This window comes from Lissotriton vulgaris, chromosome 7 (assembly GCF_964263255.1).
Source record: "Lissotriton vulgaris chromosome 7, aLisVul1.2, whole genome shotgun sequence".
In the NCBI taxonomy this organism is placed as follows: Eukaryota; Metazoa; Chordata; class Amphibia; order Caudata; family Salamandridae; genus Lissotriton; species Lissotriton vulgaris.
In genome coordinates, this window is record NC_141695.1 from 1182134901 (window position 1) to 1182279079 (window position 144179).

Consider the following 144179-nt stretch of genomic DNA (forward strand, 5'->3'; position numbering starts at 1 on the left):
AACCTGAAGTTTACTACTTATCATTTACTGATGTAGCTATAACTTGTGCATCCGCCATGCACCATCTTGTATCAAATAAGCCATTTCAATTGTCCTCAGTGATGTTATCAATGATATCATAGAACATGTCAAGAGTAAAGTAATGTCTTACCAGTGCATGGCAGTTGTCCAAGTTGTAGTAAATTATACCTAGTAAATGTCAGTGATTTCGGAGTTTAAAATTTTATGCAAGTTTAAAATGTTATGCTTTAACTGACATTTTCACCTAACTATAACATTACTTTCACCTTTTTTTCACAGAATTTGTGAGTTTTTTTAAATTTAAAAAAAGATATTATTACCACCCCCAACTATGGTGTCCCTTTGACCATTTTCTAAGTGAAAGTTTTTTTAACATAGTAATGATTATTACAATTTCTAAATGCTTGTGATTGGCTAACAACCTGCCTCACATGTCCTTTGGTCATGGGTGGCATGAGATTGGCCACAGGGCCTTGCGTGAAGCCCATCCCCAATGTGATTGACTAATCCCCCTGCTTCCGAGCCATCCTCCTCACATTTTGTTTAATCACCTGAATCCACAGGACTCTTCCACGAGCGTAGAGGGTCGGGGCTGCCTCCTGAGGGACTCCCACAGGAGTAAAGGTCCTGTTCAGGCTCTTATGAGAGTTCAGTAGGATAGTGAACTACCAACTCAAATTGTTTTTACGTTTCTTTTCTTTACTTGGAGAGGTGCCAATCTTTCTGGGACCCTACCCTCTGATACCTTCAACTTTTTATATTGTTTTTTTATTATATGCTCTTCCTATGGACAGTCTGTCCTAGGTATAACTGCCCATATACACATCATAAAAAAGAGAAGGAAAGAAATAAGATCAGAAACAAAGACAATGGCAGAAGCACTCTGCTTGTATCCATGATATCATTTTGCATGGGGCAATGGGTGAGCCATTTCAAACATTGGCTCTATTGCTGTATGAGTGTCCACATTTTTCTGATAACATGGAAATCCACCTGAAAATGAGAGCACTTTAGTGCAAGAGCTGGTGGTCTAGACCTTCATTTTTCCTTTCATTTCTCATATTTTAATTTTCTTTACTTTAAGAGCTGAATACAGATCCTCAGACGGTACAAACAAGCTGCTTGCTTGCTCTTCATTTCTTTGACGGTGTGCCTCATCACGTGTTGTCACAGCCTCTAGACCAGGCCACCCTCATGGAATCGTATCGTCCATAGCTTCAATGTTTTACTCATTTGTTCTAAACATGACTGCAGCTTTGCTGGAATTTTAAAACAATGAAACACTGTTAGATTTGGGGGTCTCTAGTTGGCAGAGGTAGGTAACTTTGACCAAATAGGGACCATTGATTCCAGTCAGGGTAAGGGGGTACACTCCTAAAATAACCCCTGCTCAGCCCCTTGGTAGCTTGGCACGAGCATGCAGGCTTATCTCAGAGGCAGTGTGTAAAGCATTTGTGAACACATACAGTAACCTAGTGATAACACTACTGATGGACACCACACAAGTTGTAGTATAAAAATAAGTATTTTTATATAGACTTCACACAAGACCACAAACGACAAAAATCCACAATACTGCACTTTAAAAATGTTAGAAATAGCTTAGTTCTCTTTAGATGTAAAATGCGACACTTTGAGTTCAATGTACCTTTGGATGTGTAACGTTATACAACGAAAGTGTTGCAGGAAAGGTGATGCGTTGGTTCCTTACACGCAAGAACGGTGATGCGTCGGGTCCCTACTGCTACGTAGGGGATGCGTCGGTTCTTCTCTGTGAGAGGGGGTGATGCGTCGGTTTCTTACTGCGCTTCTGTAGCGATGCGACCAGCAGCGCCTTGATGCGATGAAGATCTGGTGCAATGAAACAAAATGGCGTCTTCTTGATGTGACAATGATGCGTGCACGCCCGACGGCCATGCAGCGACTCAATGATTCTTCTGAGCTGTGCCAGGCCCTGCGACACACTTCTCAGATGATGCAATGGCGTCTGCTGCTACTGCAACACTCTTCTCCAGTGATGGGAGGTGCTTCGAGTGATGCGATGGCAACAGTGGCAGCGGGGGCACGCTTCTTTGGTGATGCAACAGAGTCTGTTGCGGTGGCGACACTCTTCTCCCTTGATGCGACAACAATGGCTGCGGCAGCGACACGCTTCTTCGTCTTGAGTTGCGCTTCCAGCTCATTGCGACCCACAGTCTCTCAGAAGGCCCAGCTCAACAGCAGGCACTTCAATTCACAGCAAGGGAAGGCAGGGGAGTTGGTTGGTGAAGTCTGTTGTCCCTGAGACTTCAGCAGGAGGCAAGCTCTATCTCAAGCCCTTGGAGATCCTTTACAAGTTGATTTCACAGTAGAACAAAGTCCTTTCTCCATTCTTTGGCAGTCAGACAACCACTGCAGGCCAATCCCCCAAACAGCACTCAGCTTAGGTATAGTCTCCTCCTCAGTTTCTCTGGTTCCTCTCCTCAGCAAAGGTTCTTCTTGTTTCCCCAAAAGTAATCTAAAGTTCTTGGGTCTGGGTTCCAATATATATACTAGCAAATTCTTTGACCAGTCCAAACCAGTTCTGTGCAGTCCGGGAACATTTTGTTGACAAGACTCCTTCTTTCCTTTGAGAGTGTGGGCCAGGGACATCAGACGCACCACAGGAGGTGGAGCCAACATTGTGGAAGGCAGGCCCATCCCTATTCATGTCCCCGGTGCAACTCCTCCCACCCATCTACATGCATATAACTCTAATCAGCCCTGTACTGACTCACCATGTCTCATGGAATCCTCCAGCCCCTGTCACACAACCTAGCAGAGGCAGGCTTGGACAGGTAGGCAAGAAAATACCTACTTTAGAAAAGTGGTATTTTCAAACACAGAATGTTAAAGCCAACTTCACTAAAAGATGTATTTTATTATTCCGAGTTCAGGCATACCAAACTCGAATTGGTACCTAGTTCCCAGAGTCAGTTAGGATTATAAGATGTTATGATCAAACTGCACATTCTGACCTATGTGGAAAGGTAGCCTTGCAATAGTAAAAACCGAAAATGGCTGTAATTCACTATTAGGACATGCCACACACATCAGGGCATGTTCTACCTTTTACCTATAATGCACCCTGCCCTTGGGTCTACCATAGGGGTGATTAATATGCAGAAAAGGGAAGGTTTAGGGACGGGAAAGTGGGTGCACTTGCCCAGTCAACATGGCAGTACCAGACTGCACACAGGCTCTGCAATGGCAGATCTGAGACACACTTTACAGGCTACTTCTGTGGGTGGCACAACCAGAGCTGCAAGTCCACCAGCAGCATTTGATTTACAAGCCCTGGGCACACACAGTGCACTGTACTACGGTCTGATAAATAAACCAAACCAGGAAATCATGGAGTCACTAAGCCAAACATCAATTTACCATAGGGAGAGCATATGCACTTTAGCACTGATCATCAGTGGTGAAATGCCCAGAGTCATAGAACAGCCAACAACAGGTCAGAAAAAATACGTGAGGAATGCAAAAAGTTCAGGTATGACCCTGCAAAAAGGGCCAAGTTCAACTAACATGCTCAACAATACCATTGGAAGAGGGGCACCTGCTGCTGTGTTTAATTTGATTTGTTATTAAAAGCATATGCCTGCCATGTTTAGGTATCAGAATGTGTTTGATTTCTACTTATACTTTCTTTATTTATCTTGCATATGTTGTTGAAGTTGTGTGAGCTTATTGTGCTTGTGTAAGTCGATGGGTGCAAGATTGAGCCTGGGGTGGGCATATGGATGCATGAGTTACAGTGCATTTTTATTATGACTTACTGAATGCCTAAACCAGTGGTTCCCAAACTTTTTTGACCTGCATCTCCCTTGACCTATTGGCCATTGGCCGCGGCTCCCCATTATGTCACTTTTTTCGGGTGGGGGTATGTAAGTTGTTGAGTGTTCAACGAGCAGGTTGGGCATCATAGATGGTGGCTGTTTTGGTACAAAGAGCTGGTCATCGCTGGTCCTTTGCATAGGAGGTCATTGCAGGTAGCCACTGTTGTCATGAAGTGCAAGTTTCTGTGGAGCTTCCCATTGGCAGTCACTCTAGATGGTCATTGTTCAGAGTAAAGAATCTATATTGCGGGTGCGACGAGCCCAAACATGTATATTTTTCACTTGGAGTTAATCAGGAAAACACTCTGATGCCAGGCAAGGGACCAGGACCTGAGGGGCTAGTGGAGATTAGGACTCACTCCAGCAGAGGTCCAGTTAATGCTGGTCATCTAGACAGTTGCAAGGAAGCCTCTGGAATCTTGTAGTGTCCGTTTAGCTCAAACAGGAGGACAGCTAATAGACCGTTGGAGTCATATCTGAGGAACCTGGGGTCAAGGCAAGTAGGTCCATTTTGTTCTTCTTCAGACAGCAGGGCCATCCTTTTCCTGAATCGTCCACTGGTCCAGGTGGGCTCTGATGAGAGGTTCTGTCAGTGCCACTCTTAACCCTAGTGCCAAGGTGTGGGTGGGTACTGCCCCATTTGTCTAACCTTACCCCTTTCCTGGGTTTTGCTTCAAACTTTCTAGGCTAATAAAGGGAAGGCAGACCTAGATGTGAGTTGCATTTGTCAGTGGCAGGGGAGGGAGCTCTTTGAAGTCAGGAAGGTAGTGCAATACCTGAGTCTACCCTTTGAGGCTCGGGAAAGACAGAGTACAACTCCCAGGACATCCTGTTCAGGGAAGAAACACCCTTCACCCCACCCAAAGACCTTTTGTCCCCATATCTCAAAGGAATATGCGAAACACCACAGGATAGCCATTCACAGTCATATAACCCTGAACACTGGCAGAAAGGCACCGTTCCTTTAGGCAGAACAAAGCCAACTTTCTAAAAGTGGCATTTTCAGAACAGTACAACTTAAGTACACATGTTCTAATTTTTAAATACTGTGCACTCTGCCCTATAACCCTGTAGGGCCAAAGGAAGCTTTAGGCCTGGCAAAGGGTTTATTGTGCCCAGTCGAAATGGCAGTTTACATTTACACTACAGGCTTTAGTGACAGGCCTGTGACATGCTTTACAAGACGTGGCACAATGAGTGCTCCATCACACTGGTAGCATTTAATTTACAGGCCCTAAGTACAGATAGTACCATTTACTAGGACATTATAAGCAAATTAAATGTGCCAATTAGGTGGGTCAATTTTACCATGATTTAGGAAGAGAGTACTGTACCATTGATTGGCAGGGAAAATGTGCACAAAGTTCTAAAAGCCAAAATAATCTGATTTAGCAAAGAAGGCAAAAATCTGGGGTGACACTGCAGAGATGGTCAGGTCCAACAGTCATCAATGATAAATGTCAAGTATGCTAACATGATATACATATGTCTATGAAGATGTCTTGGCCACCAACTGATGTACCTTATGCACAATTTCTGGTCTATGCCTCGAACAGTGTATTCTATGCATATATCTCCATTTATGGAATGCACTCTAAACATATAACAGGCACTTAAAAACTTTTGTGCAAAACTCATTCACCGTGAAATAGTAGTGTGTTTGTACTGCTGAGTACACACAATAAAATCTGGGCTCTTAAGGAGGGAAAACAAGTTGGTTCATGAAAAGTGACCTGCAACAGACACCACCCAGCTGCTTTGTTGTGCTTTTATTAATTTAGAATTGAAGCACTCATGATGAAGAGAACACATGTACCACTGGGACACCCTCTCAGTGGTAAAACGATTTATCAGCCCGTCTTCAAATACATTGTTCCTTGTGTAAACAAAAGATCCTTAGTCCTTCAAGTCCTTCAACCTTGGGACTAAATCGTAAAATGAAGTCAATATAAACATTGTCATACTACCACATTCGGTAAATGTCTATGTTTTTGTTTGGTTATTGCTCAAATACATTGTAATTGTTTTGCTACTGTGACTCTATTTGCTGAGAGAATTAAGCTACCATTTCATTGGCTTGATCAGTGCTGTTAATGCGCAGACTCACTGTAGCGAATTGTCAGTAACTCGGCGTTCCAGGCATCTGGGACCCTGAGGAAGCCATTTCAAACAGCAGCTGCTGAGGGGTGCAGGGGAGAGGCTGGTGCCGGTGGGATGTTGTCGGGTGATGTAAGGGACCAGACTCTTTACTGAGACGTTTAAATATCTGGATCTCATTTCCAAGGGCCACACTGCAGATCCATGCCCCTGAGACCCGGAGGAAATGTTGTTTCTAAAGAAACCCTCCAAAATAGTTTACTTCTCTGGGGCAGAAAGTATTGAGGCATTCATGAGCACTGTGGCTCACACGGGGAATCTGCGAGGCAGGTCCTGAGGGGCAATAATCGGAGCTCCTCATGGTAAAGCACTTCAATAGCGAATGCGGGCCCATCCGTGCTCGAGCTCGTGTCCATGGGCAGCTATGTTATATTATCAGAGGGCTGGGGAGGGTGGGTGGTGCAGTGTAAGCCTCCTGGGAGGCAGCCTCTGTAGAGCTGCAGTGTCTGTGTGTGAATGGGACACAGTGCTGTGCTTTTCATGCTCATTCATGGCTCATTAGTGCCTGCTGGGAGGCGGGCGCACCAGAGTTGTGTGAGTAAGATGCTGAGGGGGGGGGGGGGGGGGCTTTCTTAACTCCCCTACGACAGTCCCAAATTAGTTATTCGGCGCCACAAAGACAATCTACAAACTTTAACCTGCTACCTTTTCCAATTTCCCAAGCTGTGCGTGGCGCCCCTGGCTACTTCTATTGGCACACCAGGGTGCCGCGGCGCACAGTTTGGGAACCACTGGCCTAAACCAATCCTTGTCTGAGGAGGCACTTTCATCTAAAAGCAGACCTATTGGCATTGTCAATGCATGTTTTTCTGCACAGCACTTCAGGTGTGAGTCCAGCAGCACCTTTAACGAGAAAAACAAAAATACAAGGAAGAATAGAGGTGTATGCTTCTCATCCCTGGCATAAACCAACCTGAAAGCCCTGTTTTCCACGCTTCTATTAAACGTTTTAAGTCAATAAATATCTGTTCATAGGAGCTTTGGTTTAGATATTGACCTACTTTGATGGTTGTACATTTTATTTATGGTCTTTGCTTATTTGTTTCTACCAGGTCAACCTTTCTCTTTGGGACCCTCAGCACTCCTGCCTTTCATTACATCCAGCACAGTAATTTATTACCTCAATCGTTAGAATTAATTATATAGCATTATTATTGCAATATTTCTTGTATTTTTGCAATGCTGGGGCCATGACTGTACAACTATAAGAATCAAACACAAATTGAAAAGGCAATTAGATGACTAATAGCAATATACAACATACAATAGTTGTTAAAAATGTTGAATATGATTTTGAAGACAAAACGTTTGGGGAAACATGTTTTTTTAGAATCTTTCTCTGCGAACCTGTTTCCAAAATCATTTAACTGCATAAGTCCTGTAGATTGTCCTTTGTGTTAAAAGATTTAGATGCAGCCTTTTAATCCTCTGTAAGGGAGGAACGCTCTTATTTGGATTCCTGTCTACTCAATCTTTGTCCTACTTCTCTCTCTTCCTCTCTTCTCCCTATACCCAGAACCGTTCCTGCCAATCTTCTTGAACTACATCTGTGATTTTCTTTACTCCTGCCTGTATCATAGCATCTCTATAGTTACTTATAGTATATTGCTGCCATTCCTAAGTCTATCCTACTATCTCTACCCCTGCCTACATCCTGATAACACTATCTCGATCCTAGTACTGCTACTTCAGTAGATATGCTACAGCTACCATTTTGCTAATGCCATCCTTATTTTTAGTCAAGTACACATATCGATAATGTCACCCTAGTACAGCTGCCTATACACTGTTCTCTTTACATATGCCTAGACCCAAATCCATGTACTCCTGAATACATTTGTACATTTATCTTTAAGTATTACTTAGTATTTCTACTCCTATATATGCCCAAATCCTTCCCCATACTCTGCCATCTCTACTTAAGCCTATGTCTTGGTAATTAAATACCGACCTATACCTTGGTACTCCTACTTACACCCTTGCACAAATAACAGCACTCAGGGGCATATTACCAAGGCAGGTAAAATGAAATTATCGCCGCTTTTGTGGCAGTTTTTGGCCGCAAAGCGGCGATAATTTCATCGCCCTATTAGCAAGCTGTCGCTAACATCAGTTAGCTACAGCTTTTAGGTGATAGCGAGCGATTTGGGGCCCGCTGTGAATGTCAGTGATATTTATTGCTAATGACATGCAAAGTGGGCGTACCCAACCTGTTAGCGACTGAAAGCAGTTGCTAACATCGCTATTGCCTATTATCAACGCAGGCGTATCGATTAAATTATTCGCGCTAAGCGCGAATATCGCCAAATACCAACGCCTGCTCAGACCACTTCTAAGCATGTATATCCAATGGGAGGTGGATATTCAGGTTAATTCCTATTAGCGATAATGCCTGAATATTCCTGAATTTCAAGCGATATTCACGCATTCCGCCGCTATCGCCGTATATTTTATCGCTTTGGAGATAAACGTTGCTAATAGCACGTTATCTCTGCGATAAAATCCGGCGATGTGCGGCTATAAATTTTTTTTTGCTAAGCCTATTTAGCGATAAATTTCGCTAGTTGTTGATAATAAGCCCCCTAATTCCTCTGTCCCTACCTTTACCCTAGTAGCAGATCAACCACTACCTAATCACTACTATCTCCTTTCCTCCAAGAGCCTTGTACCTCTACCTACACCCAAAAAATGGTATCCCTGATTATTCCCTAGCACCCATACAGATAACCACAGCCTAGTATACCATAATAAATTTACATATACCCTGTCAATCCTACATCTGCATATACTCTAATACCTCGGTTCCTGTTTATACTCTAGCCCCTCCCTCCACCCCACCTACACCAAGTAACTCTACCTACATCTTAGTAGTTCTACCTTTACCCGACATAGGTTCATATCTACAATCTCCAATTGCCTCCGGAATGTCACTTTTTTTGATGCTCTGGTGGCAAAGCACCATTTCCCATATTAATAAGTTGGTGCTAAGTCACTTAACATGGTTTAAAGCCACCTTGTAAATATGCTGCTTTCTGCTGCAGTCTTCTGCGGCATAAGGGAGTGCAATGGTTGTTGCTGTGGACCTTCCACCACAACATCCATTGCTTTTTGAAGCTGCCCCTGATAAACAAGGCTGAGACAGTGCCAAAAACAGCGTCATTCCATCGCAATGGATTACCAGGCGTTAGAATGGCAATATGATGAGAAATCATTAATTACTCCTTGTTTTTGTTCTTTCCATGTGTGCTGCATTCTGCAGCTCACATAGAAAGAACAAATCACCATGTATGATTGTTTATGTGCTGGAAGGTGTCCCTTCCTACACATAAACAATTGCCCATGCGTTTAAAAAATGTTGGAGCGTGGTGCAGCTGATTTTGGAGCATCCCCGCGCTCTGACTTTTTTTTTGTAGTACCTTTACCCTACCTTAATGTTACCAATTCTACACTCTATCTGCACCCCGCCTATATGCTGGCACCATTGCCTGAATTCTTATACAATCTACCCATCCACAAACTCTTGCACCTTTATTTATACCTATCTCCAAGTAACTCCTCCAGTGCCCTACTTTCTCTGCCTCTGCTGAGGCTCAATTACCTCTTACACCAGCCTGTTCTCCATTATTGCTACCCTTTTGTACACTTGTATCTAACCCTGGGCGAAGGACTACGCTACGCCCACGGAGTGGGCGCAGTGTTGCCTACTTCACCCTTTGTAAAGTAGGCATAGCAGGCAACACTACACCCACTCCGTGGGCGTAGCGAAGTTGCCCGCCACCCGCCTCCCTTCCGCCCTCCCCTACATACCTAATTTGTGTTAGATAGTCTTAGAAAAGTAAATAAAAAGCACTTACCTTGTCCGCTGCGTCCCGGGGCTCCCTCTTCTAATCGCGCCGCTGTCTTGGATATCAATGCGCATGCGCGGCCGCCCGCGCATGTGCATTTTATCATGAGAAATGCGTATGCGCAGGCGGCCGCGCATGCACATTGGTATCCTTGACGGCGGCGCGATTAGAAGAGGGAGCCCAGGGACGCGGCGTACAAGGTACGTGCTTTTTATTTACTTTTCTAAGACTATCTAACACAAATTAGGTATGTAGGGGAGGGGGGCAGGCGGCGCGTAGTGGGGCTACGCGAAGTGCTTAGGTGGCCGTAGTTTCTCGACCACTTTGCGTAGCTTCGCGTAGCCCCACTACGCGTACTACGCCCAGGGTTACTTGTATCCCTATCTCTCCCTACACTGTTGTTGCTTTCTCATTACCTTTACCATAGTACCTCTGCTCCCCCACCTCTCATTACCATTATTTCTCCCTATCTGTTTCCTTGTGTCTTGTCCTCATCTTGACTCTGCGTTTTCTGGTGTTTTGAAAAATGTAATTGTAAGCTTTTGAAGTGCGAGGGATTTCCTCATTTTATAAATTCTCCATAGAGCAGCTTCACCAAACTGAGATCATCAGGTTAGTATTATCCATTTTGTTCCTCTAAAAGGACATGCTTCTGGGCGAGTCCGTTACTCCAGTGTCTTGGTCTATTTTGTAGCAGTGCACATATTTCTCTATGGCATGGAGTATCAGAGTGCCTCTGATACATAGAGAGTATTTAGAATGTTTAATTGGACTACTATATGCATTGCACGGATGGTTCTTATCCAAAAAGACATGATGAAAGTGAAAAATAAAAATTTGCATTGCCCTGCTATTTCTGGTACAAATTCTCTATTTTTGGAAGCAGCTTTCTAAAATAATGAAAATCTTATTTTGACAGTCAACTACCCATTCAATGGTATGGGTCATCAGCGACATCATTTGTTACACATGTCTTGACTGGTCAAGACGAAGGTGTTGCAAAGGACCCTCAAAGTTCCATTTTCCAGTTTCAAATCAATCGGCCCTTGAGGCACAGGGTTAAGACTGAATTGCATATGACCAGGTCTAAACTGGGGTTGCATCGTGAGCTAAAAAAATATGGATTTAACTCAGATCTCTTTCCTTGGGATGAATGTTTTGATTTGTTCTGCATTCCATCCATCAATTGTGTGTCTTTTGCTTCTTCGCCCTAAGTGCGACACGTATGCCCAGATGTGGGTCCTGGGCTCACTGTGCCACTGGATTCAAGTTAACCTGGCTGATGAGGGGTGAAACCCTGAAACCGGTCTTAGGATGCTTGTTTCCGGTCCAGGGAGGACCTGGCTTGGAAGTTCGGGCTGGACTGCTCCCATGAGGCACAGGGTCAAGACTGATTTGCATATGGCCAGGTCTAAACTGGGGTGGCATGGTGATCAAAAGAATGATGGATTTAACCCAGATCTCTTGACTGTGGTGACTGTTTTGATTTGTTCTACCTACCATCCATCAATTGAGTGTCTTTTGCTTCCTAGCACTAGGGAGAGGGCAGGATAGTGCCATATCTTGGTACTCATGGCGCGTTCCTGCTCTCCTCATGTCACTCAACGCAGTGCAGCAACTTTTGTTGTTGCTCTGCGTAGTATGACAGGTTTGTAAGGATAGTTCCTGTGACCTGGATGTACTTAGTCTGTATAGCCCTGAAAGCAACTCCTAGGTTTTAGTACACAGTTGTGTAATAGAAGACAACAGTCCTCTGCTGAGAATCGAAGTCATTGGGTACAATGCAAGATAATTAAGTATGACGTTTGTGGTACAAGTTTTGATTAATATCTACCTAAAAAATCCGACCTTTTTGCGAACATATTTCTAAGATTGGTCTGTGAAACATATAATTTAGAAATATTGAAAAATTGCCTATGGGTGAAAACTGCACCTTCTCCACTATTACATAGTACTTGGAGATTTGAATTTCTACCTGGAAGACCACGCTGATGACCAACTCAAGAGCACTCATTAAAGAACTTGGAAGTTTAGGCCTCACCCAACGAGTATAGAGACCTAACCATGTTGTCAGACATCTCCTGTACCCTATTTTCACCAACTTCGACAATATCAGAGTCAAAAAGCCCACACCAGCACCCTGGTCATACCCTGCCCTTGTCAAATTTAGCAAATACGCCCTGGTCCAAATCACATGCACCACGGCTAAACTAGCCTATCAAAACTAGAACACTATCACTGACAAGGGCTGCAAAAGTGCTCTCAACACCCACTGACCCAAACACAGCATCAGCCTTCCCAAAGCCATCTAGAATTTCAACAATTGAATCAACTCCTATGCTGACTGTCTTGCCCCCTCAAACACAGCAATACAACAAGATCCAGACCCAAGGCCAGATGGTCCACAGAGAAACTCAGACAGAGGAAACACCACTGAAAATAATATGAGCACAAATGAAGAAAATGCAGTCTGGAACATGTTCAAATTCACCCTAAAATGGAATCACCAGATGATCCAGACTGCGAAAAGTTCCACTCGGGCAGACCACATGGATGCCAGCACCAACAGAAGCTTAGAAATTGTCACCAATGTGAAAGATTTCACCTCACCATCGGCCATCTTCAACTCGATCATCCCCTCGTAGGACCTCTGCAGCAATATCTCTCAATTCATCAGCAACAAAATCACTGTAAGTTATAGCAATTCAGTGCGCAAGTGTACTCAACAGACCTTGCTAAACACCTCCAGATCCAAAGAACCAATGCTAACTTCATGGCCCAACATCACCCCAAAAGAAATCGTCACCACCATGAAGTTCCATCCACTCAGGAACCCCACCCAACCCCTGACCCCACCACGCCTACTCTATAGGACTGTGACTCATCAGCACCATTATCAAACCTATTCTGAACACCTCCACCTCTTCTGTGACCTTCCCAGATGCTTAGAAACATGTAACTGTGCTACCATTCCCAGCCATGATATTTGAGAATTTGTTAACAGACAACTCACCGAATACCTCAGTGACCAGTACCTCCTCAACACCACTCAGTCTGCATTGGATCTGCTCCTTCCTGACTGAAAGGACCCAGTCAGTCAGCCTGGCACCATAAACCTAGGATGCCAGAAACCTCATCTTCAGAGTTCTGTTTGGATCCTCCCTGAGCCCGACGCTCTTCTACGAATGCATGATACCTCTAGCCAGCATCATTCACTCTCACAACATCAACATCCTCTGTTATGCCAATAACATGCAACTAATTCCCTGCCTGACCAACAAGACAACCAGTACCCGGATCAAGTTCCCTACCTGCATAACTGAAATCACCCACTGGATGAAGACCAACAGTCTAAAGCTAAACAACGACAAGACTGGAGTCATGAGCTTTAGGAATAGCACATCTTCATTGGACTCCACCAACAAAGCTGTGACTGACACCACTCCCACCATCCATGCCAAGGACTTCAGGATTATAAATGACAGCAAACCCAACATGACCTTTGAAGTCAATGTAGTCACCGCCTCATGCTTCTACACCCTGAAGATGCCAAGAAAAGATGTTCAAGTGGCTCCCAATCAGCACCTGGAAAACTGTCACCCACACCCTGGTTACAAGCAAGCTGAACTATGGGAACACCTTCTATGCTGGGATCAATACAAAATTCACCAGAATGCTACAGACCATTCAGAATACGGTGATCAGAATCCCTCTCAACTTGTCATGCTACATCACACCACACTTGAAGGCTCCTCATTCATAAATGATCACAAGTAGAACTTCTCACTCACACTTTCAAGGTACTACATAACACTGGCCCACCATACCTCAACAATCACATTTGCTTTCACAAAACTTGCAAAAACTTCCAGTGGTCCATACTCCTACTTGCACAAATCTCATGGATAAGGAAAACCAGATCTAGCATTCAAGTCTTCTACTTCATACCCCTTGGGGGTGGAATTACCGCCTCCTCCTCACTTCCTGAATTCTGCAAAAAGCTGAAGATCTGGGTTTTTGAGTAGTCCCACTCGGTTATAGGTGCGGCGAGACTCACACCAGCTCAGTGCAAACATACCCTCCCAGGTGGTAGTGCACTGTACAAATCTTCATAACATGTAACATATTGTGCTCCTAAACAATTGTTGAAAAGCTGAGAATCAATTGGTAGAATATGTGGATAGTAAAACCATATTTTTCTAGGATGCTTTTAGCTTCCAGTCACTCTCCATTCATATGGCATGTGCATCCAGTGCTGGTGCGGTAATAACTGGCACTTAAGAGTTATGTTATTGTAGCATACATTTTTCCATTTCATTTTTTTCTGCTAGGCTTGCCCTTTTTAAATAGATATTGTTTCTCCTGTGAAATAAATGCATTTGCATGCTTGCGACTCAGTGCATTAATGGCTCTGTATTGGGAAACAGTGCGATGGAAAAAGTGTTTCTGAGCACTGACAGAATTTTATGAATGGCAATTTTAACTAGTTCCAGAACAGTAACTAAATCCTAGTGGTTATTATCCCATATATTGCAATATAATGTACAGTATATTGCATAGTTTTTCTCAATCTTTCCAAATGCATGTTGCTTTGGAGAACCCCATCCAAACTCCCCCACCTCCTCACCATCCCCATAGATGGCCAGATTCATCTGCTTAATTTGCATCAGAAGGAAATTCTTAGTCTGAAGCGGAGTGAATATTTATGTTTGTCAAAAAAAGCATTATAAGAACAAAACGTTCTAAGTCAAAATCAAGACAACCATTTAGAGTGAAGCCTTATCCAAAAGAAATATAATCTACTTTAAAACTTCCCCTGCAGCTAACGTTTTCAAATGCAAATAAATAGACAGTATATTTGACCGTTCATCCTATGTATGACTATATTAAGGATTTGCCAATTTTGAATTAAGACTGATGGTTTCATAATACAACCAAGTGTTGATATCCCTTAGTATAGTATTAGCTCGAATTATTGTACCTTGTACCACAGCTGCGACCCCTGGCTTGCCCCTTGCGAACTTTGGAACTTTGTGTTCATTGCCTCAGAGGTGGCAAAATCAGTGCCAAGAACACAGGTGTGTTCCTTATTCTGTGTTCAAAATGTGCGTTGCACGTGTCCCGTGTAACGTCCCTTTGGCGCACTCGTAAAAAATTGTTATTGCTCTTTTTTCGTCAACAATTGGTATTTATTTTCATAAATTTCTCTTCATTTATTTTTCTTCAATACATAATTTACTATTTCATAATATATCGACTTTTTTTGCCCAATGCATTTCGGGCTGAAGCCCTTCGTCAGGGGTCTTAAACCTGCGAATTAATCCAGAAGTATACAAGCATAAGTATAACATGATTATACAGTTCATAGTGTTAACGCATACATCATTACTAAGTGTTACGATGGTCTTAGAGGAGCGTTAGGTGTGAGTGATCAAAGACGGTGTGAGTAACCATGCACAATAAGAGATACGGTCTGACATTGCGGTGCACGTTTGACGTGGAATTATGTATGACTCGTGCTTTTAATAAAAGTGCAGTCTACGGAAGGGTTTAGGTGGTTCAAGAGTATAACATGCATGTGGATTAATATCCACTAACCTGAAGCGTGGAAAACAAGGTAGCTTCGTAGATCGCTTTCAATTTGATTCTGTGAATAGTATAACAGTAAGGTTAGCGATCTTCTAAACAGAAATTACAGGCTGCCAATAGAGTAATCAGAGTAAAACATGAACAACTTTTATTACCAACGCGTGCCAAAGAGGAACGCCGTATGGTGTTTGTATCAAAGTTCCCAACCAGAAGTCAAATGATTAAAAAAATCATCGTAAAACACTGGCCCCTATTGGCCCTAGAGGAGGATTTTACCTGCATATTTTCACAGAACTCCATATTCGCCTATGAGCGAACCAAAAACATTAAGGAGTTGTTGAACCACAAATCTGAAATACAACGAACAAATTTCAAAGGTACACTTCCATGTCAAAATTGTGGAAATTGTAACTCGATCATCAGAGGCAATGAAATTACCCATCCACTGTATGGAATCCAAATCAAGTTGAGAGTCACTGGTACATGTGGCAGTACAAATCTGATTTATATGTTGAAATGTCCTTGTGGCCTCATTTACGTGGGGAAGACCACGAGGAAAATCAAAACACAATTAACTGAGCATAGAAGTAATATAAGGATGAAATCAACCAAATCAACAGTCGCAGTACATTTCCAAGAACGCAGCCACAACTTGAGTCAGTTGAAATATTGTATCCTAGAAATGGTTCCCATACTCCCGGGCAGAAACAATGACCAATTTCTTTTAAGAAGAGAACTATAGGGCCGTGGCCGAGACGGTGAACATGGCGGACCCACTCTAGAGAGCTCCGTCCCGCCGGCGCAATATCCTCACCTACATCCTGCATCGCCCTAGCCCACAACAACCCTGGTGGGGAGCCTGACTGCTAGAGGCACAGCCGGTGGTGACTTGGGCAATTTAGCGGAGTGTGCTCCGAGGTTCGGCATCCCACGACCGGGAGGCCTGTGCCGCCCGAGAGAAGCCGGGACCTCAAGTTTGCCCGCGCCCGGCCGGAAGTGAGCCGGCGCGTCGTGCTGCAGAGCGGAGTGTGCCGGACTCCATACCTGGTGGCAGAAAGACCTGGGGCCTCTTGGTGACCGGCGGACGGCCGATGCAGGGGTTCCCGGCGCTGTCCTGGGACCTGCTTGTCGTCGGAGGCCGGGTAAGCCGCCATCCAAGGCGGGCGACGCTGCGGGGGGAGGGGTTGCACCCTCGGCGGGGACTGCTCCCACTCGGCGGCCTGGTCGGACCGCGGGAGTGGGGTGGCCCGGGTGTAGTGGGGTGCATTATCTTTGGGCCCCCCCCCCCCTGTCATCATCGACTGTCCCCCCCCTCCTTCTCCCCTGTCGGAGACTTGGGGACCGAGGAGAGGCCTGCAGGACATGAGCGTGGACCTGAGCCCCTGACCACGATTGTGCAGAGACGGATGGCTGACAGACGGAGTGTGCAGTTGGTCAGGAATTGGAGCTTCTGCCCCCTTGTAGTGCATCAGTGGCGCTGGAAGCAATACTCTATGACCTAGTGCATATACCTAGGGATGGTGGTCGCCGCGGTAGCGCTGTGACTGTGCCCCCCTGAGTGGCTTGAACGTACCTCTGTGACACCTGAAGGGACGGGGGGGGCTACTGCCGAGGGCCCACTCCCAGTGTGAAGGAAACGCTACTCCGGCGCCCCTGCTGCCTGTTTGCACTGTATACTTGTACCAGCGGCTCACCATGACGAGAGGCGGTAATAGTGGCAACACTGCGAAGCAAGGCCCGATTGATAAGTTCACGGGGCCGAGTGGCGTGGCCGGGGCCGCGGGAGGCTCGTAGGGACCAGGTCCGGACAATGCGGCCCTCATGGCTGCTATAACGCAGTCCAGTGATATGCTTGATGCAAAAATTGGGCCCGTGGGGGCTGATGTCACCTTACTCAGGCAAGACCTGCGCAATGCGGTGGCCCGCATCACTGAAACTGACACCAGAGTCACGGCGGTTGAAGACGATGTGGTGATCCTTAAAAAGAAAGTGGCGGCCATGGAGGGGATTTAGAAGGGCCTTGCGCCGAAGGGCGGGCCCGGAGAAATAACCTAAGATTTGTGGGATTTCCGGAGGACAGCGAGAAAGGCGACATGGCGGCGTTCCTGACCCGTTGGTTGGAGGGGTGGCTCCCCCCGGAGTCCCTGTCGCGTTGCTTTGTGGTTGAGAGGGCGCACCGAGCACTTCTCCCGAAGCCGCCTGTAGGTGCTCGCCCTAGGCCAGTGATCGCCAAGCTGCTCAATTACCATGACCGGGACACTATTCTGCGACAGGCTCGCGCAAAAGAACCCATAATGTATGACAATCACAAGATCCTCATATTCCCTGACTATATTAAGCTAGTGCAGCAACAAAGACAATCCTTCACTGCGGCAAAGGCGCGTCTACGATAACTAAAACTTCAATATGCCCTGCTTTACCCGGCCCGCCTCCGGGTGGTCTTCCAGTCCCGGGCACAGTTCTTCAATTCCCCGGAGGAGGTTTTTGCTTGGACGGATGAAACAGTCCGCATCAGGGTGTATAACCCCCGGGTCGTGACTCTGACTCATCTTCTATGGACAGGCCTCCGAAGACTCCCCGGAGGTCACGTAGCAGGAGTAACTGGCGATCGCGCTCCCAGAAGAGCCAACCTTCCCGTACTGAAGCGACGGAGGCAGCTGATGAAGCGGACAATCCAACGTCGGCGTCTTGAGGCCCCGGGACACTCCACATATCCTTGACATGGGGCTCGGGAGTATCCTGATGGAGCATTGTTGCTTCGGAGGCGAAGTTTCTAATTACGACTATTTGCTTAACTACTTGCTTCATGATGTATGTGTAAAGGGGAGATGTGGGTTGGGGGATGCCTAAACGAGGGCGGACGTACCCACGGAGTTCTTAAGTTAGTTGGGTAGGGGGTAAGTAGAACTTGAGGGGGTTGTTAGTGGGGATCCATTGGCATAGTAGGTACCTGGCCTCCTGTTGGGGGCTTGCGATACCCTATTCCGCGACAGGTACTTCAATGTTTGTGAGGTATGTGGATGGGGGGTGGTCGGGTAGTTGCGGGTCTAAACTGGGGCGTTGGAGGGGTGGAGATGCTGTTGGGGTGGTGTGGGGGAGGGGTGGGGGGCTGAATGGGGGAATGGGGATGTTTGCACAGTGTTTGTTTGGGTCCTATTGACGCGAGATGGGTGTGTGTGGCCTCTAACGCACGGGATGTCTGATCTTCTATCCATGAATGGTGGTTGAGGCTTCCGAATCAGGCCTACAGAGGGCAGCTATGCGTGTTATGAGCTGGAATGTGCGGGGGATGCTGGACAAGATTAAAAGAGGGGCAGTCCTGCGACAGGGGAAAAAGGCTAGAGCTGATGTGTTGCTGCTACAGGAGACCCACCTCATGGGTTCCAAGAACCTTAGCCTACAGAGATATGGCTACCAACAGGTGTTTCATGCAGGGTTTCTGAGAGGATCCCGGGGGGTGGCTATCCTGGTGCATCGCAGGCTGTCCTACACTCATGAAACTCAGTGGATTGATACACAGGGCAGATATGTGTTCATTCAGGGCAAGATAGGCACTGAGCAGATAGTCTTTGGGAGTGTTTACGCTCCGCCCCCGCTGCAGGGTGCGGTTATAGAAAAGTTATTTGGTGTATGGGCTGAGATCCCTAATGTTATGGCAGTAATAGGCAGAGACTGGAACAATGTGATGAATGCACGGATGGACAGACATAGGCTGGGGGGTGAGGCGCCACCAGGCACACCTACTAAACTGAATGGCATGGTGAGAGGTATGGGATGGGTAGACGCATGGCGACACCAACACACCCAACACCGTGAATACACATACCTCTCAGTAGTACACAAGTCCTTCTCTAGGATTGATTACTTATTTGTCCCCCACGCCTGGGTTGGAAGGGTAGATGCCACAGCGATACTGCCACGGGGCTTATCGGACCATTCTCCGGTAGTGCTTGACCTCCTTCTTGATAGGAGAAGGCAGCCTTTCTGATGGCGCCTCTCCACATGGCACTTACAGCAAGAACCCTATCAGTCCCATATGAGGGAGGCTATTGCTCACTACTGGAGCGATAACGAACACCCCGACGTGGGTGCCATGACCCTCTGGGAGGCGCTGAAACCCGCGCTTCGCGGGGTAGATGTTGCTTGGTGCGCTGCCGCCCGCAGGACGCGTAGGGAAGAGCACTTTTCAGGCGCAGTCCCTACCATGTCTTCGAGATGAGTACGGGAAACCTATGACGGCCCGACAGACCTAGCGGCCAGCTTTGCACGATATTATGAGGCTCAATACGCCCCCCGGGAGCTCCTTTCGCCAAGCGATATTGATAAGTTCCTAGCTGATCTTCCGCCACGATCGATTTCGGATGACGGGCGGGCTAGACTTGAACTTCCCTTGTCAGCGGAGGAACTAGGTACGGCCCTCTAGCAATTGAATACAGGCAAAGCCCCCGGGCCCAACTGATTCCCTTGCGAATTCTTTAAGAAGTTTCACCTCCAATTGGGTCCATACTATAGCAGAGCATTAGAGGCGGCCAGAGAGTGTGGCGGACTCCCGAGGGACTGGCGGCACGCTGAAATTGTGGTCTTCTGCAAACCAGGAAGGCCCCCAGACCAACCCGAGTCCTACAGACCAATCTCATTATTGAATACAGAAGCAAAAATGTTGGCGAAGGCTTTAGCCAATCGCCTTCTCCCGTACATCACGGATCTCGTCCACCCAGACCAGGCCGGGTTTATGCCCCGTAGGGCAACACGACACAATATTAGGCGCGCAGGTGGCGGTAAAGGTGGTCCGAGCGGCGGGGATTCCTGTGGCCCTTCTGCTGGCCGATATAGATAGGGCCTTTGACTCGTTAAGCTGGGTCTACCTTCGTGCGCTTTTGTCCCGTCTGAACTTAGGGCCCCACTTCTTATGCTACCTACAACTATTGTACACGGATCTCACGGCATCGGTGAGGGTGGCTGGGGCAGTGTCTGATTCCTTTCCTATAGGTAGAGGCACCAGACAGGGATGCCCTCTATCACCATATCTATTCGCTTTGGCCATGGAACCACTGGCGGCATGGGTCCGAATAGACGCACAGCTGCGGGGCATCGAGTGGAGTGCGGGACCCTCCGACAGAATTGCACTCTATGCGGACGATGTCCTATTTTTCCTTACGGACTTTGAATAGATCTGGGCCGCGGGTCCTTGACATTATGCGGATCTTCGGGGAGGTATCGGGCCTCCACCTGAACCTGCGCAAATCAGTGCTGTGGGTGCTGGGGGAGCGTCGGGCCTTGGGGTCCTGGACGGGGGCGTTACAGGAAGCGGCGGGAGGCATTAAGTACTTGGGGATACTTTTGACGGACCTGCGCGGGGTCTCCTGGAGGCGCAATGTCGTGCCCGTATGGGAGCGTATCCGCTCAGATATGTCTACGTGGTCCCGTATGCCTCTGAACGTGTATGGCCGCTCGGTTATCTTTTAAATGGTGGCCCTCCCGCGTCTCATATATCAATTGCAAAACCACCCGTACCCTATATCACCGCAGTGGTTCAGGCAAGTAAATTCGGCGCTTAGTATTTTCCTCTGGGCTGGGGGAGTGGCAAGAGTGGCGCTCCGCACGTGCTTTCTATCCACATATTGTGGCGGCCTGGCAACGCCAGACATCCTGTCCTATTATCATGCTTCCCATCTGTTGATACTGAATGAATGGTGGTATGGGGATCGAAGTGATCCTGCCTACGCCCTGGAGCGATTCATGATGGACCCTGACACGCTACACACTTTACTGTATTCGGCTGTTAAGAAGAGGAGGCTTCCAGTAGTCACTCAAATCGTATTTCAGATATGGCGCGGTGCACTCCGTCAAATGGGATGGTGGAATAGGCTGACGAGGGAGACCCCATTGTGGCAGAACGGGCAGCTGCCGGAGTTGCTGTCCCTGCAGGGCTTCCGTGGCTGGGACGCGATTGGCAACTCTGCCGTTGGCCACGTGGTCAAGGGCACGACCCTTAAAACGTTCCAAGAGCTGCGCGAGGAGTATGACATGCCCCAGACCCAGTTTTTTAGATACCTGCAGCTCCATCACGCCTTGGCTCCTACCCTGAGGAGCCTCGACTCGTTGCCCGAGTTTAGCCCCCTGGAGGCTAAGGTATTCATGGGGGAATTGGAAAGCCAAAAGATATCAGCTATCTACCAAACACTAGTCACACATTGCTCGTCTTCCCTAGATACACTGCGGGCTAAGTGGGAAAAAGATCTGGGTGCATTTGAGGAGGAGGACTGGAGAGAAGCGCTTGAGGCTCCTAGGGGGGCAGCCATTGCGGTACGACTGCGATTTATTCCGTTCAAATTTCTACACAGGGCCTACTATACCAGGGAACGACTGTGGAAGGCAGACTTGATTGCGTCCCCTAATTGTCTGAGGTGTGGCAGAGAGATGGGCACATTCCTGCATACAGTTTGGGTGTGTGATGGCCTACGGAGATTCTGGGCGGGAGTGTGGGACTGCTTGTCGGAAGTGCTGGGACCTACCCCGCACACCGCAACTAGGCCTCCTTCATATCCTAGGACAGGTGGGAGGGAATCTTTACAAACGCCACTTGTTGTTGTTGGGTCTCATGATGGCCAAGAGAGACGTGGCCCGTGCCTGGATAGTGAAGTAGTGTGGCTCACTGGTTAGAGGCGGCAGACCCGAGAGCAGAGGACGGCCCGGGACCAGGGTTCGATTCCCGACGCGGCAGGTTTCTGGACCAGGGTCAGCGGACTCGATAATTCTCTCGCCTCGGTGCCCACTCTGATCAGCGATCACACTCGGCAACTCTGGGCACTAGCTTGCCTCATCTTCACTAACGGCCCCACCAGACCGCCGGGGATGCCTGGTCTCACCCTGGAGATACCCATTAAGGGACCATCTCTCAGGGAAGCCAGGAAGGGTTTCGCAGCGGTCGAAGCGCGGAGGTACCCCTTCGGGAGTGATTCCAGCGCTATATAAGCACATAATTAATTAATTAATTAAAAGACCCAAGAGCCCCCCTATTGATTGTGTGGAAAAGGGGACTTGACTTTTATATGGGACTGGAACGCCCGATCTTCGAGGCCAGGAGCTGCCCCCGGAAACACTATAAAATTTGGAAGAGGTGGGCAGAGTACAGAGGGCTATGGCTGGAGCCGCCAGCCCATGGTGAACCCGATGAAAGACATTTGGACATTGAGCCCGTGTGATGAGGAATACACACTCATTGTATTTTGCTATGCTTTTACTTATGGACTGTTTAGATGCTGTGCAGGGGGTGGGATGGGGAGGTTCTGGGTGAGGGAAGTGGGGGGGTGAGGGGAGGGGGGACTTAGGGTCAGTTCTTACATTTAAATGGCTGTTTGAATAGTTTGTAATGCGATTATTGCTTTCATGCTAGCAGCCCTCCCGGGTTTTCGGGACGCTGTCTGTCTTATGTCACTTTTCAACAGCGCAATAAAATTTTGTTTTGAAAAAAAGAAGAGAACTATATTGGATTCATCGCTTATCATTAGTGCAGCCCAAGGGGCTCAATGAAAGACTGGAATTTAGCTGTTACTTATAACGACCATCTGGGGGCCCCCAGAATATCACACTGTGTAATGCTTTTGATTTATTTCATTGTAATTGTTGAGCCATCCATGTACACACCAGATAATTTTCCATTTGAGAAAAAGTTACCAGACACCATCGAAGAGAATTACATGCACGTCATTACCTATATAAGTTAAGAAACACAGACTGTTACCCGCAACACTTTCTGATTCTCTTGCTCGCGATCACCTGTTTTTCAGGCACTTCACGCTCATCCCATCTACCCTCCACATCCCCCGTCATTTTCCTTCAATGAACGCACACACATTAACAAATAAAGTTTTGCATTTGAACACTCTGATGCCCCGGTGTATCCATGACAACCCTGCACCTATCACAAGATGGCTTACGACGTACGCCACCACGTGACCGAGATCACCTTTTCAGAAAGAAACATAGTTTCTTCAAGAATCACAGAAGACCCATATGGAAACGACGTGTTTCCAGACACCTAACTACGTACTTCCGGACGCCACATTGAGACACCGATAACCGACAATCACCCAGTAAGGCATTCCCCCACCCGAAAACTCTCTTTCTTAGCATTCATTTGTTTCTGTTTAGAAGATCGCTAACCTTACTGTTATACTATTCACAGAATCAAATTGAAAGCGATCTACGAAGCTACCTTGTTTTCCACGCTTCAGGTTAGTGGATATTAATCCACATGCATGTTATACTCTTGAACCACCTAAACCCTTCCGTAGACTGCACTTTTATTAAAAGCACGAGTCATACATAATTCCACGTCAAACGTGCACCGCAATGTCAGACCGTATCTCTTATTGTGCATGGTTACTCACACCGTCTTTGATCACTCACACCTAACGCTCCTCTAAGACCATCGTAACACTTAGTAATGATGTATGCGTTAACACTATGAACTGTATAATCATGTTATACTTATGCTTGTATACTTCTGGATTAATTTGTAGGTTTAAATCCCCTGACGAAGGGCTTCAGCCCGAAATGCATTGGGCAAAAAAAGTCGATATATTATGAAAAAGTAAATAATGTACTGAAGAAAAATAAATGAAGAGAAATTTATGAAAATAAATACCAATTGTTGACGAAAAAAGAGCAATAACAATTTTTTACGAGTGCGCCAAAGAGATGTTACACGGGACACGTGCAACGCACATTTTGAATTCATACATACCCTGGGCCCAGAGGGTTTACTTTGGCAGCACCAACCACTATATACAAAACTTAAATCAGAATCACAAACGTGAGTCCGATTACCACCAACCATTAGCTGGACTTTCCTTATTTTGTGACCTTTTCCTACTATGATATCTTATTATTCTCTATTAGTGTAATAATGAATGGAGCACAATTATCTGGTATGGATTTTTTCGGGCAGCTAAGGTAAGTAAAGATACCTTTAAATACATGGTGTAAGGATGCATGCGGGTGAGAGTGTATTTATGTGAAGGACAGCATGTGTGTGAGTCAATGTGAGTGTGAGTGCGACTGAGAATCGGTTGTTATGAGGGTAAATCTGTCATTGGGCCTGGCATACTAAAGGTGATTCTTGTTCTATAGACCTACCCGTGGTAAAACATTGGCGCTAGCATACTTGAGGCAGTTCTTAGTGTGATGGACTTTTGACAAAATCTTGGTGTTGGCTACACTTGAGATAATTTTTGCCATTATGGGCACCCATGGTAACATACTGGAAATAACATTCTAGAGGTAAATCTTGATGTAAGAAATTGAGTTACAGGTTAAGGATAGTGAAACCGTTCTCAAGCAGCAGCCACAATGCTTTTCAGGGTAAAGTCACAAGCAAATGCAAAATTAACCTGCTCAACCCTCTGGAATGTTGGTAAAGAGCAGTCAGGTTTAACTTAAAGGCAATGTATAGAGTATGTATGCAGCACTTCCAAATATAGAGTACATTTTAATAAATAATTCAAGACCAAAACAACAAAATCCCAATTAGTAGAATCGGAGATATGCAGTTTTAAAGATTTTAGTGGAAATAGGACCAGAAAGCACAGCCGACCAACAGTGGTTCTCTGGTCAAGCTGGACCAGGACAAAGTCACATGGTCAGGTCAACAGCGATTGAGCGTGGTCCAGCTACAGTGTTATAGTGTTTATATTTTAGTCTCCATTTTAGTTTTTGTTTTTAACTTATCATCTTTTTGAGATGGAGGTTTGCACATGTTTTTCACTAGCACGAGAATGTGCCATGCACACATTTTTTTAGGGGACATTGTAGTTCTATAGTCTGTACCTTTAGTTCCAGGAACACACATATCAAAATGTGATGTCCTTGATTTTTATCATGTGTTCTTAGGAGATGACTTATTTCTTTAGACTATGTGATGAAACCAGTGTTTTATTATTTAAACTGTGCCTGTGTTGAAGTCAGTGAGAGGCACTTCACACTGGAGTCATCATGAATGCTGCAGAGAGCTCTGATTGAGATTCAGTCACGCAGCACCCGATATTCATCCTATGATGGAAGATAACTGTGCAAGCACAGATGTATGCAGGCTTCCACATTCAGACGGCGTGCATTTGATAATGCATTGATGCCGTCTTCCTGACACATTACACCAAGGTATAGGGATAAAGCATTCCAACTAGGTCTGGCAGAAGGATACTTCCAATATGCTCTCATAGAGTAGAGGTATTATTGATAGATAGGAGTAACATTAGGAACATTTACCATTGTTAATTTCTTTTCGTTTTTTACCATTCTAATAATGCCTATAACATTGATGTGTTTCATCTGTTTGATCATAGCAGTTCACATTGTATTAACAAGGATTAGACCTTTTCAGTAAACATTTGAAAATGCATTATTGCTTATTTTCCTTGTAATACTTGGACATGCAGAGGTGACAAACACAAGGGTTAGATCTGTTTCCATGAATTCCTTGGAAATCAGAGTAGTCATGTTCAAGATTTCCGACAACATCTGTATTTCTGGAAAGTTAGGAGGGTAGATGTGGTACTGTGAGCTAGTCGACCCAACATTTACTGATGATAGGAGTAGACAAAGTATCTATATCGGGAAGTTTTGTTGACCTAATATACAGTCCTACTAAATTTGTTGCAACTTTATAACAATAGGGACCCACTTTGGTCCACTGAACATAGTACCTTAAAGCTAGTTGCGACGATATGTGGAGTCCTACGTCAAGGATGTGTTGCAGATCAGAGGCGACGTGAAGGCCAGGTGAGAAGAGGAGCCTTGCAGCAGGGGGGCTGGGGACTGCAAAGTACAATGCAATGTCCTTGCATTGAGATACTGCATGTGTTACCGTAGTGCACTCTGTTCCACCAATTTTACTATTTTAATAGTTTATTGCTGTGCTACCCAATCATTGGTGCTGTGTCTGTTAGAGCTGGAGAACTTACAGCGACAAGAATGCCAGGTTTGGAAAACCAATCCCTAGCTGATGGGTGCACTTAACATTGAAACGTTTCAGTTTCTTCTACAATTACATATGTATCTTCCTTTTTCATAGAAAACACTTCATTCCAATTCCATATGATTAGGTGATGATTTTAATACATCATTATTTTATGATTCATACTCAAGGTTGTGATTTTAGTTGCAATCACTCATCTAACCCAATGCATTTCTGGTCGAGGATGACCCTTCATCAGGGGTCTCTGCAAACGAAATTAAACAAGAGCCAGTTCAGTCCGAACTATTTAAATGAGTAAATATCATGGCTAATCATCGTAAACCCCTGAGCTAAAAACGTGGATCAAACTAGGAAAATGTTGATGTGCTCGGCATCAAGGAACATAAAAGATCAACATTCTGTGTATTCTAACATGCTTTACTGTAACAAACTATTAAGATTGTGCCATCTCATGTTACATGCTTGTCGTCAGGGTTCATACGAACATGAAAATGATATGTTCTTCACATGCATTACTGAAACAAACTATTAAGATTGTGCCATCGCGTATTACACGCTTGTGCTCAGTGTTCATGCAAACTGAAAATTATGCGTTTTTAAATTGCTCCATTACTTCGGAATAGTATCCAGACCAATCTGCGTGTCTCAGTTGTAAACCATAATAGACAATTGGTTCTTTTGGGTGCAATACATTTCTTCACTTATATCTCATTATACACAACATATTCATTCATTGTAGAAGTGCGTTAATTTAAACAGACAATGAGTTGATCATAACAAAATTACAGAATATGTAATAGAGAAAGGAATCCAAACCATCTGAAGAGTTTGCAAGATACTTTATAAATTGTATTCATTTATAAGTACTATCATTTTAGAGGTAAAAGGCTGTAAGTTTTATACAGTAGTGCACGAGGTGAAAATTTGTGACAATGGTGCTCATTGTAATTTTGTGCCATACAAGATATACAGTGTAAATATCATGTGGCAGGAGGGGTTTAGGGAAGGGAGAGGCGTGACCAATACTTACAATTATTCAGAGTATTCTGTATACCACATTAGTCAGTTTTAAATACAGAGTCCTTAGAAACTATGGTCCACTGATATGTAATGTCGACGTTTCAACCCTAATGTCGCGCTCTTGAAGTGTCTGCGTGGGTCTTCATCAGGACTGGTGCAGGGGGGTAGAGGGGTGGCAGCCTATTGATTAAAACGTGTTTGTCAGGTTTGGATTCATGGTATTATTTAATAATTAAGACCAAATATCATCCAATAAACTGACCTCCAAGTAGACCCAGCCGGGCTCTCCTTTGGAGTGTGCAGAAGGCAGATTCTTTATGTGTCAAGTTCTGTGGGGAAAGTGCTGACTGATTAGATATGCCTGAATGAATCAATTATTAACAGCACAGAGAAGCAATGAAAATTGAACTCGCAAATACTCAATTGAGGTAAGCGCATTTAAATGAGGGCCTGCTTGCACCGCTACCTGTGGGCGTCGCACTCTCCACCGCCTCGCTACACAACGACTCTGTGGCCATCCTGACGCCGCTACTTCCTGCCGAAATTGATGCCGCTGCCTGCACCGTGGTTCAGGGGCACCGCTCGTGAGTTACACGACGCACCGCTCCAACCCACTCCGCACCTTGCCCTACCGACGCCTGCACCATCGACTCCAGCTCGTCAGCCGACGACAGTGCTTCAGCAATGACAACACCGCTGCTTGCACCGTGATGAGCACCGCCTCCATCTCGCACCACGACCCTGGACTCACCGATGACCCCATATGACGCTGCCACCAAGCCGCTGCTCGTACCGTGACCTGGGGGCACTGCATGCCGCACCACTGCACTTCACACCGCAGCACCAGATGTCTGTTGGCGCCAGAGCTCTGAATCTCATCACAAAGGAGCTCGACCTGCAATGCGAGTGACTTCAAGGGCCCTATCGCCCTGCATCTCTGAAAGGTACTGTTTGCGTAGTTGGCCTGCGACCCTGCGGTCAGCCAGAAATGTTTTTGAAGTTGTTGTTCACAACACCGTGATAGCCCCGGACGGAGCTATCGACATTAAGGAATTATTTTGAAATGCATTTTTTGATAAGTGAAGATTTTTGGGTATAGTATTGTGGATTTTGTTATCATATTTGGTTTTGTCTTAAGTATATAAGTATGTAATTGGATATTTTTTCTAAACTGGTGTGGTATCCTTTTGTAGTGCGTATACTGTATTACTGTTGGTTATGTGCAAATGCTTACACACTGCCTCTAAGATAAGCCTGACTGCTCGTGCCAGGCTACCAAGGGGGTAAGCAGGGGTTATTTTAGAAGTGTAACTCCCTTATCCTGACTAGAGTGGTGGTTTCTGCCTCACTTTGGCGCAAGTCTCAGCTAGCCAGAAATCAGAGACGCATCATGCAGCGACTGTTCCGTTGGGCTGCAATGGCTCATACAAAGTACTTGCATTAGGGAAGCCTACTCAGCACAGTCGATGAGTCAGTTCTGAGGGCGATGTGTTCAGCAGCAGAGACTTTGCACCGGTTCTGCTGCAGAGCACCCTCAGGCCCACTTCCAAGGGCTCAGGACTGGCGTTGCACCACCTGGAAGGACAGGACTCATAGATGGCAGAGTCTAGATGCTGGGTTCAAGGTTGTTGGAAGCCTGTTCTGTCCCTGAGGCTTCAGGTCAGGAGGCCAGCAAACTAACCCTTAGAGTCACTCTAAGGTCCTAGGTTTAGAGATGCAGGTCCAGTCCTTTTTACCGGGGCATGCGGGCTGCGGCAGGAGTTCAGCAGTCCTTTAGAGAAGCAGTCCAGCAGAGTGGCAGTCCTTTCAGCAGCACAACAGCCCTTCCTAGCAAAGCCCAAAGGTCCAGAAGTGTACTGAAGAGTTGGCTCTTAGGGTCCAATATTTATACCTGCTGCCTACAAGAAGTTTCCACCCCCTGACGTGTCAAGCATCCCCTTCCTTCGTGCCCTGCCCACAGCTTGCTGGGCATTGCAAAAGACTAGTGACAAACCCTTTGTGAGATTGCTCAGGCAGAGACTTTGTGATGTGCAAGTGTGTTACGTGACAGCTCCTTCCCCTTGTTGATTCAGAATGGCCCTCTCTGCCAACACCTAGCTTCCTTTTGTCTCACTGTCTGGGAGCAATACACAAAGACCTACTATCAGCTGCACCTGGTCATGTGAACTAGGATCATGCTGCAGGCAACAAATGGTTGGGACAAGAAAATGCCAACTTTCTGAAAGTGTCATTTTCAGAATTGTGACTAAAAATCTGACTTGAAAGGCTTTGCAATAGTGAAAAATAAATTTAGCAGTTTTCACTACTAGGACATGTAAAACTTAAAAGTACATGCCATGCTTTTTAACAACATTGTACCTGGCCCTCGGGGCTGTTCAGGGCCTACCCTAGGGGGGCGAATTATATGTATTAAAAAGGAAGGTTTTGGCCTGGCAAAAGGTTTTGTTTGCCAGGTCGACATGCCAGTTTAAATACTGCATACACAGGCTGCAATGGCAGCTTGAGACATGTTGAAAGGTCTACTTATGTGGGTGGCACAATCAGTGCTGCAGGCCCACAAACAGCATTTAATTTACAGGCCCATGGAACATATAGTACATTTTATTAGGGACTTACAAGTACATAAATGTGCCAAATGGATGTAATCCATTTTCATCATGATTTAAGGAGAGATAACAAGCGATGTTGCAATAGTTAGCAGTGGTAAAATGTACAGAGTCCTAAAAGCCAACAAAAAAGGGTTTAAAAAACAGGAGGGTGAAGGCAAAAGGTTTGGGGGTGATCCTGCAAAAAGGGCCAAGTCCAACTCTTGCCATATGTGGGACCTATGAAACAATGCTGGTACTAGCACAGTTTAGGCTTTTCCGGTTACAAAAGAGGACAATCTGACATATGCAACCATGATAAAATACTGTCCCTGACATACTGGGGTGATTTTTTAAATAAGTATCCCCTATGTAATGTGGATGGGATAAATGGAAATATTGGGCCTCTCATGGAATTTGGTAAACCCATGACAAAATCCTAGTCCTAGCAGAATGGAGCTTTATTTTGAAATATGGCAGCATTCATATCACATTTTTAAAAAATAGCGTTCAATCCTAGGGAGCATCAGGTTTCATTGACTTGGCACACCATGAAATTTAATGACTGCTATTTTAAAGTCTATACCTTTTTTGGCAAATGTATGTGAAAATCATGCTTCAGAAAGCACTATATGTCACATGTGCCTTGGAATGCATGAGACTCTAAAACTGCCAGCTGAGAGCCCTATTTATGTTTTTTATGTACGGCACAGGTTTGAACCACGATAACCTCAGGTAGCGAGGGAAAACCTATTGGCCTGTAACTCTTGCATCATGCATGCACAACACTACAGTACCCAGAGAGGAAAGGAAGGGGTTGTGCTTGATCAGCCAATTCTACCTTGCGCAGAATGAAAACACAAACAAATGCTTCTGAAGCCATCACACTTACTCAGGAGAGTTTGCAAAATCTGTAACAGATCTGAAATCTGCAGAGCCTCCACACACAAGGTGGAAACCTCTACAGCGTAAAGATTTCCACCTCCTTGTTCTCACAGTGTGATATTGGCGCTTCACCAAGTGACTGTATGGAGACCCTGTGGACGGTGACACTGTAAATTGGCAGGTCTAGTAAGGTTTCTTTTGATGGAAAGAGCTGGTATGTATGTACACTGAACCTATTGTTCATGTTTTTTAAATAATTTAGGTTGAAAATCAGCAGATTCTTTAGCAAATATTGGATCTATTAGGTGTCAGCAATGTGCTTGTGCCCTATTATTTATTAGGTGTTGTGTAAAAAGCTCACTATTTCTCAAGAGAACAGAGGAGATCTTGAATGAGCAGGCAACTGTCAGTGCGAAAGACTCTCCTATCTTTTCAACACATTTTGAATTGTTCAGTTCTTGAGCATAAAAAAGCATGCAACCTTCTAAACCGTACTCCTTGAGAATATCCCAACAACAACAGATGCCTGGGATTTATTTACAGCAGTCTGCTCTTCAGTGGCTGCTCATTGAGATTCAGCGGCCTCTTAGTAACAGCCTTTGCAGGCAGATACTAGCCAATTCTGTGGCTTCCCAATGCACTGAGAGTGATTTAATAGCCCTGGCAGGGAGACCATCCTGAATGTGAATCTTCGGCAATGGAGGAGGTTAAAGTGGTTCTCATTTCCCAACAAGAGATAGATCTGCCCATTACTGTCTCAGGAGCCCTTTGAGGATTGAAAACCTGCAAGGTTGAAAAAAAGGAGAATGAAACGCCAACAGGAAAAAAACCGAGGGTGTTTGAAAGATTTAGCAGTGGTGAGGATCTCATCTCATGTGGGATAATCAAACACCTGGGCCATTAGGGCATGACGAAGCACAGGCGGGCACGTTCAAGCCCTGGAGAGCCTCTCTTTACTCCTTTGAAAGCAACAAATGCAAGAAGGCTGCTTTTTTGTTTGAGATGTAGGAAGCTGTTCACAATCACACTTCATCATGGAACTGAACAATATCTTATTCTACTGTGGGAAGGTGGTGGCGTGCCAGGTAAAACTTCAGAGAGCGTAAAAGAGAGGCACTGAGAAGCTGGAGAGATTTCCATAGACTCATCCTTCCGCATTCGACTAAGTGAAGTAGAAAGTAGAAGTACTTTAGTACTACTTCCAATGAAGTAACACTCCGGAAGTACTACTTCATGTGTGGTAGCATTCCTGAAGTACTACAACAGGTGAGGAAGCACTCCTGAATTACTAATTTATGTGAGGTAACACTCCCGAAGTACTTGTGTGTGCGCATTAGCATTCCTGAAGTACTACTTAAAAAGCTGTAGCACTCTTGAAGCACTACTACATGTGAGGTAGAACTCCTGATCCTGAATTACTACTTCATGTGCAGTAGCATTCGAGAAGTACTACTTCATGTGAGGTACCATTCCTAAAGTACTAGCTTTATCAGTCAGCCAGACAGTCAAAGTAACATTTATTTAGTAACATAACATTTTATATACCCTCTAATATCATAACTAATTTCCTCAACAGTTATCAATAAAACCAATAAAAGAGAAATGGAGAGAAGGCAGAAGAGTTTTCCGTACACTTCATACATGATACATAGATAATATTCACGCCACTTCACTACACCCATTGAATAAAATAGATAATTAATTTACAAAATGTGTAAACTTCTTCTATCAACTAAAGTAAACATCCCAGCTCCGTCATGGCTTTCATCCTTCAACTCATCCCTCCATATAAAAACTTGTTACTGCATCTATAAATCTCCCAGTAACTATTGCAATATCAAGGTTAGGCATGTCAACAAGAAGTTCTACGACTTTGGCGTGGAATACATCAATAATATATTTTAAAAAGATGGGACATGAACAGTTTCCGCAAAGTTAATATTTTTGAGCAATCCACTAATATATACAAAATATCAAATTCTTTACCTAACATACATGTACATTTACCACCGGGTTGCATCATTTCTGTTTTTATTTTCTCATTTATTTTCCAGGGGTTAATCCTAATTCTTAATCTTAATACTTTACATTGGAGTTTACGATTTGGCAATATATCCAGGTAACCAGGCTTCCTTCTGCCAACTATTTAACATAAATCGCACTGATTTTTTTCTTTCTCTGAAACTGGCAATCTTCCTTCCGAGAGAGTTCCTTCACTAGTGTTTTAAATTCACGTTTAGTAGCTTCTACTTGTAACGTCTGTTGGCACATTCTCACCTTCAAGTTCCCACATACAGAATCCAATTTCTTTCTAACTCCTTTGGCCCATTTTAAATCGCCATGCTGGATCTCATTCTTGCACCATTGTGAAACTTTCTGGTCCTCTCCTGGACCCATTCTTTTCCAAAATCCTAATAGTGCCACTTGGGCCTGTAGGTTCCATAATGTCATTCCCAGCTCTATTCTCATTGCCTGGATCATGGATGAACCTGGTAGGGGCTTTAGGGACTTTATGCACTTCCCTTCCTCAACATCTCAGACACTGTCTCCACTTAGGCAGAGTAATTCTGCCCCATATTATATTGCAATTGTGGGGGTATCATGGCGTTATAATCCTTAATCATTGGTCTATGGGCCATTTCTCCATTAACATGGTTACATTTTTTCAGTCCACACACTGATATATAGACCTTGGCTTTTAGGGCCTCCAAATGCGTGTGCCATTTCAGAGACCTGCCAAACCAGACCACAAGATATGTATATTAATTTACTATTTCTAGTTTCATTGGGTCCAAATACCAATTAAACTTAAGGTCTCTATATTTACAAGTAGGTGTTTTGTCACACAATATTCTTTTAATGCATCTAACTTTCTTTGTAAACCCAGCTCTGTCTGGCCTAGGGTTACTTAAATTGTCTGCATACAGCAGACACAATATTTGTTTTCCATTCATTCTGGGGATTGTACTTCTATCCACCTCTAACACAGATGGCAAATCTGCTAGAAATAAGCCAAAGAATTGGGGGGTCGGCACAAGCCCCTGTTTTAGACCATTATTCATTGCTATTTCCGGGGTCAATGTCCCCTCCATATCCTTAATGATCTGTGCCAAATTCAGCCTATGTAACTCCTGTATTATGGTTGTTAGACCTTTTGGGATATCATATTTGTTCGGGTTCTCCCAGAGGCACTTCCCATCTACCAGGTCAAACGCTGCACGGAAGTCTACAAAATAACAGTACAACTTCCCTCTTTGCTCAACAGACTTTAGTGCAACCACCCATAGGGTGAAGCAGTGGTCAATTGTGCAGTGGCCCTTCTTAAATCCACTGTTCCACAGGCACAATGGCCTATGCTCTACCCAATTCTACAGTCTTGCCAGGATTATCTTTGTAAATACTTTCTCTCCTACATTCAGGAGATTGATCAATCTGTAATTTTCCGGGGTTTTCATACCTACTTTCTTATGTGCTGGTCTAATTATGGCTCCCCTCCAACTATTGGGGATTTGGCTCAAATCTAATATAATTATAGTGTGTTCTACATTATCTATTGGAAAGTATACTTTCATATCTTAGGCCACCCCGCCCAAGATGTTATTTCTATTTCCACGGCTCTAGTCTCTTGCCATACAGCACCCCCAGGTACTCTTCCCATGCGGCTTATTATACCACACAACTCATAGCCCCTTGAGTCTGACCTGAGGCTTCCTGTATTAACTGCAAACATTTCTGGACATTATTTGCTTCAATTGCCTCCAGCAAATTCTCCCAACACTTCTCTTTGTAGTTCCTTTTCTGATTTCTGACTAACGTTCTGTAGACCTTCCTCATCTTATTGAGTTTAGAATAGCTAGTTTAGAATAGCTACCCGGATATCTAGCGCTAAGACTTCTCTCTTCTTTTCTTATCAACTTATTATTTTCATACATTCCTCAGTGAACCACTTCATTCCATAGGTCGTTTGATGGTGCTTGGGCCTTGATTTCTCGTTTTTTAATTTTACCCCGAGGCATTGCACAACATGTTCAATTATTTCTTCATACCACTCTAAACTCTGACCCCAGATATTTTCCAAATTCAAATTCTGTTAGAAGTTAGCCAATTTTGCCAAACATTTATCAGTTAATCTAGTTGTTAAATGCTTAGGATAATCTACATGTTGGGGAATTACTACATCTCATGAGCTCTTTGCATTTCTCGTTAATTCAAGTAACAGGGGATTGTGGTAGCTTCCTTCTCTTTCTGTTTCACAAAACCCCTTTATTTTTACATAGTTCCAAGCATTAAGGAAAATGTAATCAATTGGGCAATGCTGTGTGTCTACCTCAAATGTTTGCTTAGCAGGGCAATCAGTCTCTGCTCTGCCATTCAGACTAAACATACCGTTTGTCCCCAAATAATTCCCTAATGCTATATCTCATCGGGAAGGAGTGCTGTCAGGAAAGTTGGCTAACATTATCTTGTATAAGCGCAATGCTTCTATAAACCAGTGATCTATCCTTTTTAGATTCAATTTGTGATTAAAATCACCCATTAATTATAAGCATATCATTACCATAGTTTTCACACAAAGGGGTCGATTCCGTTTTTGGGAAAAAACGCTCCGAATAGCCGTTCAGAGTGTTTTTCCCGTACAAATCGTACCCTGCAACGTCCCCTGTATGTACGACGAAGTACGATTCATACCAGGAGCTGGACTCAGTACGAATCGTAAAGAGACCGTATGAATCAAATCCCCGTACGAATCTCCCTCGGAACCCGCTGTATGCGGCATCTGTACGGTTCGCGGCTGCTTTTTCCGACCCGGCAGGTACGAATCGTGTCGGGTACGCACTGTACGACCCTTTTTCTACGGGAGCTGAAAACAGCCGTAAAAGCAGAGTTCGTCCCGAAACAGGTACGGAATGGCCCCCCGGGTACGGTGCGTGCACCCCATGATCGCAGGGGTACGCACCGTGCCCCTGCGATCACGGCGTGTACGCACATTACCCTGTGATCTTGGGGTGTACGCACTGTATCTCATGTTCGCTGGGTGTACGGTGCGTACACCCTGCGATTGTGGGGTACAGTGTGTACACCACAAGATCGCAGGGGTACGCACCGTACCCCTGCTATCATGGGGTGTACGCACCGTACGGTGTCTACATGATTGTGTGCTTTTCCGTACAAATTGCCCTTACCTGACGTGGACCGTACGAATCCCGTCCTCATACCCCGGTCCAGATCGTACTCGTCGGGTCGTACAGCATGTGTACGAGTCGTACGGTTCACTGTTTCAGCCTTGCAATACGTACGGATTGCAATGATTCTGACGGATTGACGGAATACGGATCATACTACGTGACTCAGACGGACGGGTACGAATCGTACGGCGATGGCTTTGGTGAGAAGGTTCAATAAAATATACCTAGGAGCAGGAAGGACAAAATGTGAAAGAAAAAACTGAAGGTCAAAAAGTGTAGTAAGAAACGGGAGGTAAAGGAGAGGCATGGAGGGGAGGGAAGGTGATAAGAATGAAGGGGAAGGGAAGGAGAAGGGGCAGGAGAGGGTTCACTAGCCGTAGGCGGAGCAGCTTGGTGGGGGGATGCTGAAGAAGGCGAGGCCACTCGGGAGGTGATTAGAAGCCTTCGTATTTATTAAGGAGAAGAAGTTTGAGTTCTTTTTTTAAGCTGGGGTAGGACGGGTTACAAAGGAGGACTGGTGGGAGGGCATTCCAAATAAGAGGGGCATTGCCTGAAAAGGAGTGTGACTGAGTGCAATTCTTTTTCTGAAGGGGGGATGAGTAGGAGGGTGTTAGAGCTTCTCAGGGATCGCGTGCAGCCTGCTTTGGTCAATTTGACAGAAAGGTATGTCGGAGTGTTTTGTTGGAGGATTTTGTGCGTAATGCAGGCGGTTTTATAAGTGGATCTGCCTTCAATGGGGAGCCATTTGAGGGTTTTGAGGGCGGGAGAGATGTGGTCAAATCGTTTGCCGTCTGTGATAAGCCTGGCCGCGAGGTTGAGCACTGATTTTAGAGGTGCCATGTGTGTTTTGCGAATTGCGGTGAGGATGGCATTGCCGTAATCAATGCGCGATAGAACAAGAGATTGAATTGCTAGTTTAAAATCATCAATTAGGATGAAGGGCTTAATTCTCTTAAGGTTACGGAGGGTAAAGAGGGCTGCTTTGGCAGAATTTTTGATGTGTACTTTGAGAGATAGGCGGTTGTCAAGGGAGATGCCCAAGGATTTGACTGAGGTGGCTAGGGACAAGGGGCAGTTGAGGGCATTAAGGTCAGTGATCCAATTTTGAATGGGGAGCTGGTTGTATTTTGGGGAGAAAATAATAATTTCAGTTTGTTTAGGGTTTAGTTTGAGGTGGTTCGAGTGGAACCAGGCTTGAATTTTGATGAGGGTGTTGTTGAGGTGGAGGATGCCAGCATGGGTTTTTATCTTATGGTAGAGTTGTGTATCGTCAGCATAAAGATGGTAGTTGATCCCGGCTTGTTTGAGAATGAGGGTGAGGGGTTCCATGAAGAGGTTAAAGAGAGAGGGAGAGAGTATGGATCCTTGCGGAACTCCTAGAGAAATGGGGGGAGTTCGATAAGCAGTTTTGGATTTTAATTTGTTGAGCACGGTGTTGCAGGTATGAGACAAACCAATTATGAATCATACCATTAAGGCTGAATCGTTCTCTAAGGACTTTGAGTAGAACAGAATGGTTAACGGTATCGAACGCTGTGGAGAGATCGAGGAGGATCAATAGGCTAGATTCGCCATTGTCTAGGGAGTCCTGAATGTCATCTACAATGTTAAGCATGGCGGTTTCAGTGCTGCAACCTTTCCTGGAGCCTGATTGGAGGGGGTCAAGTAAGTTAAAAAGTTCAATGTGTCTGTCAAGCTGAAGAAGGACACATTTTTCCTCGGCTTTCGAGAGAAGGGGCAGATTGGAAATAGGTCGGAGGTTGTTGAGGTCATTAGGGCCGGCAGTAGGGTTTTTGAGGAAGGGTGTGATTTGGCCCAGTTGTAGGGAGGTAGGGACACAGCCGGTGGCTAGGGAAGTGTTAATGATCGAGGTCCAGGAAGGGGTAATGATGTGTTTGAGATTTTGGACAAGTTTAGAGGGGAGGGGGTCTTTGGTGTGGGAGTAGGGTTTAAGTTTTGCAATGATGCCAAAGACATCTCTTTCAGTAACTGGCTGGAAATTATGCCAGGCGGCATTATTTAATTTTTTTTTTTTTTTGTAATTTTTGAAAACCTTTATTCAGAGCAGAGCACACAGCTATTCAGCCTGTCATCCCGGAGGCAAGGCAGCATGGGTAATAGGAGAGCAATAATGCAAAAAGATCCAAACATAATCGTCAAAGGTTATTTTTATATTAAGGTAAAGAATGCAACAAAAGAGCGCCCGGGGGCGCGAAAAATGGCAATAGAGTCAATATGAATCAGGGCGTCAGGGACGGGTAGGGGAGGGAAATCAGGGAAGCGGTCATCCAGGAGGGGATGTCAGCAGTGGCGTAACAAAACATGAGGGGGCCCCCCTGCAAACTACATGGAGGGGGGCCCCCTCCCATTCTCCGTGCCAGTCTAGAGCTCTCAGGCCAGCGACCCGCCATACTGCAGGGGATGCGGGGCGATTGTTATGCCACTGTCACCAATACAGCCGTTATAAGTAACACTTACCTTGCATCCTTCTCCTCTCTGCCATGCACCCTTCTCCCCCTCCACCTTGCACCCTTCTCCCCCGCCGCCTTGCACCCTTCTCTACCCTGCATCCTTCTCCCCTCTGCCTTGCACCCTTTTCCCCTCTGCCTTGCACCCATCTCCCCTTTGCCTTTTACCCTTCTCCCCTTTGCCTTGCACCCTTCTCCTCTCTGCCTTACACCCTTCTCACCTCTGCCTTGCATCCTTCTCCCCCTCCGCCTTGCACCCTTCTCTACCTTGCACCCTTCTCATCTCTTCCTTGCACCCTTCTCCCCTCTGCCTTTCACCCTTCTCCCATCTGCCATGCACCCTTCTCCCCCTCCGCCTTGCACCCTTCTCTAGCTTGCACCCTTCTCCTCTCTGCCTTGCACCCTTCTCCCCTCTGCCTTGCACCCTTATTCCCTCTGCCTTGCACCCTTCTCTACCTTGCACCCTTCTCCTCTCTCCCTTGCACCCTTCTCCCCTCTGCCTTGCACCCTTCTCCCCTCTGCCTTGCACCCTTCTCCCCTCTGCCTTGCACCCTTCTCCCCTCCGCCTTGCACCCTTCTCCACTCTGCCTTGCACCCTTCTCCCCTCTACCTTGCACCCTTCTCCCCCTCCGCCTTGCACCCTTCTCTACCTTGCACCCTTCTCATCTCTTCCTTGCACCCTTCTCCCCTCTGCCTTTCACCCTTCTCCCATCTGCCATGCACCCTTCTCCCCCTCCGCCTTGCACCCTTCTCTACCGTGCACCCTTCTCCTCTATGCCTTGCACCCTTCTCCCCTCTGCCTTGCACCCTTCTCCCCTCTGCCTTGCACCCTTCTCCCCTCTGCCTTGCACCCTTCTTCCCTCTGCCTTGCACCCTTCTCTACCTTGCACCCTTCTCCTCTCTCCCTTGCACCCTTCTCCCCTCTGCCTTGCACCCTTCTCCCCTCTGCCTTGCACCCTTCTCCCCTCTGCCTTGCACCCTTCTCCCCTCCGCCTTGCACCCTTCTCCACTCTGCCTTGCACCCTTCTCCCCTCTACCTTGCACCCTTCTCCCCCTCCGCCTTGCACCCTTCTCTACCTTCCACCCTTCTCCTCTCTTCCTTGCACCCTTCTCCTCTTTGCCTTGCACCCTTCTCCTCTTTGCCTTGCACCCTTCTCTTCTCTGCCTTGCACACTTCTCCCCTCTGCCTTGCACCCTTCTCCCCTCTGCCTTTCACCCTTCTCCCCTCTGCCTTTCACCCTTATCCCATCTGCCATGCACCCTTTTCCCCCTCTGCCTTGCACCCTTCTCTACCTTGCACCCTTCTCCTCTCTCCCTTGCACCCTTCTCCCCTCTGCCTTGCACCCTTCTTCCCTCTGCCTTGCACCCTTCTCCCCTTCACCTTGCACCCTTCTCCCCTCCGCCTTGCACCCTTCTCCCCTCCGCCTTGCACCCTTCTCCTATCTGCCTTGCACCCTTCTCCCCTCCGCCTTGCACCCTTCTCCCCTCCGCCTTGCACCCTTCTCCTCTCTACCTAGCACCCTTCTCCCCCTCCGCCTTGCTCCCTTCTCTACCATGCACCCTTCTCCTCTCTTCCTTGCACCCTTCTCTTCTTTGCCTTGCACCCTTCTCCTCTTTGCCTTGCACCCTTCTCTTCTCTGCCTTGCACCCTTCTCCTCTTTGCCTTGCACCCTTCTCCTCTCTGCCTTGCACCCTTCTCCTCTCTGCCTTGCACCCTTCTCCCCTCTGCCTTGCACCCTTCTCCTCTCTGCCTTGAACCCTTCTCCTCTCTGCCTTGCACCCTTCTCCCCTCTGCCTTGCACCCTTCTCCCCTCTGCCTTGCACCCTTCTCCCCTCTGCCTTGCACCCTTCTCTACCATGCATCCTTCTCCCCCTCTGCCTTGCACCCTTCTCCCCCTCTCCCTTGCACCCTTCTCCCCTCTGCCTTGCACCCTTCTCCCCTCTGCCTTGCACCGTTCTCCCCTCCGCCTTGCACCCTTTTCCACTCTGCCTTGCACCCTTCTCCCCTCTACCTTGCACCCTTCTCCCCCTCCGCCTTGCACCCTTCTCTACCTTCCACCCTTCTCCTCTCTTCCTTGCACCCTTCTCCTCTTTGCCTTGCACCCTTCTCTTCTCTGCCTTGCACACTTCTCCCCTCTGCCTTGCACCCTTCTCCCCTCTACCTTTCACCCTTCTCCCCTCTGCCTTTCACCCTTATCCCATCTGCCATGCACCCTTTTCCCCCTCTGCCTTGCACCCTTCTCTACCTTGCACCCTTCTCCTCTCTCCCTTGCACCCTTCTCCTCTCTCCCTTGCACCCTTCTCCCCTCTGCCTTGCACCCTTCTCCCCTCTGCCTTGCACCCTTCTCCTCTCTGCCTTGCACCCTTCTCCCCTTCACCTTGCACCTTTCTCCCCTCTGCCTTGCACCCTTCTCCCCTCCGCCTTGCACCCTTCTCCTATCTGCCTTGCACCCTTCTCCCCTCCGCCTTGCACCCTTCTCCTCTCTACCTTGCACCCTTCTCCCCCTCCGCCTTGCACCCTTCTCTACCTTGCACCCTTCTCCTCTCTTCCTTGCACCCTTCTCCTCTTTGCCTTGCACCCTTTTCCTCTTTGCCTTGCACCCTTCTCTTCTCTGCCTTGCACCCTTCTCCTCTTTGCCTTGCACCCTTCTCCTCTTTCCCTTGCACCCTTCTCTGCCTTGCATCCTTCTCCTCTTTGCCTTGCACCCTTCTCCTATCTGCCCTGCACCCTTCTCCCCTCCGCCTTGCACCCTTCTCCTATCTGCCTTGCACCCTTCTCCCCTCCGCCTTGCACCCTTCTCCCCTCCGCCTTGCACCCTTCTCCTCTCTACCTAGCACCCTTCTCCCCCTCCGCCTTGCACCCTTCTCTACCTTGCACCCTTCTCCTCTCTTCCTTGCACCCTTCTCTTCTTTGCCTTGCACCCTTCTCCTCTTTGCCTTGCACCCTTCTCTGCCTTGCACCCTTCTCGTCTTTGCCTTGCACCCTTCTCCTCTCTGCCTTGCACCCTTCTCCTCTCTGCCTTGCACCCTTCTCCCCTCTGCCTTGCACCCTTCTCCTCTCTGCCTTGCACCCTTCTCCCCTCTGCCTTGCACCCTTCTCCCCTCTGCCTTGCACCCCTCTCCCCTCTGCTTTGCACCCTTCTCTACCATGCATCCTTCTCCCCCTCTGCCTTGCACCCTTCTCCCCCTCTGCCTTGCACCCTTCTCGGCCCCCCATGGTGTGTTCTAACAAGCGTGCTTACCTGAGGGCACCATTTGCTGCCTCATCCCTTCTCATGTGAGCTTTGCCCTGGAGAATACTCTGTCTGGGGGCCCCCACTCCCACCCTTGTCAGGGTCCCGAGCACTGCTCTGTGCTGTCTCATGCTCTTGCTCTCTGAGGTCCCCACCCCATCCTTGTCCCTGTCTCTTCTCTTCTCTTGTGGTGTGGGCCCCCCACCCTCTCTTCTCTTCTATTGTGGGGTGGGCCCCCCACCCTCTCTTCTCTTCTATTGTGGGGTGGGCCCCCCACCCCATCCTTGTCCCTGTCTCTTCTGTTCTCTTGTGGGTGGGCCCCCCACCCCATCCTTGTCCCTGTCTCTTCTCGGATGGGGGCCTGTCCCTGTCTCTTCTCTTCTCTTGTGGGGTGGGGCCCCCACCCCATCCTTGTCCCTGTCTCTTCTCTTGTGGGGTGGGCCCCCCACCCCATCCTTGTCTGTCTCTTCTCGCATGGGGGCCTGTCCCTGTCTCTTCTCTTCTCTTCTCTTGTGGGGTGGGCCCCCCACCCCATCCTTGTCCCTGTCTCTTCTCGGATGGGGGCCTGTCCCTGTCTCTTCTCTACTCTTGTGGGGTGGGCCCCCAACCCCTTCCTTGTCCCTGTCTCTTCTCTTCTCTTGAGGCGTGGGGCCCCTTTGTCCCTGTCTCTTCTCTTCTCCTGTGGGGTGGGCCCCCCACCACATCCTTGTCCCTGTCTCTTCTCTTTTCTTGTGGGGTGGGCTATGTTTATGGAGAGAGTGGGGGCCGGGCTCTGTGCTGCCTCAGAGGAGCAGTGGAGACTGCTGTCTCTGGTGCCCCCATCCTCTTTCCGGGACTGCCCTGGCTCTGACTGAAGAGAAACAATGTATATTGATACTTTGTTTCTCTTCAGTCAGAGGGAGGGGGCGAAGGGCTCCGAGCAGGCTGCACCTGCTTCAGATGCAGAGGGAGAGAGGCTTGCTTCAGCGCAGACCTCTCTCACAGCTCTCAGAAGAGCTGAGGGGGCCGAGGCCCCCTTGGGGCCCCTTCATTAACTATAGAGAGTGAGGCCCCCCCGCAGTGCGGGGTCTGCGAGGGCGTTTGTTACGCCCCTGGATGTCAGAATGGGAAGGAGGGGGGGGAGGACAACAGGAGAATGCAATACATCAGAACTCAGTTGGTGTTACAGGTCAGGGCGGCACATGATCGTCCAGAGAGACTGGTTCAGGTGGCAAGCACACATCTCCCCTATATTCATTCCAGGCCCCCCACACTTTATTCCAGGTTTGAGGCCTCCCTCTTGCCACATAGACTGTCTTCTCCCGAAACATGCACCAGTCCATGTTAGCTTTCCATTGTACCACCAGGGGGGCCGTGGACGCACCCCACTTCTGAGCAATGTCCCTTTTGGCCACCATGTTCCCAAAGGTCAACCACCTAGTCTGCGCTACGCTGTGGTCAGAAGGTTCCCATACGTTCAGAAGGCATCTACGAGCTTCCGCGTGAGCAATCACGCCAGTAACTTCTTCCATGATTCGGTGCACCCTCCTCCAGTAGGAGGCTATTATGGGGCATTCCCAAAGGATATGTAGGAAAGTGGCGAGGGCCCCGCAACCTCTGCGGCAGAGCCCGTCAGGCGAATATCCCATGCGCATCAATCGGGACCCCGTCACATACACCCGGTGCAAGATCTTGAACTGCACGAGGCGGAGACGGGAGGAAATTGCAACCTCTTCAGGGGAGGAAATTGCGCTTTGCCAATCTTCATCATCGAGTTCCAGGCCATCCGCCACCCACTGGTCCCGCAAGCCAAGGAGGAGATCTGTGCGCACGTTTATCAATTTTTTATATGACAGGGAAATCGCGCTATCCGGCATGTGCCCATCCAGTATCCTGTCCTCCAGAGGGGAACTTTCCGGAATGTCGCCGTCTGGCGGTGTAGCCGAGAGCAGCGCATGCCTCAGCTGGGCGTAACGGAAAAACTCCGTCGCACCCAGTTGGTATTCAGTTTGCAGCTGGGGAAAGGTCTTAATCGTGCCCTTGGAAAGCATGTCCTCAACTCTGCTGATTCCGATGAGGTCCCATTTATCAAACCCCTTGGTGTGCCACAGTCTACCCAGGATGTCCGAATCAAAAAGGGGAGTGAACCTAGTTAGTCTGCCTTGCCAACCCTGCGCCTTGGTGACCGCCCGCCATATGTGGACCGCCGTCCGTGTAGGGCCCGTCAACCGCCGGTCGAAGGACTTCGAGTATAGGGCCCGATAATAGTTGCAGTCACCCAATAGCCACCTATCCATGGCATAGCCGGGACTACCCACAGGGCCGTAGAATCCATGGTTGAGGGCGGCAAGTTGAGAGGACCAGTAGTAGCGGCGCACGTCCGGGAGGGCAATGCCGCCGTCATACCACGGAAGCGTGAGTTTATGGATGGCAACACGAGGTCGACCATCCCAGAGAAGGGTTCGCAGGAGGCCTTCGAGGTCTCGGAAGTAGCGTGCCGGGACCGGATCTTGGGCGTTCTGCAGGGCGTACAAGAACCTGGGCAGCGACATCATCTTGAACAACGCGGCACGGCCAAGGAGAGAGAGTGGGAACCTACGCCAGCTGTCTACATTGCGTTGCAGACGCTGGAGAGGAGGAAGCAAGTTGAGGTCATACCATAACTTGGGATTACCGGAGACGTGGATGCCCAAATACTTGAAGCTACGTACGGCAATCTGAATGTTGGAGCCCCTGGGAAGTCGTGGAGTATCTCCTTTAAGGACGTACAGGGACGACTTGGCCCAATTTATAATCAGTCCCGAATAACGTCCGAAGAGCCTAAGTATGTCACAGGCCACGATGAGGGATTTGCAGGGGGAAGTCAAATAAAGTAAGATGTCATCGGCATACAAGGACACCCTGTCTTCAAAACCAGGGGCCCAAGGAATACCGTGTAAATCAGGATGCACACGCAGTGAGGCTGCGAGCGGTTCAAGGGCCAAGGCGAACAGAAGGGGTGACAGGGGACAACCCTGTCTGGTGCCCCGATGTAAAGGGAATGGCGTCGACAGGCGGCCGTTGACCGTGACATTGGCCATCGGTTCAGCGTAAAGTAGCTTCACCCAGCTCACAAAGATCGGCCCAAAGCCAAATTTGGACAGAACTGCCCAGAGGTATGGCCACTCGAGAGAATCGAAAGCCATCGTGGCGTCAAGGGACGCGAGGACAGCTGGCTCGTCGAGGGTGTGGGCTCTAGCCATGACACCATGAAGGCGCCGCAGATTGAGGGCGGTGTTGCGGTGGGGGATGAAGCCCGACTGGTCAGGGTGGACGAGATCGCCAATGACACCAATCAGCCGGTTGGCGAGCAACTTGGCAAGGACCTTAGGTTCCACATTCAGGAGGGAGATAGGACGGTACGATCGGCAGACATCTCGTGGTTTACCCTCTTTGTGGATGACCACAATAGTAGCCAACCTCTGATCCAGGGGGAGACGGCCCCTCTCAAAGGACTCTAGGAACATTTTCCGCAGGTGCGGAGACACCGCGTCCGGGCGGATTTTATACAGTTCAACCGGGATGCCGTTAGGCCCGGAGGCCTTACCGGAGCGTAAGGAACGGATCGCCAGAGCAATCTCGTCAGCGGTGATCTCCCTATCCAAGTCCCCGCGTTCGTCCTCGGAAAGGCAGGGAAGTTCAATACCCGAGAGGAAAGCCGACGAGTCCGCCTCCGAAAAGTCCGAAGCGGACTCATAGACCCCCCGAAGGTAACTAGCGAAGGAGCCGACAATGGCATCTGGGTCCGTAAGGACCACTCCGTCGTCCCCCAAGAGTTCAGGCACCACTCGGCTGGCCATCTCCCTCCTGTCCAACCAAGCCAGCAGCTTCCCAGCCTTGTCGCCCACATCATAGACACGGCCCTGCTGCTCTCTAGCCAGAGTGAGTGCGGCATTTGTGGCAAGATCGTGGTATTCCGCTTGCTTCAGCGAGAGGGTATGCAAAATCGAGGGGTCTGGCTCGGGCCCCAGCTGGGACTCGAGACTCAAGACCTCTTGCTCAACATTCAGCAAGTCGGAGTCCCTATTCCGATGGGCCTCCGCAATGAGCGCCTGGGCTTCACCCCGGAGCACCGTCTTAAAGGCTTCCCACAACGTAACGGCCGATCTAACCGAGCCCATGTTTTCGACGATATAAAGGTCAATGGCTTTGGCTAGGAGGGAGCGGGTCCTGATGTTGCGGAAATACCACGGATTGACCATAGCCGGTCGCTCCGACAAGACCACGCCAAAGTCAAATGAGACCCACAACGGGGAGTGATCAGAAATGCCCCGCACCAAGAAGCGGGCTTCGGAAACGGCCGATGCGTGCGATGCCAGTGTAAGGATGTAATCAATCTGGGAAAGGCTCCCATGCGCACCCGAGAGAAAGGAAAATTGACGGAGTGTCGGGTGTAGGAGACGCCAGCCGTCCACCAGGCCCATAGACTCAAGGAAGGAGGGCAACCACATCTGCGAGCTACGCAGGTCCCGAGACGGTTGGCGATCAAGCAGACCAGAGCAAACCGAGTTTAAGTCCCCTCCCACTATTAACAGGCCAGCCGGCATAGACAAAAGGGCACCACCAAGGTCCTGAAAGGTACTGGATTGCAACCCCGGGGGGACGTATACAGAAAACAGCGTAAGGGAACGCCCTTCCCATCTTCCCGCCACGGCAGCGTAACGCCCCCTGTCATCAATCATGGTGACATCTATTTCTAAGGGAAGGGACGCGCGCATAAGGACACCCGCCCCCCGGGATCCGGAAGAGAACCCCGAATGAGCCACCATTTTGTAGCCTTTGCGATTCAATGCTTTACACGTATTCCCCACCAAATGTGTCTCTTGAAGGAGGACAATATCAGGCATGTGACGTTTGATCAGTTGTATCACCACCCCTCTTTTGACTCGGTCGCCCAACCCGTTAACATTCCAACTGAGAATCCTTAACTTCCTACCCCCCATCACCCCGCAGCCCGCCCCATCCAGTCCCGCAAGACACCCATATCAAATACAGTTCAGGAGCATAAAAGATCCATTGCCAAACATAGTAAAGAAAGGAAAAACCAGCAAACAAGATAACTCTCCCCAACACACCCACCACCCTGCACCCCTGCATCAGACTAAAAAGCCCTCCCAACCAGCAGTGTGCCTGTCGTCCCATTAACTAATCTACGAAAGACCCAGAGGAGTAAGGAATCTCCATGAATACGCCCCGCCACCCACCATGTAAGCGAAGGAGAGTCAGTTCTGTTACGAGTACCAGCTGCGGCAGTCATTCGAGGCGGGGGTCCCACCAGCCCCGCACTTAGTCCCGCTGTTCCGCTCCACCAGAGGCGCCTCCACCATTATCTTCATGTTCATCCCGACGAGGCGAGACAGTGTCCAACCATTCACTGACGTTTTCAGGGAAGTCAAAGAAAAGGGCACGTCCCTTATGCTCAACACGAAGTTTAGCGGGGAACACCATTGAGTATTTGAGATCCATATCCCTGAGACGCCTTTTCACTCCCGCGTAGCTCTGGCGTTGGCGCTGTACCGACCTGGTGAAGTCCGGATAGAAATGCACCTCCGCATTCTGGTATTGGAGTGGCCCATGCGATCTAGAAGCTTGCAGGATCACATCCCGATCTCTAAAGTTGAGGAGGCGCGCCACAATCGGCCGTGGCGCCACCCCTGTCTTTGGCGGGCCACCCGGTACTCGGTGGGCACGTTCCACCGAGAAAAAGTTGCTCAGTCCAGAGGGTGCCAAATGGGTTTTAACCAAGTCCTCCACAAACAGGTCCGCTGCTGCATCTTCGGATCCCCCCGGTACGCCGACTATGCGGACGTTCTGCCGCCTGGCTCGCCCCTCAAAGTCCTCCAGCCGCCTCGAGAATAGATCAGTGGTCATCCGCAGGTTGCGGACCTCAGTCTGCAGCTCGGAAACATCGGAGGTCAGGCTGGAGGTCTTAATATCTAGCGCCTTCACACGCTCGTTGGTCTTGCCCAAGTCGGCCCTTATAAGAGTAATGTCAACGGCCATTGAGTCCACCTTGTGATTCAGAGTGTCGTGCCGCTGTTGCATGTCGGCCCGGAGACTCGTGATGGCACCCATGATGTCAACGAGGGTAGGGTCCGATCCATCCGGCGAGCTCGTCGATGGGGGCCCTTTAGACACGGCCCCCGATGCAGGCTTTAGGTTCACATAGCGCTCGATGCGATTCTGCTGCGTTTGCGACTTGCCCCGGCCACCTTTGTTCAATGCCCTGTCCGGATCGCCTCTGCCCGCCATGATGGGTTCGAGAGAACAAAGACAAGGCGCCCCCAAGTCCGGGTCCGCAGCCAAAAGGCAGGCAGGGCCGAGGCGACAAGACCAGGGTGTAGAAGGCGCAAGCTGGAACACTATCACTCCGCCAGTTAGGGCGTCAGGCGGTCACTACGCAGTCCAAACGTGCGAAGTGGCGAAGTCTGGAGGGACAATGGCACCGTCACGGAGCGGAGTTCAGCTCGACGTAACTCTGCACAGGAATCACCGGTTTGGAAGCCGATTGCAGTCCCCGCCTCAGCAGACCACCAGCAAGAAAGTTCCACCAACGTGGATCAGGATTTCAAACAGGATATTTGCGGTGGGTCGGACGGTCCACGGAGCTCCGAGCTTACGCGGCCATCTTGGTTGCTCGCGAAGCTCCTCCGGCGGCATTATTTTTAAGGAGAGTGTTAGGGGATTGGAATCGTGGAGGGTGGAAGGAATGTAGGAGAACGGAGATCAATGTTATGTAGGATCATGGAGGGAGCAGGGGGGGTGGGAGGGATGCAGGTGAGTTAGGGGAGATGTCCAAAATGGAGGTAGGGGTCGGAGTCTGGAGGAAGGATTGTTCTATTCTAGCAATTTTTTCAGAGAAAAAGAGGGCTATTTCTTCGCATCTAGTGGTCAAGGCCAGAAGTATAGGAGGAGTGGATGAGGTTTGATTGCGAACAATGTTAAAGAGTTGTCTGGATCTATTTTTGGCTCGGTCCAGTTGTGCTCGGAATAAGGATGCTTTTTGTTTAAAGATGTGTTTTTGTAAGATGAACTTGCAAGTCTGAGGCGAGCTAGGTGCAAAGGAGTAGGGTGTTGTCTCCACGTTCTTTCCGTCCGTCTAAGTGAGCGCCTTTCATTATTAAGCTCAGAATTAAACCGTGAGTTGGAAGGAATGGTTCTTTGGTTTTTAAGCTTCAGCGGGTCCAGAAGGTCCAGGGTATCCATGACTGCTTTGTTGTAGTGTTCTGTAAGCTCATTCGCGTTCAGTGAGAGAGGGATGGCGAGAAGTTGGGTATGGAGTTTGGATTCCAGTAAATCAGGGGGGATATTATTAAGATTTCTGGACAGTTTCAGGGGTTTAATGATTTTCGTGGGAGGGGGGATGGCAGAGACCGCTATAGAGAACAGAATGAAATGATGGTCGGACCAGTCGATGGGAACGATGTTGGATAGGAGGGCTAGATCTTTGCTTGTAATTAATCAGAAAAGGGGGTGGTGATGAACAGAGTGTCTGAATTAAGCAGACCACTCTTACCCAGTCCAAAGATCAGGGCTTGATCCATCACCGTTATTTATCTCACTGCACCATCCCAGTTCAGAACCTGGCTATATGCAAATCAGTCTGTCCCTGGCCCAGTGCATCATGGGAATAGGGCAGACTAAACTACCAAGCCAATTCTTCACCAGAAAGGAGACAAGCTACCGGGGACCGGTTTCTGGCATTTCAGCCGTCGTCGGCCCGGCTTGCTTGAACCCTGATGGTGCAGTGAGAAAGGGACTCGTGTCTGAGTATACCCTGCCACACCTATAGTGGCCAAAAACGATTCAGAAAAGGGGGTGGTGATGAACAGAGTGTCTGAATTAAGCAGACCACTCTTACCCAGTCCAAAGATCAGGGCTTGATCCATCACCGTTATTTATCTCACTGCACCATCCCAGTTCAGAACCTGGCTATATGCAAATCAGTCTGTCCCTGGCCCAGTGCATCATGGGAACAGGGCAGACTAAACTACCAAGCCAATTCTTCACCAGAAAGGAGACAAGCTACCGGGGACCGGTTTCTGGCATTTCAGCCGTCGTCGGCCCGGCTTGCTTGAACCCTGATGGTGCAGTGAGAAAGGGACTCATGTCTGAGTATACCCTGCCACACCTATAGTAGCCAAACACGATTCAGAAAAGGGGGTGGTGATGAACAGAGTGTCTGAATTAAGCAGACCACTCTTACCCAGTCCAAAGATCAGGGCTTGATCCATCACCGTTATTTATCTCACTGCACCATCCCAGTTCAGAACCTGGCTATATGCAAATCAGTCTGTCCCTGGCCCAGTGCATCATGGGAACAGGGCAGACTAAACTACCAAGCCAATTCTTCACCAGAAAGGAGACAAGCTACCGGGGACCGGTTTCTGGCATTTCAGCCGTCGTCGGCCCAGCTTGCTTGAACCCTGATGGTGCAGTGAGAAAGGGACTCATGTCTGAGTATACCCTGCCACACCTATAGTGGCCAAAAACGATTCAGAAAAGGGGGTGGTGATGAACAGAGGTCTGAATTAAGCAGACCACTCTTACCCAGTCCAAAGATCAGGGCTTGATCCATCACCGTTATTTATCTCACTGCACCATCCCAGTTCAGAACCTGGCTATATGCAAATCAGTCTGTCCCTGGCCCAGTGCATCATGGGAACAGGGCAGACTAAACTACCAATCCAATTCTTCACCAGAAAGGAGACAAGCTACCGGGGACCGGTTTCTGGCATTTCAGCCGTCGTCGGCCCGGCTTGCTTGAACCCTGATGGTGCAGTGAGAAAGGGACTCATGTCTGAGTATACCCTGCCACACCTATAGTAGCCAAACACGATTCAGAAAAGGGGGTGGTGATGAACAGAGTGTCTGAATTAAGCAGACCACTCTTACCCAGTCCAAAGATCAGGGCTTGATCCATCACCGTATTTATCTCACTGCACCATCCCAGTTCAGAACCTGGCTATATGCAAATCAGTCTGTCCCTGGCCCAGTGCATCATGGGAACAGGGCAGACTAAACTACCAAGCCAATTCTTCACCAGAAAGGAGACAAGCTACCGGGGACCGGTTTCTGGCATTTCAGCCGTCGTCGGCCCGGCTTGCTTGAACCCTGATGGTGCAGTGAGAAAGGGACTCATGTCTGAGTATACCCTGCCACACCTATAGTGGCCAAAAACGATTCAGAAAAGGGGGTGGTGATGAACAGAGTGTCTGAATTAAGCAGACCACTCTTACCCAGTCCAAAGATCAGGGCTTGATCCATCACCGTTATTTATCTCACTGCACCATCCCAGTTCAGAACCTGGCTATATGCAAATCAGTCTGTCCCTGGCCCAGTGCATCATGGGAACAGGGCAGACTAAACTACCAAGCCAATTCTTCACCAGAAAGGAGACAAGCTACCGGGGACCGGTTTCTGGCATTTCAGCCGTCGTCGGCCCGGCTTGCTTGAACCCTGATGGTGCAGTGAGAAAGGGACTCATGTCTGAGTATACCCTGCCACACCTATAGTAGCCAAACACGATTCAGAAAAGGGGGTGGTGATGAACAGAGTGTCTGAATTAAGCAGACCACTCTTACCCAGTCCAAAGATCAGGGCTTGATCCATCACCGTTATTTATCTCACTGCACCATCCCAGTTCAGAACCTAGCTATATGCAAATCAGTCTGTCCCTGGCCCAGTGCATCATGGGAACAGGGCAGACTAAACTACCAAGCCAATTCTTCACCAGAAAGGAGACAAGCTACCGGGGACCGGTTTCTGGCATTTCAGCCGTCGTCGGCCCGGCTTGCTTGAACCCTAATGGTGCAGTGAGAAAGGGACTCATGTCTGAGTATACCCTGCCACACCTATAGTGGCCAAAAACGATTCAGAAAAGGGGGTGGTGATGAACAGAGTGTCTGAATTAAGCAGACCACTCTTACCCAGTCCAAAGATCAGGGCTTGATCCATCACCGTTATTTATCTCACTGCACCATCCCAGTTCAGAACCTGGCTATATGCAAATCAGTCTGTCCCTGGCCCAGTGCATCATGGGAACAGGGCAGACTAAACTACCAATCCAATTCTTCACCAGAAAGGAGACAAGCTACCGGGGACCGGTTTCTGGCATTTCAGCCGTCGTCGGCCCGGCTTGCTTGAACCCTGATGGTGCAGTGAGAAAGGGACTCATGTCTGAGTATACCCTGCCACACCTATAGTAGCCAAACACGATTCAGAAAAGGGGGTGGTGATGAACAGAGTGTCTGAATTAAGCAGACCACTCTTACCCAGTCCAAAGATCAGGGCTTGATCCATCACCGTATTTATCTCACTGCACCTTCCCAGTTCAGAACCTGGCTATATGCAAATCAGTCTGTCCCTGGCCCAGTGCATCATGGGAACAGGGCAGACTAAACTACCAAGCCAATTCTTCACCAGAAAGGAGACAAGCTACCGGGGACCGGTTTCTGGCATTTCAGCCGTCGTCGGCCCGGCTTGCTTGAACCCTGATGGTGCAGTGAGAAAAGGACTCATGTCTGAGTATACCCTGCCACACCTATAGTGGCCAAAAACGATTCAGAAAAGGGGGTGGTGATGAACAGAGTGTCTGAATTAAGCAGACCACTCTTTCCCAGTCCAAAGATCAGGGCTTGGTCCATCACCGTTATTTATCTCACTGCACCATCCCAGTTCAGAACCTGGCTATATGCAAATCAGTCTGTCCCTGGCCCAGTGCATCATGGGAACAGGGCAGACTAAACTACCAAGCCAATTCTTCACCAGAAAGGAGACAAGCTACCGGGGACCGGTTTCTGGCATTTCAGCCGTCGTCGGCCCGGCTTGCTTGAACCCTGATGGTGCAGTGAGAAAGGGACTCATGTCTGAGTATACCCTGCCACACCTATAGTGGCCAAAAACGATTCAGAAAAGGGGGTGGTGATGAACAGAGTGTCTGAATTAAGCAGACCACTCTTACCCAGTCCAAAGATCAGGGCTTGATCCATCACCGTTATTTATCTCACTGCACCATCCCAGTTCAGAACCTGGCTATATGCAAATCAGTCTGTCCCTGGCCCAGTGCATCATGGGAACAGGGCAGACTAAACTACCAAGCCAATTCTTCACCAGAAAGGAGACAAGCTACCGGGGACTGGTTTCTGGCATTTCAGCCGCCGTCGGCCCGGCTTGCTTGAACCCTGATGGTGCAGTGAGAAAGGGACTCATGTCTGAGTATACCCTGCCACACCTATAGTGGCCAAAAACGATTCAAAAAAGGGGGTGGTGATGAACAGAGTGTCTGAATTAAGCAGACCACTCTTACCCAGTCCAAAGATCAGGTAATGATGGCATCTAGGATTGGTCCTTTGGAATGGGTCGAAGATTTACAAATTTGCTCGAGGTTATTGATCTCGAGATGGTTGGATAGGAGGGTGATAGAAGGGTTATTGGTCTCATTCCAATGGAGATTGAGGTCTCCCAGGAAAATGTTTTGGGAGTTGGAAAGTGACGATTGTGTAAGAAGGTCGGATAGCTCATCAACAAAGGGATGTGTATTACCGGGAGGGTTATATATGTTGTGAAGGCGAATGGGTTGGGAGCCATGAATTTTGAGTTAAGCTTCGAGTTATTCAAGGGCAGAGTAATTAGTGTTATTGACAAGGGAAAGTTGTACTTCTTCTTAGAAGATGATGGCAACACCACCGCCTTTTCGGATGGGCCGGTCTTTTCTGAGAATAGAGTAGCCCGTAGGGGCGAGGAGGTGAAGGATGCTTGTTGAGTGGTCATTGAGCCTCGTTTCCATTAGGAACGCGATGTAGATGGATTCACTAAGAATAGTTTCAGAGATTTCAATGGCATGTCGAACAGCGGACCGGCAATTGACAAGCATGCGGGAAAGAGGTTTAGGGGGGGTTTGGGGTGTGGAAGGGAGTGGATGGAGGTGAGTTAGGGAGGTGGCCTAGGTGAGCTAGGTGAGCGGGGAGTTCGGCTAGTCCCCAATATGACAGGGATGCTGGAGACAGGGGGAGGCTGGATATTAGTGGGTAGGATTTGCAGAGTTCTAGGAGCTCCATAGGTGAGAGGCGGCAGGCGGTGCGGAGAGGTCTGTGTGCACGGCAGTGTAGAGGAGTTGTGCAAAATGGTTTGGGGGTAGTGGGATTAATATGTCTGGTGTGAGTGGAGTTTATCCGGAGTGGGAGGAATAGAAATCAGATCTAAGATGAGTGAGATCTCTAGAGAGAGTGGCGAGGATGCGTTCAATGTTGCCAAGAGAGTTAGATATAAGACTAAGGTGGGTAATTGGAGAAGGTGAAGGGAGCGGCACAGGGTGTTCATAGTAGGGCAAGAGGATAGGCATGGAGGGGGATGGTGGGTATATGGCCATAAAGGGTGAAGGAGGTGAAGAAGGAGGGGCAGGATTGTTCGAAAGTAGGGTGAAGGGCGGGTCGGGATGGTGGGAGTCATGAGTTTCAAAGGGAGAGAGGATGGGTCTAGGGGAGGAGGTGTAGGAGCTATTCTGAAATAAAGTGTGAGACGGTTCGGGGAGGTGGGTGCAATGAGTTTTGGGGGGAGAGGATGGGATTAGAAGAGGAGGAAAAGGGTGGCTTCATAGGAGGAGGGGAAGGGCACGGAGAGTCCGTAAAGGGGTGGGGGTTAGCACACATGGTGTGGGGAGTGAGGTGTGAGGGAGGGCAGGTCGCGTGTGCGGGGGATTGTGAGCTGCGGTGAGTAGGGAGGTCCTTGAGAAGGGGAGGGGCCGTGGGAGTAGGATGGGCCAGAGGGCTGAGAGGAGGGGTGGAGGTCAACAATTGTATGGCATTGTTGAACATGGACATGGTCAGCAATTGAATGGCATTGTCAGACGTGGGCATGTCTGCAGAGGGGAGTAGAGGATGAGGGAGAGGGGTTGCAGTGGAGGGCCAAATATGAGCAGGGGGAAGGTTGTTGATGGAATTGTGAAGTTGGATGGTCAACAATTGTAAGGTATTGTTGGACGTGGGCATGTCTGCTGAGGGGAGTATAGGATATCATTCCCTAAATATCATATACAAAAATATTATCTCTTAGGAGTAAATAATAGAAAATCCAGGACTGCGTCACCTGTGACAGCGTGCAGCTGAATAGTGCAACAACGAAGAATATGTTTAGGTCAAAAAAAAAAAGTCTCACATTCAGAATATAAAACTTTCTGGCTTGCTGGGACAATCTTTAAGAGCCACCTCTAAAGAGAAACATAAATATTTTTTTCACGGAGATGTGACCCTACGTTCCTAGACCCCTAGTGTAGTGAACATTTTTTTTTTTTTAAATAAAAGATTTCAGTAAATTTGCCCCCTTCTTTCTATACAACGATTAGGACTAGTCATGAGCACTGCCAGCATGTCACATCACAAAGAAGTCCTCGGAGCTGGCTCACTGGGAAGCAGCATACATTCTTCAAAATCTGTGCTTTCTTTGCTTTTAAATGCATGGACAACCTGGTCCCTTTCTACCTAACCGATGATTGCCCCAGCTATAGATCAGCTTACTCATTGAGGAGCACAATTGAGTCCTTTATAGCATGACCTATTCAAACTTTCTTCTTAAGGCGGAAGCCATTTTTACTTTGAGGTAAAAACTTGGAACGGTCTCTCCAGGAATCTAAAGTATGGAAACATATTTGAAAAATTGAAAGGGCAGCGAAAAATATTTCTGTTCTAATTGCTTTAGCTTCCTTCCATATAGGTCTGAACGAAGGCCCCCATGGGACAGGGAAGTTACCAGCCCTATAATGAATGACACATCTTGCAATATTATCACACCAAGTATCCCTAGGTGCAGTATTTTGTATGTGTGTTCAGGAACACATTCTCCAAGACATACCGCAGGGTGTGAAGGCTTCTAAGCAGTGGCGGAGGAGCGTCGTCCCACTGCCTACCTCACAGCTTCCAAATGTAAAATAAAACAGTGTTCTTGCATCATTTTATTCTACATTTGCCTGCTCTTAGCCAGTCGTGTAAAGAGGGGAGGGGACGAGGCATGAGAGGTGAGAGGAGGAGTACCAGTGCACTCCACTCCCTAAGTGTTCATGTGTGTTTGGCAGGCTGTCGCAGGCCAATCAAAAAACACATGGGCACTTAGGTTTTCTACAGCCGAGCTACTGCGAGCAGCTGGGTTGGAGAAACCCCCACAGACTCCCTGGTCTAAGCAGGGCATCTTTCCTGCCTGCTCAAATCTATCCCCGTGCTAGGATTGGACAGGGAGTCTGTCCCAGGGGCTGCTGGGACCAGGAAGGAAGAGGAGAGGTGGCACAACGAAACGTGATGCTGGAGGCAGCTGGAGGCACAAGGTGTTTTCTTTTAATATAGTGCTTCGACCTCCCCTCACGAGACGCCTCCTGTTCAACCCCAATTACCTCACCACCTTTTGTTTATGGCAGTCTCTGCTGATCAAAGGACTTCAGCACTAGTTGACAGCAGGCAATGACAGATTTGCCTGCAGAAATAGATTTTTAGAGCTCCTTCATAATGAAGCATTAAGAGATATGATTGCCAGCATCTATTGACCTTGGAGTTTTAGGCGCTATATAAATGCAATTTAATAGAAGGGATAATAGCAAGTTTCAAGACCTATTTAGTATAAATCAACATCACTTCGAGATTCTTAGTATTTGTTCATCTCCATAATCAGCGTATTTTTCAAAAAAAGTATTTTGCTTCACTAGTTGGCAAGGGCTTTCATGCTTTTGCAAATGTTTGAAGAATCTTTATAGCTGACTGCAGCATGTTCCTCATTCGTGTCTATAACGTTAGATATATTAGCACATAATTAATTATTATCTTAATAATGGTTAATACAATCCCATTAAATGCAAAATTGTTGGAGATTTCTTCAATTAAACCTTTATGACACATAAAGGGTGGCTAAACTTATGATAAAAACACTTCTACTGCTTAGGTTTCAAGGAATATTAAATCAATAGACAGTAGAATTGGATCCAGAATTTACAGTTACTAGTAGCAATCCCCGAAAGCCAGACAGAAAAAAACATAGCCCCAGAACTTCTAAAGAGACCCTTAAATCTGCTTGAGCATCAGTTTTTTGCTGCCTAAATGAATCAAAATAAGGCTTTGTTACGTACCCTAAAAATAAACACTGGGACATACCAAGTTTGTAAGGTGGTGTTTTTACGACCCTATTAGATGGCCTGCCAGACCATCACATCTGCGAAGACCTTTGATTCCATCCCCGGAGATAAACCACCCACCATACTAAGAGGTCCCTACCTGGAGGATACTAGGGGTGGGCGAAATTTGTCAATCCGCCCGCAGAATCGGAGGTATTTCGGTCAATCTGTATTACTCTTTGATGCAGAGTTCTGGCCAAATACTGCCAATCGCCACGTGGTAGAATTTTCTCTTCCGTGAGGTTCTAGAAAATGCGAGCTGGTAAGCCTGCACAAGACTTGGAATCCATTAGCTTGATTTTATAACTCGAGGGTGGTCGTGGGCAGTTGTGGTCAGAGGGCTTCAGTTCGAATCTATTTATATTAGCTCAAGTAGGTTTTCTACTCAAGCAGCAGCAAAGTCAACTTGAATGGTCGTGCGAGCTTGCACAACGCATGGTGTGGTTCATGCTAATTTTCAGTGCTGCTCCCGCTACTGGGGCTAAATTGCAGTGCAAGCTGCATATTTTTTGCAGATTGGCGAAACTCCCCAGGATCTTGCAGTTTTTATGTGACCCCGCAGAGTGAAACTCCACTAGTTACGCCCACCCCTAGTGCATAGAGTGCATCAACCAGTGAAGCGGTTGAGCGGTAGGCACCACAGAATGCTGAGTAGACCACCATAATGCATTGTTTTTGGTTTCCTCATGTAAACTCTCAAACCAGCAGTTTCGTTGTGAAAAACAAAAAGCAGTACCTTGACTCACAGGGAGGTTTCTTCCTGCACATCAGAGTCTGTTTTGTTTTTCATGCTTTGATCTGCTAAGCTACAGATAGCTGACTCAGGAAAAGAAAATCAGCGGCAGCAGAACCATGCTAAATAGGGCAGGGCTACTTTCCACTGTGCCCTGGTAGCCCTATTTCCAAAGAGGTGTCAGGTCAAGTGTATCCAACAGCAGAGCTAACTGAGGATCCTTCTTTGGAAACCCAGACATACCCTCACCATAAACTTAAGGCAGAGCTCCCACTGTGCCAAACTCTAAATGAGACTCCTAGGAAAAATAAACATTTTATTATTATTTATGCATCCTGTCAGGCTAAGAAGAAGAACTCTACCCCACTTTTAATGCCGTAAACAAAGCCTTCTTATAGCAGAATATTGAAACATTTAAAAGTTGCAGCCAGAAGGCTAAAGTTGTAAATGTGTTGTAAGGATGTGTGTCTGGCCACATTTAGAGTAGATGTAATTGTTCATAAAAGATTCAGCTACTTCTAACAGTGGGCAACATCTGGATTAGGTCAGAGATAAATATGGCTATATGTGAATAAACCACTAGCCAGAACTTCCTTCCACACATACATTTGGAATCAACCTTGGGTTGTCTTTTAACTGGTTCAAGGTTCTAGGTATAATGTGAATAAGGCCAATATGACATGGAATTCCAACAAAATTCCCTAGTTGAATGAGACTGATGTAGAGATAAGATTGTTCAGTCATATAAAAACGATCAGGTCTGACATATGCCGTCAATAGATTTATGGAACCTTAACAGTAAACCAAATTTATGCACAAACACCCAGTGATTTTCCCTGCTAAGAAAATGGAAACCTCCGTTTTTTAGGTCGAGCCTAGCGTCAGCGCGTATGCACTGCTCTGCAAGACATGAAGTATCCTGTTTATGGACACCCATTGCTTTTGATTGGTTCCTTCATGTGCGTTTCAAAATTCTTTGCTTTCATTGGGAAATCGCTTACATTTGTTGCTCCTTTTGCTATTTTGGTCACACCCTGGAGACTGACCCAGTTAAATGTATTATTGCAAGATTCGCCATGTACGCTAGTGTTGGGCACTACTTTTTCTTTTGCATAGGCTTGTTACGAAAATCTCCTTCTAGTACTCCCTGCTCATGCTCCGTAGCTCCGAGCGCTGCCCCGGGTCCTTCTTTTCTCCTGCACATTGTACCTATGCATTTATGCCCTCCCTCCCCTCTTCATGCTGTACACGGTGTAAATTCCTTGCTCCCTCCTGCTTTTTATTCACCTGTTGTCCTGTTGACTGTAGCCCCTCCCTCCCCTCCTCATGCTCTCCGTGGTGTATATTCCCCACTCCCATCCCGTTGTCCATATTAACAACCTTCCTGGTCCCTCCTACTCTCCCTTTTCAGGGCGTGTGTTTTATTTTTTATTTAATAAATGTTATTTACACAAACTGTGAGTGATCTGGTCGAGGTCATAACTATAACTCGGTGGGCGTGGCAGATCTCTTTGCTGGCGGTGTCAGTTCTAAATTGGACACCATGATAGGCAGCTGCTGAGGGCAGGAGGGGCGGGAGAGTCTAAAGGCAACGGAGCATGTGGAGTCATAGTCGAATAGGCTTTGTTACACCACATGTATTTAGATTGCATGCTATTATAACATGGTCATTACAAGGACCGCATTTTTACATCACTGGCTAGTACAATGCAAGTCATTACAGCAACTTGCTGTAGGGGGGTCGCTGGATGTTGAAATAGTATAATTTACTATTCCAACTCCAGTCTGTGAAACAATAGGGAAGGTGTTGAATTTATAATTCAACACCTTCTGCCCCTACAGCAAAACTTTGTAATGACTTGCATTGTATTGGCATGCAATGTAACAATGCAGTCATTGGAATTAGATCCACTCCTCATAATACAGCTGCATGCTACGGTTGTACCTCATTTAAATGATCAAATCTCCATTCTTATTTTTGCTTTTCTTTCTCACTTTTAATATTACAAAATGTAGTGCACTACTCCCCGTTAAGGTATAAAAAGCCCCCGCTAATGTTGCATCCAAAAAGATAGTTGCCCACCCAAATCTCTTTAATTTGTTGCTGAATGGGAATTTTATGTTGTTAAGAGATCATATACCGCCTTTGCACACTCCTCTTTTTTATGCAACAACTTTCCTAATAAATGTAGTGTTTAGCCTGAACATAAGCTTCGAATGTCCTCCAAACACTTCCATCCTTGGATGAATCAGAATAAATGGCCTTCAGTTACTGTAAAATAAAGTGGTTCATTGAAGCTGCTCTCCCTTTCAGTCCTTTTTCATGTTTCTGCTTTTGCAATGCGCCCAAAAGTACCTTAATTGACCTCCATATTGTCCTAAATAAATAGAATGTTCCTGTTTACTTTAAATCCAGATAACATCACCATTGTGTCTGCATGTTTGTGAGCCTTCTGTCTACTTACAGGTATGACTGAACTGGTAAGAGAAATTGGGCTACCACTCCCAGATGATATGCAGCCTGTGATCAAACTGACTGAGTTTCTGTGAATAATGAGCGCAACTAGGTTATTTTAAATGTCTCATTCCAGTCTAATATGCATAAAGAGAGCCTCATAGTATGGATCTCACCATTTTAGTCAGTTACATATGGAGTGGGGTTCGGCAAGCACTTGGTTATTACTAGCTTGGCAAAGTCCAACTGTGTAAGTATTTGGGGGGATGATTAAAACACTGCCATGTTATTAATCTACGAATATGTCCTCTGAGTCTTGAGATATAGTTGTTTGGAAGTGGGAGAAATGTCCGCATATTTAGACATCGATATTTTATTATATTAGAAATGCAATTTAGAACATGTTTAAATACAAATGAAATGCCCATTTTAGAGATGAATATAGTGACTATCCGTAGTTGAACAAATAAATAAAAAACAAAATATATAAGAGCAAATTATATAGACGTGAAAGATGCATTAGAAATGCTTCATTTAAATTTGCATGTTTAAAAATGTTTGCACCAAGCAACTATACTTTAGTTTATGCAGTGAACTAGGCCCAAATCTTTGTTTTCAACCCTTGCTCATAGTAAAGTATTCGGTGCAAACAGCTTAGCATTCATGTAATTTTAGAAATGTGCTGACTTTAATATTTTTTTTTTAAGTTTGATTTATTGAGGAATAGAAAGGAGGAGGAAGAGAAAGGGAAGGAAAGGAGAAAAATTACAATAAGCTAATGGCAGAAATAAACATTAAAATAAAAACATCATAAAAGTAAGCATTTTAAGCATGAAAAAGCATGAACATATCCTATAAATAGGAAACATTAAGCAAAGTACAATATATACGAATTCAATAATAATAGCAACGAAATACATGTATGAATAATCAGATAATAAGGAAATCATGCGGGTTTGCGAACTTCAACTATGTCTGGAGCAGGAGAGGGAGGAACCGGAGCAGAGGTAGAGAGATATGTTACCAAAGGAAGCCAAAGTAGGTCACGTTTAATAGCCAAGGAAATGGGAGATACATAATTGGTGTCTAAACGATGATTAAAACAAATTTCATTCCACCAGGATTGATAGGTAACATTCGTAGCTTGTTTCCAGTTAGAGGTAATAACATGAAAAGCTATAGCCAGGAAAAGGTCAAGTAAAGGGTAATGGCTGGAGGGGCGGGGAAGTTCCGACGAGAGGGAACCAAGGAAAATTAGTGAGGGCGAAAAGGGGACCTGGAACTGAAAAATCTTTTGAATATGCTTCCAGACCAACTGCCAGAACTGGGAAATAGGAGGGCAGTCGAATAACATATGTTTGAGATCAGCAGAGGGGGATGGACAGGACTAACAGGAAGAGGGAGTGTCTGTTGAGAAACGGGATAGAGCGAGTGGGGTAAATAAAATTCTATGGTAAATGAAAAATAAAGTCTGGGTAGTATTAGCATCTCTGGAGGTTTTATGGAGTTTAATCCAAATTTTGTCCCAAAAAAGGACCGGCCATGTCTGAGAAAAGTCCAGCTCCCAAGCAAGCTCAGTACAAGATTTTAATCTATCATTGGTAAGACGAAAAGAATTATATAAAGAGGAAGCAGAAGGAGATGTGTCCAATAAAAGGGAAGTGGGTCTGCGATCTACCGGAATTTCGTTAGAGGATGGGAGAGTTTGAAGGTATGAAAGCAAGACTGGATAAAGGGTGTTATATTGCGTTCGGGCAGAAACGGGTAAAGAGAAAAGAGATTGAAGATGCTGAAATGAGAGAGGTTTACCTTGAGACAATAATTGAGATATCCAGGAGAGACCTCGAGAATGCCAAGTTCTCCAATATATAGTACGGTTGCGGATTTTGAGAAGAGCGTTATTCCAAATCGGCTGTTCGTGAAGAGAGAGAAGAGATGAGTAAGAGGAAGAGATGTAGGGGGAAAGGAGGTTACGAGAGTGTGAAAGAATAGGTGAGCGAAGACGAGTTAAGGACGATGTAAAAGACAAGAATTCCCAGAAGGTGAAAGGGGAAATGAAAGAAGATTCCATGCTTAACCAAACAGGGGGATGATGTGGCAAATTAGATGATAACCAGCAAGTCGATTGTTTCAGAGAAAAAGCGCAATGATATTGTTTGAAATCGGGAAAGCGCACTCCGGATTGAGCTTTGTCTTTACGTAAGGAAGTAAGGGCTATTCGGGACCGTTTACCATTCCAAAGGAATTTCAGTAAGAGAGAATCAAATTTCTTAAAGAAAGAGAGGGGAATGTGTAGAGGAAGCATGGAAATAGTGTAAAGAAGTAGGGGAGACAGCATCATCTTTATAGAGTTGAGTCGACCCCACCAGGATAGAAAGAGCGGATGCCAACGAGTGATAGCTGTATCCAATTTCTTATATACATAATCAAAATTTAGCGTGAGAGTATCGCATATCAAAGGAGCAAACCAAACTCCCAGGTATTTAATTTTGGATGGTTGCCATGCAAAACCTGTAGAAGAAAAAAGATGTTTCTGACAAAGAGGATTTAAAGGTAGAATCTCACACTTATCGGCGTTCAAGCGATATCCGGAGAGCGCCGAAAAAGAAGAAACCCGTTGAAGAAAAGAGGGAATGGAAATAGCCGGATCGTAGCAATAGAAAAGAATATCATCGGCATAAACCGAGAGCTTGACTTGTTGGGGACCAAAAGGAAAACCAGAAATAGTGTCATCTAAACAAATTTTAGTAAGGAAGGGTTCTAAAGCTAAAATAAAAAGTAAGGGAGATAATGGGCATCCATGTCTAACTCCTCTGTGTAGAGAGAAGTAATCCGAAGACATCCCATTAACAAAAATAGAAGCTTGGGGATTAGAATAAAGCAAAGAGATAACAAAAATTAATTTAGAGGGAATACCAATCCAACGTAAAGCCTGAAACATGAAATCCCACCCAATGCGATCGAAAGCCTTCTCCGCATCTAGGGAAATAGCTGCAAAAGGAAGAGTGAGTGAAGAAGATTTACCAAGTATGTTAAGAAAAACTCGGGAATTATCTGAGGAGAGACGCCCATTGACAAAACCAGATTGTTCTGGTCCGATGATATCCGGTAGAAGAGGATCCATACATAAGGCTAACATTTTCGCTAGAATTTTATAATCAGTGTTAACCAAAGATATTGGTCTATAATTTTTGCATAAGGAGTGATCTTTATCATCCTTTGGGATTAAGCAAATTAAGGCTTGTTGGAAGGAACCGCTAGAGGAGCCAGCGTCGGAAAAGGATTGAAATAAAAGTAGGAGTTTGGGAAGAAGAAGAGAAGCAAAATGACTGTAAAATTCAATTGTAAAGCCATCAGGGCCTGAAGATTTACCATGATGGAGCTTAGAAACAGCTTGGGAGATTTCAGAAAGAGAAATATCGCGTTCCAGAGTGTTAAAATCAACATTGAGGGTGGGCGTAAAATCCGTTTCGCGGGCGAATTTGTGGATTCTCCGCGATATCGCGATCCGCGAATCTCGCGAAATGGCGGTAAAATCCACGAATCAGCGGGGACGAATTTTCAGCCAAGCAAGGGTTACAGCAGCAGGTGCAAAAGTTGAACCTAATTTCTTTGTAACCTTTTACAAAAGGGTTACAAACAAATTAACTCCAACTTGGACACCTGCTGCTAATTGCTTCCTGGCGCCTCGTTGCATACTTGCAACTATTGTCTGACCCTGCTCTGACCCTTGAAGCAGGGTCAGAGAATAGTTACAAGTAGGCAACGAGGCACCTGTCCAAGGAATTAAACCTCATCAGGAAGCACTTACAGATATAAAAAACAGGAAGAAGGGAGAGTATGGCAAATACACCCATTTTGAGTTGTCAGGAGGGGTTAAACTAAAAGAGACCTTTACAGCACAATTTTCATATGCATTTTGCTAAAAATAAAAAGCTGTATGTTCTGTAGGGGCAACTCAGGAATCTGGCCCTTCAGAGATCCGCCTCTCTTTCTTTCTCTCGTTCTCTCTCTCCCTCTCTCTTTCCCTCTCTTTCTCTCTCTTTCTATCTATCTATCTATCTATCTATCTATCTATCTATCTATCTATCTATCTAGCTATCTATCTATCTATCTATCTATCTATCTATCTATCTATCTATCTATCTCTCTCTCTCCCTCTCCCATAAACGACTGCATGGGTAACTTCGCTATGCAAGCGGCTCGCGAAGATGCAAAAATCCCCGCGAACACGAAAAAACCCCGCGAACATGCAAAAAACCCCGCGAACACGCAAAAAACCAAAAATCCGCAAATTCGCACAAATTCGCGAATTTTGCGGATCGCGAATTCACAAATCCGTAAATTCGCGGATCGCGAATCCGCAAAATTCGCCCATGCTTAATCAACATGAGAGGTTGGAGGAGAAGGGAGAGATTGAAAATAAGCAAGAAGATCATCAGGAGTAGGAGTCTGTTCTGGGGTATAAAGCGTATCATAGAATTTAGCAAATTCTGCAAGAATTTCTTTATCTTTAAATGTGGATTCACCAGAAGAGGTTTTAATAGATTGGATTTTTGTGCGTTCTTTACGAATTTCCAAATAGTTGGCCAAGAGCTTTCCCATTTAATTCTTACCACCATAATATCTAGAATTACACTTGAGGAGGGTATTAGAAGCGGCATCTGTTGTAAATTTATTAAAAGAGATTTTTGCATCGATAAGAGCTTTAAGGGATGAATCAGATTTTGAGGTGAAGACAGCGTGTTCTAAAGACTTGATGTCCGACAAAATTTTCTCCGATTTGGCCACATGTAGTTTTTTCCGCTGTGACACAAAGTTAATAATAAAACCCCTAGAGGCTGCTTTGAATGAATCCCAAACCATAACAAAGGGGAGTCAGGGGTCTGATTTAAAAGAAAAAATTCCTTGGCAAAAGCAGTAAATTCAGCACCAAAAGTGGGTCTGAAAGTAAAATGGAGCCAATCTCTGAGCGAATAGCGTGTTGGGATAAAGGTTTACTGAGAAATATATGATGGATACGGGATTGGGATTGATGAGGGGGGAGAAGAAACTATATTCACGAAGTTCAGGAATGCATAGTCTCCAAATTTCTACAAGGGCATTATTTTTAAAGGAATTGAGAAATTGCGTGTGCATTCTAGAGGGGGTAAATTTGACTTTTGAGTGTCGATTAAGGAAGGGATCCACAATCTGATTGTAATCTCCAGCAAGGAGTATGTACTCACCAGTAAGGGAAGACAGTTTGGTAGAAATAGCAGGCCAGAAAGACTTATCAATTGCAGTAGGGGCGTACACATTAAAAAGGGTAAGTGGGATGTCATCTATGAGTAAATTAACAATGAGCCAACGGCCATCAACATCACATTCATGAGTAATCGAGGAAACATTTAACTTTTTATGCAACAAGAGTGCAACTCCATTCTTTCTAGAAGTCGTAGGGGAACAAAGAACATGACCCACCCAACAACGTTTAAGTTTCAAAGCCTCCGGTTCAATTAAATGAGTCTCTTGAAGGAGGGCAACATCAGTTTTAAGTCTTGCTAAATGCGAGAGAACCCTCTGCCTTTTGATGGGGTTATTTAAACCTTTAACGTTCCATGTCGTTACACGGAATGCAACACTTTAGAAAACAGCTATAAGCAACATGCTTAATAATGCATAAATATACAATTGAGAAGAAATGAAAAAAGAAGTAGAGTAAATGTTATAGAAAAAGTAATGGATATCAGAAAAAAGAAAAGAAAAGAGAAGAAGAATCCAGGGAAGAAGTAAAGAAGAGTGTAAGAGGAAGAAAAAGAGAAAGAGGATAGGGACAGAAATGAACATAGAGACAGTACAAGTTCGAAACGAACGACTGAAAGACATACTTACGAAAACGGAAAAACCCAGACAGGAATGGGGGTGGTGGTTGCGGGAGATGACGACAACAACAACCAGAGCGAGCAACCAACCATTGTTATTTAGGAATCCAGTGGGCATGACAGAAACCATTAGGAAGCATCAGGATGAGTTGATGAGGGAAGTATCTAAATGAAGGAGAGATACATTAGGGAATAATGTAGGAAACTACAGTGAAAACACGACTTGACTAAAGATAATCTATACTACTATTATAAAGGAAGAACTTTGAGGCTTTGAGGCGGGTAAACTCGGGAACCACAGCGCCAATCCAGACACCCGATACATCGTTGGAATCCTCAGGGTGTGCAGATGGACATAAGCTATATAAATTTAAAAAATATGTTATATTTAAAAAATGTACATTTAAAAAAAAGTAGTCCCCTCGAAGTAGCGCCGGCCGCGACCTGCGTGCTGACGTCGTCCAGGAGCGCGAGGAACGCAAGGAGGAGCGGAGGACATGGCGCGGGGGAGGAGCAATGACGAGCGGCACACAGGCAGTGAGCAGCAGCAGACCGGCGGAGCGGCGAGGAGCACTGAACTGAGGAGCGGTGGCTGAGCGGCGGACATGGCGCGGGGGAGGAGCACTGATGAGCGGCACACATGCGGTGAGCAGCAGCGGAGCAGCGGAGCGGCGAGGAGCACTGGACTGAGGAGCGGCGGCTGAGGTAAGGCTCCGGGCGACAATGTCGGGGCAGGCGGGGGTCGGGGCACTCGGGGGACGGGGAGTTACAACAAAAAGGCTCCGGGGGACAATGTCAGGGCAGGTGGGGGTCGGGACAGGCGGGGGATCCTCCGGCATAATTATGCTCAAGCATCCGACTCCCGCCGGCCGCTCCATACTCTGTGAACTCCTACTCTTATCCCTGCAACCTCTGCTCATCCTCGCCTCCCTGCAAACAGAGCGCCAGAGCCCCACTTACCCAGAAAGCTCCCCAGTGCCTCAAGCGCTGCTGCCTGCCACCACTGCAACACTGGGCCTCTGGCATAATTGTGTGAGGTAAGCTTCCGGAGGACAATGTCAGGGCAGGCGGGGGTCGGGGCAGCCGGGCGACGGGGCGGACAGGGGCCCGGGCTGATGGCCAATGTCGGGGCAGGCTGGGGTCGGGGAAGCCTGATTGCTCCCGAACAAGGTCGGGACGGTCTGCTAGTAGTATATAAAACAGTAAGATGAGTTAATAAATCAACCATAAGAACAAGAAACGGCAATTAAAACAGAAACAACACCAAGGAAGAAAAGCAGAACCATAGTCAGACGAGATCAGGAAGAAGTATCAGACAATGGACAACAAGGCTATTCAGCCAGGATTGGAGGTATCCATGACATGCGGATGCTGCTGTCAAAGAAAAGCTTGCAGAGCCGCAGGGTCTTCATATGTGGTTGTTTTGTCTTTATACGTGACCTTGAAGAGGCAAGGGTGTAGGAGCCCATATCTAGCATTAATAGCTCTTAGCTGAGGTCTCAAGTCTAAAAACTTTTTCCTTCGATCTGCGTTGGGCTTGGAGACATCCTGCGAAAGATAGAGACAGTGACCTTCCCACATGATTTGCTTCTTGAGCTTGGCGGCTGAGAGGACCTGCAGGAGATCAGTATACTGTAAGAACAGCATGATAACACCTCTAGGCTTGGTAGCAGCCCTAGGGCCAAGACGATGTGCTCGCTCAATGTTGATGGAGGATAAGGCCGGAGTGTCTAGTATTTTCGCAAGGAAAGATTGGAAAAAGATGGTAGGATTGGACCCTTCTGTGAGTTCCGGAAGGCCGTATAAGCGAAGGTTGTTCCTGCGATTTCTGTTTTCCAAATCCTCAGTTTGACGCCTGAGAAGAAGAATTTCAGCCTCTATTGAAGGAATGCGGGAGCAAGAAGAATGTAGTGAATCTGAGGATTTTTCCAAAGTCGTGGCACGTGAGTCTAAAGATGTCCACTTCTCCTGCATGGCCTGCATATTTTTTGTGGTGGCTTCCATAAAGGGCTTGAAGGCACGGAGTTCTTCTAGAATGAGGTCCATGGAAGAAGAAAAAGAGTTACTCCCAGGAGATGGCGGATCCTTCTTCAGGCGCTTGGATGAAGTCAGGGAAGATTGTGCCTTTCCTCCAATTTGTGCTTTAGGAATAGCCCCATGAGCTGAATCTGACTTCAAGGGTTTGCCCTCCTCCATTTCTTGGGTAGGAGAATCCGAATCAGATCCAGGCGGCAACTTCGGCAGAGGAGTGAGCTTCAAGGTACGAAGTTTCCCCATAAAAGGCAATCAAAACCAAGGAGGAAAAATAAGAAGCTAATGTAAAATAGGAGAAATCCACAGTAGGAATCTTGTGATGAAAAGCAGCCACACTATTCATGAAAAATAATCCACAGAGACAAGAACAGCCAGGAACGTAAAACTGAAGGCAGTATTTGAAGTGAAGTGTCCTGACAGAGTGTCTCAATGCATGGGAGAACAGGAGCACAAAGTAGTGGGGAAAAGCGCTGCAGGAATGAAGCACATAACAAAATACATGGAAGCAAAGTTCGTTGAGATTTAAAGGAGGCGCAGTAGGTCCAAAATAGGTCAGCGTGAGAAAGAAGGCGCCTCAGAAAAACCAGAAGAAAATAACAACAAAAGTCACCACCAAGGGTCAACGCTGCAGAGGAGTACAGGTGAGCATGAGAGGAAAAGGACACGCATATTGGCCAGCCGTGGCTGAAAAAGCACTACTGATGCACAAAATGGCGGCTGGAGCGTGGAAATGAGACCTCACACAGGTTGCGTAGATATTGGTGACTGAAGCTGTGAGATTGAGACCCTAACGTATCTTGTACAGAATTTGAAAGACTTCCTGAGGAGGCATTGGAAGAAACAGCACAATAGAGGTGCAGTTATGAATGCTGTGAAGCTCTGCTGCAGTAGATTACATGGTTGTATTAGACTGAAAATGCCTCATAGAGTAGCATAAATGAAGCTTGAGAAGGAGGGCGCTTCCATGAAGCCAGTTGTAAGTCTGAGAGGCTTACCAAGGAGCGCAGCGTTGATGAAGTTTTCAGTTGAGCAGAGGAGTTCCTGCAGAGAGAGAAGTGCGGAAGAGGCGGCCGCCGCTGGAATCCGCGGCCGGCGCACAAAATGGCGGCAGCAGCCGCGAAACAAAACTCCTCGGCAACTCCTTCGTTTACCCACGAAATCGGAAACAGTGAGGGCGCCGGGCTCTGCTCACGTTCCGATTCGCGGGACGGCGTTCATTGTGTGGAAAGTCGCCGGTAAAGTGCCCGTTCTGTGGAGACGGGAGACAGTCGGTGCTGGAGCGCTCGGTTTACGCCGCCATCTTGGCCGGCATCCAAGCCACGCCCCCCCTGACTTTAATATTAATTCTATTTAGTTCCTCTCACCCCATGTTAGATCATTAGGAATAATAGACCTATTGAAAATGTAAAGAAAAAATGGTGATGTAGATTTATAAACGTTACTTCAAATTCACTTGATTAATTTTTTCACATTTGCTGACCTACCTTTGTTTCTGCGCTGAATCCTATAGTGCGTCTTTCGCTGTTCTAAACCGTTACTACTGTAATTGTGGAACACTCGGCTGAGTTTCTTAAAACTACTCTTCATGAGTAGTTCATCTCTTATTTACCGCTCTTTTCCAACAGAACTCTTTATTGGTACTTATTTAGAATGGGTCCCTTAGTTAGCTTTCTGGGTTTTCTTTATGAAACACTTCCTTGATTGCTGAGTTCGAATCTCCTCCTTATTTCTGTAAATTACTAAACTGAATAAAGATATTTGAGATTCTAACTTTAGTGATAATAATAAAGTCTTTAAAGTGTAGCAAAACGTCTTGTCATTGACTCTTCGTAATTGTAAATGTCTATGATGTTTTGCTGACTTAGGAAGTTCTAATTCTCCACATTATGGAAAAGGCCCATTCGCCTCCCGGAGCCTGGAGGTTTCTCCATGGTGCTGTTTGTAAGTGGGTGTATGTAAAGGTCTGCTCCATCAAGGAGAGTCCTTTTTGGGCTCCAGCAGAGCTTAGAGCAATGGTTGCTAATGGTTATTTTTTGCTATTTTATGCAAATATTGAGGAGAGTAAGATGATTACTCTGTCTTGGTTTGGAGGGAGATTACTCTGTCTTGGTGTGGAGGGCCGGTCCATACCACTGAGGAATGAGTATAAGATTGATTTATTACAGTAAAACTGAAGAATTATTGTACATGGTGGGTCTGTGCCATAGGATCTGTAAAAATAGGTTGAGGTATAGACCTCAACCTATTTTTACAGATCCTATGGAATTTCTTTTGTCAAGGTCCTGCGCAACTGCATGCAAAGAAGATGCTCAGTATATGGTTGCTGCATATGCTCTAATTCTGTAAAGTACCAGTGTTCTTTAATAAGTTAGATTTAGATGACTTCACATGTTGAGTTTTTGAGTTACTTGGCATTGTTGAAATGTAAAAATGTTTATGTTAACAGAGCTGCTGAAAAACAAAGTTGGCTGTGCAGTGATAGAGGATGGAGCCTCACAGAGCCGTAGTATACATGCAAAACTCTGTAACATCCTTGCTAGCCTTTGAAAGCTCTTCAGTCTGACATGCTACTACTATGCTATCTCAGAGTTCAGGCACTGTGAGCTGTTCCCATGAGGCGCAGAGTCAAAACTGGTTTGCATATACCTAAGTCCAAACTGAGGTGGTATGGTGAGCAAAAGAACAATGGGCTGGAGCGCTACCTGGATCTATTACCAGTGGTTAGACTTATTGCAAGCAGCTCCCATCACCTTTTGTGTGTTGTATGGTAATGTGAAACATTACAAGTAAATAGCATGGGAATAGATAACTATTGTGTGGAAGAAACCGGTGTGGAAAAAAGAACTGTAGAATAACAATGGTGTAGGCTTAAAGTTCAGGTGGCAGTTGCACTGTCAAGTCAGACCTAAAACTCCTTGTATGCTAATGACTGCCCTCCTCCAATCTGTGCTTCTTCCAAAAGAAAGCAGCATAAATGATTTTGCCATACAAGACACTTTAAGAGCGTTCCAATATCGAGTGTGAGCCCCTTAAATTTCAAGCTCAGATAGCTGGATAAATAATAAAAATTATCACAGCTGCCAGAGAGCATCTACTTTTTTGTGGAACCACACAGCCTCTGTGCATTCAAAACATGCACTCCTGGATCCCAGCATGTGGGCGAAGCCATGCCCCCTCCAGTGATGCTCACATAATTGTCTGACGACAGCTGCACTGTCAAGATAGACCATATAAATTCAGCCTGGTCCATTTCCAGTGACAGAGAGCACAACACTATTATTCTCTGATGCCATGCAGGCACAAACTGTCACAGTTTGCACCTGTTCATGGGACAGCACATGTTTTTTCTGGAATGAGGCGCACTGTCCCAGTCGGCCCCAGATGTACCCAGTTAAGTGCGTGTCACAGCAACATCCAGGACAGAACGTCCGATATAATTGGGCGCCAAGTGCACAAGGTGATGATTCGGCGTGCAAATGATGGAAACCTGACTGCACCTGTGAAAACAGAGGTGCCCACCGACCCCAATATTTGCATAGGCGCACGTTATTTTAAGAAGACCCTCGCGTTATTTGCAAGAGTTGTTGCTGTTAAAAAACGAGTGGTTTATCAAATAGAGTGAATGTAGGTAGATGTACTGTAAGCCAATGGGAAAAGAAAAATATAACAAGCTAGAAATTAATGTTCAGCCGTCCCCAAGGCATTGCAGAATGGAATCCCAGGCATTTCGTTCCACGTGTAAATAAAAATCTAATTGAAATGTTAGCAGCTGGAAAACACCGAAGACAAACCCTTCGCGCTGGCAGCCGCCTACACTCATTTAGCATGGATGGGAAAGAGCAATGAACTGACAGAAAAAAGCAATTTAGATCCCCGAATCTTCTCAATCAGATTCCGATTTCAATAAAACCCTTTTCTTGTTATTAAGCGGGAAACAGTGTGAGCAAAGGCATCATGAATAACGCAGTAGTTTCTTCTGTTATGGAATTAGGAAATGTAATCTCGTTGAAGATGCCCGTTTTTACACGCGGGGCACGGCAGTGTGTTAACCATGTTTTGAGCAGAGAGGGAAAGACAAGTTCTTTTGTACCACCACGTTTATCAAGAAAATTCGCAATGCTCTTCATCCCAGTCGAGAGTCACTGCATTTTCAAAAGAACCCTGAGGCATAATAATTGAAGAGTTGAGTCGCCCTTGCGCCACGCAACAGGGTAAAAGAGTGACACAAACTCAAATTAGATTTATCAAGTCACGCAAGGCCACCTTGCATGGCCCCGCATAGCATGATAAATTGTATCGCTACTCAGCGCAATTCGCTATGTTGCGTCACTCTGCCCTAGGGAGGTATTCAATGGGTGAAGTGTGGGTGTTCCCGTACACCATCCATGGATTTTAACGACTGCCCAGATTTACCATTACTGGCAGACCTAGGAATGCATCAACATGCTACACATCCCCAGGGGAGAAGCAAAGAGGAGAAATATCTTTATTTCTCTTTATTTTTTTTTTATTTCTATATGTGCTGCATTCTGAAGCCCACATGGAAAGAGCAAAATGTCTCAGGGGATTGTTTTTGTGCAGGAATTCACAATGCAGGCACCCTTGCTGCAAGGGTGCCTGCGTTGAAGCTAGGCAGCACATTGTGTGCCTGTGCTCGGATTTGGCAAGAATGCCTGATATAATGTTAAGGACAGCAAATTTCGGCCCTTTCCCAATCACGCAATGCAGCGCATCAAGGTGGTTTGCTGCGCTGCGTGATCTTTTTAAAGTATGCCCCCCAATGTGAAGAAAACATAACATTTGTAAATCTTAAATTGACGAAGTAATGTAGGCTCGCAGCAACAGCTCAGAGGATGTATGCATCAAAAGTAGATATCAGATTATAACTTGAAAGTCAAAGGTTTTAATATCGAATGGTGATTGCCACTGAGCTGGGTAATAATTAGCAGCTGTTGTCCGCACCTAGAGACCCAGCAAACGATGCACTGCACTATGTAAGCATGCTAATTAATAATATATCAAACTTGAAAAGCTTATGAGTGAGCATATTTGCAATGCGAACCAATTGATAAAAAATATTTTTGACAGTTATGCGAGCATATTAAATGAATTATTTGTGTCTCAACACATATCATAGCCCTGCAGGAGACTTGGGATACAAGTGATAATTACTGTATAGATGGTTACCGTAGCTTTTCGGTGAAGGCGGTCCCTGGGATTGGTGGGAAACCTAAAGGAGGACTGTATATGCTTACATCACTCAAACTGGCCGGCTCCTTCAGAAAGCTGGAGACAGCTTCGGTTAACATCTTGTGTCTAGAATGGGTCAGTCTTAACCACTCAACTATTTTAATAGTACATTTTTATAATGCTCCTGAGAAGGACTCGCAGAATTTTCACTTAAATTCTTTGGCAGGCTTTTTAGACGATTACAAGTCAACACACAATGCTTTATTCGAAGTAATTTTAATGGGCGACTTTAATATACATCCATGCGGATGGGATTGCCTGGCAGATTACCAAACGGGTCCCTCGGGGTCCATTTCTACCCACTTCGAACATACATCACAAGGGGAAATGTTGGAAGATTTACTTGCTAACATGAATCTGTTTGAGATTGACGGGGCTAGGGGGGAGGTTAGGGCGCCGACATTCACAGGCAGAGGGCTGATACAGTGATTGATTTTATTTTTGTTTCAGTTGGAATAGTCAATGTGGTCTCCTCCTACGAAGTCATAGTTTCAGCCTTTAGCGATCATAGTCCCCTCGTATTGTCACTGATCCTCAGGGGCGAAATGGCTAGATGGGAGGAGAGACTAGCAGGTTGCGCTGACACCTTGATTCCTAAGGACCAGGGTAGAAGACTAAATTGGGCCAAGGTGGTCCCAGATAGCTTCATGCAGGATCTTGCGACCAAGGTACATGTGGAAATAGCGGTTTGTTTAGATAGCATGACAGATGGTAAAGACATCATTGATTCTTATGTGGCCATTTGTACACAAATTAGCCTCGATCTGAAGTGTAGCAAGAAGAGGGAAGGACTAAATCAACCAAGGTGGTTTGATGAGAAGTGCTCAAATGCTCACAAAGAATTAATGCAAGCACTAAAACAAATACCCAGAAACCGTGAGCTTGTTGCTGGACGAAGAAAAAATTATAAACTGGCCATGGCTACCCGCAAAAAGGCCATTCAAAGGGAGGCCTGGGAAAACCTCATGTCGACTGATGTCCTCAGAGACAGCAGTAAATTCTGGGCTATGATTAACCACTCGTACTTCTCAGGTATAGACAACTCGGTTATGGATTGTGTGATCCCAGATGAGAAATGGGTTGCCCATTTTAGCATGATATACAACAGTGAGGAAGAAATCACAGAAGAGCTGGGCTTTGTACATTTCCACTTAGTACACCCTTTATGTTTTAATGAGGCTGTGTTATGTTTTAGTCCTCAGGATCGGTTTGTTGAATGGTAAGCCCACCTCTAAATCGAGCCAATGCCTGAATAGCCGTAATGGCACAGAGCGTTGACAAGATTAAGTGAGGGGATAATAAACAAGACCAGGGAAGGAAAGGAAGGGGACAGCAGGGAGGGAGATCTGAAAGACAGAAACAAAAACACACGTGTGGTAAAATATAATTTACCGTACAAGTTTTTCCATATAATTACAGACAGGTAAAAGAATAGCTCAATCAAATGAGAGGCAGAGTCCGTGGTGTCTGAGTCATACGGGCTTTAATCGGGATGGCTCGAGCCATGGAAATCAATTCCATCAATACAAGGGATCGAGGGTATATGCAATGATGGCAGAAAGATGTCAACGATTTATTAACAGTACATGACATATATAGTAAAACACACAATGGCAATGGATACAGTAGGCGTGACAAGTGAAAAGTATATGATAAGAACACATGTGCGTAGCAAAAAGGCGTGTACAAGGGTGTGCACGGAGGCGTGTGCTGGAAACGTCACAGAAAGTGTCATAAGTGGGTGGGTGCGTAGAGGATTCTGCAGAGTCAGCTGAAACCTATGACCTGGGTGCGTGCGCAGTTAGTATGACGTGTGATTGACGTGTATCTGGGGAAAGCTGAGGGTCTGACTTTTAGCACTAGTAGAAGAGACAGAAGTCTGGCATGTCAGATCGACCTGTTCCTATAACATGTCTGATATCTTGTATTTGGGGGATGTTTAATCTGAAGTAAAAGGTCTCTCGGGCAGAGGCTATTCTATACTGAATGCATATGTGTCTGAGTGCGATGCACAGGGCCATGGGCCTACCATGGTAACGGGAGCAATGAATTACATGAAGGAGACAGGAAGGCTTGGCCCTTTGCTCTGCAGCCGGGGATATGTTTACCTATTTCACTAGACTGGAATGTGTTTTCGAGGAGGGTGAACTGGCTACGCTGATAACTTGAAGGCAAAATACTGTTTTGGCAGGCAGGCCAGGCCGAGCCAAGCACCACTTCGCTTGGCAGGAAGTAAGGCAGAGGTCAGGGATGCATCTCCATGCAGCAGCTTTCAGAGGCAGAGACGAAAGTGGTTCGAAGGCAGAAATCAGGGCCTAGCTCGGCAGAGCCAGAAAAAAAACGTGAAAGTGCACCATGTAAAGACGTTGGCAAGGCATACTTAGGAACTGAATTATCGATCCATTCATGGTGGATCTGATAGAGGACATGTTAACGTTGGACGCAAATGATTTTGCGTCTTCAGATTCGGTTGTGGAGGGAAATTACATGTATTTTAAACTCGTACATGGAGACGTTGGGGTTCACGTTAGGGGACATACTTGACCATAAAAATTTCAATTACCTCATTCCCTCCTTGTCCACTACGGACCCATTAAGATATATCAATTTTCATGAGACCATCTATCTGTTCATATAACATCATCTGTTCATCTTTCTTTATTCGGGAATGGGAACGTGAACTTGGATGGGGAACACAAGCTGTGGCGCACAAGCCGCAAATCGCCGGCCCACATTGTAGGCATAGACAACAACTGAATACTATGGCCAATATGATTCCTAGGAATGACAGTAGCTTCCATCCCCAGGCTGTTATTACACTCCAGAGCCAACCGGACCAAGTCCAGGAGCCTAGGTTCTGATGTATCTGATGGGCAATTTCGTGAAGTCTGGTAATGGCCTTATAGACAGATGGCGCGTTATTAGGAATAAACACGCAACAACTGGATCCGATGACTCTACAAGCTCCGCCCCTATCGGCCAGGATGACGTCAAGGACAAGGCGGTTCTGAAGAACAACAAGTCTCATAGCAGACTGCTCCTCTGTTAAGTTGCCCAAAGCAGAAGTAGTCTCATTCACTACTGCTTCGAGGATTCTGGTTAATTTGCATATCAGTTTACTATTGGAGACAGTGCCTAGATAGGGAAAGAATCCTTTATTGAAATCTGTATATTGTTCCCATGTAGTTTCAGTCTGGTCAACTATTGGGAGATCTCTCTTGTGCCTAACAAGATCGAGACGGGAATTCCTGTGATAGTCAGATGGGGCTAGAAAAACTGGTGGCAATAGAAATGCAATGAAGCAGGTACCATCCCAGTCTAGAGGTAAACGGACATAAGCTGTCTGACCACATATAAAATAGGAATGTCGGGAAGCCTTGAATGTGGACTTGCCTTTATCACTGAATTCGACCACAGTAGTACAGTCACTGTGACCTAGATGTACTGAACCATTCTTTCTGACACATAATACACCTTTTGCTGGTAAAACTGATATAGATGGCAAGTCTGGACTAGTCTCGGACTGAACATTTAGAATCATGAGGTTAAGTGTAAAATTGCCTAATCCATACACTTCATTTTCTAGATCGGTCCCTGTCATTTGTGGAAGACCTTCTTCGTTTGGGAAACATGCTTTATTCATGACAGTGTTTAGATTTCCCCATATCCAATTGCCTTGGGAAACTCTGGATTCAGTGTCTAAAGAGGATATTAAACTAAACCATGCACCACAGGAACCATTATGTGTAAACGGGTAAGGAAAGAGGGGCAGAGCTCCCTTGTAGTTCTGATAGGGAGGGAGTCGGCCACATATCCAACAATTAGTAGCATTGTTGATCTGGTGAGAATGGTGTAACATGCGAATGAATGTATTGTTGCGCAGCGCAAGTCGATAAGACAATTCGTGTGGAGGCAGAGCACTAAACGTGTGCTCTGCAATGTCATTAGAAAAAGAATGTGCAATAGGAAAGTACAGATATAACATCCAACTCATAACAATAACCATAAGACTCAGAAAAAACATAATAAGTAATGTGCAGATGCAACGGCTTCGGAGATCCTTACAATATTTCTGTTTCTTGGTCTCCTGTCTATCTCTCTCTCTATTGGGGTCTAACTTATACATGTCAAGAAACTGTCTAACCGCTTCACCCTGGAGGGGACTTAAACAATTAAACTGTCTGACTTACTAGACCTCAATTTCAATCGGTACTCCTGCTGAGGAGTATTCTCTAACAGGGGGAGTTTGGTATCAGTCTCTGGAATGCGAGAGTCCTGGCAATCGGTCTTTGGCGGAAGCCCATAAAATTTTTTCACATGGCTGGAGTGGATCCAGCCTTTCCTTCCTTCTAATTTCACCGCAGTCCTGGTGGTTAACAAAACGATCTTCGGCTCTTTCCAGCGGGGCTCCAGAGGGCTTGACCGATCGAAGTTGCGGGCTACGACGACATCTCCTGGGACCAGTTCATGCGGTTTCACCTCGGTGTTGTCTGGGAAGGCTGCCGCAACCTGTGAACGACATGATAGTAGTGCAGACATCAAGGAGGCAAGGTAATCTGTCAGCATAGTACTGTCAACATCGGTTATTTTACGTGGCATAGGTGTCCCCCACATATTAGGAGGTCTACCGAAGACCACCTCATACGGGGATAGCCCTGTCCTAGAATGGGCTACCATTCGCATATAAAAGAGGGCAACTGGTAAAGCTACTATCCAATCTACACCTTTTCTTTACACACTTTGGCAAGACGGGTTTTCAGAGTCTGATTGTGTCTCTCCACGAGACCTGCTGCCTCGGGATGTCGGACACAGTGAAACTTCCATTGATAACCTAACAGAAGTGAAACCTGCTTCATGAGTTCGGACGAGAATGGCTGACCGTTATCTGAATACACGACACAGGGCAAACCGTACCGTGGGAAGAACTCACGAACCAACTGCTTGGCAGTGGTCGGGGCAGTGTAATCTGGGACGGGATATGCTTCTGTCCATCGGGATAGGGCACATACAACTATGAGGACATACTTGAATCCTCGGCATCTGTCCATCTGGATATAATCCATCTGGAGGACTTCAAAAGGATGGTCGGGAGGATGGAATCCACCCCGTTCCACGGGAATCCCTTTTCCTGGATTGAACTGACAACAGATCATGCAGGTACGCACTTTCTGTTTTGCTGCGGCTCGTAAATGTTTGTTGAACCAGAGGTTCTGTAAACTGTCTAACATGGCTTTCTCTCCTAGATGTGCTGGACTATGTGCTGTGTTGATGATAACTTGAACCATAGAGTCGGGGAGAAACCATGTGGTCTTTCCCCTCGTCATCCATCCCTGTTCTGTCTGGACCCCTCCTTGTTCAGTCCATTTCTTTATTTCATCTGGAGTAGCATGTGTCTGTATGTCGATTACATCTTGTGTAGGATCTCTGACTGTCATGCAATGTGTCAGTGAAGATCCGTCAGTCTTTGTCATGTCAGTCGTTTGAGTATGAGTCAGTGCTGTATGTTTAGCTGTTCGATCTGCCAAGTCGTTAGCTTGGGAAATAGTGTCTGTGACTTTTGTATGTGCTTTGCACTTCATGATGGCTATGGCTGTAGGCAAATGTATTGCTTCCAACAGAGCTTGAATGAGGGGGCCATGCTGGATCTTGGCTCCGTGAGAGGTCAAAAACCCTCTTTCTTGCCAGAGGACACCGAAGTCGTGTACGACTCCAAATGCATAACGTGAATCTGTGTATATGTTTACTTTAAGGTTCTTGGCTCGTATACAGGCTTGGGTCAGAGCAATGAGCTCTGCTGCTTGAGCTGATAGGGTGTCAATGCGATGTGTTTCTATGACTTCAGTTTCAGTGGTCACTGCATATGCGGCCACTAACTCTCCTGTACTTGTTCTCATACATGAACCATCCACATAAAGTGTCAGGTCTGGATTGGGTAATGCAACATCTGTCAAGTCTTGTCTGGGCTTCGTGATTGTATTAATGACGTCCACGCAGTCATGTGGAGTAGGATCTGTTGTGCTTGATGGTAAAAGTGTAGCAGGATTTAGTGTATTGCAGCGTCTGATCTCTATGTGTGGTTGGAACAATGTCAATTCATAACCTGTCAGTCGTGCTATAGTCAAGTGTTGAGTCTGTGTTCTGTTTAGGAGAACTTCCACAGAGTGTGGAACCTGTACTGTCAATTGATGTCCTAATACAATGGAGTCACTTTGTCTGATTGCTAGAGCTGTTGCTGCAACTGATTTTAAGCACGCAGGCAGGGCCTGGGCTACTGGATCCAATGTACTCGAGAAATAAGCACACGGTCTGTGTTTGTCTGCTTGAACCTGAGTGAGAACTGATAATGCTGTGCCATCGCGTTCTGTGACAAAAAGTGTAAAAGGTTTGCTGTAACATGGTGTTGCTAAAACAGGTGCTTGACATAAGGCTTTCTTTAATTTGTCAAAAGCTTGTGTATGTTCCTGAGTCCATGGGAGAACAGTCGAAGACGCTGCCTCCTGTGTTGTCAACTGTATAAGTGGTTTAGCTAGAAATGCATATTGAGGAATCCATTGTCTGCAATAAGAAGTGAGTCCAATAAAGGCTCGTACTTCCTTCTGTGTCTTGGGTTGCGGAAGATGTGCAATTAACTGGATGCGATCAGGTGTCAGCTGCCTACCCCACTTGGACAGCAAGTGCCCAAGGTACACCACTTGCTGGGCACAGAATTGTAACTTCGAAGGAGACACCTTGTGTCCCTTGTCTGCCAGGAAATACAAGACTGTCAGTGATGCATGTTCACATTCTGGTTCACTTCGGGCGGTGATCAATAGATCATCGACGTATTGGAGTAGGGCAGTGTTAGGAGGCATGTGAATACTGTCAAGTTGTCGTTTCAATGCTTGGCTGTAGATGCTGGGGCTTTCTGTGAATCCTTGAGGGGCGCGTGCACATTTGAAGCTACGGCCATTTAAACAGAATCCGAAAAGGTACTGGCTTTCCGGATCAATGGGGACACTAAAGAAGGCGTTCTTGAGATCGATTACAGTAAAGAACGTCGCCTCTGAATCAATAGCTGTCAATAGGGACGAAATGTCTGGGACCACTGGATACTGTGGTACAATGCATTTATTTAACTCTCGCAAATCGATCACTAATCGATAGACTGGAGGTGCATTCGGATCAGTGCGTTTAAGAATCGGAATGATAGGGGAATTACAAACATTGGAGTCGGTTTCTACAACCACTCCTTGTGCAATGAGCTCGTCAATGATTTTCAGTAAAGCCACTACAGCATCAGGTGGTAACTTGTATTGTCGGATTCGGGGCAGTACAACTCCTGGCTTTAGTGTGACACGGTATGGAGTAATGTGCATACAACCTACATCAGTGGAGCCTTTTGCCCATAAATGTGCAGGGACATTCTGTAACCTGGGATCAAAATCTCTCAATACATAATGTCCCTTAAAATCACAAAGGAACAGCCTTACTCCTTCCGGAGAACAACAAATTACAGCTCCTAGAGCTTTCAGGGTTTTAATACCAAGCAAGTTTTCTGGACATGATTTTGTGAGCAATAAATCTGTAGTACGGGATAATGGACCAACTGCAAGGGGAACTGGTTTCGATACTTCATTAACAATAGGCTTTCCTGAAAATCCAAGGGAAACATTCTGTGAGCCTGAGAGGGGTGCCCCTGGAACCTCGTCATGACTGATGGTAGTTCTGCTTGCCCCTGTGTCAATCAAAAATTTTCTATCCTTTCCTAATACCTGACTATGTACATAAGGACCCTCTTGATCTACAGGAACCTCAATAAGAGGCAAGCCAACCTCCCTCTCTAGGCTGTTTCATGTGTACTGCTGATAATCGGGGTAGTCAGATTGTGCATACTGGTACATCTGCTGTGTAACATGTTGTGTGGCGGCAATGGGCTGGGGCTGTGGTACCGCTACGGTCTGTTGTGGAATCTGCATAGGCTGTATATTCTGCGGAATATGTTGTTGGACCTGGTCCTGTCTAGGGGGACGCGGTCTCTCTTTAGTTTTACCTGTGGCTATATTGTGTTTCAAAACTACACAATCATTTACATAGTGACCTGGCTGTTTACAATAGTTGCATGTCCCTTTAACAGGAGCTGCTGAATTGTTGGACTGTGTCGTACCCCTTTTCTGACCATCAGCTGGAACTGACTGGGCAACTAGCACTTTCATTTTCGTGTCTTTCATACGTCTCTGTTCGTGATCATGTTCCTCCCTAATTCTGTTCTGGTGGTACTGTAACATTTGTAACATTTGGGAAGGCGTATTTGCTTGCCATGTGCTCTCGACTTTCAATACATGGTTCTTAACCTGGGGCAATGAATTCTCGACTAATTTGGTCACAAAAAGATGTGGGTAAGACTCGCTACTTGTTTTCAGGCCACTATTAATAATAAAACATTTCTCGAATCTGGAATAAAAATCACTAGTGTCTTCGTCGTGTTTCTGTTTGCAGGCTGAGATTGCATCCCAGTCCTCCTTTTTAGTTGTCAACAGTCTTTGCAAAACCTGTACTAATAATCCTGGTAATGCTTTAGTTTTCTCCCAAAGACCTAAACCTGGGGTTCGACCGGTTTCTTCGTTTTCCAATTCAGTCCAATTAATCTTTTTATCTCCCACCTCCCATTCTTTTTCTTTGAGTTTCTCGTAAATACCGGCAGGCAATAATACTTTTAATATTTTCATAATATCGGGATATGTGTAATCTCCCATGAGTAACATGTCTTTTATTTCACGGTGAAACCCTGCTGGATCTTTATCATGACTGGGCACTATTTTCTTCATTTCCAATAATTCCATTTTAGTTATGGGCGTGTATACAAATACGCGTTCAAGTGTATCATCTGGTTTCCGGATTGGATGTACTTCTCGTAAAGGGTTCTGTCTATCTAGGTGATATGGTTGTCTTACTGGGGGTGGAAAGGAAACAAGACGTGGAGTCAGGAAAGTTCTGTATTTGTGACGTTGTTCTAAAATGATGTCAATTAAATCGGTACCTAGACCTCTCCATCTTCTCAGGAGTAAGTCTTGCAATAGATTATACAACGGACCTGGGTCAGATTGTTGGTTTTCATACTGTACAATAAGATGTTGAGTCATGTATATACCAGCTAGTCGCTGTTCTTCTGGAGTAAGACTTAAGAATGTTTGCACTACTAAATCATCTTTATATATACTGTCATCCCCGGCCCATTGGACTGCGGACCGGGCTAGTTCCTGATCACGTAAGGTATTGAGTTCATGATAACCTACTCTTTCTTTCAGGATTTTATCAGTAACCTGGAAAATATGTTCAAGGGAACATTGCTCTGGTATCGGGGAAAGGTAACGTTTCTTGCTTTCTGGACGAATGGGTCTGTTGAAAGGTCTATCAAGGGAATACTGTTTAGGGAGTTTTTCTCTACCTACGTACGCTATCAGGTCTTGAGTCTCTGCTGGATTCTCTGGTTCTTCCTCCTCTGAGGATTCCCTTTCGTCTGACTCGGGTGTTTTATCAGCTTTGCGTCGGGCATGTATGGCCACTATTACTTTACGGATCTTTCTGGACATGGCATCTATACATTTCTCTTTGTCATGCTTACAATCTGCAATATTCTGACTCCATTTTGTCAATCCTTCCATTTCTTTTTGAGAATAACCTGGCTGATCTTGTTCCCTTATCAAAAAATTAATCAAAACTCAATTAACCCTTGAGTCTCGACTTTCTGATATGCCATGGCTTCACAAACACATTCTGGACCCTCCCCCGATCGAATAAAGTGATATATTTTGTCTAGATGTTCTGGCATTTCTGGTAATGTCATCAAGTAATCTGTAACACGTCTTAAACGTAATGATGCTAACAACAGGTCCCCTTGCTTGCCAGGGACAGGATCGTATCTACAATCTCCAATTATTTGTTTGAGCTTTTCAGCTGGGCTTGCTTTAGGTGTACGCTGCATTGCTAATTCTCTCATTGTCAATCGATGTAATTGTGGCGGAGTGTGATAGGGACCTCCTGAAGCACCTCCTGAGGCAGAACCATGAGCATGACTTGACGTCATTGGGTGTGGGAAAGGTACATTTAACGGGGACGACTGACTCTGAGTCGCATCTGTAGCAAAAGGGTTAAGAGGACCAATAGTAGGGGGAACAGTAGGGGAAGTGACAACAGGTGCGGGAATTTGGTGACGTGGAGGGGTCGTGGCTTGATCAGCAGGAATATGCTGTGGCAGATTATTATTAGCAGGTTGTACGGGTACATTGGTATATGCGGGAGCTACATCATCTAAATAGGAAGAAAGGAAAATATCTGCTGCAGTCTTTTTATGACGTACTTTAGTCGGAACCAATGGAGGTGGCAGATCATTTGGTATTTCCGGGGTCGCCTTGGGCAGGCCCTCGGCCAGAACTGGATACAGTCCTGTTATAAGGGCATTACTCTGTCTGTCGTGTTGTTCCATTCTGACTCGCTGTCCTTCTTCTAGTAGTTCTTTTTCTCTAGCCTTTTCGGAATCCTCTCTACTTTTCTCTGCTTTTCTGAGTTCTTTCTCTGTCCGTCTATGCGATTCTTTACGCCACAATTCTATGGCATCTTTCTGTGATTGTCTGGCTTTCTTTTTCCATAATGCTTCTTCTACTCTCATGATGCACTCGGCATCCCATGTCCCTGTAACGGGCCATCTCTGTTTCTCTTCCAAGTCTTTCGTATAGTCCACCCATAAGTCTAAGTACAGTATGGCATCTAAGCCATGCTTATGGTACATAAAATGTCCTGGAGTGTCCCTAGGTGGGATGGGAACTGCTTCTTCAAGTATCCCTTTCCTAGTTCCTATCTGTCGTAATTTCGAAAACAAAGGCATTGCTACCTCTACCTGGACGCAAACACGATAAACACAGTAAAGAAATGCAAACAATCATTCATACCACGACATTATACACATTGAAACATTTCGACCAAATACTGACTAATAAGTTCTATAACAAAAATACTGAATCACTGAATAACTGAATTAGTAGATGTACTGCTAAACAGTACCGATACACTGCTAAAACAGTGCAGACCGGATCTGTGTACCCAAACCCGTCTTGACCGGACACAAATTAATGCACCCGTCTTGATGCGTCCCCAGCAACGGTACTCACCGGGAAGCACGGAATGGAAGGCCTCGGAAACTCGACTGGACTGGACCACTACGACGTCACTGCTGCTGCGCACTACGCATGCGCCTCGACGCTTCGAACAGGTGGGCCTCTGGACACCTCGGACACTGCTCTCTCGGCTGGGCTCTGGTCGGGATCCTCCGCACTCCTCACCGCCTCGTCTGGATGCTGTCCCGCAGTCTCCCTCTCCACCGTAGGCCTGAGGGAGACACAGGAATACCTGCAGATGCGCATAGAAGTCCGTCACGGCTGTGGTAGGGGGCAAGGCCTGCGACGCATCGCCTGCGCGTGGGGTGGGGGAGGGGTTCCTGTTCGGGCGCCAAATTATGTGGTAAAATATAATTTACCGTACACGTTTTTCCATATAATTACAGACAGGTAAAAGAATAGCTCAATCAAATGAGAGGCAGAGTCCGTGGTGTCTGAGTCATACGGGCTTTAATCGGGATGGCTCGAGCCATGGAAATCAATTCCATCAATACAAGGGATCGAGGGTATATGCAATGATGGCAGAAAGATGTCAACGATTTATTAACAGTACATGACATATATAGTAAAACACACAATGGCAATGGATACAGTAGGCGTGACAAGTGAAAAGTATATGATAAGAACACATGTGCGTAGCAAAAAGGCGTGTACAAGGGTGTGCACGGAGGCGTGTACTGGAAACGTCACAGAAAGTGTCATAAGTGGGTGGGTGCGTAGAGGATTCTGCAGAGTCAGCTGAAACCTATGACCTGGGTGCGCGCGCAGTTAGTATGACGTGTGATTGACGTGTATCTGGGGAAAGCTGAGGGTCTGACTTTTAGCACTAGTAGAAGAGACAGAAGTCTGGCATGTCAGATCGACCTGTTCCTATAACATGTCTGATATCTTGTATTTGGGGGATGTTTAATCTGAAGTAAAAGGTCTCTCAGGCAGAGGCTATTCTATACTGAATGCATATGTGTCTGAGTGCGATGCACAGGGCCATGGGCCTACCATGGTAACGGGAGCAATGAATTACATGAAGGAGACAGGAAGGCTTGGCCCTTTGCTCTGCAGCCGGGGATATGTTTACCTATTTCACTAGACTGGAATGTGTTTTCGAGGAGGGTGAACTGGCTACGCTGATAACTTGAAGGCAAAATACTGTTTTGGCAGGCAGGCCAGGCCGAGCCAGGCACCGCTTCGCTTGGCAGGAAGTAAGGCAGAGGTCAGGGATGCATCTCCATGCTGCAGCTTTCAGAGGCAGAGACGGAAGTGGTTCGAAGGCAGAAATCAGGGCCTAACTCGGCAGAGCCAGAAAAAAAACGTGAAAGTGCACCATGTAAAGACGTTGGCAAGGCATACTTAGGAACTGAATTATCGATCCATTCATGGTGGATCTGATAGAGGACATGTTAACGTTGGACGCAAATGATTTTGCGTCTTCAGATTCGGTTGTGGAGGGAAATTACATGCACTTTAAACTCGTACATGGAGACGTTGGGGTACACGTTAGGGGACATACTTGACCATAAAAATTTCAATTACCTCACACGCATAAGACCAGATTCCGATACCTTAAACAGCACAATGTTCCTACAAAAGACTATAAAGGGCTATACCTGTAAAAGAAGAATAAAGCCTTGTGGATGTGTAGAGGCAAAGTAGGGGTCGATACGGTGTAACTAAATAATGTACAAAATACAAGACATATGTGAAATACTTGGCAAGGAAGATCTAGCGTGCATATACAACACTCAATATACATGACAGTGTAAGATACCCAAGGATTGAATCCACTAAACCTCACAGGGGAAGAGTGTAGCCACACCTCCAGTACCCCTGTTAATAGAAGATTCAAATAAATAGTTAACACCTAAAACAAGGTTATGCATATAGCCTCTCCACACAGTTATATGGCACCCGCAAAGCTCCACTGGAACTCTTGAAGTTCACAACACCAACTAATGCTTCTTTGCTGGGTCTAAGGTCTTCATCCAAAACAAAGCAAAAGGAACCAATACCGCAAGGGATGCTATCCAAAGTCTGATAGCACCCAAGATAACCACCACCGTTGGCCGACAATGCCAACCGAGACAAATCCAAGTATAACCCGAAAGCAATTGTTCTGGTAACACGAACAAAGTTGTTACCACTGACTTCTTAAGCCAAACAGGACTTACTAACAGCACACAGCGATTTGCTGCGAGTAATTGCGGTGCAAGCACCCTTACCGCACAGGACCAAGTATCTACAGCAGGAACGAGCAACTGGACAGGAATTCCCGACACCAATCCCCGGCCGCCATTCTCTTTATGAAGATCCTCGCGAGATTGCAGCGTGTTGCGGAGGGTCTCGGGAATTGTAGTTCTATCCCGGAGCATGCCGGGAAATGTAGTTCGCGAACCTCGCGAAGCCGCGATCATAACAGGCTGAGGTTCATAGGGCCATAGAGGAGATGACGAGAAACAAGGCACCTGGTCCAGATGGTGTCCCCGCAGACTTATAGAGGACCCCATTAAACTTCTGGGCAAAGACCTTAACAAATGTCTTTAATTCCACAGCTACATCAGGGTTCCCCCTGTCCTGTGCTACTTCCACAATAATACCTGTATTTAAAAAAGGTGCGAGGAGTGACCCTGCCTGTTACAGACCGATCTCGCTGATTGACTCTGCCGTTAAGATCCTAGGCAGAGTCATTCTGCAGAGACTCGGAGATCATCTGAAGGAGAGGGGGGTCCTCTCTGAACTCCAATATGGGTTTCGGTCTAAAAGAAGCACCCTTGATCAATGCCTCAATCTCCATATGATAATAAGTAAATACACCCAAGCCAAGGAGGGCGCGTTATATATGGCCTTTATGGGCCTGTCATCGGCCTTCGATCTGGCCAATCGAGCTAAGCTCTGGACCATCCTGTCTGACATAGGGATAGACCAGTCGTTGGTGAACTTCCTAGCCGTCTTGCACCAAGGACTTTTAGCCTCCATTAGAACCAACAAGGAGGGTGGATGCACCAGGTTTTTCAGATCCAAACGAGGTGTCAGGCAGGGCTGCATATTGGCGCCCCTCCTGTTCACCCTCTATTTAAACTCACTCGAAAAATCCATTGAAGGTACCACAGCAGATATACAGCGAGTAGGGGATTCCGCGGTACCAGTACTTCTTTACGTGGATGACGCGGTGTTACTGGTCCGCACAGGTATAGGGCTCCAGAAACTTCTGGATGCTTTTGGGGAATTTATGCAATCCTTAGATCTCCAGGTAAACAACAAAAAATTGCATGTAATGGTTGCGGGTAAACGACCTAAAGCTGCTAAAATAAAACACTTTGCTTGCCACAGTGAGGAGGTATCCAGGGTTCTGGTATTCACATACATAGGCGTCATTTTTGACGAAAGGGGCACTTGGTCTCCTCAACTTAATGCGAAAGGCATCGCTGTTACCAGATCAACTTCAGCCCTATTGGGCTTTGCAAAACGTCTGGGCTCACGTCCAATAGAGGCTCTGCTAACAGTGTACAAGTCCAAATGCCTGCCAATAGCAATGTATGGCGCTTGCTTATGGGGTTTTTTACCTCAAGGTAAACTGCAGACTATAGAGAATGAATTCCTTAGATCCTTGCTAGCGGTCCCTCAATCTACCCCAGTACTCTCGATCCATTCTGAGCTGGGTCTCGGGTACATCACAGATCAGTTACACCTGGCTCCACTGATCGGTTGTGCTAAAACTTGGCTTAACACTGAAATCACACTGAACCATATTATTCTTAAATACTGTATGGCACTGGACAGAGCAAATAAAATCCCTTGGTTATCATATATCAAAAATACTCTGAGTAAATTGGGTAGGCCAGAGCTATACACATTCCCAAACTTGCTACAGAAGGGTGATGTCAGTTAGCTGTACAGTAGGCATGGGCGGAAAATCCGTTCCGCTCGCGGATTTTGCGGATTTTCGGGAAATCCGCAATCCGCGAGATTTGCGAATTTCCTGAAAAATCCGCAAATCCGCGAGCAGCGGATTTTGCTCGCACTGCTCGCACTGTTCGCGTGAGTTCGCGCCCCGCGAATAAGTGCGAAATTGCAGAAATACGATTTTAGCAAAACTGAAAGTAACTACTTACCAGGTTCAAAAGTTCAGGCTCATCATTAGTAGCCATTTCCTGTAGTGCTTCCTGAGGGGCCCCTCCAGAGTTCAGTTGCCAGTTGCAACTATTATGTGACCCTGCTCTGAACCTCAGAATAGTTACACATATGCCACAAAGGTCCTGAATTACAGCTAAGGGAGACAAGCAGGAGCCAGGCTGGAAGTTAAAATCCATTAATCAGCCCCTAATTCATTATTGTCAGTTGGGGCAGGGCAGGTGTTGTAACTAATTTTGCAACAATGAAAGCACTTAGCAAGTGCAAAAGATCACTAATCAGGGCGCACTAAGGAAGCAGGTGCCAGCTAAAAAAATATTCTGTGACACATTAATCAGCCCCAAATTAATTCAGGTCACTTGAGGCAGGGAAGGTGTGCTTTGCTTTGCCAAAAATAATGTACACTGGACAACCAGAGGGTGTGGTGATGAAACAGAGGGTGGCATGGGTGGGCCAGAGGGTGGCATGAGTAGTCAGAGAGTGGCAGTGGTGACAGAGAGTGGCAGTGATGAAGAAGAGTGTCCCAAACAGGTTGGACACGTAGAAACAACAAGTTCGCAAAACTTGCGACCCGACAGGTAAGTTCGCAAATTGCGAAATTGTAAAAACCCTCGCGAACTGGCAGAAACACGGGCGAACACAAAAAAAAAAAAAAATCCGCAAATTCGCGGGAATTCGCGGATTTTGCGGATTGCGAGTTTGCAAATCCGCAAATTCGCGGATTGCCAATCCGCAAAATCCGCTCATGCTTACTGTACAGGAACCAGAGGCAGTAGAGGTGTTAAAACCTGGTGTCAGAGCAAATTATATGCTTCTGACTACTCCACTAATTAAACACTGCCTGAAAATTGTTACCCTGCCGTTCCATCTGCATCTTCTTGTCAGATTTAGATTTAATATCATCCAGTTTTCCCTGGGGCATTATCCTGTATGGGGAAAATCAGATTTGTCCATCCCCTGTAGTTGTGATAATTTTTCGGATCAATCATTAATGCACTTTATCATGTTTTGTGGCCACTTTGATGACATCAGAAAACAGTACTTGGTCCCTATATTGAGAGAAGCGGGGTTTTCACAAGTACGGCCTACACTCCTGTACCTACAACTGTTGGGCAGTACCAGGGTAATCTTTGGGGTCGGAAGCTTCTTGGTTGCTGTTATGCACATTAAGACTAAAAAATTGTTGTTGAATGTTCTTTAGGTGTGATTTTAACTTAGTCAAATTTTATCCCTCTGTATGTGATGTTGTTTTATCCATATATTATGTATATTTATGACAATGAATTGATTCAAACTGTTTTTAACATATGAATTGTTTTTTAATGTATTGGAATTGCTTTTATGATTTTAATTAATCGAATAAAGTATGACTTGAACTTGAAATCAATTATGAACTTGGGCAGTACGATTCAAGAACACAAACGCTCCCTTATAAAGGCTCTGCATGGCAGGGAGCAGCATCTAAATATTCTGACAGGTTAGAGCAGCAACCCCCAGGGCTTCTGACCAGGCCCATGCTCAGTTTATTAAAATGCTGTGGTGTTTCCTGCAAATAGAGCATCAAATGGTACTTGGTTGATCCTTATCAACTGGAACAAACCTGCTGTCGAGAAGGGATAGGTAAACATTACAACATCAGGGTTACCCTGTTTAATTCATGGATAAACCCACATCCAGCTGATTTACAGACCACCTAGAGGACAAAAGACTCCCTTTTAGAACCTTTTGGTTCAAATCAGTTGAAAGTGAGTTGGCTCATGAACTAACCCTGATATGTTAATGATTGGATACTTCATCTATGCATCGTTTTTGTGCTTATTGAATGGAGTATCACCATCTTTAAGTATGGAACTGCGATTGATGCCAGCATTTTTAAGTATGTATTTTGTATGCATTTCAATCAGGCATAACATTTATGGAGTGTGCGTAACATGTCCTGATGAAGGGCCTTTGCTGCATTATATTTTCCTGGGACCGAAACATTGATAAATATAGACTGCTTTGACTATAATTGTTCAATTAATGGATATACTGTTGTAATTTGCATGATGTGTCTATCTTGTGTCTGGCAGTTTTTCTGTTCTTTGGTTTGGCTTGTGTTTTTTAAAAATGTTTATCATTGTGACAATGGTACTCTATCCTAATACATATTTTAAAAAAATAACCATATGAGAGATAAATAGAAATGTTGGTCATTTTATAATATTTTTTCCTTCTTTCTCCCTTCCTGTAGAGTATGCTCTCCTTGATCTGCACAAGTATAAACTGGGAAACGTATACTTTAACTTAGATTCAATTTGTCATGTTTACTACTTTCATGCTATACCGGGCAAAGGGATCAGTGTAACTCTCCTGGAGATCTTCTACCAAGCCTGGTGTCCAGCTTGGTGAAGTTCAGCTAAGCTTCAATCTTGCTTTAGAGGCTCAAAGTAGAATTCCAATAACTATTGAATGAACAACTCTTTTTGAACTAACAGGTTCCTTACACTTAAGACTATCTGAGTGGCATTTTGGTTGGCAGCTATCAATCAACGAGATTCTACTGTCATAAACATATTGGATAGCTGCACATTTCTTCCTTGTTCTTTAGTCACAGTCATGATCTGTGTTGTGCATATAGTACTACTAACACAAGGGGAAGGAGTCAGGTTCCATGGTACAGGTAGAAGTGCGTAAAGTGAGAGAGAAGAATGATGTGGTGACTTCAATGAGTCACTGGAAAACTGTGGCTTATACGTGCAGGGTTGACCCTTTTAATCCCCCACTGTCACTTGATGACCACTGTTTTGAAGCTAATCAAGTTTATTCATAATGAAACAAAATGTTGCAGGGTTACCAAGATGTTGTAGGTGTTCCAAGTTTGTTTCTAGCAATCTGGCACTTAAATTGTTTCCCAATTGATGTTGTCAGTTCCTTGTTGATGTGTTATTTTAAATGGCAGCTTTCAAGCATGTGGAAAAGCAACAACTAGGAACTGTACACATTTCAAATATTGCACAAGTGCTGTTCACGTCACCATTAGAATTATTTCATCATTTGTTAGTCTGCTCTTTTGGTGTAAAAGTAAAATAGTTGGTGACATGAGAGGGTCGAGCTCAAGTCATCAACTGGATTATTGTGACAATGGTGAAATTGCATAGTTGACACATGTGTACCGAAGAAAGCAACTTTTTTAAAAGGATGTACTGATTTTGTTTAAGTCATCATATGAATTACTGTTTCTGGTCATATTCCTCCATTATGGTGTAAATAAATAGTGCTCGGTTGCCCTTCTGGCTAATTAAGCACTATTTTATAACCTATAAGAAAACATGCAATCTAAGCACCTGTCTCATAGATGCGCATACCTACCCCTTTCTTCCAACCATAGTAGCACCTCTTCAAGTAAAGGTAGTCACAAGTCTGTCTACAACACACAAATGCAAACAACGTTAACTCAACAGCACACCTTAGGTGCACCGACAACACAATTTTCTATGTGAACAACATGGCCAGTGGCTCAGCAGATGGAAATGTGGTGCTCTACAGCACACACTCTACAACCCAACATGTATACCTTCTGATCCTGAACCTCGTACCCACGAGTACAATTCTGGGCTATTGTGCGACTTCAGCAAACCAAACACATTGTTTTCAAGTAGTGTATTAGATTTTAAATAGCAAAGATAAGAGTAAAGAAGATAAAGAATTTTTAAAACCTATTAAGCTAAACTATTTGATGATCTAAATCTCTTGACTGCTTAATCAGAACATAATAATGTTGCTGTGATAATCGAAATAAAGCTTCTAACTATTTTGCCTTCTGATCTCACCTCACTGCACTGTCACTGTTTATTTTAGGAAAAGTAAAATTAAAGCATCATGTCATGGATAAGCATGACCACAGGATAAGCAAGTAGGTGAAAAGCTTGAATAATTAGCACAATACATTGCTTGTGGTGAGATAGCCTCAGTACTCTGAATATTATGTTGTTCCCTATTGAACTTTATTTGTTGGTCCTTTTCCTAGCAGATATTACGAAGCGTTCTAGAGATCTTTGGTCAGATATACATTTCTGAGAGCCCATTAAAAAAACAAGAACTCAAAATAAATAGTACAAATATCTCACTAGCTAAACCACTCACCAGGCATTGTAGACCCCTGACTGTTGATTTAGACTATCTAATATGTGATCTGTTCCTCAGAGAGCTTTATGAGCATGAACACAGTTGATTGACTGGAGAGAAACCCAGCCAACATTTATTGTGCAGACCCTTAGATTTAATTTCAAAGACGACATGAAGGCATCTGAAGGATGGGTATAAAGACTGATCTAGCAATATGCAGTCTTCAAGACTATCAATTACAATATCAGAGGCAAATATAATTCTAAACTATGAGCTTTGTAATCCAAGAAATCATAGAAAATGAATCCTTAACCTGCATCTGAGGCAAGTTTATTTTAACCAATCATAAAAAGGCAAACTACCTGAAACTAAGGGCCTGATTTTTACTTGGCGGATAGGGTTACTCCACAAACGTGACAGATATCCCATCCACCAAATTACAATTCCATTATATCTTACGAAACTTGCAATATGGCAAATGGGACATCCGTCACATTTGTGACGGAGTATCCCATCCACCAACATTGTAATCAGGTCCTTAAGTCACATTTCGAACACATTTCCTAGAGATGACCAATTCACTCTTATAATATACGATGCCTTAACTCCACTGCACTCTCCAAAGGCCAAAGGTGTCTTTCTTTTATAGAATACCTCCCCACTCTGAATCCTGTGAATCTAAGTTTCCAAATAAGTTAAAATGGGCAGCAGCTTCATATCTATAATTACCCAGTGTGGATTGAGTACACAATTTTCCAAGGCGATAACATCTCAATTATTTTTTCACATGAATCTACCCTTTCTGAATAGGCTATATAAAGTCAAGCACTCTGATTATCCCATCTGCTGGAGGCGCACTATGGAGGAAAGTAACCTAAAACACACTGGTGCACTACTAACATTTAAGAGCGGGATCATTTATGTTTTTGTTTATAGGCTGTGAGAAAGGGTTTCAGTGTTGCAAAGTCTATTCTGTGCATTGAACGTCATCAGCGCTTAAAAGAATTGTGGGTTCCTTTAAAATGTGAATTTTAGCATGCTTGCTCCAATTTAGATCTGTTATGAGAAAAATCCAAGGACCTGTATATGTGCACTATGCCTAGTTCTTATCATCAAAGTGCCTTTTGTATTTAATACCCTTTGCGCATTTCCAAACAACTATAACTTTGATTTTCTCATGAAAAGTCTTACATATCGGACCTGCACACTCAATAAAGTAGCGAGTTCTCCGTTTCATGTTCAAAAGTGCTGTTGTATCTTGACTCTAATGTTATACTTGCCGTCTCTGTGGAACCTTGCTATGATGTCATCCTACCGAATGTTATAAGTCAAATCTTCACAGTTCACTGAGCTGAGCATCCTCCTGGCTGCTCCTGGTGGGGTCTATTGTACCATCTTGAATACTTGAAGAAAGCTAATGAAACTCATCATGCACACCTTACTCAATCACTACAAGTTTTGGAGACTATCCTGAAGCGAACCTGTGTCTGTCACCTCATCATATTTTTAAGCAACATTAAGGTACAGATCCATTCAAGTTAACCTAAGGCAACTGGCATCCCTGACCCCACCAGTGACCTTTACATTGGTTACCCACAGCAGTCTGTTAGTTGTCCGGTGCATCTGGAGACGTGCTATTTCTAGAGGTGCCCTCACAGTTTTGTGCGTGTACTCCCCAGCTTCCCTAGCGTCTCTGCTGTGCCTTCAGTGAGGGTGGCCTGCCTTTCAACAACGTCTGTGTCCTGTGCTGCGTTTTCACCAGTCTTGTGAGTCTGGAGAAGTGCTACTTCATAAGCTGCCCATCCAGTCTTAAGCTTCTACTCTCCAGAGTCTACCTGTTTGCGCTCTGCTTTCAGTGAGGGTAAGCCCGTATTCCTGTCTTCAGTGCCACACATCGAAGTTTGCACTGTCTTGGGAAGAAGTGCTTTTCCACTTTTCTCTTTCTGGGAACTGCAAACGTCCTTCGTCTGTCTCACGTGAACGGTCTTCACAAGCACCACTTGATCTATGGTACACGAGCTACAGTTTCTGTTACAGTGTGCTGCATTAGCTATTGTTTTGGTGTTCCCGTCACTATCATGCTGAGGGAGGTTTTTCCATCATCTAACATGGGACTGTCAAACTGCTGTGAGGATTTGTGCTGCGGATTTGTTCCCAAGTGCTATTTGTCAACCTGCTTATGATCCCTTGCGTCCTACAATTGGCCCTATTCACGGACTGCACGTGTGTTTTGAGTGCTTTTGGTGGCGGGGTCAAGGTGAGACACATCTTTCCTGTTAATTGTTGAGCTACGCTGTGACTTCCAAGCTCCAGTTTTGCCCAACCGACATTTGAGACTATGGTCATTTGGCAAATTCAAATTTTTTTAGTTTAAATCATAACGAAGCTCATGACAAGCATCACCTTTATGCCAGTGCTTGATTGCGTGCAGTCTCTCCTCCGGTTCCCATGTCACTTGAGGAATCTTCAGTGCGACCTTCTTGCCCTCAACTACGGCCATGTCTACTGACGTTTTGGAGGACGCTGGTGCTGGAAGCCACCCTGCACAGCGTGACACAGTGCGCAGCCATCGTTTCCAACCAGTTGTTCAATAAAGTTTTACTACCATTCAAAGATATTGTGAAGGTAGTGGTTAAAACCTGAGGGAGTCTGGAGACATCGCATCGATGTCAGAGAACACTGCAGCCAAATTGGTTCGAGGTTGGACTGTTTGTGCATATTGTCCATAAGTCTTACGTTTAAAGCTCTTATCCTCAATGTACTGTGTTTTCCACATCTTTGTGACACATTTATTACACCTGATATACTTGTTACATAATTATTTACGCATGATGTACTTCTTACATTGGTGAGTAGCTACGTAGTACATCTCTTAATTTCCTTTGTGGGATCTTATGTGATTGGTTCATGGACTCTAGGTATACACCATGTAGGTACAAGCCATTGGTACACGCTGTCAAGGGTCCATTGTCTGCTTTTTTGTACGATGACTTCCCTTTTGCTTTGCATTATATGATTGCAGACCCTAAGTTCACACCGGCAGGTGACTATATATATCTATTTTCAGTGTTATTCTTCTGTGGATTTTTGAATGGGCAGCATAGTCTCAACATCGTATTTTATTTGTTTATGGTGCCTAGGTATACACCATGTAGGTACACGCTATCATGGTACAGGCCGTTAAGCGTCCATTGTTTCTTTACAGTGTCATGCATGTTTTAAGATTCTCTACACGGGAATCGTAGTGGGTTTTAGTCAAAGCTACTCAATGTACATTCGTACACATCTCACATGTGCACAACTTTAGTCTGTCTTCCTCCTGGGAGGTACGCAAGGGTTTTAGTCCTTTGCGCATTATTATATGGGTCGCCATCCATATCTGTTTATTCCATACACTTTTCACTTGTGCACATCCTTTTCACATTATTATATGGGTCCCTATCCATAACTGTTTGTTGACATCACTCAACCTCTCTTAGTTATCACTAAGTCAATATTACAAGGACTATTGTTTCTATGGGTCTTATTCCCACCTGTTACTTCTTTAATCCCTTATCTTTTAGGGGTTGCTGTTGGGCTATAGTCCTCCCAAACTTCACATAGGTATGTACTGTTGTCTTTACATTATATTTTTCTTTTGTATTGATGATGGCGTTTGACTTGGGTGAGGATTATTCTCTACTTTTCCTCATCTTCCTTGTTTTCTTCTTTCATCTCTGTTCCTTTTGTGTTGTTTTATTCTGATTTCTCGTGTGGATTCTGAGCTTTCCTCTCTTTTGCTGCTGTGCTTTCTTTCTCTGTGTTTTCCACGTCCTGTTGTCAGGAGTTTTGTTGGTTCTTTCCTTTTCTGCCTTCTTACATTCATGTTCTGGCCAGTGGGTGTGTTTTGGGGCAGTTGTTCGTGCTCCTCTTTCTTCTCTTCTCTGATCATGCTGTTTCTTTCCTTTGCTGTTGTGTGTAGAAAGGAGGATGGTTCCTAATGTTTGATCTAAAACAACTGTGAGGGCACTCCTGGGTATGCACTGGTGAGATTGTTCCCAAGGATTATTCTTTCCAAAAAAACCCTTAATGATTCGGGCGCTCCTCTTCCTCAGGTGCACCGTTCAGACCAGACAAATCAACAAATGAAAAAGTTAATGGAATGAGCGTCAAGTTCACAAAGTTAAAGGTCAACCATCCATGTTGTAGTCCTTGTTCTTTTATTTTTCAAATGAGTAACACAAAACTTATATTCCAACAGAAAAAGTTATTCAGTCCAAAATCCACAATCCAATCTGAGGATATATCACTCCCGAAGTCAATGATTTCTTACAGGTGAATGATCATACTCAACAACAGCCTACGCGTTTCGTCCTCCTAGGACATCATCCGGGCTAATCAATATAAACAGGTAAAATACGCTGAGAGCTGAGTCACACTCAGTGAGAGCAAGATATATTCATCATCCGTGTCCCAAAGCTGCGGAGTCTATTAATATCTCTTAATTGCGCAAATTATTTTGCTTTAACATGAATGGAGACTTGTTAAAAATACCTATGTCCCTCTGATGCGCTTTTAGGATTGTGCCATAAATAGACAAAGGAACCTGGAAGAGACTGAAGAACTCACAACTATGAATAGCATTGGTGCATTTCAACAACATATTGTCGAATAATGTCATAGGAATTAATTGAAGAATGACAGGGTGGCATACCCCTCCAGTCTATACACATAGGCCGTTATTTATCATTTTGTCACCCAACGCAATGCAGAAAACTACTGTGCTGCCATGCATGAAAGGAAAAGGGCAGGAATGCACTGTATTTAACATTATACAGCACATTACTGTCTTTTCACAGTGCTCGCGCACTTTTGGCAGCCTAGTGCCAATGCAGGGACCTTTGCCTCATGGTGCAAGGGTGCCTGCGTTGTAGGCAGGATTGTTTTTGTACAGGAGGGGACACCTTCCTGCAAAAGAACAATCCCTTCAGGCATTTTCTTCTTTCTACATGTACTGCAAAATGCAGCACATGTAGAAAGAGGAAAAAAACAAGAGGAAGTAAAGATATTTCTCCTCATTAGGCCTCACTCATTTTGATTTACTCCCAGGTCTACTAGAAATGGTAAACCTGGGAATGTGCCACAATCCATGGAAAACCTCTCTGGGGGCAGTGATACGCAAGGCAGTGATTTGCGCTGCCTTGAGTTACTCCAGATTTAGGTTTACCGAGCCATGCAGGGCCACACAAAGTGGCCTTGCGAGGTTTGATAAATCTCACTTCTGTTTTGCGTCGCCCATGTGGCCACTTGCATGACGGAAGGGTGACACAAAACCTTGACAAATCAGGCCCATACTATTGGGAAGAGAAATAAAATTCAACTTTAACATCTTTGCTGTTGTACTAAAAGTGCAAACTGCTTTCAGGTACTGAGCACGTGCGCAAGACCCATGCTGCCTTAAGCCTCTATGCCAACAACGAAAACAGAGACAGGGAAGGGTGGGGAGAGAGATATGTAAACACCAGACAGGACTCTCTTTCAGAACCTCAGTGATTCTCTCAGGGGGCGACACCTCACAGACTGATGGTGTGCGCAGAGTTGACAATAATATGACAGAAAGGACGTAATAAGCATAATGAATTAGATAGGAAGGTGGATTGTTTTGTGCAAGAAGGAGCACCTTCCTGAACAAGAACAACCCCTGAGACATTTTCCACTTGTTATATGTGCTACAGAATGCAGCACACATAGAAAGAGGAAAAAACTAGGAGAAATAAAGATATTTTTCCTCGTTACACCTTACCGGGGAGGCGTTGGTTTTTGGTGCATTCCCAGGTCTACCACTTCTGGTAAATCTGGGAGTGCATTAAAATCCATGGAGTAAGGCAATGCAGCGATTCGCGCTGCATTCTTTTATTTGAGATTAATGAAGCCAGTCATGGCCATGCAAGATGGCCTTGTGTGGCCTCATAAATCTCACTATTGAGTTGCGTCGCTCTTGCATGGTGCAAGAGCAATGCAACGGGGCTCGTAACTAATACCCTTAGTCTTCATCAAACCCCATCTGCTTCTAGTATCACCTAATTAATTAGTTTATTTAGCTTTAGCCTACTGTCATATAATGACTCTTTGGTATTGGTTTAGAATAATGAAAGATATTGTTATGCACTTTACTGGCCGCCATAACTTTTTGGGGGATGTAAGATGTAGGTATCAATTAAGTGCAAACCTAGCATTGAAGCAAATAAACACTTTTGCAGGCCTGAGTTTACCTATTAGAACATTAAACACAGACGTATTGACTTTGCTAATGCGTGTCTATATAGTGTTTCATACAAGGCATCCATCATTTCAAGCTATGTAATTAACAGATATTTCTATAGATGCAATAGTAAGTTAGCCTCAAATACAACTTGTTCGTCCAACCATAGACTACCAAATATCGCACTTGCAGACACTTAAAGAAACCTGGTTGAGGTGTGACAAACATTTCCTTTATATCTGTAAATGAGGTAAATATTTATCTTTAAAAGGGCCGATCCATACATGGAAATCGAAAGTCTGCCAAAGGTGTGTGTTAAAGCTTTTTTGGGGGAACGAGACACTCAACCTTGTTGGTGAGACAGTAAATAGTAGGGAAACCAAATCACTAAAATGGCATGGTTAAGAACTTGTACAGTGTTCACGGTGTTAATGTGCAACCAAAATACCATCTAACATTGAAGATTTTAACCTCTTTGTTTGCATGACTATTTTCAATTAACATGTTTAAGCACCGCAGCTAAGGAAAACATTATCAATCCAAATAAAACTAATTTCAAAGGAAGCCAAGCGCCAGGCTCTGCGGAAATGTAGAATAACGATTCCAGTCTGCTGCCAGTAAATATGTACACAATAAAGTTAATCTGTTGACACTGTACAAAGAAGTTTCTACATTGTAATACATTTCCTGCGCACTCCCACCGTGACAGATTTACATAATTACATTTGTTGATAATTGTTCTTTCAATTACTGATTTTCCTTGCAAGAAAAGGTCTCGGGAGAGTCAGCCGATTTGGGCTTCCTCCTTTTCATGCCTGGCTGTGAAAACAGCAGCAAATATTTCTCGAAAAATAGCAGGTTCTTACAAATTTTGACAAGATTATGGACGAGGGATTTGGGAAAGGGTAAGCGAGGACAGATGGCACAGACTGACATTTTATCCGACTGAATTGCTGTACCTAGAGTCCAAATGTCCTGGGGGCAAATTTCGAACCAGGCTGGTACTTCTGAAAGTCTAGTAGGGCTGCTGGGATGTTGGTCACATCTTAAGGTTAATAAGGCTGGGGAAGACGCGTGTTTGACGGCACCAACCCTGCTGCCAATTTCTCATCTCCGCACTCACTGAGATGAGCGAGAGGATGACAGAATAACTCACTGAGGGGTTTCCACCTTGCCAGACAACTAAACATTCCATTCCCAATACTGAGTACCACCAATCATTGTAATTTATCTTCTTACATAAGCACCCAAGGGCAAGAGGGCACCTGGCTGGCTGCCATCACCACCAGTGTGGGTTGTGGTGACGACAACCTCCAGCGCCACAGTAAATGATTCTGCTGCACCCTGGAGCTCAATGTTTATTATTTCATATTGTCTAATCCCACTCCTTTGTGTATAGTTACTAGTTTTTCTTTCTTCTCTGATTGGATGTTGTTTGTTATCCTTGGATTTCCCTTTGCTTTCTATGTTTCCTGTTTCCGCAGCTGACTTTCACCTGTCTGTAGCTTTCTCCTGCTCTCTTTTTTCATGAGCTTCCACTAGCCCCTCTTTTACATGTCTTGTTGTGTAGTACTAAAAGGAAAAAATATGTTTTGTTACATAAAGAGGCTCACAGTCAGGCCCAAGTACTCTAGTTACCAAACATGTTGGTGGTTTTCTTGATCCAACATGTCAAACAGTACAGGGGCAGAGATATAGTGGTCATCATAATCATGGACCCCCCAATGTATCTTAAACTAGCAGTTTCCTTGACAGTGCCACATGGCAGGAATGAGTCACACAACCAATACCATATGTCATTTGCATTTCTTTTGACCCCTTATCCTTTTGTAGTCCTACATTATGCCCTCCCCTTATTATCCATCTATTAGGAGAAAAAGGTTGTGGTTGACTTAAATATTGTCAAGCAAAAAAGTAACATAAACCTTGCAAAGTGATTACTTTTGATACAAGAAAATACTGAGAGATAGCAAACCTAATTGTTGTGAGGTATTGCTGTTATACCTTGTACAAAATACATTCTTAGGTGGCTAATTTGGTATCTAAAATGGGTGCACTATGTTTTTCTCCAGGCACACAGATCGTCCAAAGCACAGCAACATCTGATGAGGCTCAGCTGGGCATGGGAGGGGAAGAAGTCCCAGTGGTGGAAGGGGCAAGTGGTACATCACCTTGTTTTCTTATTGTCAATACTGTATTTGTTAAGGAAGTTAGATATCCCGCCCATCACCTCCCGAGTCCAGTCCCTGCCCTTGGCATTTTGCCACCTAAATCCACAGCACAGTTTAATTTGGTGCTGCAGTGCATGCAGTGAAATCATGTGCATTTACTGTGGCACAGAGACATGATGGAAGTCTGCAATGCACAAACTGAAGATAAGGCGTGTATCCCTTTTTCTTTTTTTTTTTTTTCTTAATAATAGGAATTACGAAAACAGAATGCCCAACATTGTCACTATTATCGATTAATAAAAAATGTTTTTTTTTTAAATATTTTTTTATTTGGTAATTCACAATTGCAGATACAGACAAAGAAAAAACAATGAGAAAAAAGAATTCAGTAAATATAACTAACAGTCAAAATAAGCAGATAAATTAGCTTAAATGAAGCAGGAATACTAAGGACATAGCAGAATGAGGAAGATCGACAAGTGCAAAAAAAAAAATACCTGATAGCCATAGTAATAATAAATGGAATAGTATCAAAAAAAAAAAAAAAAAGACTATAACAATTTTATCCTGATTGCACTCATTTATACACAATCTCTATTGTCATTTTTCCAATTATCAATTGGTTTCCAGATCTCAATACCACGTGCTCTCGACTTTGTTCCTTTACAGGCAAAAATCGCCTTCTCTTGGTTGTACATACCTAACAGCCGGGAGAGCCAAATCTGAAAGTTAGGGGGATCGGCATCCTTCCAACGGGCTGTTAATATTATTCTATACACTGCTGTACCCAGGAAGAGAGATACTTCTTCCGCCTTAGTATGACTCAGAGTGTTATCATAACCCAAAATATAAAGGGTGGGAGATTCGGCTAATGGATGCCCGAACACTTCCTGCCAGAACCCAGCAATCATTGTTCTCAGTACTAGTAGTTTGTCACATTCATAGAGCATATGTAATAAATTTGCCGTAGTTTTACCACACCTTGGACACTCTGAAGTAGACCTTTTCCCCCAAGAGTAAAGTTTGGCAGGAGTAAAATATAAATCATAGATAGTTTTATAGAGTTGAGCTTTCAAATTAGAAGACATAAACAACTGTGTCGATAGGATCAAAGACATGTCAATATCCACATTAGGGTTATTTAATTTCCTCGACCAACCCACTTCAGTAGATTCTAAATCATCTGGTTGGTTTTCAATTAAAATGTCGTAAATAGTACCAATCCTAGTTGTGGGTCTAGACATACAATCGATTAAAGGGATATTATCCAGAGAGATATCAGCAACTTTTAGATTTAAAATTGTATTAATTTGTATAAATTTAAATACACTATTATTTGGGATGGCAAATTTGGATTGAAGTTGTTGAAATCTATGGCCATAAGTGGGAAGTAAAAAATCTCCTATTGTTAATACTCCTAATGTTTCCCAGCGTCTAGAAATAACGTCATATATTTGTGGTGGTAATATTGATGAATGCCATAGTGAAATATATCTATTGTATTTAGGAATTTTCATATACCTCGTAATTTTCCTCAACGCTACCCAGGCGCTTGATATAACCTTAAACTTTACTTTCTGAAAGTATGAAGGTTCGACCTGCTTTAATAACAAACCATTAGCCCTGTCTCCAATGGACAACTCAAATATTGAAGGCATGTAATTAGCCCCTACCTCATTTTCCAGCGGTTTAACATGAAATAGTGACATCATCTGTTGAAGAAGAGCAGCCCATGAGTAAAATCCCAAATCAGGAATTGCCAGTCCGCCTCTGGTATTGGGTAGAGAGAGCTTCCGGGTAGATCTCCTTATCTTCCCGTATCCCCACACAAATTTACTCATATGGGATTCCAAGCCCTTTAAAATTTTATCGTCCACTAGTAGAGGAATCGCACGGAACAGATATAGGACCCGGGGTAGAATATTCATTTTGAGGAAGTTGCCTCTTCCGATGATTGAGAGATGTAGTCCGTCAATCCTTTTAAGATCTTTCTTTACTTTTTGAAGCAACGGTTCATAATTAATTTTAACAATCTCGTCTATTTTGGCAGATATTTGAACTCCCAGATATACAGCGGATTCTACCCTTCTAGGATCAATAAAGTAGACATTATTGGTACAGATGACCATCGTTTTATCCCTGTTTAGGGAGTATCCCGATAGCTGGCCGAAGGCATGAGTAATCTGTTCTATTTCTGTTATAGCCTCAGTGGGTTGTGATGTTATTACTGCCACATCATCGGCGTATGCTAATATTTTTGTATGGAAGGGGCCCAATGTAACTGGTTTAATTGCCTCAGCCTTTAGCAATTTTAAGATGAGAGGATTTATGTAGAGGGCAAAAAGGATCGGAGAGCATGGGCATCCCTGCCTAGTCCCCCGAAGTATGTCAAAGAACCCAGATTCCTGTCCCATTACCAATACCCTAGCCTTCGGTGAGAAATACATTGCCTTGATAGATTTCATAAAACACGGTCCAACGTTAATTTGTTCTAGTATTGCCCACAAGAATGCCCATGAAACCCTGTCGAAGGCCTTCTCGGCATCCAGGAGGACCATCGACATCTAGCCCCCTGTAGCATTTGCGGCATCAAACAGTGCGATAGCACGCCGGGTATGATCCGTAGTACCCTTGCCCGGAATGAAGCCATGTTGCCACGGGGAGACCAGATGTTCGATGATCCCCCTGAGCCGATTAGCCAAGATCTTCGAATAAAGTTTCGAGTCTGAATTTATAAGGGAGATAGGTCGATACGAGGAGGGCAGCTGAGGGGGCTTACCTTTCTTTGGGAAAATGACAATATTGGTTTCCAGCCAAGACCTAGGAGGAATGCCACTAACTTGAATCCCAATAAATAAATCAAGAAGTAGAGGCGTCACGATATTGCCCAGAATTTTATAAAACTCAAGTGGTATTTTATCGGGCCCTGCGGCTTTTCCCGAAGCTAGCTCTGCAAGAGCAATTTCCACTTCTGTTTGGGTTATGTCTCTTTCTAGATCCAGCCTAGTAACATTATCCATTCCTGATCCATCTTCGTGCTCAGTTGCCCATTTGGATAATGTTTCTTTAATTACGTTGGGATTCACAGAGTCCTCATTCTTATACAATTTCCCATAGTAATTTTGAAACACTTCTAGAATAGTTTCAGGTGTTGTATATTCTTGGCCTTCTGACTCGATACGCGTAATTGAGTTAAGAGATTGACTTTGGCGAGTTCGAAGTGCCAACTGCTTACCCACCCTATCTCCCATTTCATAGATCTTATTTCGGTGGGACTGGTAGAGCTCAGCCGTCCTTTGGGTAAGTTTACTATTTATCTCCGCTTTTAGTATCGCCATATCTCTTAAAACTGAGTCACCGTCCCTTTCTTGTGCAATTAGCCTAGTATGTCCCTCTTCTAGTTCAGCTAGTTTTTGTAGCTGTAATTCATTAAGCCTTGCCTCCTCTTTCCTCTGTCTGGCCAAATAGCTGATTGTCTCCCCACGGATTGCGGCCTTAAAGCAGTCCCAGACCATATTTCTAGATGTGCTGTATCGATTGTAATCGATAAACACCTGCGCCCAATTTTTCATATATTCCACATATTCATTATTTACAAGCAGTTTTTTGTCAAATGACCAACTTGAGCGGGGTCTGGGCATGTTGTTTATGTAAAGAGTAAGCGATAAGGGATTATGGTCCGAAATAATCTTTGGTAATTTACTGATTTGTGCCGGACTAACCCGATTGCTTGACATCAAAATATAGTCGATGCGAACATATTTATTATGTGGGTGCGAAAAATATGTATACCCTGGGTCTTGACCCTGCTTTAAGTCCCATAGATCACCCAGACCTAAACTTTCTTTTAATTGGGAGACAGCACTATATACTTTCGGCTTGCGACCAACGTATTTAAATCGCACTTGTTTCTGTACTGCACTAGCTCTGGGCAAAGAAATATCAAAGTCCCCACAAAAAATCAGTACCTGAGGCCAGGATGCAAGTTCTATCTCCAGATCATTAAAGATTGAGGGATCATCTTGATTAGGAGCGTAGATGGAGCATATTGTGATTCCGCTCTTGAGCTCCGCGATCACCCACCTGCCTAGAGGATCGGCCAGTTTACGCGTAGCCTCCCCCAAAAAAGATCTCGCTAATATGGCGACCCCCCTTGTCCTTGTTGTTTGACTAGTACATACCAGTAGATTAAACCCCAGGACCTTCAGTACTTCCCGTTCTGCCCATGGAATGTGGGTCTCCTGGAGACATATTATATCGAATGCATTTATCCTTATTAGCCCCCACATTTGATCCCTTTTTCTCCTATCATTAAGCCCTGCCACATTCCAGGAACACAGTTTTATCCTCGCCATATTATGGTGTAATTATATTTTGAACCAAATCTGCTAAAGAAAAAAAAACAAAAAAAAAACCAAACAAGACCTTAGCAACCTTAACATTAATATCCCAATTTATATTCCTAAAACCGCATCTGCAACTGCAATCACCATATTTCTCAGCTTTCTCCCCCCTCCCCCCTCTCTGCCCCATGCCCTTACCCCCCCCCTCCTACCACCCTATGAGGCAACCTGGGTTTTGACTCACCCAGTTGTTGATGGCTGTGTGGTCCGTACGCCTAAGCTTGCCCCTGGCCTGATATTTTTTCATCCTAGAAAATGTCAACCATATAACAGATAGTAATAATTTGTCAGCACTATCATTTTGTTTATACTATAATGTTCATTACCAAATATTCAAATCATATTCGATCAATATAGCGTTCATATCATTTTGTTAGGAATTTTGCAGGTATTACCAAATAATTGTATCATATCCAGTCCATACTAGTTTTCCTCTTCCATTTATTTGCCATTACTTTGTTTCGCTCTCTCTGCAACCTCCTTAAGGTAGGCCTCCGCCTGGATTTCACTTATGAAGCTCCTCATTCAGCCTTTGTAGATTACTTTTAGATGTGCCGGATTTTGCAGAAAGACTGTCGCTCCCAGCTTTTCAAAGGGGGCGAAGAGTTGTCGCATTCGCCATCGTCATTCTACAGTTGCATGCGCAAAATCCGGTCTTGCAAAAAACTTGAAACCCTTGTATTCTCTTTTAGCCGTGGGTCTAGCCAAGTCATATATAGTATCACGTACTAGAAAGTTTCCAAAATTGACTAAAAATGCTCTAGGGTATTGCGGTGATTTATCTGAACGTTTGGGTAATGACAGAGGGAAACGGTGTGCTCGGCAGACTTCTCTGTCCATTTCCCAGGAGTTGAGTTCCGGGAAGGATGAATTTAGAAGGTTGGACATGAAGCCTCTTGGGTCGCTTCCTTCTGAGCCCTCGGGGATCCCAAGAAATCGAAGATTATTTCTTCTTGCTCGGTTTTCTTGGTCTTCAACCTTTGTCATTAAATCCTTAATTATTCCTTCGTGCTCCTTTGCCTGTATTTGTAGCTTACCGACATCTCATTCCAGGTTTTCCGCCCGGACTTCTACAGAACACATTCTGTCGGAGATCTTCAAAAATGTACTGCCCACTTTATTGATAGCACCTTCCAGTTTTTGGATAGCGACATGATTCCTTTGGCTATCTTTTTTAACGTCTTGATGGAAAGTTTTTATTGAATTGAGAACTTCACTTAGTGAGGGCTCTCTGTGCTTCATCTTCTCGTCTTTATCCGGGATGTCAAAAGTATTCTTATTTCTTTCAGATTCCAAATTAGCTTTTCGGTGGGGGCTTTTGCGTGGCAGTTTAGTTCTCCCTGCGATATGTTCTGGGTTGCTCCCAGGATCTGTAGTTTCATCGTGGATTATTTTTGAGTGCCTCTTATGTCTACTTCTTTTTTTTCCCAGTTTTTTTATTGGTGTGCTGTATAGTATGAGGGCATTTTTAATTCCAATATCTGTCGAAGAGGATACCTTCGTGAGATGTTCCTCCAGTCTGGGATCCTCGCTCGGATCACTCTCTTCGCTGGATTCGCTGGAAATTGATACTCCAGTCTCATAGATCTCGGACTCAGATCCATCGGAGATTTCCGCTGGAGCAGGCCCTTCCATCGCTGGGCTTATATTCGAGACTGAGTCCATGTTGGGGCCCGATCTGCTTTCTTCCCTCGTATCGGCCCGCTCTAGATGTGCTGCTGGGGGTGCTGCTTGAGCTGAAGCGGCGGTGGCGTCATTTTGCACGCCTTGTTGATCCATTGTGGTTGGTACTATTTCGTTGGAAGAACAAATCTGTGGTCTATCTTTGATTGCTGGGCTAAATATGTTTGAGATTCTTGGTTGGGAATCTATCGAGTGACCGGTAGTTTTAACTGCAGCTTTTAGGTTCTTAATTGTTTGTAATCTTTTGGCCTTTTTTTCCAAGAGATCAAGATTCTCTCTGCTTACCGGTTCCTTTTCCGCCTCTTTCGCTTTCTCTTTTTCCTTTGTTTTCCTTTTCAATTTTTCGATTTTCTTGTGGAGTTTCTGTTCATTCTCAGTGGCTCTATCTCTCCCATCTGGTTTATTAGCTCTTATGTTGCCTTCATTATTTTCATCGTTGCTTTCCATTGCCTTGTAACCCCTGGTTTCGGGTCGTCTCTGTGTTTCTTTTGTTTTCTGAGGTCCTTGAAAATTGTGAGTCTCTTTTATATTTCCTCTGCCATCTGAGCTTTCTGTCCTCTCTTGGCTTTCTTGTTTCTCTTGATCTCCCTGAGCCTGGGCCTTTGTATCAGTCTTTATCTGGGTCTGAGTTTGGGTTTGGGCTTGGTGCGCTATGTATTGCAATCCTGGAGAGTCCGATGCATCTAGAATATCTTTGTCCATGACAGTATTCAGTTCACCTGGCCCATCGGGCCCCCAACTGCTTCATTTCCAACACCTATTGAACCACTGCGACTTGCGAATCCTGTCTTTAGTTTATTTCCAGCCATATTTGATGTCAATACAGAGACTGCTATCCCTGCTATCTCTGGAAGTAACAATAGTTTTGAGGGTCGGATCTGTTTTGATGGTAGGGGTTGCTTAGGTTGTATCGTTTGAACCTTGCGGCCTTTAGCTCTTGCGTTTGCTCTAGCTGTAATTATTACCCATATAAAAGGAGAGCGGGGTGGAGAACAGGGTGAAGTAGCTGCGGTTGATGTTTTTTGTGAGGTCAGGGTCTCTATTCTGATTTTGATCGCTGTGGTTATTGCTACTGGTACTGCACTGGCAGTGTTATCTCTGGTTCCAGCCCCGGCTCCTGCTCCTCCGGCTCCTCTGGCAGCTCTGAGTGACCTCGAGGGCCCAGTACCAGCTCTTTTTTTCCCAGAAGTCTTGGCGCTTTTTTTTCTTGAGTGTGTATCTAGGCAGTCTAGATAGACTTTGTGAATTGCTGCCAGATAGCCCATATATGGTTTTATTGCCTTTTTTTTTTTATTTGTCCTTTATTGCTTTGGTTTTATTTACCTCAGGGTTTTTAATGATTTTAATGATTTTTAATGATTTTGATTCAGTATTAAGTATTGCAGTATTTCAGGTTTCAGGTTTCCTTTGACTCTCGCTGTGGAAAGCGTTCAGTTTTTAAGCATTTTTTAATCTAGTTCGTTGGTTTCTATAACCTAGGTTGGCTCCGTCGCGTCTAGGCCGTCAGAGCCGTCAGAGCCGTCAGCGCCGTTCCCTTGACGACGCGTGCTCTGTTACCTTCTTATGCACGTCCGCAGAGTTCGCAGATGGCGAGGGGAGATGGGGACGGAGAGTAGAGCGAGTTAGCGCAGATGCAGACGCAGATGAAAAGCAGGTAGGCAGTCTTGGGTGTCTTTTGTGTCTTTGTATCTTTTTTTACACCGCTTGTTATTTTACCGCCTGCCTTTATCTACCCCCTTACCGATAACATTACTGGGGGCGCACTATTGAGGCACGACAGACAAACAAACTCTCCCTCTCCTGTCAGCGCTCTTGTGTTAGCACGTGGTTAGGCCCCCCGTCTAGGAAGACTCGTGCTGCATTATAGTCAATGGAATGGAATGCATTTATTATTAAATAGAGCTTTAGAGTTTTAGGGCCTTAGAGCCCAGGGTACACGAGATACTCACGGTTGTAGACTAGCGTAGTGTAGTGTGGCTAGGAGCTTCGAATGCTGACCATGTAGACTGTACCCTCGAAACTCCGCCACAACCACAATGACCGTGACACCTGGAAAGAAATCCAACATACAAAGTCCGAATTTTGGCCTGGAAATAGAGGTATTGCACAGTCCACATAAGGTGTGTATTCCAGTGCCCACACAGTTGCCTACTAATATTTAACTTCATCATTTTGTCTTTCTGTCCAAGCCTACGTAAAACAGTAAATTCTATCTTGGCATGGGATAACTGTGCCACATTTCTCTGCCCAAGTGAAGTGACATTTCATGACTTCCATTATAGATTGACAGTTGCAATTTATTTCCTCTCATCAATCAATGTGACTAAGCAAATGAGTAGTACATGATGAGTGACACCTAACCCTTCCACAGCTAAACCTCTGCCTAGCCCAATCCCTATAACTTACCTCCCTGTAGACTTATTTTTCCCACTGTCAAATGAAGGAATTTCTTGAGAATAATCTGTGTTGGAGGCCCGGGTGTATTGTGGGACTGAGTGCATGATTGAGAGTTTGGCAGATGGGATACTCTGTGACAAATAAAATGTATCCGGTTTGTGTACTACAGCGCATCATTTATATTCTATGTACTTTCTACTGTAATATGGTGGATGGGATATCTGTTACCTGCCAAGTGTATCCCATCTGTCAGACTCTTTCCCACTGAGCCTATAAGCCTTCATTTGGACTTAGGGTAGTAGAACTGAGGTAGGAGTTGGAGAAGATCAGGGCCATTGGAATTATTAGTTAATAACGTAACATGCTACAGCTGTCCTGCCTCAAAAGCATGCTGGAGAGTAAATAGACCCACCAGCATGGCCCCATTATTGTTGCATGAGGATAGTCATGGGATATTTATCCCACGACTATCCCCACAGTCAAGGGAGGGATAATCAGGACACTCCGGAATGCTTCAAATGTTTATTCGTGCAATAATTCCTCATACCAACTCATTTCAGCTTTTGCCTTGTTCAAAGTATGGCGTGAGAGCCACCCTACCCTTTTACATAAACATTGTAATTACAATCAACATAGAACAATAGCAGTGTTTTGATATCAGAAGAGCAATACAAAAGTAAGCGGTATCTTGGCATGCATATGTTTTGAGTGCTTATAACTGAAAATTATATTCATGTCACTCTTCAATGTTTTGACAATAAACACAATGCTAAATTTAAGTCATAATGCAGACACAATGCAATATTTGGTAGCATTAATACTACATTTAACATGTAGATCTATAATAGAATGCTCTCTTATTAACACGGCCCGTATAAATGATTATTAATTTATACAAGGCACACCGGATCTTACACTTGAACCCAAGAGTATCCAGCTTAAGAGTATTTGAAAATGTTTACACGGTCTATGACCAGTCATCTTTCTAGTGTTTTGATGTGACATCCTATGTATCTCACAGTACCTGTATGTACCCAATAGCTTTTTGCCCTTGTGGACAGGCACTCTGGTTATATGGCATTGGAACGGAGTACAATATTGCTCATCAATTGATTATAGTACCTGATTGCTCCTTCAAATTGATAAGGAACTGTTATTGCCTACCCGTACAGCTGTCGGTTTTTCGGAAGTTATAGATTCTAATGGTGCCCCGTCCTAGTGGGCTACTTTCCGGATGTAACAATAAGCTTGCTACCATGTTGACCGCCATATTGTTGCGTTGCTGATCTTGCTGCTCTCCATAAGAATAGTACTCTAGACCTGTGTGCAAATAAAAAATAAATAATGTATATTAACAATCATGTGTTACAGTTGAATAGATCAGTTCTTAACTACAGTAATACATGCACTCCAGACCAATAGCAAAAGGTGGGGGTTGGTGGGAGGGGGAGAAACAAAAAGACTCTAAGAGGGTGGTTAAAAAATACAGTTATTGTTTATCTATACTCAGGCAGTTCATATTTTGATATTTTGAGAGATGGATGCTCTGTAACACTCGGTATAGTATGCAGCTGCAAATGTTTTTGTTCTGGTGCATAAGCCCTAGATGTGCTTACAAGAAAACTTAGAAGCAGCTGGAACTCATGTGGCGAAAATATTATGATGTTCACAATAAAATAGTTTATTTAAGTGCTCTGAAATCTGAAATCTTAGTCACACATGTGCTAATTTATATGCCCAGAAAATAGAGCAGTCAAAAAACTCCTCAAGGGAACTTTTTCAGCTAGTCAAATCCCTGACATCACTAGAACACACAGCTGTGTCAACTCTACCTACCACTGCCCTTTGTGATCAGATCACTCTCTGGGGGATAGTCTCAAGAACATGGGATAATCATCGGCAAATTCGGTTGATGCAATGTTTCATATCGCTGTCTATCGCAGGAAAATAACTCTGTGTTAACGTCCTATTCACAACACAGTGGTAACATTCGATAGTTTCACAATAACACATCAAATGTCCGCGATAAAGTCACAGGGACGTTGATAAAAATGTAAACCCCAAAGTGAAAAAAGTTGCGATGGGCCCAACCGCGATAAAAAAATCAGCAATAATCTTCGCCAGGCCTGCAATTCACACTCGCCAGGCAGAAAAAATCACTATAAAAGTAGAAAAAAAATTACAAACAAAAGCAAAACAACTGTGAAGCACAATGGAGGTAGCTGGAGAAAGTACAGAGGTCAACCAGAACCCCATAAACCCCACGGAGCCTGGGACCTCGGGGTCAGGAAAGGGCAAGGACAAGAAGAAGAGGAAGACGTGGTTCGGTCCGCAGGAAAATGGGATCCTGATAACGGAGGTGATAGAACACTATCAACTACTGTTCGTCACCTCCACTGTGTCTTTGGCAACAAAAACTGGAATATGGCAGTCCATCGTGGACAAAGTGAATGCAGTAGGAGTGCTGAGGAGAACAATGGAAGAGGTCAAGAGGCGCTGGAATGATGTGAAGCGCAAAACCACACAGAAACTCGCCAACAACATGAAGGCAGCAATGCAGACTGGAGGTTGAAGTCCAGCGCCACAGGAGGAGCTGGATGAGATGGAGGAAATGGTGTCCACAGTCATCAGTGTGGAGATGATGGCAGGAGTTGGGGGACCGGACACTGCTCAACATGACCTGACACAACAGCAACGTGGGGAATAACGACCAGGGACTGGGGGGACGGGGGAGATGGGCACAATGGCACACATGCACAATTAAGTATAGCACTGTGAACACCCACAATGACTCTGGAGGATGTCTCTGATCCCCTTGGCATACTACAGAACACCTAGAAGCAGAAAGTAGGCCCCTATCGACTTTGTGCCCAGAGGAGACCCTTCCCACACACCACCAATCTCACAACCAACCCATGCATATGTGTTAAACCCAGCAAAGCAGCGTGTCTGTGAGCAACACTGACAATGCAAGTGACACTGCATGACAATAGCATTGCTGCAGTCAAGATATCATGAAATGTTGCACGCTACACCATTGAGGTGGCTGAGTGTGGACCACATCCATTAAGGAGCAGGTCATACTCTGACATATCCACGTGCACAAACAACCCCTGATGTCAACAAAACATCTGTGGACAAACCATGCCCCAGACTCCCAACTTCCACCAAGAGCCCAATGTACCCAAGTCTGCAACATCTCAGCACTGTATAAGCACAGAAGTCAAAGGCACACCACATGAAAGGGATAAGGGGCAGCAAAATCAGAGCTGCAAGGGCAACTCTCCCAAAATTCAGCGCACACACATAACATGCAGAGCACATCAACATTGTCAACAATGTGGTACAAACCGTAACACGTTCACAACAGAACAGAGGACACCACTGGTGCTGCTTGTGTGTAGAAACTGGCCAATCACATTTGGCATAGCAGTGAAATGTGAGTTGATAATGTACAAGTACAAACACAAATCTGTGATGTTGTCACAATGTCCATTGTCCCACATCAAATAGGCAGCTCCTCCCAAACAGTCACAATGTACCATGTCATTTAGTCTGTATGTAAACATGTACAATGCATCAACATACATGTGAACACAATGTTAAACTGCATCTCATTGGAGAGGGAAAACCAACACATCCTGCAGAGCAGACCGAACCTCTCTTCACTGATGATGAAGAGGACCTTCGACACCGACGCCCTCCAAGAGTTCATTGACAGCTACGTCAACCCACCTCCAGGAGCAGGGAAGCCCAGCTGCATTGAGGAGAACCCATCCCCTGCACAGACTACACAGCAGGCAGAACCCACCATCCCAACTGCCTCCCATGACCCCCACGAACAACACAGGGCCTTCCAATGCCGTGTATTGGGGTGCCAGGAGAAATTGGCTCAAGAGGTGCGGGTGGGGTTCGACCGCATGGCAGCCAAACTAGATGCCATACGTGGGTGTGTAAGTCCCATCAGGGACCACTCACAGTCCCTAACGGACACCCACAGTCCACTCCAAGCTCTCCAACAATCCATGGCTGACATCGCTGGAGTCCTGACTCAAAGACAAGAACAACTGTCAAATCAGAGTGGCTCCAGCGATGTCACCCGTAGTAGGGACACATGCGGATGATCATGGAGTACGTGGAACGGGCACAGGTGTAAAGAGCGGCTGCCACGGCTGCACACCAGTGAGAGGTAGCCGGGTTCTTCCATGTCCTGACGACCCTTCTCATGGCATTGCTGCCACAAGGCCTGGCGCGGATGAATACTGATGTTACCACTCCATCCACATCTCCGCCCCTGAACTGTCAGTGCCACACAGTGCGACAGACATTCCACCCCAGGCCCCTGAGGTGTCACTGCCACACAGTGCTGGAGACAGAACACCACCACCCACATGTGAGGCACATGAAACAGCAGAGAATGAAGATGTGGATGAATCTGCCTTACTGGTAAGAAGTAAGCAGTAGCATTCATCTTCACCATATGGCCTGTTTCTGCTTGGTTCTGCCCTCTGCATCATCACCTTCCACTGTCCCCCGATAAACTCTGCGACACTCACCTTGGACCTTGACATGGACTGCCATATTCTGTTTGGTTACCAATGACACAGCAATCAGACTGCGGACTGAAATCTTTCTCTTCCGATTAACTTGTCATTCCCTAAAGGACTCTGGCTGGCCCTCCACGGGCCAACAATGTAAAGTGGGTTTGCTTGGCCCTGTATTGCTCCAGCTACAACACTCCACTGAATGTGCATTAAACATTCCTATTCACACAGATATGTCATATCTATGATCATTCAAGTGTGGAAGTATGGATGAATGCAGGGTCAGTGATTCCCCCTTATGTCCATTTTGCTCATGTTGTCGGACTTGAGTCACAGGGTGCAACATTACAGATTGCGGTCCGGGTATCACCAACACTACAACAGAGACACACACATTAGTTACTTCCTTGTCCAGCCCATGGCGGAACCATGCCCAGAGCCCCGTGGTCATTGTTCACACCCCTATGCTGGACTGGCATACGCCAGGCCAGCCTACTCCGCTTACACTTACAAGGGGGACGACAACGCTGCATGTCCCAGGTCTTCCCTGTAGTGATCTGCTGATCATAGGTCTAGTTGTCAGCACGCCACAGCCACTCCCTGAGGGCTGCCAATAAAAAGTGCCGGGCGCACATGCACAATGACATTTCCACTCTCTATCTGGGTGTATCCGTGTTGTTATTATTTATACATGAGGGCCCAGGGCCCTACCACATCACATTCCCCAATGCCTGGCATATCACGAGACTCAATCATAAAGGGTCCATGACTTGCGTTGCACAGAGTTGGTGGCACCAGATACACTACAGCTTCCATGGGCCTACCGCCATAGGACGGTGACTTTCGGGGCACTGAGGTAGGGGCACCTTAAGAGCTGAGTGGGTGTGCAGCCTGCAATGATGCGCCGTCCTGGCAGTCCGGACTTGTAAGGATTTGTGTGAGCCCTGCTGGACTGCTGTGTAGGCCTGAGCCAGCGGACAGCGCGGGCCTCCGCCACGTGGCGTTGCCTCACGGTTCACAGAGTTATTGGCACCTAAAGAGCTGAGTGGGTGTGCAGCCTGCGATGATGCGATGATGCCGTGTGCACTGATATGATCTCTGCCATTGCAAAATCAAGACCCAGAATAATTTGTGTGACCTGGTGGCCCGCGGTGTGGGGATGCATGATGTGGAGGCTGCTAAGGTTGTAGGATCCGGGCTTGGAGCTTGCACCAGCAGGTGGTGGGCCCTCTTGGAAACACGCCTGTGGTGGAAGGTGAGCAGTGAGGCCTGGGTGCGCAGGGGCGGGCAATCGCCGCTGGGCAGCGGTAGGAGCTGGGGTGCAGCAGCCTGTGTGCACAGGGGCGGGCAAACGATGATGGCATGTGCAATTACATGAACTCTGCCATTCATAAATCTGGACTCTGTTTCAGATAAGGGACCAGTGTATACTGGCACATGGTTGGAGACACACCAGTCGCAGCAGGTGAGCAGTGAGGCCTGGGTCCGCAGTGTCGGCACTCTTTCTCCCTCTCGCTCTCTTCCTTTCACTGTGTCTCTCTCCCTCTCTTTCTCTCTCTTTCTCTTTCTCTCTTTCTCTCTCCCTCTCTTTTATCACTCTCTCTCTCTCTCCCCCTCTTTCTCTCTCTTTCTCTGTCTCTTCCTCTCTCTTTCTCTCTCTCTCTCTTTCTCTCTCCCTCTCTTCCTTTCACTCTCTCTCTCCCTTTCTTTCTCTCTTTCCCTGTCCTTTGATGAGCGCATGACACACCCTCTTATCTTGAATGTTGTCTTGCAGGCTGTGACTTACAGATTGTCCAGAGAAGACCCACCATGACTCTTCTAAATAGTTGCATTGAGTTTAATATGAATAAAATGATTTGTTTGGAAATTCAAAGATGAATTTTTTTGTTCATGATTTTGTAAAGTTGATGTAAAATATCTTTGTCCAAGGGGTAGGGCCCGGGGGGGGGGGGGGGGGGTCCTGGGGGTGATGGTGGTGGGTGTTGTGGCCCTCTTGGGTGTCCGAGCTGCATGATCAGTAGCTCCTTGGAATCTGTTGTTCTTCAGGTGTGGCTCTGGGCTGGGTTTCCTTTTATGGTGCAGGTTGTCGTCCGACTTTACACCAGGTAAGAGCAGGTGTTAAATCCATGCTGCGAACGTGCCTTATCGCATGTTTTGGGATCTTATCGCCGATCTGGCTTGGCGTTGAGAATGTTGCGAAGTGATGTTGTTGCGGCTTTTTGACAGGAACGCCTACTCTGCATATCATTAGCATTAGTTGCCGGTGTCATCTGTCGAGATGTTTTTTGCGGCTTCTATCGCAGGAAAACTGGTGATATCGGATGTCAGCACCAGCTTGTGTATAGGGCAATACATTTATCACCACTTTGGTTGAGATAAACTGCCACTAACTCAGTGATAAGTCCTTGAGAATATGTCCCTCTATTTTTTCGAGAACATAAACACCATCTATACTTCCTTTCATAAGAGTTCAGTTCCTCCCATCTGATCCATCATCAACCACTGCTCGGGAGGCTTTTCAAACCTGGAAACAATTTTCGAGGCTGAGACCTACTGCCTAATGTCAAAAGTAAAATCTGGATCTCCATTGGATCCCGCCTCCGCTGACATATTAGAGCAAGGCAGGGAAGTGATTGCCCCTGTGCTCACTAAATTGTTAAATTTATTGTTTGTGACAGGGCATGTTTCCTCTGATTGGAAACACACCATGGTGATCTCCCTCTTGAAAAAAACAACATTAGGTCCTTCAGTACATGAGAACCTGAAATTGATATCCTGGATGTTTTTCTTTGCGAAAGTTGTGTAAAAATGTTTCAACCAACAGCTGATAAACTTCGTGGAAGATAAATTACTTCTACATGAGTCTCAATATGGGTTTAGACCACTCTTCAGCACAGAGTGTAGATTTTCCAGGTTTGTGTAGAGAGAATCTGGATTTCATTAAAGACACAGAGGCAAGTATTATGCATATTACTTTTATTGCCAGCTCCTTGCATATCTTCAAAGTATTACATCACCAACAGCAAAATTCTGGAACTTTAGAATGTCCAACAACATATATAAATCCCGTAACAGCAGCCATCTTCCTCTTTTAAGCAGCGCCGGACGCAATCATCAACTTCTTCGCATGAACAACAAATTCATCATGCTCTCCTTTACTGGTCATCTGAAACAAACAAAAAATCATAAATAAACCATTCTTCATGAAAAAACAAGAAAAATCACCCCCTCCAAATTGAAATATGGAATGGTGGGAGGGATAATGCTAGCCTCAGTGTCTTTAATGAAATCCAGATTCTCTCTACACAAACTTGGAGAATCTGCATGTCATGACAAGACTGAAGGCTAGCATTATGCATGTTCAAAGCTGTGATAAAACCACAGACGATACATGACTCATAGGCCTCAAATAAAACAGTTCAAATACAGCAGAATTTGAGCAATCTGCAGCATGTCAAATTTCTTCCAAGTGGCCACCAGAAAACCTTACTTGCCATCTCCCCTTTTACCGAATAAGCATCATACTCTTGCAAATTTACACCTGCTTCAAACATACAAAACCTCACCCATCTAGCAATAGTAGCTGTAGTCACTCACTTAAAAGGCTTCACATATGAAATCAATAACTGACTATCACCATGCCCTCTGAATTCATTCAATTTATTCTCATCCTCTCTCAAACATCTAACCACACGCACCTTATGATTCTCCTCAAACTTTGGATAAAAAATTGTAGAAGACATGCATTTAATTCTCTTAGTAATAGTAAAAATAACTCAGTCTGGATTATAACATCTGTTACTAACATCTACCGCCCTAAAATCAGAAACTCTCCTGAAAGAGACCAGACACAGTAGACTCGCTAGCTTACCAGATAACTGCTTCAGACTCAAATACTTATTACTAGGCCAGCCTTCAAACAAACGAAAAAGCTTGTTCACATCCACAAGCTATTGTATCTAGGCCTTGGTGGTCTTCTCAACGTAACACCTTTCATAACCCTACAAACTAATAGCTCTCTACCTATTGAGCAACCCTATTGAGCACCCCCTACCAAACCATGCCCTGCAGCAATAGCAGACCTATAACAATTAATAGTCCTGTAACTCAATCCCTTCTCAAACAAAGATGATAACAAATTTGAAAACTCAAAGGCAGATGCCTCCACGGGATCCAAACTCCTTTCCATGCACCAACTAACCAATGTCTTCCATGCTCCCACATATATTTTCCTAGTTTCTGGTGCCCAAGAATCCTTGAGCAACCACTGAGCCTGTTCTGAAAGTCCTCTGAACTGAACGCCTCTCCTGAAATCTTCCAAACAAGAAGGCTCAAAGTCCCTTCCATAACCAAAGGATGAAAAACTCCTTCTTCACCTTGAAGCATGTCCTCTGACTCCGGAATCAAGAAAGGTTCCTTTATTGCCATTTCCAAAAGTCCTGGAAACCATGTCCGTTCTGCCTAAAATGGCATCACAAGAACCAGTTGACATCTCTGCTTCCTCACAACCAACAACACCCTCTGTATTAATGCAGATGGGGGAAAAGCATACCCCCAAACTTTCCTCCAATTCTGCTGGAATGCATCCACTTCCTCTGCCAATGGATCGAGTCTCCAACTGTAATACCATTCCAACTGGAACGTCAACCTTGACACAAACAAATCCACCTCCTGGTGACCCCAAACTTGTAAAATCTTTCTGAAGTATAGAACATTCAGCTTCCGAGTGCTGTAAAATCTGAGATACCTCGAATTCCAGTCTGCCACAACATTCTTGTGACCTGGTAAGTATTCTGCCTGCAACCCAATTTTCTCCTCTAGACAAAAACTACAAATCTTCTTTGCTAACTGAGTCAGATTCCTTGATCTACTTCCACCTAAGCGGTTTATGTATCAAACCACTGAAACAGGCCATTTTCAACAAAACATTGAAATTTCGTAATTTCCTCCTAAAACTCCTCAATGCTTAGAGACCTGCTCTCATCTCTAAACCATTTATGTGCACCGACCTCTTCTTCAAGAACCATCTCCCACCTGTCTCCTGATCCTCCAAACATGCTTCCCATCTAAAGAGGCTTGTGCCTGTCTCTAACATATAATATAGACATATTCCAAATATTGCCTGACCATTCTAAGCCTCCAGATTCTCTAACCACCAAACAAGTTCCTCCCGAGCCTCCTCTGAGAGAAAAACCCGATCTCCATACCAGAAACTCTTCCTCAGCGCTTCTGCTTTCAATCTCTGTAAAGTCCTGTAATTTAGTGGCCCTGGAAAAACAGCCTGAATAGATGAGGAAAACAATCCAATTACACTTGCTAAACATCTTAGAGTGGGTTGCTCCTTCCTCAACAATCCTTTCACTTCTGACCTTATCTTCACCACCTTCTTCTCTGGTAAATTTAGAGTCTTCTCCACTGTGTTCACCACAAAACCTAAAAACTCCAAACATTGACTGGTTTCCAATACTGATTTCTCTCTGTTTACTAAAAAACCCAGGGGCATATTATCAAGAAACGGCGTTAACATTATCGCCACTTTAGTGGCAGAAAATTGCCGCTAAAGCTGTGGTAATGAGCTTGATAATAGGCTCTTGTGAATTCCCATAGAAGCCCATGTTCTGGTGTGAACAAGGCTTCTATGGGAATTCTCTACAGCGTATTATCAAGCCCATTATCGCCGTTTTAGCGGCAGTTTTCAGCTGATCACCGCGCCGTGAGGGCAACGGCCTTAACCCTGCACCCTGCACCCTGGGACCCTGTTTGCCGGGCCGCGCAGTCTAGCGCGGAGGCCGGCCAGTAACTACATTTCCCAGCTGCCCGGAGGCGCATAAACTGGAAGGAGCGCCGAGAGCCTCGGGGATCCACATCAGCTCAGCTGATCACCGCGCCGTGAGGGCAACGGCCTTAACCCTGCACCCTGCACCCTGGGACCCTGTTTGCCGGGCCGCGCAGTCTAGCGCGGAGGCCGGCCAGTAACTACATTTCCCAGCTGCCCGCCTGCCAAAGGGAGGAAATTGACGCGCCCGGAGGCGCATAAACTGGAAGGAGCACCTCTCGCCCCGCGAGTCGCGCGCGGGAGCGCCCGGGGCTAAGCCCGGGCAAAGGGCGGGCCCTCTGTGGCCCTCCGTGGACCGATTAGGACGGGACGGGCCACCCCCCTTGTTATTTCTGCAAAAGGAGGTATAGTGTACATATTTTAACTCAACTTTTGATCGTAACATCATTACTGCCATTGTGATCATGCCCTGTAAGGGGGGAACAAGCCCAGATGCGCAGGGGTGTCATGCGGGGCAAATGCACCAAATGCTTACCACAAGCTCTGCGCCAACTGTGCATGTTACAGACATAATCTGCCCCTGTTACTCCCCATCTAGTACACTATCTCCTCCACTAAACTCCCCAAGAATGCAGAATCTCTCGCCATGGGGTGAGCTAAATAGACTATGTAAAACAAAATATGTCAGTGTAGACTCACCCTTCTTCGCCAACGGCACCCGCATTACAAATACCAAAGGCAGTTTACAGGAAACCCCCTCTTTATTGAACAAAGTCAATACACAAGCCTCTGTACTTTCATGGTTACTACCTGTCAATAGAGATAACACTGAGGACAAGGCCGAAAGGACTCAATCAAAACCTCATACACCAATTGTAACCCCCGTGATGCCCGTTCATAATCTCCCTACCATCATGGAGACTGATGTCAAACTGGACGAACCAATATCTTATTCCCAGATCTCTCTTTTGACTCAGATTGAACAACTTGTTAAAACCATCATTTCCCCACTAACAGAACAAATCAACGCTATAGGGGAAAGGCTCTTGGGTCTCGAGAACAAAATCACGGCCATCCTGAAACCCATCGATAATCCTGTAAACTCGAACCGATCCCAGCCAACCACCACTTATCCACCAGCTAAGCTCTCTGCCATCCTCAAAAGTAAGCAAGCCACTCCATTATTTCCTATAATCCCAGGTTCAACTACTTCCAAAGCTCCTTCCAAACCTGTTATATCAAGGCCCCCAGAGGCCAAGTCAGTACGCATTGCACCAAACATACACCTTCCGCCACAAGCAGCGCCATATGTGTCCGTCCTCACTGGAGTGCCACCACTTGCGCTGGGAAAAACTGAGAGCCAGCTGGATCTAATGAACAAAGTTATATTCTGGTTGGGAAGGAATAGACCCCTACCACCGGACAAAGACGGCGGAATCCTGTCTGTGAGAAGGGTGGGCTGGTTGGGCCGTTTACCAAAAAACATTTCAGGGGATTTGGTTCTGGTCAGATTCAGGAATCGGAACATCGCTCCATATTTAAGATCTTGTACAGCCCTAGAGGGGGATGGTCCAATACAGACTTGGGACTTACATGATTTCTATCCCTGTACGCCAAATATCCCCAGATTAGGAACAACAATAGCCTACCACCACCCGTTGGGTGGGGAAGTCCAGGTACCCAGTGGTACTAGTTTCCCTGTTGCCAACAGATGGGTTTCATTGCACAATTGCTGCAACTTTTGAGCTCACTCTCTTTAAAGGACAAACTTGTGTACCTTTTAGGGATAAACCCCTTGAAAATATGTCTCACCGCCGAATTCTGAGGCTGGGGCTATGTCTTTTTTTGAATGTGAAGTTATGTTTTTGTTGAATGTATATATTTATTTTTAGTTACTGTTATTTTTGTATGCTTTTATGATTTTAAGAAACAAAATCGAATAAAGCTTCTATTCATTCAATCTATCCAAATCTAAAGCTTCTTTCTCCTCCGGAATCAAAGGCATAGCAACCTGGATGTTTGAAAACAAACTTCAGCTTTACCCCTCTAAAACAAAAATTGGTATTTGGACAAGCCCAACTTCTCTGGGCCCCTGACTGCTAGCCATCAAAGCTGGGTCCTTTCCTTGCACCCAAACTTGTGGTAAAAAACATAGGAGTCTGCTTGGACCAATCGCTCTCTATGACAGAACACACCTCTGCCATTACCGGCTCTTGTTTTCATATGTAATGTCTGCTAAGAAGAGTTTTTCCTTTATTACCACCCTCCTCGAGTAAAACCCTTGTTCAGTCCCTGGTTTTAAGCTATATAATAACAACAGGAGAGAGAGGATAAACAAGAGGTCACTCCTGTATCCCCAATCATAAAACAAGAGGTCACTCCTGTATCCCCAATCATGATGAAGCATGTCACCACTAGGGTGAGTGAGGGTTCTTTTTAAACAAATATGAGTTATTGTTTTTTCCTTTTTGTATGTGTTTTCACTCTTTTCTCCATTTTTGGTTCCAATATCGCCTTGTCACTATTGGTGGGAGGCTTTTTTCCTTTGGTGTTCCTGGCTTTATTACTTTGCCCACAGCGCCAACAAGTCACTCCCTGGTTTTAAGCTGTCTGGATTATAGCAACTCACTATTAGCCACCATAAATGAGGGTACGCTCTCTAAACTTCAGGTTGTTCAGAACACCACCGCACATCTTGTGTGTAACCTCCCCCGGGCACGGCAACAGCCCCTCTTCTTCAGTCCCTACATTGGCTAACTGTGAGAAAGAGATTACTTGAAAGATTTGCTGTGTAACCCACTGTGAACTCCATGGTCAAGGACCCACTTATTTTGCCTCCAAAGTTCTGCTATACACCTCTTTGAGACTTCTAAGATCATGTGATAAGGCCTTGCTCAAAGTCCCTAGGTTTAAGAAAGCTAGGGCAAACTGTAGATCTTTCTCCTTCCTTGTCGTTCATCTCTGGAATAATCTGCCTCTGCAACTACACTTCTGTGAAAATCACTCCCACTTCAGGAAAGCGCTTAAGACTTACCTATTTTAAGTGCACTTTCAGCCAGTTCGTATGTCTTGGCCCTGCGCCGAGATACCCCTTGAGGTGTGATTCGAGAACGTAATTAGTTAAAATAGCATAACATAACATAATTACCTGAGAGGACTATAACTATAAGTACAGAATTTCTATGGTTTTGTGTGTATAACATCTGAACTCAGCTGTAAAGTCCCTGTAAACTTTATTTTTTAGTGAGTTTGTAAGGTTGTTTTTAATTCTATTTCCTAACTATAAAGTACTTGTAACCTTTGTTTTTTTCAGTGAATTTCCAGTTTCTTTTAATGTAAACTAATATATAATTACCATACATTAATCCAACCGCTGCCTTGCCAATCCCATGCCGAGCACAGCCTTTGGCCAAACTGTGGCTTTGTGAGGGCCCGTGTGGGTGGCTCTCGGGGTCTCAGAGTAGATGTATCAGTGACCGTATGGGTGTGTGAGTGACTGTATGGGTGTGTGAGTTGGTGTGTGAGCGGTTATTTGGGAGTGGGAAAGAGTGTGAGTGTGTGATGGCTGAGTGTATGAGTGGTGTGTGAATGGCTCTATGGGTGTGTGAGTGGGTGTGTAAGTGGCCGTGTGGGCCTGTGAGTGGGTGTGTTAATGACTATATGTGGCTGTGTAAGTAGGTATATGAGTCCCTGTTGGGGTCTGTGAGTCGGTATGCGAGGGGTTCTTTGAGTCTCTTAGTGGATGTCTCAATGACTGTATAGATGTGTGAGAGGGTTGTGAATGACTGTATGGATGTGTGAGTGGATGTTTGGTGGGTGTATGGATGTGTGAGTGGGTATGTGGGTAAATGTGTTGGGGTATGAGAGAGTGTGTGGGCCTGTCAGTGGCTATTTTTTTTTAGTTAGGGTCAGGATCCACGTGTTCGTCACAGATTTGTAACCACAGATCCATTGTGTGTTCACACAGGGGCTGCACTGAGCTTTGTGATGGATCCGCAGATCTTTGAACATGCAAAACCAACATAATTCCACAATTTCTTCCCCATGAGGGGTCAATTACAGACCTCTCCATAGGTCCCATGGAGTCAGGATACCTCTATCCTTAGCCCTTATTTCCTGGTTCTGCTTTATTTCCCATTGGGAGCCGTGTCCTGATTGATAAAATGGCTGGTGGCCATTCACAGCATTGCTGTGTTGCGTGGATCTGCGGATCCACTTTGGTTGATCCACAGTGGATCCACATCCTTAGGTATGCATAAATCTTTTTTCTTTATTAACTACAAAATTACAGAACAGATTTACACCAAATTACAAAAAAGCACTGTTTATGGACCAAGATCTAAATTTCTGCCAAAATTGGTGTAATTCATTTGCGGTTCTGGTTGTAGTTGTGTCTAAAATCCCTATGGAAAATTGCATGCGAAAAACACATTTTGGCACCCCCACTTTTTCTTGGCCCCCCACTTTAGAAATCAGCCCCAAAACATTCCAGACAGTAGTTGAAGTGGCAATCTAGTTATCAATATATCTTGCACACCAATAGCGGGTAGTTAATTTATTAACACACATAAAGTGTCAATTCAGTTTCAGTATGAAATACTTTAAACAAATTCATGTTTTGATTATGTTGGTATTCTGGCTTAATTCCTTGCAGTCAGTCCTATATATTCCACATATCTGCCAGACAACTCTGTTCCACCCAACTCACACTAGCCTCCGTCCCCAGATTCCATAAGCACAGAACCAGTGAAAGTTCTTTCTCCTGGCTCGCTGCCAAGACCTGAAACACCTTGGCCCTCCACCTTAGGCAATCAGCGGGGCTGACCCAATTCAAGAAGGACCTCAAGACATGACTCTTCAAATGATCTCCTCCAACAGGGACCAGCAGCCCCCCTCTAGCGCTGCGTTTTACAATCCCCTGATTGAGTGATTATTAATGGGATGCTTGGGTGGAAAAATCTGACCCAGACTGTGACTAATCAATCATCACATCCAAATTAAATTGCAGTGGCCCTAAGGAACCAAGGGCCATATGTATAATTCCAAATTGCGATCGCAAACGTCGAAAATCGCAGAATTTCAGCATTTGCGATCGCAATTGGACTCAGTGGTATGTATAAAATAAAAACTGCCTCGCAAAATAAGGAAGCGCAAAATTTGCTATACCCTATTTTGTGATTGCATTTAAGGATTCGCAAATTGCTATTCCTTAAATGCAATGTAAGCAGCGCAGAAAAAGAGCAATTTGGCCTTAAGGAATCACAAATTACCACCAACTTCAACTTGGTGGTAATTTGCGATTTCTCAGAAAATTTCACTTTTTTGTATTTTTTAAAGGGCACATGTAGCGCACATTCATGCCATTAGGGCATGTATGTGTGCCACATGTGCACACATGCACATTTCAGGGGTGCAACTGGGTGTCCTTTTGACACCGTAGCACCCTTGAAATTGCATTCTCAATTTGCGATTCTCTAATTGAGAATTGCAAATTGAGAATGTCTTCCCCATTCATTCCTATAGGTCTTTAGGCCCATAGGAATGAATGCGGAGGTATTCCTTAATTGCGAATCACAATTTGTAATTCGCAATTAAGGAATATGGAGGATTTGCAAATGTTTTTGCAAATCCTACATACATAGCGTTTTGAGATTCTCAAATAGTCATTCACAAAAAATCGCAATTTGATAATAACAAAATCAGAGTTTGATACATATGGCCCCAAATATGTTTTTTTTTGTGCTACTATAGACAGTATAAAGAGGTGGTTGCATTTAGCATCACAATTAGTGCAGCAGGGACTGCCATCATGGCAGGAGAGTGCTGCCTGGCTGTTGCAGAAAAAATTGGAAACCGTGGCTGCCAAATATCGCTGGCTGGTGGCCTTTGGAAGAAGAGGATGCACAGGACTCCAGGTCCTTGAACTGTCAGCCAGGCCCACCTCCAAACAGGCCACACCACTGCCACCTGCAGCCAGGGTCCTCTGCAACCCATACCACCAGTCTCCCCTTCTTGTTGTCATCAACATCCGACTGCACCTTCACAGCCCTGTTGAGACATCAGTAGAATATGGCCCAGGAGATGGCCAAAGCCTCCACAGAACTTGGCGCCCTAAAAGGTTATTTTTTTATTGAACATTTATTCTGCTGAGAGGGCATGTTGTGGATGGAGAGTGTTGGAGGGGAAGGAAGTTGGGGAAAGGGTGTAATGGACAATTTCTTGCTTGGTGGAGGAGGTCGGCCTGTTGTGGGTAGAGAGGGTGAGTTTGAAATCTAAAAGAAATAATGGCCTTTACATTTTTTTGTTTGTCATTATCTGTCTTTCCATTGCTAGTTGGCTTGGTTTAGTGTTGTGGTTTTCACACGAGAGTGCACCAAGAAGCTGTTATCTAAAATTGGCACATGTTATACATCGACTTTTTCCAATAGACTTTTCTCTACCCGAAGTCCCTCGCCATCTATGTATTCTTCAGTAGGTTACTTACCTCTTCCCGCAGTCCATTAATGAATTATACTCCGCCACCAGAGTGACACTGTCTGGGAACAGAAAACTGGTTAATTCTGTTTCACTTTATTGCTTGATGAGGTTTTGCAGTACCCAGCCACTTATCAATTACACTGTACACTAGATAGTGTAGTTACTGTCTTTGTTCTAACCTCTGTAACTATCATTGACCACTAATCAGGTCTGCCAAGAATATATACAAACATTTAACCCCTTTGTAGCAGGGGTAATTCCCCCGCTGTGCTGGGGGCGGGGGGCGCGCACAGCGCCCCCATGCTCATGACGAGCTCAGCTCGTCATGAGGCACAGTGCTGAGCTCGTCACGGTCACACCCATTTTCGTGGAACGTTCAGCACAGCAGGGGAATTATCCCCGCTTGTGAGCGTTCCACGGCTCATGATGAGCTCAGCTCATCATGAGCACACAAGCACCGCGCCTCATGATGAGCTGAGCTCGTCATGAGCATGAAAAGAGTTAATATTCTTCCAAATTGTAATTCAGTTCTTTGGGCCTGATACAATGAAAGCCTGTCGGTGGTGGTTCCACCACCATTGTAATACAGATTTCCGCTCACCACATTAGGATGGAGAGTGGATGTTTAGCGGTTGGAGAGTACGACTGCCATGGATCTGACGGCCTCAAGGAGCCCTTCGGTCCATCTGAGAGACTTGTATCCCTACAACAGTGGTGGTACCTCCTCAGGCACTGCCGTAGGGATTACAATGTCCCTTTCTGCCAGCCATTTCATGGTGGTTAACCTACCATGAAAAGGCTGGCAGAAAGGGACTTTGGGGTTTGTAGTGGGACCCCCCTCCCCCGGCCCACTGATTGTGGCACTGGGAGGGCATCTATGGTGCCTCCTACACGTCCCTGCAGTATGTGGGAGGCACAGTTTGGTGCCTGCCACATGGTGCAGAGAAATGTACAAAGTGTATCTTTTGTACTGCAGCGCATGCTACAGCCCTCAGCACACGTCGCAATACAATATACTTTGCGACCGCCTTGAAGGTGGTCGCATTGTAATTGCTATTACAGGACCTGCCAATAGCTAGTCGGTCAGTCAGATTACCCTACTAGGAAACCGGTCAAACGAAAGTCCAACTGCCATCATAATCAGGCCATAAGTTATGAACTAGTTCCTCAAGTTCTTACCTGAAAAGATTAAGCAATGGTAGCTACCTCACGCAATCTTCCCAAACCTCATTGCAGGGTTTCCCAAAAGGGTCTCCTTCATAGGGGTGGTAATAGAGTTCTTGTGCTAACAGGGAAGACATTAAAGCAGGGTTCCACTCCCACCTCTTCTAAATAGGGTGAACTCCAACTGTAAGATTATTTAGAAAGATTAACCATCACAAGCAACTATGCTGAAAGAAAACACAGAGTTAGAGAGTTATAAAAGACAGACCAGAAAACCATGACAAAATAACTCATATTACAAAAACTAGTGGCAGGAACATCTAAGAAATCGAGGGAGCTAGTAGCTATTTAATTTATAATGAATAAATACAATTAAACTTACAAAGGCCACCAATCAGGACTTAGAAGAAGGTTTGGTTCCTCTATGATTCATATATTTTTTTAAGCAACACAGGGCATGATTCACAAAGGTAAAGTTAAACGTTTGGTGTTAGTTTACTGACTCTTGCAGTGCAGGTTTATGGCTAATAACTTTTTCATCAGTAACTTTAAGAGAAGTAACTTCGTGTGAGAGGTAAGTAATCCCTATCACTTTAAAGGAGTTAGTCTTACTATGAATAGTTACTACTCATAGGTTTACTACTCATAATAATGACGTTTCTGGGAGTTCAGTTAAACTTCAAGAGTGAACTACCACCAAATTTGCCTTTCTGAATTAGGCCCTATGGGCCAGATGTAGGTGGCCTATTACAGGTCGGTAACGGCCGAAATCGGACATTACCGACCGGTAGTAGACTTTTCCTATGTAGGGGGCGTATTTACCGATTCTGTAAATAACGAATGGGTATTTACCGATTCGGTATTTTCCGAAACATCATTTACCGATTCGATATTTACCGAATCGGTAAATGAAATGTAGGAAGCACTTCTAACAGTGCTTCTGGGCTTCAAGCATTCATTATTTACCACCAACTATTAGTTGGTGGTAAATAACGAATTCCTATGTAAATGCAAATATGTGCATTTACACCTGTGCCATGTGACAGACATACATGCCCTTAGGGCATGTACATGTGCCACATGTGCACACAAGCACTAATCAGGGGTGCAATAGAGTGTCAAAGTGACGCCCTGCCACCCTTGACTTTTTCACAATTTTACCGAATCGGTAATTACCGATTCGGCAAATACCGAATCTTACCGATTCGGTATTTTTTACCAAATTATTATCTACATTGCAATTACCGATTCGAAAATACTGAATCGGTAAAATTCAGTATTTTCAAATCGGTAATTTAAAATTACCTACATCTAGCCCATAGTGAACACTAGTACTACCTATCAGGGAACAGACATTGTTCTGACTCTGCACTACAATGTTGTTATCCCTTTAATCCCTTTAATGCCGGGGTGGGTAAGTGTTCTGGCATGGGCTATTGTTCATGACACAAATTCCTGCAGTGAGCTGGTGTCTCTTTCACTACATCTGCCCCACAAAGTGTGATCCATTTATGATGTAAATTCATAAGTCACACCTCAATGTATCACATTGCCTGAGGAATAGGGTTAGGAGTTTGATAAATTGATGGGATCAAGGATTTGGGGAAACGTGTGACTAAGACAAACACAACATTCATCAGGTCAATGAGCAGCACATCATCATCAAATCTATTCTGGGAGGAAATGAAGGAATGGCATTGTTTGGTTAATACATGCATTGAAACCAGTCCTTCAGCCCCAGAGTCCCAAGTTATATAATTATTCTTTCACCTAGGTTTGAAAAACACAAATTAGGGATGACACACAGTTCTAAAAGTTTTGATTGTTAAGAAAAAAAAACTATAATGTATGCAAATGCCAAAATTGATGGCGCATCTGCATTCTCCTTCTCAAAATGTGTGTCTTGGGTGCAGTACTGAACCAGTCCATAATTAAGCATGTGTGTCATGGTGCTTTCGTGCAGAAGAAGAGAAGGCCTGTGGATTGCAAAAAAGTCAATATTGTCGATATTGTAGAGTCAAAGAGAAGGTAAGCTTCATGGTGGATGAGTATCTAGAGGGAAGAGCATCTCTTTCGGTTGAGGGTCAACATGATGGTCCAAGTTTTGCTAGCCTTGGGTTGTTCCTAAGGAAGGGCACACTGGATACCACAATTGTCAACCATACTACCCAGATGACGATGCTCCGCTATTGAGCGGGCTGATGGGGATTTTTCTAGCACCTTTGAGGCTATCTTTCTAGTTTTCCTTTCCTCTTCTCCTGCGGTCACACATCTATTAGGATTGTTATGACCTACACATTAACCTGTTGGTTTTGTTTTACAGAGTGAACACTATTTAGGTTCCTGTATGCAGACTTCTGGTATCTCTCGTGTTGTTTATTGGTAGATGTAGTTCACCAAACTCCGCTCTCTAAGTGGAGCGTTGGAGTGGCAAACCTCTGCCAGTGGAGTGCAGTATACTTCCCACGCCTAATATAGACAGAGACATAGTGAACAAGCATTTACAATGCAACGGTCTCGCCTTTGCAAAAGTTAGAGCTATTGGCATTGTAAATGACAAATTTTGTATTTATGTGTTGGATTTGAAAACAGATAAATAAATGGCATTGTCGTTTACAATGCCAATAGCTTAATCTCTCGCAAATGCGAGACCTATTGCATTTGCACCCACACTGACAGAGAGCCACGCACACACAGAGCCATACACACAGAATCACACACACACAGAGCCACACACACACACAGAGCCACACACACAGAGCCACACACACACATGGTGATAGTGGATGTGGTGGTGGTGGATGTGGTGGTGGTGGATGTGGTGGTGGTGGATGTGGTGGATGTGGTGGTGGATGTGGTGGATGAGGTGGTGGTGGATGTGGTGGGGGTGGATGTGAATGTGGTGGTGGATGTGGTGTTGGCGGTGGTTGAGGTGGTGGTGGATGTGGTGGTGGATGTGGCGGTGGTTGAGGTGGTGGTGGATGTGGTGGTGGTCGATGTGGTGGATGTGGATGTGGTGGTGGATGTGGTGGTGGTGGTGGATGTGGTGGATGTGGTGGTGGTGGATGTGGTGGTGGATGTGGTGGTGGTGAGGTGGATGTGGTGGTGGTGGATGTGGTGGTGGATATGGTGGTGGATGTGGTGGATGTGGTGGATGTGGTGGTGGTGGATGTGGTGGTGGATGTGGTGGTGGTGGATATGGTGGCAATGGTGGCGGTGGATGAGGTGGTGGTGGATGTGGTGGTGGTGGATGTGGTGGTGGTCGATGTGGTGGATGTGGATGTGATGGATGTGGTGGTGGATGTGGTGGTGGTGGATGTGGGGGTGGTGGGGGTGGTGGTGGTGAATGTGGTGGTGGATGTGCTGGTGGCGGTGGATGATGTGGTGGTGGATGTGGTGGTGGCGGTGGAAGATGTGGTGGTGGTGGATTTGGTGGTGGTTGTGGTGGTGGTGGATGTGGTGGTGGTGGATGTGGTGGTGGTGGATGACGTGGTAGTGGTGGATGACGTGGTAGTGGTGGATGACGTGGTGGTGGATGTGGTGGTGGTGGATGTGGTGGTGGTGGTGAATGTGGTCACTTGTTTTCAAAACATTTACTGCTGGATTTGCATATGGCTCGGCACATACTCTGCTCTAAGAGCCAATCCTGATATCTGCTTTTGCCACTGAACTAATACCGTATCTTGGACTTCCTCCAAATTGCATGATAACCTTACGCATTGAATTCGCTGGGTAAGCAGGATAAAACATGAACAACAACATGCGTAGAAATACAAACTAAAAATATGTTTGCATTTGTTGGAGCAAATGTTACCCAAAACTGTCAGAGTATCCTGACATAGACACTAAGAGGGCAGAATGTATTAATGAAGCACATTAGTTAGGAAACAATGATGAGCAAACACTCGCAGTTTGGATGTGGTTCACTGACAAAGACACTGGGGCAGTAGACATGCAACATGTGCAAGAAAAGGGAGCATGATTGGCAGAAAGTAGGTAGAAACTGAACACATGTAAATACAGAATCACTGGTGTAGGCCACAACGTAAAGAATAAATGCAGAGGACGTTAAAAAAGGGATGAAAACCCTCTAAGCCATCTTTGCTGTGAGAATAATCTGAAACTTATATTTTATGTATCAGGAAAACCCACAAAACACAACTTGAAGTTAGCTCTAGTTTTCTCATACCAGGATCCGCAGGTTGGGCTTCTAGCTCTGCAAGCTGCTCGACAGGCTACCTGCATGTCCTATCTGGGATGCAGGGAGATCAGAGTGCATTAAGAGCCAACTCATCTCATAACATGCATTTCTTCCTGCTTATTACACTTTGCTGTGCTTTCCTGATGATTTCAATGAGCCTGGTGGCATTTACAAAGTTGAGACGCCTTTAAACTATGCCTGCCTGCAGACACAGGCCGGAGCCACCAAAGTAAAGTGTAGCAAGGGTACAACACACACAGCACTCACATGCCTCATAGTCGGCTACCGCAATGCCAACGGCAACATGCATTATTAAAATACAACGCACTGACAACTATACACAATGGGCAGACCTTTTGTACAAGTCAAATACAATTCGGATATCTCACATAGGCGAATGTCCTTAAACACGTGACAGCATGGACCGAACAATGTATATTGTTTTAACTCTATCGAGATGCACTTACAATTGTCTCGTACTCAACAGAGCACGTTAAACAAGCCTTGTGGCAAACACAAGTTTATTTATTATAATTTTTTTGATATAACACTATTTATTCGCAGAGGAACAAAGCACTTTACATATGAATTTTATTGTCGGGTGAAGACAATATTACTACGAAAGGGCGGTATTTACAGCAAAACAATGTGGAAGATAACAGGCATGCGACATAAGGAAGAGTCAGTCTTAGAAGGCAGGGGCAGTGGGGAGGCTTAATAATGGGACACGGTCAACAAAGCAGCATCCAGCGACAGGACCAGGTGAGACTGGGGGCCAAGGACCAGGTGAGACTGGGGGCCAAGGACCAGGTGAGACGGGGTGCCAAGACCCGAGATCAGAGTGCCCAGTTTAGTTTGAAGATCGAGAGAGAGAGGTGCAGGGCCCCATCTTGTTTTGTGCAGGGCTCGAAAAGATACGTTTCATGAAGACTTGTTCTTGGGACTTGCGGAGTGATGAGTTGCATTGGGGGTTTGCTTCTAAGTCTTCTGTTGCAGCAGACTCCCTGCGAGAGGTCAGCGAGATTAATGAATGACTGCGGGTGAGTCAAGCTTGTGACACTGAGGGTCTGAAGGGAAATGGAGGGAATGTATGAATGGAGTGTGCATACAGTGCAGACACACGCACCTGCCGAAGATGATGACATGATAAACCCGCGCATTAACACGCAGAGGTAAGGCTCTCACCGCTGTAGTACTTGGTCCACTTGTGCATCTCCCCCTCCATGCTGGGACTGGGGGCTCCATCCAAGCCAGGGCTCTGAGCCACCCTGGACCCCTCCCGGCCACTGCTCTCTAGTGATCCGTCCTGGACTCCTCTGGCTGCCGTTGTCCTGTGCTGGACACCCCCGGGCTCAACCCTGGGGCGCTGACCCCTGCCGGCCACCGTACCCTCAGAGTTACTACTGCCCCATACCCACGGTCTCAGTCACAGTGTCCTCCTTGCCTGCCCCGTACACAGCACCATCTCGACTCTCGTGTGCCCTCACGCCTCTCCCCAGCCCCCGCCCTGCCCCAGCCTGGACCCCTCCAGTACCCCGAGACTCCCTGCCTCACACACACTGCCAGCCAGACTGACACACGCGTAGCACTTCCTGGTCCTCTCTGCCCATCAGCCCTGGCAACCAATGGGAGCAGCTCTGGTGTGCGTGATCCAATGCTGAAGAGGACACGACGAAGAAGGTGGCCTATTGGAGTCTAAGTTCCGCCCATGGACCCCTAACCACCAATCGTGTTGCGGGACGACATGGCGAAAGCTTGGACTGAAGGGGAAGGCGAGGTGAGGAGTGGGAGGTGTTCATGGCGAGCGGCGGAGAAAGGGCGGTCGAAATAAATGATGGACAACTTTGCGATGGAGAGCAGCACACTGTAAAATGAGAGGAATAAAGCACAAGAGTTTAGAATGGCGGTAAGTGGGGCTGGGTGGGGCGCTTGTATGTAGGCGGTGGCAGCGGCGGCGGGGGGAGGGGGGGGCGCTTGTATGTATGCGGCGGCGGCGGGGGTGGGGGGGTGTCTCTGTATGTGTGTGTGCATGTGTGTAGGTGCGCTCCTGGGGAGGGGGCGTGCTCGCGTGTCTGTGTGTGTGTGCCTTCCTGCCTGCGTGTGCATGTGTGTGTTTAGGGAATCTGTGGCAGGGGACATGCACGGCGCCGGGCTGGGCGTGCGCGCTCACGAGGTCAAATCTCGGCCTGAAAAAGCGCGTGGCACTTTGCTGTCCACATTCCCCCAAAAGTAACAACATAAGTTGTCTCGCCCTAGACAGCAAAAAGCTTCGCTTTTTGCTTTCGTCTAGGCAAGACCTAAAAATGGGCAGTAAGACAGACACAGATACATACCAAGCATAGACAGGTACAGTCAAGTATATAGACAGAGAAATAGAAACAGAGACAGAGAGAGACATGGAGACAGATACAGGGACAGTCATAGATAGATGCAAAAGCATAGACAGTGACAGTTGTGTATACATACAGAGGTACAGACACAAAGCGAGATACGGATGAGACAGGCACAGGCATATAAAGTTAAGTGAACAGTAACAGTGAGAAGCAGACACAACGAAAGACAGACAGAAGATATTGTGATACTGAGGGGGAATAGAGCGCAAAACAGTTAAATAGACCGAGTCATAGAACCGAGGAATGGACACAGAGAGACACAGGGACATGCAGAGGCACCCAGAGAGTGAGGCCTGGACAGAGGCATGCTGACGGTCACACAGACAGGCACAGAGGCCGGAGGCCAGCGGCTAGAGATGGCAGACATCGGGTGAGAGCGCTTCTTCCCACTGTGTTTGCTGTTAGAAGCTTCTGCTCTAAACTCGAAGATAATCCCCACAAATAACATCACATTATCCCTGGTTAGTATTGTGTATCAGAATGTGTGCTCTCAGCTGTCGTGCAGAGCACATTATAGTCCAAGTTCAATAGCACAGTTTGATAATGCCTTTTGCAGGCTACATAGGTTCCCAGTTGTGCCACCCCAAGAATTGCCTTTAGATTTTATTTAAATAGTAATGCACAGTTGTCGTACACTTTCAGACTAAGATGGCAGTTTCATTTTTGTGCATAAGAAATCGGATGCAAGACGTTGCTCTAGTAGCCTTTTGTTTTGATGCCAGTAAATGGCATTTGGAAAGATGGAAAGGGCAGGAATTTAGATGACGTCACATGCTATTCCTCCCGCCAGAAGCAGCAAAGAGTACACCGCACACTGGTGAAGTGGATAGGCCTTGTTCATAACTTCCTTCTTCTGGATATTGGGGTAGTTCCGTGTCTGACTCCTAGTACCCAAATAGGATTGAGAGAGACAGACCTGAAGTGCTGTTAATGAACAAATAGAGAAAAGGACATATAGGATGTGCACATTGTTTGTGTAGTTTTGTTAACTAAAGTGACTAAAGTGAGCAAGTGAGCGTATCCCTCTCAGGGTAAGAATTTGATCATAAGGAATCGTGTAGCTTCCAATTTGAAAGCATTTCAGGTAGTTACCAAATTCTACTAATTCCAAAGAGGAATCATAATTCAGCTCAAGACAAAACCCTCACAAAATACCAATGTGAAAAACAGCTGTAACTGCAGAATAGCCATAGGAATCAGGTACGAATACACCAATACTCGTGGCAATACCAGTTTTCAATAGTCATTCAGAATAAACTGGCAATCCGAACTATTAGTAACTTAAAGTTCAGGAATACTATATCAATCAATACCTCAAAATCACAAGTAATGAGGCTCTAAAAAGGATCCTCCTCATAGTCCTGCTCGGACCTCTGCTTGGCTCTGGCAAGGCCTGTGAAGGCAGGCCATGCTCTATCTGATTCCCATTTTTTATTTTTCTCTTCATACAATCACAAAAGTCCTGGGTGGATCATGACAAAGTTAATTATTTTAAAGGTATCTGGGCCTACGTCAGTTTGGATTTTTCCAAAAAGGTGGGAGAGGTGGAAACCCACATTGTAAGATTAGCAAAACATGGTAAAACTGAGTCATCCTCTGTAAGTCAATAGTGGGAGTCTTGCAGAAATAGTACAAAGAAGCATGTGGGTAGGTTTTGGGACTGGAGTCGAAGTCCATCACCTGGCTCTCAGGTTGCAGGAGTATGGTCGTGAATACTTTTTCAGGTTAAGAAAGTCCAGTCCTTTACATTAGATGATGATCACTCACCCAGACTTCCTTGGGTTATGAGGAAAAGTGAGATCACACCCAGAGGCCAGAAGTTCCAATTTGTATCCCTTAACCCTTGGCTGCCCTATGCTAGCAGCATTATTTTACATCAAGTCTTAGTGCTGTGACTGCTGTGACAAGTCAGTAATTTGTTGCAGGACGGGTCTCAGAGGGATCTGTGATTTGGGTGGAAAATTCTATTCATAGAAGCATTCCTCTTAATATCAACAAATACTGTCTCACATGCCTCCTAGAGGCTTAGGCAGACAATCAAGTGGGCTAAGTAGATAACAAAGACCCAGGACTCATCATAGAACCTGACACTTGATGAACAGTTTCAATCCCATGTGCCTTGGCTACCTGAGGCCTGGTAAGTTCTGTTATAACACAGATGAAGAAGAGTTACTATGGGGGTCAATACGATGGCGGAAGGTCCACCACCACCAGCCATGCAATGGCAGGCTCTCCACCATCTAACAGCAATTTTCCCCCTGCCAAATTATGATGGCCGGGGGAAACGTCCTAGTACTGTGGCAAACACCGCTCGCCACGGTTTCACCACAGGTAATTGTACTGATTGCCTGGCAGAGCGGTTAGCATGGTTAGCAGGCACCGTCTGCCAAATTACAATGCTGGCTGAAGCCAGCCTTTCCATGGCAGTGAAAAATCCATTGTAAGGCCGAAGGGGATTGGACTTGGGGGCCTGTTGCGGGACTCCCTGTGTTGGGGGGCTGGTGGTGCACTGGGGGCACCCATGGTACCCCCTACATTTCCCTGCACTAACTGGCAGGCACCGTGTGGTGCCTGCCAAGTAGTGCAGGGAATTGCACAACATGTCTGCTTCGCATTGCGGCGGGAGCTGCAGCCAGCAGCACCCACTGCAATGTTAAATGGCCAGGATTCGACCGCCATGTTGCTGTTTGCATCTTAATACAAATTGCGGGACCGCCACCTTTCAGGCGGGTTGTCCCAGTCACCGCAATGATGACGGGTGGACTTGAGTCCGCCCACCATCGTAATCGCCCCTGTGTCCTCCTAATACACAAACTACTTCTAAGGATATGGCTTTGTTTCTGAGTCTCAAATTCATTTTGGTTTGCACAGGCGACAAGAGAAAGGATCAGAAGGAAATTTCTCTATCTGATGAGATTTTGTTGGATGCAGTCCCTATCTTCCAGGGAATAATTGCATACAATATCTCTTTTAGTGCCCTTGAGGGTGTTTGGACAGAATATCAGAAAAAAATATTGTCAACAGGAATATCAAGGATAAAAATATTGTTTAAAGTGTTGTTTTTAATATAGTTATAAAAACTGATGGTGTAGAAAATATAGTGATATCGTTTGTAAATGGTAATTTGCTTGTAATTTTATTGCAGTGTGTTCGATTGCATTATTTTTTTATTTGTGCTTTTAGTAAGATCATTTCTTAGTAATTAAATTGTTGAAATGGGCATTTTTATTTGTATTAATGTATATAAATTATAGTTTAATACATTTTTTAGTAGCAGGATATTGGGTTTTTAGGGGATAAGGGTGTGAAGGTTGTTTTTAAAATGTATAATTTAAACTGAATTTCATGTTAATAATTTTGAAGATATGCAAATTAATAATTTTTTATTTTAACATTTATTTGTTACTTTAGAATATTTAATACATTTTATATTGATATTAGTTAAGATATATAAACGGTATTAAATACAGTTAATTATGTAGAAATATTTTTATGTCTAGTGTTTACATGTTATAATGTTTGTAAGCATGTATTTTAAATTGTTGAAATATTTTACATTGTTTTTGTTTTTAAATTGTAATTTTCTTTTAAAAATATAATTATCTTTTTTAAATAATATAACCTTTATTTACATATTTTTAAATGCTATTACTTTTAATTTTAGAATTATAGTTTATTTGTTATTTTATGCTTTACAGTTTGGGAATGGAAGTTACAAGTTTCAAAAATATATTATCATTAAAAGAAATTAAAATATATTTTTTCTATTTTAATATTTAAATATGGATTTGTAGGTCTGTACTTTTGGCTAGTGTGTTTTTAGATTAAATTGTATTGTAATTTTATAGTAAAGTGTATATTAGTATGGAGTATAGATTGTGTAGTTAAATTATTTAATTTGTATTACCTTGTTTAAAATGTTTTATATTAAAGTGGATATTATACATTTTACCTCTTTAGCTTCCAACACCTTTTCCAATTAGCCTTATATTTGAGTGGAAATAGTACATGTCAACCATCATTGTTCAATGTCTTCCCCAAATTGGTTTAGATTGAAGTAGACGTAGTACATTTCACCCTTTTAATGTCCAACGCCTTCCCCAAATTGGTTTAGGTTGAAATGGGAATAGAAAATGTCACACTTTAGTGTCCAGCACCTCACCCCAATATGTTTTGATTGGAGTGTAAATAGTAAATGTCGCCCCTTTAGTGTCCAACATCTTCCCCAAATTGATTTAGATTAGAGTGGGAATAGTAAATGTCACTCCTTTCATGCCCAAACCCCTTCCCCAAATTGGTTTAGGTTCGAGTGGGAAAAGTAAACACCACCCCTTTAGTGTTTAACATTTATTTTACAATGATTTAAGTGGGAGTGTGATTATTTAATTTTATGATGAGATTTTGATTTTACCTTTATTTGTATTTAGTATGAATAGTGTGTGTTATTTGTTGTGATTAGAAACATAATTAAAGAATAGTTGTGTGTATCCAACAATATTATTAATTACATTTTTTGCATGTTATTTTCAAAGTTTGTTCATTGTATACTTTTACTTTTCAAATCATATATATTTCTACTTAAAAACAAACATTTATATAAAGTTAAGTAGTGAAAGCTTTTTAAATAATTTATTATTCAAACATTTATTTTCCATTATTTAACAGTTTTCAACAGTTCTTACATTGTTTTGCATATATATTTTCCACATCATTTTCACATATAATTTTCAGTATATAGTAAATATGTGTACATATTTTATACTATTATTACATTATATGATATAATTTTCTAACACTGTATCACAACATTTTCTTGATATTCTCATAGAGGAGTCCATCATGCAGATCATCCCTGTCAAAGGGGCAACTGCACCTAAAAGGGGCTAGTAGGGTTCCCTGCTGCTCCAGGGCCTGGGGGTGCATGCGGGGGGCACATGTAGTACCCCCTGGATTTTTTCCCCCATTACCTGCACGGTGTGCCATGTATGCCACAACGTGCAGGAAGGTGCAGTCAGCCCTTTGACAGTTGGGGTCTGCATGTTAGGCTCTTCTATGAGCCTATCAGACCACTGCTGTCGGACCACCGCAAGACCTAAGCTTTTGTTGTCCTACAGCAGGCAGTGCATTGCACCGCACGCTGTAGGGCTGCCAAACTCATAATAATGATTTACAAAAAGGGGGTGGTGATGAACAGAGTGTCTGAGTTAAACAGACCACTCTTACCCAGTCCAAAGATCAGGGCTTGATCCATCACCATTATTTATCTCACTGCCCCATCCCAGCTCAGAACCTGGCTATATGCAAATCAGTCTGTCCCTGGCCCAGTGCATCATGGGAACAGGGCAGACTAAACTACCAAGCCAATTCTTCACCAGAAAGGAGACAAGCTACCGGGGACCGGTTTCTGGCATTTCAGCCTTCTTCGGCCCGGCTTGCTTGAATCCTGATGGAGCAGTGAGAAAGGGACTCATGTCTGAGTATACCCTGCCACACCTATAGTGGCCAAAAACGATTTACAAAAAGGGGGTGGTGATGAACAGAGTGTCTGAGTTAAACAGACCACTCTTACCCAGTCCAAAGATCAGGGCTTGATCCATCACCATTATTTATCTCACTGCCCCATCCCAGCTCAGAACCTGGCTATATGCAAATCAGTCTGTCCCTGGCCCAGTGCATCATGGGAACAGGGCAGACTAAACTACCAAGCCAATTCTTCACCAGAAAGGAGACAAGCTACCGGGGACCGGTTTCTGGCATTTCAGCCTTCTTCGGCCCGGCTTGCTTGAATCCTGATGGAGCAGTGAGAAAGGGACTCATGTCTGAGTATACCCTGCCACACCTATAGTGGCCAAAAACGATTTACAAAAAGGGGGTGGTGATGAACAGAGTGTCTGAGTTAAACAGACCACTCTTACCCAGTCCAAAGATCAGGGCTTGATCCATCACCATTATTTATCTCACTGCCCCATCCCAGCTCAGAACCTGGCTATATGCAAATCAGTCTGTCCCTGGCCCAGTGCATCATGGGAACAGGGCAGACTAAACTACCAAGCCAATTCTTCACCAGAAAGGAGACAAGCTACCGGGGACCGGTTTCTGGCATTTCAGCCTTCTTCGGCCCGGCTTGCTTGAATCCTGATGGAGCAGTGAGAAAGGGACTCATGTCTGAGTATACCCTGCCACACCTATAGTGGCCAAAAACGATTTACAAAAAGGGGGTGGTGATGAACAGAGTGTCTGAGTTAAACAGACCACTCTTACCCAGTCCAAAGATCAGGGCTTGATCCATCACCATTATTTATCTCACTGCCCCATCCCAGCTCAGAACCTGGCTATATGCAAATCAGTCTTTCCCTGGCCCAGTGCATCATGGGAACAGGGCAGACTAAACTACCAAGCCAATTCTTCACCAGAAAGGAGACAAGCTACCGGGGACCGGTTTCTGGCATTTCAGCCTTCTTCGGCCCGGCTTGCTTGAATCCTGATGGAGCAGTGAGAAAGGGACTCATGTCTGAGTATACCCTGCCACACCTATAGTGGCCAAAAACGATTTACAAAAAGGGGGTGGTGATGAACAGAGTGTCTGAGTTAAACAGACCACTCTTACCCAGTCCAAAGATCAGGGCTTGATCCATCACCATTATTTATCTCACTGCCCCATCCCAGCTCAGAACCTGGCTATATGCAAATCAGTCTGTCCCTGGCCCAGTGCATCATGGGAACAAGGCAGACTAAACTACCAAGCCAATTCTTCACCAGAAAGGAGACAAGCTACCGGGGACCGGTTTCTGGCATTTCAGCCTTCTTCGGCCCGGCTTGCTTGAATCCTGATGGAGCAGTGAGAAAGGGACTCATGTCTGAGTATACCCTGCCACACCTATAGTGGCCAAAAACGATTTACAAAAAGGGGGTGGTGATGAACAGAGTGTCTGAGTTAAACAGACCACTCTTACCCAGTCCAAAGATCAGGGCTTGATCCATCACCATTATTTATCTCACTGCCCCATCCCAGCTCAGAACCTGGCTATATGCAAATCAGTCTGTCCCTGGCCCAGTGCATCATGGGAACAGGGCAGACTAAACTACCAAGCCAATTCTTCACCAGAAAGGAGACAAGCTACCGGGGACCGGTTTCTGGCATTTCAGCCTTCTTCGGCCCGGCTTGCTTGAATCCTGATGGAGCAGTGAGAAAGGGACTCATGTCTGAGTATACCCTGCCACACCTATAGTGGCCAAAAACGATTTACAAAAAGGGGGTGGTGATGAACAGAGTGTCTGAGTTAAACAGACCACTCTTACCCAGTCCAAAGATCAGGGCTACATCCATCACCATTATTTATCTCACTGCCCCATCCCAGCTCAGAACCTGGCTATATGCAAATCAGTCTGTCCCTGGCCCAGTGCATCATGGGAACAGGGCAGACTAAACTACCAAGCCAATTCTTCACCAGAAAGGAGACAAGCTACCGGGGACCGGTTTCTGGCATTTCAGCCTTCTTCGGCCCGGCTTGCTTGAATCCTGATGGAGCAGTGAGAAAGGGACTCATGTCTGAGTATACCCTGCCACACCTATAGTGGCCAAAAACGATTTACAAAAAGGGGGTGGTGATGAACAGAGTGTCTGAGTTAAACAGACCACTCTTACCCAGTCCAAAGATCAGGGCTTGATCCATCACCATTATTTATCTCACTGCCCCATCCCAGCTCAGAACCTGGCTATATGCAAATCAGTCTGTCCCTGGCCCAGTGCATCATGGGAACAGGGCAGACTAAACTACCAAGCCAATTCTTCACCAGAAAGGAGACAAGCTACCGGGGACCGGTTTCTGGCATTTCAGCCTTCTTCGGCCCGGCTTGCTTGAATCCTGATGGAGCAGTGAGAAAGGGACTCATGTCTGAGTATACCCTGCCACACCTATAGTGGCCAAAAACGATTTACAAAAAGGGGGTGGTGATGAACAGAGTGTCTGAGTTAAACAGACCACTCTTACCCAGTCCAAAGATCAGGGCTTGATCCATCACCATTATTTATCTCACTGCCCCATCCCAGCTCAGAACCTGGCTATATGCAAATCAGTCTTTCCCTGGCCCAGTGCATCATGGGAACAGGGCAGACTAAACTACCAAGCCAATTCTTCACCAGAAAGGAGACAAGCTACCGGGGACCGGTTTCTGGCATTTCAGCCTTCTTCGGCCCGGCTTGCTTGAATCCTGATGGAGCAGTGAGAAAGGGACTCATGTCTGAGTATACCCTGCCACACCTATAGTGGCCAAAAACGATTTACAAAAAGGGGGTGGTGATGAACAGAGTGTCTGAGTTAAACAGACCACTCTTACCCAGTCCAAAGATCAGGGCTTGATCCATCACCATTATTTATCTCACTGCCCCATCCCAGCTCAGAACCTGGCTATATGCAAATCAGTCTGTCCCTGGCCCAGTGCATCATGGGAACAAGGCAGACTAAACTACCAAGCCAATTCTTCACCAGAAAGGAGACAAGCTACCGGGGACCGGTTTCTGGCATTTCAGCCTTCTTCGGCCCGGCTTGCTTGAATCCTGATGGAGCAGTGAGAAAGGGACTCATGTCTGAGTATACCCTGCCACACCTATAGTGGCCAAAAACGATTTACAAAAAGGGGGTGGTGATGAACAGAGTGTCTGAGTTAAACAGACCACTCTTACCCAGTCCAAAGATCAGGGCTTGATCCATCACCATTATTTATCTCACTGCCCCATCCCAGCTCAGAACCTGGCTATATGCAAATCAGTCTGTCCCTGGCCCAGTGCATCATGGGAACAGGGCAGACTAAACTACCAAGCCAATTCTTCACCAGAAAGGAGACAAGCTACCGGGGACCGGTTTCTGGCATTTCAGCCTTCTTCGGCCCGGCTTGCTTGAATCCTGATGGAGCAGTGAGAAAGGGACTCATGTCTGAGTATACCCTGCCACACCTATAGTGGCCAAAAACGATTTACAAAAAGGGGGTGGTGATGAACAGAGTGTCTGAGTTAAACAGACCACTCTTACCCAGTCCAAAGATCAGGGCTTGATCCATCACCATTATTTATCTCACTGCCCCATCCCAGCTCAGAACCTGGCTATATGCAAATCAGTCTGTCCCTGGCCCAGTGCATCATGGGAACAGGGCAGACTAAACTACCAAGCCAATTCTTCACCAGAAAGGAGACAAGCTACCGGGGACCGGTTTCTGGCATTTCAGCCTTCTTCGGCCCGGCTTGCTTGAATCCTGATGGAGCAGTGAGAAAGGGACTCATGTCTGAGTATACCCTGCCACACCTATAGTGGCCAAAAACGATTTACAAAAAGGGGGTGGTGATGAACAGAGTGTCTAAGTTAAACAGACCACTCTTACCCAGTCCAAAGATCAGGGCTTGATCCATCACCATTATTTATCTCACTGCCCCATCCCAGCTCAGAACCTGGCTATATGCAAATCAGTCTGTCCCTGGCCCAGTGCATCATGGGAACAGGGCAGACTAAACTACCAAGCCAATTCTTCACCAGAAAGGAGACAAGCTACCGGGGACCGGTTTCTGGCATTTCAGCCTTCTTCGGCCCGGCTTGCTTGAATCCTGATGGAGCAGTGAGAAAGGGACTCATGTCTGAGTATACCCTGCCACACCTATAGTGGCCAAAAACGATTTACAAAAAGGGGGTGGTGATGAACAGAGTGTCTGAGTTAAACAGACCACTCTTACCCAGTCCAAAGATCAGGGCTTGATCCATCACCATTATTTATCTCACTGCCCCATCCCAGCTCAGAACCTGGCTATATGCAAATCAGTCTGTCCCTGGCCCAGTGCATCATGGGAACAGGGCAGACTAAACTACCAAGCCAATTCTTCACCAGAAAGGAGACAAGCTACCGGGGACCGGTTTCTGGCATTTCAGCCTTCTTCGGCCCGGCTTGCCTGAATCCTGATGGAGCAGTGAGAAAGGGACTCATGTCTGAGTATACCCTGCCACACCTATAGTGGCCAAAAACGATTTAC